This window comes from Brassica napus, chromosome C9 (genome assembly GCF_020379485.1).
Source record: "Brassica napus cultivar Da-Ae chromosome C9, Da-Ae, whole genome shotgun sequence".
In the NCBI taxonomy this organism is placed as follows: Eukaryota; Viridiplantae; Streptophyta; class Magnoliopsida; order Brassicales; family Brassicaceae; genus Brassica; species Brassica napus.
Window position 1 is genome coordinate 22040865 of NC_063452.1, and position 143409 is coordinate 22184273.

The window sequence follows — 143409 nt, forward strand, 5'->3', positions numbered from 1 at the left end:
AAACATCGATTTTTCTTTGCCGTAATTCATTTCTTATACAATTGTAATGCATACCATTGAGGATTCTTTGTATAGATGATCATAAACCATGAAATAACAAAATTTCAAAACGAATTGTAAGTATTCCCTTTACCGTTCATTAAAGTGTATAAGTGTTTCTCTTATGTTGTGGGGATTTCGTTCATACAATCGGAAAAGTGTTTCTCTTTGCAGTTCGTGAGCAAATATGTTTGCAAATTACTGCGCTCCTGCTCAGTAAGTCGACGGTCCTTTGGTTTTCCGCTAAGTCGTCCAACGTCTATGAAAATGTCTGGAACCGTAACATGATATGTTGCCCGTTCGCCTCTATCATCATGCCGAGCAGGTCTTCTGTTTTTGGTCTGAACTTCTACTGGAAAGTAGTACTCGGCAAAGTTTGAAGTTTCTTCATTGATCATCTGTGCGACTATAGAACCTTCCACCCTACTTAAATTTTTCACCATCTTCTTCAAATGGAACATATACGGCTCATACAGATACATCCATCTATACTGCACAGGACCACCAAGTTCCAATTCTCTTGCCAAGTGAATAAAAAGATGCTCCATAACATCAAAAAATGAGGGAGGAAATATCTTCTCAAGGTTGCACTGAATCACGGCTATGTTAGTCTTCAAATTTTCAATACCTTCAAGAGTCACTGACCTCGTGCATAAATCGCGGAAGAAACCACTTATCCCTGCAATTGCTTCATGAACATTTCGTGGTAATAGTTCCTTGAAGGCAAACGGAAGGAGGCGCTGCATCATTACATGGCAATCGTGGCTTTTCAAGCCAGTAAACTTTTCTTCCTTTATGTCGATACAGTTACGCAAATTAGATGCGTAACCGTCTGGAAATTCCACATCGTTTGAAATCCAATCAAAGAACGCATTTGAAATCCAATCAAAGAACGCATCTTTTCCCTCTGCATCAAGTCGGTATATGGGAAAAGGAGCCCTACCATTCTCATCAACATGAAGTTCTGAACGAGCACATATATCGACTAAATCCAGTCTTGACTTCAAATTATCCTTTGTTTTACCTTGAACATTAAGGATCGTGTTCATGAGATTGTCAAAAAAGTTCTTCTCAATATGCATGACATCTAAATTATACCTTAGCAGATGATCCGCCCAGTATGGCAGATCCCAGAAAATACTTTTTTTGTGCCAGTTATGTAGGTCTCCAACAGCATCTACCGGAAAACCCTCATGTCCACCGACGTTTGGCGTCCTTTCTGCACCAAAATCTCTTTGTTGTGTCTTCAAATCTTTCCCACAAATTTCCGGAGGTGGACTGTCAAACACCCTCTTGTTCTTCGTAAACAAATTCCTACTCCTACGATATGGATGATCAGGTGGTAGGAATCTCCTGTGACAGTCAAGCCAACACGTTTTCCTTTCGTGTTTTAGTTGGAAAGCATCAGTGTTATCTTGACAATATGGACATGATAGCCTTCCATGCGTTGTCCATCCAGATAACATATCATATGCTGGAAAATCACTTATTGTCCACATTAGTACTGCCCGCATTTGAAAGTTTTCTTTAAACGAAACATCGTATGTTTCAGCACCTTGAGCCTATAGTTGTTGCAACTCATATATTAGTAGCTGAAGAAACACATCAAGTGATCTCTTAGGATGCTCTGGTCCAGGAACGAGAATCGAGAAAAACAAAAACTCTCATCGCAAGCACAAGTTTGGGGGTAGGTTGTATGGTGTAAGAATAACTAGCCATAGAGAATACTATCTTCCGCTCTTGCCAAACGGGCTGAAACCATCAGTACATAATCCAAGGTAGACATTTCTTCTCTCATAGGCAAACTCGGGATACTTTGATTGGAAATGCTTCCACGCTTTTGCATCTGAAGGATGTCTGATCTCACCATCTGTTGAGTGCTCCGCTTGCCATCTCATTGGTTGCACTGTGCGTTCAGACAGATACAACCTCTGCAACCTTTCCGTTAAAGGCAAATACCACATCCTTTTAAATGGGGCTGGAACTCTTCCACTCGTATCTTTATAACGAGGCTTTCCACAAAATTTGCATGTAACCCGCTGTTCATCCGCCCTCCAATAAATCATGCAGTTATCGCTGCATACATCTATTACCTGATACAATAAACCAAGACCAGCTACGAGTTTCTGAACCTCGTAGTATGAACCAGGAGCTACATTATCCTCGGGTAGAATACCTTTTACAAAATCAGCAATCGCATCCACACAGTCTTCAGCCAAATTATAATATGTTTTAATGTCCATCAATCTTGTAGCATATGATAAAGCTGAATGACCATCTCTGCAACCTTCGTACAATGGTCGCTTTCCAGCATCCAACATATCATAAAATCTCCTAGCTTGTGCATTGGGTAAATCTTCCCCTCTAAAATGATCATTTACCATCTCCTTAGTACCTACACCATAATCTACATCCGTTCTAATTGGTTCTTCTAATCTAACCGCTGGCTGAGGTTCGCTAGTACTACCATGTTCATAATCAGTTTCCCATGATGATACCAAATTTTGTAATTTCGTGTAAACCCACTCAAATATAGATGAGTCCAAACATCCCACTCTTTAATAACCTTTCTATTTTTACAATTAGAGCAAGGGCATCTTAACATACCTGTTTTTGCTTCCGGTTGTCGGTGAACTAACCCCATGAATTCGGTTATACCTCGTTGGTATTCTTCCGTAAGCAATCTCGTGTTCGGATCCAAATGAGGTCGATCGATCCAAGAACGAAAATAATTTGAAGACGACATGTTTTTTATGAATAAAATTCGTGTGTAAAGAGAGTAAGAGGGAGGATGAAGATATGGAGTGAATGAAGAGGAAGAGGGGTGCTTGTATTTATAGTTGAAATCCTGCCGACAGACCGAGAAAATTCCGATGGAATTCCGACGGAAGCGGCTAGTTCGTCGGAATTTCCTGGGAATTTTTAAAATCCCCCAACGGCTCTCTAACGTCTATAATATATCCTCGGAATTCATCGGGTTTTTTCGAGGAATACGTTTTTCCTCGGTATTCCATAAGAATATTCCAACGGATTAATATTTCCTCGGAATTCCGTCGGTATATTCCGAGGAAATTCCAAGGAAATCAAATTTTGGGTTTCTTCGGAATATCCTCAGAAATACCTCGGGAAATTTTGAGGATTTCATTTTCCGTCGGAATGTCCGTCAGAATACCGATGTTTTCTTGTAGTGTGAGTCTTGGTACAACAATCGAGTATCGCGGTGTCCTTTTCAAAATTGGAAAGGCCTCAATGATCACTACAAGAAACATGTAAATTCTTAGCACACGAAAAATGCTATAGTAGGACTTTCATAGCGTTTTCTGTTATGCTATGTCCTCGGCAGCCATCATAGATACATCTTCTTTGATAGCTTTTTTTTCTTGACGCTATGAAATGTACATATACTATAGCAATATTTAGATGATGTTATTAACGTAACTATATCTCTACTTTTTTGTTATAAATCGATTACGATTTATATTTTGTGTTATGATAGATAATCTTAGGTTTTTCTACAATAACAAATTTAAAATTTAAAAATAAATTTTATTTATTCAATAAAGTTAAATATGGTTTACAAATATGAATCGGTTTACAGTAAACCAAAGTTAAAATGCAAACCAAAAAAAAATTCTAAACCTAATGTCCCCGCCGCTAATGACCACCACTAATCTCCGTCGCTCTCCACCACGACCACCACTTCTTCTTCTCTACTATGTTTGTCATCTGCTGTACCTAGCCATGAATTTCGTCGTCTTCTTCCTCTCTAAGCCCAGCTTCCGTTACTACTCCTTCGGCTTCACCGCCTCCACCGTGGCTTCATCCTGTCTCCGCTTCCAGCCAATCTCTCATTCCTCACATCAGATCTTGAATCGATGGTGGAGAAAACTCCATCTTCTTCATGAATCTGCATCTTGACAAGAAGAAGCTTTGATAAGAGAATAGATAAAAAGTGTGGTTGAGACAGATTTCGTGGTGATGGTTGAAACAGAGTTCATTAGCGGAGATAGATAACGAGGAGGTGGAGATTAAGATGATGGTGGCAGCGGCGGAGGTTATGGTGATGGTGGCTGAGACAGATTCGTTGGCGGAGGTAGAGAACGAGGAGACAGAGATGATGGTGATGGTGGTGGTTGTGACAGATTTCGTTTATGGGGTAATTTTGTTTAAGGATGAAGAAGAAAATGAGATAAGAAAAGAGATAGAGATAAGTCTTTGTTCAAAAGAAGAAAAAAAAGAGAGAGAGAATACGAAAGGAAAGGTAGGAGATAGAGGAAGACCACATTTTTCACTTTGTTCATTCTTGGCCATTAGATTTATTTTAATCAATGGCTGTAGTTAAAAGAAAGTGAATCCTCACACTTGCACCTTAGTGGTTACTTTTTGAGAGAGGGAAAAATGAAAGTTAAGAGAGGAAAATTGATTAGTGATGGAATTTTCACAAAGTATTTCGCGGAAGATCTAATTTTAGGTTTCCGCTTACTAAAAATCTTTTATATCATTTATCTAATGCTATTATATGATACGAAAAATTTTAAATCATCGACGATAGCAGTTCAGTAAAACGTGCTATAACAATGTGCTATCAATGTAGACTTTTTTGTAGTGGATGCGATGTTGCTGCGGTATGGAAACCATGACGATCCAGAGCAAATTATATTTTATTTGGAGTTGGAAAGAAAGTGGCAGGAAACAGAGATGACGACGCCATCACCATCGTTCTTGGTAACAAAGTCGATTCCAGAAGTCGTAGCGATTGTAGCAAATACATCGACAGTGGCTGAGGTGATTGATGTACCAAGAGCGATGAAGGATGAACTGTTGCACAAGGAGTCAAGGATGACTCAAATCCAGAACATGAGGTACAAGTTTCTTACTTGGAACCAAGCCCTATGCTTCACGATTCATTCGTTGTTTTTATTGATATGTAATTTGTGAATTATATCATAGGTATAATAGACACTGTACCATTTTGACAGAACTATCTCAATTCAGATAGTTCAATTTGGATCAGCCAGCTGATTTTTAAAATTAAGCCTAAATTTTGAAAACTCATCAAGATGATCTATCTAGATGATTTGTAAAAACGAAACTTTCATCTCCATCTAGATGACTCATCTGGATGGTGAAACAAACAACCCCACAATTGCTTCTGATTCAGCGTCTTCAGTAGCAACTAATTCATTATGTGTAAGAACATCAAAATGTATAGGATTGTGGATAATATTTGGCTCATCTGATACAAGAATCACTTGAGGAGACTAATGAGCTGGAATGGAAGTCACTGAAGACAGAGTAGCTTGCTGCCAAGCTTGTAAAAGAGCTGAGGAATACTGAGGAGCCAATTGTTTGAATTTATCAGCAAAGGAAAATAGATTTTCATTAATAATAATATGTTTGCTTATATATACCCTTCCTATTGTTGGTTACAAACAACATGACCTTCGTAAGAGAAATTGTATCCAACAAAGACACATTGCATGATCTTGCTTCAAGCTTGTGACTAGAGTAAAGTTATAGATATGGATAACAAGCACTTCCAAAAACCCCGCAGAGCTGAAAATCTGGTTGTTGATTGTAAAGAACTTCCTAAGGTGCTTAATGCATATATATATACACCGCGTACAAAGAAATCATCTAAGATGTGCTGTCCACAGAAAAAAAAGAAGCAAATTTTGAATATTAGAAAATAAGTCAAGTTTCCTACTCCAATTGATTGGATTTCGACGGCCATAAAAACTATATTTCGTCAAAAGGAAAAAGTAAACCCCAAAAAAGATATTCAAATAATCAACCAGGACGAATTACACCAGCAAGAAGTCTCCTCCCTATCAATTCCTTCCTCCGACCTCCAGATTAAAAAATTCATGCTTTCGAGCAATAGGATAAATTTCCTGCAACAAACATGATAAGTCTATGTGAATATCATCAGTCCGACAAATATCCATGCCCATTGTAGCATTCTACTACTTAACTCATGGCTTAGGCCATGATCCATCGACTAAAATATGGAAATAAACTACCTATTTCAGAACATCAACAATCCCTACCTTATACGACTAGGCGGCATCCAAATAAGACTACCACGGCTATGTGCCTAAAAGGCTACATGCCACTAATGCCTTGCGCCAAAAGACAAATTTTGTTAATCACTGAATTATGAGTCTATGATCATCAATCCCATAAGATCATATGATCTCATACGGTCCCGAGCCTAACTCATCTAAAAAACAATAGGTGACCTTCGATTACTTGGGACTAGATATCTACTTCCGGGATTCATACATGGTCAAGGCCAGAACAAATTGGATAAGGCATAAAGAAACGGCGTCCTGCTCATGGTAAACTTGCTGAGAAATAATGATTCTGATCAACAAAAGTGCATAGGTTATCTCCCGACTTCACCCATGAATTAGAAAGATAAAGGAAAATTGTTGGGGATAAATAATTGAGTAAGTTACATGCTTTTGAGCAGGACGCCAATCTTCAATTCCTTCTTGAATAAATCTCAACTCCAGATTTGGATCAATTCATGCACCGTGTAAATGGAAAACTTCTAATAAAAGGAGATTCTTCCATAATTCAGGATGTAAAAGATTTTAACCTCACTTCCGACTGTGAACAACCTATAAAATGAGATCCCTAAAACAAAGGATCGACTATTCAAGACATCAACTGTAGAGTTAAGTGGATATAACTAGGGTTCCTAATCCAAACTGTGTAGTCCTAGTTCTAAAAATTAATAAAACATTACTTTTAATCATTGTTCATATGCTTGTTATTGCTTATTCCACGTTTCCGTAGTAAAATAGTCTACACAAATTTATCCTAACGTTAACACCTTGTAAGACAAAATTAGTACAAATACAGTTGAATATTAAAATATAGGTTAATATATTACTAAATATATATTCAAAAATGTTGTTAAATATTTAGGAACCCTTCCTAAAAGTAAACATTATTAGTTAAATATTTTAAGTATTTCTAAATATAAAATCCATGTAGTTAATACAGTATACATACAGTTAAAATTAACAAGTTACAATTTTAGAGCACCTCTATCAGTAACAACCGATAGAAGTTGCTAAAAGAAAATAAATATTATTATTATTATAAAATTAATCATCTTTATATATTAAGAAGGGTTTTACTTCCTCATGAGGCTATCCACGTAAGCTGCCATGTCACTAATTCATGTCTTTCCAGCTTGACACGTGGACTCTTCTAAGAGCGTGTTATTCACTTTGATTTTTCTTTTAACCTAACCAATCCTTGCCGTTCCGCATCCTCTTCCCAAACGATCCAACTGAGAAATGCCAGTCTTTATGGAATTGAAACCTGAATACCCACTACTTCATCTTCAATGCTTGGTTACTTCTTCTTCGAGTTTGCACATAGAGTATATATAGAGGATTTAAGCGTCTTCACAATCATCTATTTGATTCGCCTTCAATCGCATAACCCCAAAGCTCTCTCACCAATATCCGATAATGGGTAATCAACAGCGCCAATTCTCAGAGTTAAGATAGGCCGTTGTATAAATTGGGTTGTGACAAGGCTCCTTCGGTTTAGGGAAGCTTGCAATGTCAAGAAAAGAGATCCTTCTTGCAAATTGATGGAAAGGTACCTACTGTAAATTTTGATGTACGTTTATAGACATTAGGGTCTTATAAGAAACACAGCTCACGGGTTACTTTTTTGTTGCCTCACTTGCTGATGGTATCCCTTGTTTACGTATCTCGATCTGTGTTCTTTGAAAAAAAAAAGTTATGTGTTCTTCGTTTATCATTCTGTTTGTTTTCATGTTTTAGATTGTTTGATACCGCGTAGATATTCAGAACTTTTCTTTTTTTGGTACAATAGATATTCAGAACGTTTCTTTTTGGTACAATAGATATTCAGAACTTGACAGTTCCTTCCGTACCTTTCACTCTGGAGTAGCTTCCCGTCATGGTGAATTCTCAAACCCACTCGAGAATTGGGATGGTACGCACTGATCATGAACTAGAAGCTATCAGGCAGCGAAGAATGCAAGAGTGATGGTTCAACATAGCACTGTAACTTCTAATTTCTAATAGCGTTCATGTATGCCAGTTCTGTTTTTCTTTTTAATTGAGAAAATTGCACTTTGTGCCTCATTGCGAACCACCCTGATGTGCAGGGGAAGCATGCAATCATCAGAATCCGGATCAAGAGAGAGCACAAGAAGATGCTAAAAATTGTGTTAATTTGCTGACTATTAGCTGAAAAATAAACTCTGTGTTGAGCTAAACTACTCTCTGATTGGAACGTATGTTTAAGGAAGCTGATGAGCGTATGTTTAGGGAAGCTGATGAATGTGTTTACAGATCCAGAGACGTCGTGCGTATGCTATTTCATGTCTTCTCATTCATTTTTACTTGAACTCTTCTGTGACCTTATCATCACTGCGATAGTTATACTCTGACTTTGCATCTTCTGCAAAAATTAGAGTAGCTGAAAAAATAACAGCCGTCTCCATCAACGGCAAAGAGAGATAAAGAAAAGCAGAGGAATACATAAACCGTAGCTTATTATACTCGAGATCTTTAAGAGTGTGATCGTATCCACCATTTGGTAATAGAGGATATATTTGAGTTCTATAGATGATAAAATAACATTTCTTAGTTAAAACTATTGAATCACCTTATGTCACATGTATTCAACTTATATCATTAGACTAACTTTATAAGACAGCTTCACTATTTTCAGGGTAGTTAATTTCCTTTCGGTCAACAAACAAGAAGATAACTAATCAAAAGTGAGTTAAAAAAAAACTTATCAAAAGTAAGAAAATAAATTATCATAATTAATTAAATTTAGTTAAAATGATATATATCAAATTTTAATGGGTCAATTATTGGTGTATTGCATTTTTAGAACATTTATGCATCAAAAGAAAAATTACATGAATCAAGATAGCTAATCAAAATTTTCATAAATCAAACAATGTTTATTTTACGTATACTTTAGCTTTGAAATTGTTTTATAATTCACATCCCGTCTATAAGACGGACCGACCCTAGTATATATAATGGAAGAGTTTTTGCTCTCTCCGGAGGCTATCCACCTCAGCGTAGTGGACCCCACAAGGAAAAAAATATATTTATATAATAGAAAAAAAAGAAGAAGAATCGATCTTCTTTGCATCCTCTCTTCCACCTTATCTCCACCACGGCTGTTACTATCGTCGTCCTTGATAACGTTTAAGGAATCGTACGGTTGTGGGAGATTTCGCTAAACACTTGGATCTCGATAAAACCTTGAGTGCCTCAAAGCAGATCGAGATCTATTCAGCCTGGATAAGTGGAGAGAAAAGGAAGAAGGAGATGATGATCCTTGAGGAAGAAGAAAATGAAGAGAGGGAGACGGAGAGGAAGGATGATCGGAGATATTTACAAGAGAAGTGAGTGTCAAGGGAGTTGGAGTTAACGCTATTGTTGTTGTTGCTGGAAGGAAGCTTTGGTCATGGAGATTTGTGCGTGTGGACCACAGTGATTTGATCTTCCAGCGAAAACATCTAAGAGAGAAGAATTTAGTTACCCATAAACAATGGATTCCACTCATGCCATGATTGCCCAAGCTTGGAAAGACCAGACGCCACATGTTCGGTTAGATCGAATATTTGGTGTGACACATGTAAGTCGTGACAATTGTGGAAAGGAAAAGGCCATCGACGCATCTAGATCTATGCAAAGCATTGTAAACCATCATATTTTGTTTTCTGCTTTATTTTGTTATCCACATTCTGATTTCTAAGTTTGGACTTTGTAGTTTCGTGACTTTCGTCTGCTAATCATTTTTAGCTAGCCATGGTCTGTGTGATGGAGATTAGTCATTAGTTAGTCAAAGTTCAAGCATCTGACATTTTTTAATATAATACTACTATATATTAATCCCGTTGTACAAATTATTCTAAAATTGGTCAAACGTACTTGAACCAACCACTTATCACATCTCAGAAGAGCATAGGGTTTAGTAGTTTTTGTTGTTGTTTTTTAATAGTAAGACAAACATGTATGGTTTGAGAGTAAAGGTTTTGTAATTTTCTGTTGATTTTTATTTCTCTTTGTTCTTATGTATGTCAAAGCTCAAGCATCTGAGGTGATGCTTACCTCTCCCGCAAAATTTTAGTTTATTTTGAAATTATTATATATTATTTCCTAGGAGAATAGCTACAGAAGCCTGCAAAACAATGATGTTTTAAAGGTTCTTGGTTTAGAGAGGCAAAAACTGTCTTGAAGTCTACTGAAAAAAGTTGTGATAGTTATGGATCTTTGAATTGATTCGCAGGAAAGGAGCTTAGATGTTAACGTGGCTGTGGAGGTTCCTTTGATTCCATTGGTGAATCAGGTTGGACGGATGGTTCTCAACGACATAACACAGTTCATGCAGCAAAAAACGGGCATCAAAAATCAAACACATACTGTCAGCTGAATCATACTTCAGTCAGCCATTACAGCTGCTCCTGATGATCGGTAAGAAAGATTCTTTACTTTCGAATATGTTTGCTGCTGTTATATCCGAGAAGCTGATTCTAGGAGCAATTGATAGTCCTGTACTATCAAACCAACTTATCTTTTCTCTTCAATTTCTTTCTAACACTATGATGCACAATGACGTGATGAGGAAAATAAAATAGGAAAAGCCCAAAACAGAGAAGAGAAAGAGAGAGCCGGAAGTACTTTCGATATAGGTGGCATCAGGGCAGGCTCAAAAGAATTTAGGCCCCTCGGAAAAAAAAATTGTCTTGTGGGAAAAACTTTTTAATGAGTTAAAAATTATTTTTTAAAATATAATTATTTAATCTATTTTATTATTTAATATGAAAATTTTCTTTTAAAAAAAGAAATTCTGAAAATATATAAACCAAAATTTAGTAACAAATATATTTATATCTATTTTTAAACTAAAAATTTCAAATAAATTCTAAAACAAAAATTTTTGGACCATGGAACCTGGGACGGTCGCATTCTCCGCCCTCCTGTCTAAGCCGGCCCTGGGTGGCATAATGTCATAACAAGTCAAAGACTGTGGATAGATATGTTTCGGAGCAGCAAAATGTTTACTAAGTCTACTCATTTTCTCCACCAAAGAAAAATCATAGGATGCTTCGATATTATTTTCAAATAAGATATCTACATTCCACCAGAAAACCATTCCCATGTAGAAAGATTCCGGCGGTCCCGTCAACCGATTGGTGTAATTTATATAAGCTGGAAACCAGATCTCATGTGTTTTTCATTCTACACTAGCAGAAAACATCAACCTAATTCCTTTATTTTCCGCATTTCTGGTAGGTACTTAAAAGATTCCTATTATATTGACACTAAAATAAAATAAAATAAAATGAGACACAAGAAAAAAATGGGGAAAAAACTCAAAGAAAATTATGCGCTCAAATGAATGGCAATATAAAATGGACCGAAGTAAAAGGAAAATAAAAAGCCATTATACGAAGCCAAATAAGGTGGCACTACACATAAGTAATGATAGGAAGATGAACAATAATTTGTAGAGGACTTGAATATACAAAAATCAAAACACCTAACCTGAAAGCACAAGAAATTCAAATAACAAAAAAGATATGAATGGTAAAATGCTTAAAACAACACAAATGAACCCGCACACAAGGGTGTACTCATTTGCACACATTGAGATAGAGCAACAACTCCATCAATGATCCCACACATTGTGATAGAGCAGCAACGGTTGTGCAGGGACACTCTAGTTATTATAAAATTAAAAAAAAAAAAATCTCCAAAAATAAGTACAAAGGAGGAGATATCACCAAAATAAAGTAAAAGAAAAAAAAAAAGACCACCAAACCCGTGGAGTTGTTGTGTTGCCATTTCATACCTTGGTAAGAGGCGAAAGCCATAGCCAAAGCCTCTCTCAATCCTCAAACCCCCTTTTGCTTTACGTTCTTCTCTCTTCGATAATTCGATTCCTTTAGTCTCACGGGGGTTCCCTTTTGATCTTCAATCAATCTCTCTACCAAAGAGATTCTTTTTATTTTTCCGATCTGCGCGCCCATCGGGATCGACCCAGTTTCTCCAGTCATCTGGTACGTTTGATCAGGAATTCGAGAGGACAAGAACATCGAATCAGTTGATGTAAGATTTTTCGATTGGTTCTTTCTGATTAGATGAGAACACAAGGGGTTTTGTTTGGTTTTGATTCGCTTGTGTCTGATTTTGGCTTAAATAATGAGTTTTTTTTTTTTTTTAGTAAAAAGGGTTTATGTGAATTCATCTAAAGATTTCGTTTTGTTGTTTCATTTGTTGAATTTGGAAACTTGTAAATTAAAAGTTTTGGTTTTTATTTCAATGTTTATTGTTGGCATCAAGGAACTGAGATTTTACATTTTTGTTTAGTTGATTCAGGTTTGGATTTTAACTGGTTAATAAGATGGATGAAAACAATGGAGTCTCAACCTCACTTCCACCATTCCTCACCAAAACATATGAAATGGTAGATGATTCCTCCTCTGACTCGATCATATCTTGGAGCGATCACAACAAAAGCTTCATCGTCAAGAGCCCCGCCGAGTTTTCGAAAGACCTTCTTCCAAGATTCTTCAAACACAAGAACTTCTCCAGCTTCATCCGCCAGCTCAACACATATGTAAAGCTCCTGTCTTTCTATCATCTCTTTGATGATGATATCTTTGCTTGTCCTAACCCTTTTGTGTGTTTATAGGGTTTCAGAAAAGTCGATCCGGAGAAATGGGAGTTCGCAAACGAAGATTTCGTTAGAGGCCAGCCTTACCTAATGAAGAACATCCACAGGCGAAAACCGGTTCACAGCCACTCGTTACAGAACCTACAAGCGCAGAGTCCTTTGTCTGAATCAGAAAGACAGAGCATGAAGGATCAGATCGAGAGGCTGAAGAGGGACAAAGAAGTCCTTCTCACGGATTTACAGAACCAAGAGCTTGAGCGTAAAGGGTTTGAGCTGCAAGTAACCGCGTTGAAAGACCGGTTACAGCACATGGAGCAGCGTCAGAGATCGATAGTGACATTCGTTTCACAGGTTTTGGAAAAGCCAGGGTTTTCTCTAAACCTAGAAACCCACGAGACAAGGAAAAGAAAGCTGCAAGAGACAGAGACTTCTCTTCCTCCGGGCCGGTCACACGCAGATCAGGTGGAGAAGTTGGAGTCTTCTTTAACGTTCTTGGAGAATCTTGTCACGGAATCTTGCGACAAGGGTATGGATATTGATGTGAACGAGTCAACTAGCTGCGCGGAGAGTCTAAGCAATGGAGATAACCGAGCCAAGTCAACAAAGATTGATATGAACGCAGAGCCTGTTACCGTTGCTGTTGCTGCTCCAAAGACAGGGGTTAACGATGTGTTCTGGGAGCAGTGTTTGACAGAGAATCCGGGATCGATTGAACAGCAGGAAGTTCAGTCAGAGAGAAGAGATGTTGATGCAAATAAGATTGGAGATGGAAGGACGTTTTGGTGGAAAGCTAAGAATGTAAATGATATTGCAGAGAGAGCTTGATATTTAAGCTCTTTTGTAAAATAGATTTTTTTATTTATTACTACTTCTGAGATCACTGTCTTGTGGTTCATTGTTTATTCTGTTTCTGTACGCTATTGTTTTGGGGGAAGAGTAATATAGATGCATATTGGCTCTGGATTTATTTTACCTTCACAACCTTTTCTATAAAGCTGCGACTTGTTTTAGTATAAAGACCAAAGAGTCAAATAGGGGTAGAGAGAGAGAGAGGACAAAAAAAAAATTAAATAAAAAGGCTCCGTTTCCGGAAATTGAACCCGGGTCTCCTGGGTGAAAGCTATTGTGGACGCATTTACTGGTTGCCTACGAAGTTCAATGAATCAATTTGGATATCTTACTCGATTGGACAGTTAAAGAAGCTCTTAAATCTAAAAGCGGTTGATGTAAAGAAAAAATTAAGTGGTAAATTAAGGAACTTGCTTAAATATAGAAAAGATTATAATGTTAATTAAATAAATGTAATTTTCTAATTTGTTATTTGCAAATGACAAAAGACGACAAAAGTTTGTGGTTAAAATTTTAGGGCATTGTTATTCCTGATTTCCTTTTTTCTTTTTTTCGTCGTCTACCCATCTAAGCCAGATCAAGTGGAGAACAGACGAGCTAATCCTCCGAGTAGCATTTCCATCTGTCCGGGTCTGATCTATATGGGAGAAAATATAATCTCTGGTCCTTGCATCTTTTGCTAATCCGTCTGCCCGGTCATTCCGACTTCGAGGAATATGAGACAGTCGCACATCCTCGAAGTCTTCCTGTAACCTCTGGAACACCTCGATCTCTGTCGCAAAAACTGGCCAGTCCATCGGGTTTGTAGTCATATCCACTAAGTCCGAGCAGTCCATCTCAAACCATACCGAAATGATCCTTTTGTCTCTCATACATGAGGCTGCCTAAAGTAACCCTTCCATCTCAGCATGCAAAGCTGAGAGGCTTCTGTTACACGCCCGTAATCCGAAGTATTCTAAGCCCATTTGATCCTTAAGACTCCACCCTAAGCCACTGACACTGCCATTATTGATACATGATGCATCAATTTGACAAGTAGAGATTCGATGTATCCAAGGGGGCATTGTTTCAATCTCTGTAGTAGGGGGATCGTCATGATCCTCCTTTACTTCCTCCTTTTCGTTAGCCTTCCTCCAACATTCCGCCTCAAGAGACGCATGTTGGAGGGTGTCAATGGGGGATACGTCTTTCCCATTGAAGAGTTTGTCGTTCCTCGCCTTCCAAATGTACCAACAGATCCATGGGAAGGTATCAAATTGTGGTCTCAGAGGAGCCACCTCTTTTCTCTTCCAAAAAAGGAAGTTCATGTTTTGATATATGGATGTACTCGGGAAGTAACCCGGAGTGGACGGATAGTCTGATAAAGCCCAAACCAGAAGAGCTGGTGGGCATTCAAAAAGAAGATGATTAATCGACTCCACTGGGCCAGCACATTTAGGACAACTCCTATCGGTTCCCAGGTTTCTATACATGAGCCTCTCTGCCGTCGCCACGCAGTCCGAGATAGCCTGCCACAAGAAATGTTTCATCTTGCTCGGGGCCTTTAGCTTCCACACATGGCTCTGAAGTCTCGTGATACTCGGTTCTGTAACGCCTTCTTGTGTGAGACTCAGCTTGGTTGATCGGAGTAGGTCGTAACCGGTTTTAACTGAATACACTCCTGATTTGGTGTGATTCCAAACATATCCATCCGGGGCAAGAGAGAGAGATGGTTTTAGCCCAAGTATCAAAGGAATATCATATGGGTGAAAGAATTCTCGTAAAAGCTGGATATCCCACTCCTTGGTAGCATTCCTAATAAAGGACTGAACAAGAAGTTGGGGTAGTCTGTAAACAATGTGGTTAGCAGGTCTAGGTGGTCGAGCCACTGAGTCTGGAACCCATGCCTCACTCCAAACCCTCATATCTCGACCCGTTCCAATCGTTTTCCGTAAACCCGAAATGAGTAGAGGTCTTGCTGCAATGATACTGCGTCATCCATATGATGGTGAGTATGTTCGTCGATCTTCCAAAGGAGAGGTATGATTGTAGTACCTTCCTTTCAAAACACGTGCCAATAAAGAGTTCGGGTAATCAATTAATCTTCACAATTGTTTTGCAAGAAGCGCTATATTGAAGTCATGGAGATCTCGAAAACCTAGTCCCCCTGAATCCTTGGAGGTACAGATCTCGTCCCATGCTATCCAATGCAAACCTCTGCTGTTTTGTTTTGAGCTCCACCAAAAGTTTGAAGTTGTGCTCCTTAGTTTGTCGGTAATGCCTTGTGGAAGCAAGTAACACGACATCACAAATGTCGGAACTGCTTGAGCCACAGATTTGACTTGGACTTTTTTTCCTCCTTTAGAAAGGAGTCTCGATGACCAAGTGTTGACTCTCCCATTGAAACGATCTTGTACAAAGGAGAACACTTTCATCTTTGACCCACCGATTTGTTCCGGTAATCCAAGGTACATTCTCATGCCACCTTCTGAAGAAAAACCTAAGACATGGAGTATATATGGATATAACAAATTTTACTATACATGGAGTATTACAAAAAAAAATGAGAAGGTTCCGATACATGGATATAACAAATTTTAGCAAGTTAAAAACTTAAAACCAAAACTTAGAATGCTTATTTTGACAAAAACGAAAGTTGTTAAATTTGGATATCCGTATACAAAGTTCACAAATCATACGACCATGTAAAACTAAATAATTCATTTTCTTTATCATTTTTACTATCATCATTTCTTTTCTATTGCCACTTAATTATACCCGAAAACAGTAAATTTAACTCGGATCTGATTTAATTTGAGAAATTCCCTTAGATAATCATTTTTAGTTTATTTTCACAAAAATAGATCTCAAAGAAGAAAATGACCAAAATATGTTTTATTAAAGGGTAAATATGCATTTATACCCAAGAGTTAACTAATCTAGATTTAGGGTTTAGAGTTAAAGGGTGGGATTTTGGGATATGGTTTCAAACTTTTAAAAATTAAAATTAAAATTTTCAAAACAAAAAATGCTATTTTGGTCATTTTATTTTTTTAATGTTATTTTTGTGACAAAAAATTAAAAGGAGCTATTTGAGAGAATTGTCCATCTAATTTTTGAGAAAAATATATAAAATGCTACAAATAATACTTTTAAAAAATCTGCAAATATTAAAAAGAAGAGAGAGAAAACAAAAAACGAACTATTTTCTCAATACTTTTAGTAACTGAAAACAGCCTATCTATAATATAGAAGATCTCAATGGTAAGCATTTCCCACTCGAGACAAGCTTCCACAACGAATGCAAACGCACCCTTCTGGTTCTCATCTTCAATCGCCATAGCTACATTTCAAATGTTTCAATTAAAAATTAACCAACAAAGATCTAATCTTTCTTTTCCTAAAGCTGAAACTTTCGTGTTGAAACCGAACGTTTTGTTTACCTTGCGACGTACGCTTCCCAATGCTTTCCAACATATCAAGATTCTTGACCTAGATTCAAGCCTCCTGTAAAAAAAATAAAGCACATTATCCACACAAAGAAACGTTACAAAACCAACAAGGAGCAAGTTTTGGTTTATGTTCTTACAGGTTCTCATGTTCAAGCTTCTCTGCAATCAACAGAGCTTTGCGTTTCGACCAACTGCTTCCTTCACCTTGCTTAATCACTTGAGCCAACGAGACTTTTCCTCTCACTATGCTCTGGTTCTTGTTTTTGTTCGCCTCCCGAGTCACTGCAGATTCAGATTCATCCTCAAGTTCGATGATTTCACTTCTTCCACCCAAGTTTTTCTGGTCTTTCTTTGACTCGATTCTGATCTCTAACGTGACCGGAGCTCCAAGAACCGCCTCAAAGGCTCCCAAAATATGATCTCTAAAATTCTCAGCCGTTATTCTCGTTACTGGCGAATTGAACATTAACTGCACCGTAGGAGCTGCAACACACTACAAAGTTAGTATATATAGAATCATAAATTCCTTTTTCAATTTGAAAATGCTCTTAGTCTTACCTGAACCGATACTAATAGAAAAGATCTTCCCTTCTCTGTAGAGAAACTCTCTTAAACCGTTAACTCGAACATTCTCTACAACCGCCAACCAAATATCTTCAACCGAAGGTCGGTTTACACTACTGAAACCTTCTCCACTACGACCTCTAACTTCCCCCGCAGCGTCCTTACAAGGACTAGGACTAGGGTTAAAGCTAGCATTAGCAGAAGAGCCAGGAGGAAGCAAGTATCGTTGATCAGGAGCTAGCTGAAGCAACGCAGCAGTGAGCCAAGTTATTTTATCGTTTGATACTCTCAACTGTTTCTCTGATTCAGACAGCGTTTTCAAAGCTTGTCTCAGCTTCTCCATATCTTCTTTGCACACTACAACAATAACCACCACAAAAGTTAGTTATTACTGTTACAACTGACAACCGGCCCTGATTACAAATAATTATTTCTCAATTAGTATGGCAAAATGTTTGAAACTCACATGGGTGTCGCCGGAAAAACTTTCTTTTATGTTGATCTTTAGCAAAGTCATAGCTTCCGGCGAGGATATCGGTTATGACGGTTGCGAGCTGCGACATTAAAGCTAACGGTTCTACACCAGTTTCCATTATCATTCTCAGATTCTTCACGGTGTTCACAGTATCCGCGGATAAAGCTAGATCAAGAAGATCAACTAACTTCTCATCAGAGATTAACCCAACCTGAAAGAAAACAAAAAACAAAACAAATAAATAAAAAATTCAATGAAAACTATCGAAAAATGTGTTTGATTTTTGGTAAAAATATTTAGAGATTACCAGTTCTTGAACTAAAGGAACAGAGATTCTTGTTCCGAGCAAACTCAGCTGTTCTAGTGTCATCTCAGCGTCTCTCAAGGAACCATCTGATCTCGAAGCAACAAGCTTCAACGCGTCTTTATCGATATCAATCTCTTCCTTTGATGCAATCCGTTGCAAAGAACCGATGATATCCGCGTCTTTGAGCTTAGGGAAGAAGAATCTCTGGCATCTCGAAACAACAATGTGAGGCAAGGCATCAAGACTCGAGCAGACAAGAATGAAAACAACACGACTAGGTGCTCGGTCCACGACTTTCGAAAGCGCATTCCAACAAGCTGTTGACATAGCATCGCAATCTTCAAATATGAACACTTTGTGATGATGCCTCCTGTCCTTCTGAGAGATCAGATTCTCGAAGTCGAAGCTTCTTACAGGACCCATCTCTCGAATGTTCTTGTTCTTACCATTATCATAAGAAACACATGAGCTGCAAACACCGCAAGGCTTTGAATGTTCTGGAGAATGACAGTTCAAAGCTCTAGCAAAAACGCGAGCACACGAAGTTTTCCCGCTTCCATTCGAACCGTGGAAGACATAAAGAAGACCCACTCTTCGTTTAGCAACCGCGTTGGACAGAGCCTGAACAACCAGGCTCTGTCCCACGACATCTTGGAACGTTCTTGGAGCGTACTTCTGCGTAAAGCTTTGATGATGCCGCCGAGGATTTCTACTGCTGCTTTTCTCACCATTCTTGAGCAAATCGTCAGCGAAAACACCCAACTCGCCGGAGTAATCATGCTGCCAGCCTTCATTGTCTCCGCTGTCGACTAAAAGAGGTAACGCCTTGCGGTCAGGTTTGGTGAAAGAGGAGCTTGAAGCAGACGAGATTGAAATATCGGTTAACCCTTTTCTTCCTTTGGAATCAGACATACCACAAGATAAACTCCGACCAGCTATATCGAGGAAGGTTCTGCCTCTATGATGGATTCTTGACCAGTTAAACGGAAGTCCACAACCGTTTCTTGGAACAGCTCTAGTCATGTCCTGTTCTCTCTGTGTTCCTTCTTCTTCCTCATACTTCTCAGCAAGAGACATCTCACTCTTGATACCAACAACATTGTCTCTAACAGTAACGGCCCTTCCCGCTCTCCTCGCTCCTCTAAACTTCCGTCTTCTAGGCCCGTTACCTCGCGCTGGAACGTTACTAGGAACCACATCATCACTATCATCACCTAAAACCTCGTTTAACTGATCAGACAGAGTCTTGATATTATTAGCCCTATCTTTCGATTTAACCGAAGCAACACTATAAACCTCATTCCCAAAACTATTCTCACTCAACCCATCGCACCTTTCATCAGAAGGGGTCACTTTAGATGTACCAAAATTCAGAACTGGAGACGAACTAGACAACCTAAGACCAGATTTCTTAACCACGTTGTGATCAACAGATCTTCTTCTTCTTCTTCTTCTTGTTCCCTCCTTATGAACCACACCGTTGGAAGAAGGAGAGTTCCGGTTCGCTGATGGGTCTCTGAGAGATCTTGATCTCTGAAGAAGGACGAGATCTCTCATAAGAAGAGACCGGTCTGTTGAAACCGGACCATGTTTGTTGTGCATATGGTTCTTCAAGTGGATAGAGTTGGTTAAGTGGATATGGTTACGAAGATGCTCACCGATGTCTCCATTTGAATCTTTCTGAACCCGGGAAGAAGCCACCCTAGTAGTAGTCATTGATCAGAAGAAGAAATGCTCTGTTTTCTTCAAGAGAAGAAGCTTGTATAAGTAGTAGCTGTACAAGAACCAAATCGAGCTGTATCTCATTTTCTTGTGTGAAATTCTTTCAACTTTCCAAATTTGAATAACCAACTTTGGTAATAATATCCCCAAGATTGACTGAACTTACCAAAACAAACAAGTGAAGAGTAAATCGCAAAGATGTAAAATTTTCGGTTTGTTTGGTACTAAAACATTCAAACTTTTCTATTGAGACGAAAGACAAAAACATGAACAAAAGAGTGAAGATAGAGATAGATGGCAAGTGGGAATCCACCACAAGAGTATTAAACACCGAAAAGGGAGGATACAGGAACGAAGCCGTTTTGAAAAGAAGGCACAGATGTCTCTCTTCTTTTAACCAAACTTTCACATGAAGAACCTGAGAGCTTTTGATGGGTTTTTGTTGTGTGTTTTTGAAAGTTTTAGAGGGAGAAAGAGTGGGAATCTTGAGAGAGAAAAGTAGATGGGGGTTTTGAGATCTGTTTACAGACACGAACACAGAGGCAGTTTTGAAAGGAAACAGAGCACATTGACAATAAAGCGGTTTGTCCGTTTGCGGGAAGAGAACAATAAAATACTACTATAGATAGAGAAACACTAAAGAATGGCACTATTCGTTTAAAAACGGAGACCAAAGAGGTCGGACCTTTGAACATTGGTAACCTTTTTTGTGTGTTTTCTTCGGAATCTGAAGTTAGAAAAGCAAGTCGATTCTTTTGTGCAAAAGTTTGAAGTGAGAAAATGATACTAGTAACTTTTATGTTAATAGCCTTTTTGACTAAACACTATAAGAAGGCTATCCCCTCAGTTTTATGGAATCTCTTTCCATTTCTGCTTAATTAACCAATGCTCTAAACACACAGTTTAGTGACCGGATAGTCCCCACTGCAGAGCTACTGTCATTTTTGTGTGAGTTCTTTTTTGTTTTGTTTTTTAAAAAAAAAGTCAAATGGTAGATACAAAGTTAGGTTTAAATGTTAAGAAAAAAAGTCAAAAAACAGCAAGAATATATTAACAGAGTGAATATGATGTTCTCAAAATGTTTGAATCACAGCCGAGTACTAGTTTTGTTCATTAATTAATAGATGAATGGCTTAAAGCTAATAACAGTAAAAGTAATTCTCAAAATTATGGAAAACAAGAATTTTCTAAGAGAAGAGATAAGAAACTGGACTAGAACAAGAAAGTAACAAAATGTAAATATAAAACTCTGGACGATAATAATTATGGTACGATGGTCAATGACTCAATGTCACGTGAGCACATTTAGTGATGATTATGTTGTTAAAGTTGGGATTTGTTTATCCAAAGATGCATTATGCATACAGCATACATAAGTAATTTCAATAAACCTAAAACCATTAAAAGTGATTACTAGACTGATTGCAATCCAATCATGTCATTCAAACAAACAAAGGCTAGGATCAATCTGTCCTTTGACACTGGCAAATAATAGGAGATTGATCCCCTATATATTAATTGACGATCGTTTAAAAAGTTGTAACCTTAAGTTTGTATTAATTAAAAAGAGAACTTGCTTAGGTGTCACTTAATTAGAATGTCAATTGACAGCTTAAGAATCAATTGAAAACAATGTTGGTCCAAATCTAATTATTAGAGAACATTATATTAACTCAAAATATAAGACATATATTTTTTCCTTAAATAAAAGCTACGGAATTACCTAATATGATTAAAATATATATATATATCAATTAATGACTATGAATAATAAAGATTTGATAACAATTTTTGCATCATTCTTCATTTTTTTGTTTAATTTTATTATTAAAAAAAATTAAACAATCACATTACCATATAATAAAAAAATTAGATTTTTTCTTATATGTTATATTTTGATTTTTTTTAAATGACTTTAAATTACAAAAATGAGGAAATATTATATGTTATATTTTAAAGTTTTTGAAACGACTTTAAATTACAAAAATGAGGAAGCTTTATATGTTATATTTTTCTTATATGTTATATTTTTTTTTTATATGTTATATTTTGAATTTTTTAAAACGATTTTAAATTACAAAAATATAAGTTTTCCTTAAGCATACGACTAAAATTATTAAAATTACATGTATCAATTGATCTGAAACTTTTCAAAACCATATGGAAGATAAATGTCAAAATAATTCAACTGTGAAAACAATATTGTTCATTTTTTCAAGAATGTGTTCGGTGGAAAAAAATAAGGTTTTTGTGTCATAATTTGTTAAATGTCCAATCCGATCAACCAATGATATATTAGTTATAGTTTAGTTCTACAATTTTTAATAAAAATTTATCCAATCCATCGGAAAGAAATTATATAATAACAACAAAAAATATTGTATATGTATAAATAAAATGATCAAATATATTAAAAAATGTCGATAATATATACAAATAAATTCACCATGCGCAAGACGCATGTCTTATCCTAGTTTGAATTAAAAGAAGATACTACTCAATTAAACGACAGTTATTGAGTACATTAATTAACTATCAATAGTTAATAATTTATACTGACATGCGTTATATACCAAGGTAAAAAATAAATACTATTTTGAATTAAAGATGCATTATGCATACAGCATACATAAGTAATTTCAATAAACCTAAAACCATTAAAAGTGATTACTAGACTGATTGCAATCCAATCATGTCTTTCAAACAAACAAAGGTTAGGATCAATTTGTCCTTTGACACTAGCAAATAATACGAGACTGATTTGAATTAAAAGAAGATACTACTCAGTTAAGCAACAGTTATTGACTACATTAATTAACTATCAATAGTTAATAATTTATACTGACATACGTTATATACCAAGGTAAAAATAAATACTATTTTGAATTAAATATTGTGATTGGCTAGTGACTAGGTCCAAAATCCAAAGAACAAAAAGACATGATAATTTGGGAGATGAAGACCATTTCTGACACAATATGTTCTTAAGAGTTTTGTGATTTTCGAGATATTTTAATAATAAAAGGTGGACGGAATCTTTTTGTAACAAACCTAGTGAGTAGTGACATACAAATACATTTAAATAAGAAAGAATTACACCGCAAAACAGTTTTGAGTTTATTATTACATATTGGAGCAGTTTATGCTACTAAGGTATTTTTTATAACCAAACATATTTTCAGTTTGAAACTAACTCAATAACTTTGTAACCAATTGTCATACGCTAACTACACATAATATCTATTTTTTTGTGAGATTTAACCACAACCATTCATTTATTAATCTAATGATCAAAATTCACCAGAAACAAAGTGGGTCCTCTATATTTCTTCTTCGTCTTCCTCTTTCCAAATGCTTCATTTTTCTAAATTAAAATCTGATTCTTCAGATATTTTTTAAAATAAGATTGATATATAATCATTGTCTTCATTACTCAATCTATCTTTTAAGATATGTCAAGTTGTATTTCTGGTGTCGGTATAACAGTGGCGTATACGACGGCGATGTCAACGATGAAGACTTTATGTAGATGACGAAGCTCTCCTCCTCCACGATTCCAGCGAGGAGAAGGATCGATAAACTCCTAGTAGAAGCTCTCCTCCTCCATGATTGAAACCGCCATGAAGCTCCTATCCACCACAATCAAAGCTCCAAGCCACTGTGAGAGCACTGTATAAGTCTTCTTCTCCCCCCTTGCGTTTTGCTCCTACTATGTGACCGCTGGTGAATCACACCGGAGTTCATTCTTGATCAATATATTTTTAGTCGCAATCGTTGAACATGATTGATCCGACTTTCTTCTTACTGCGATTTGGTCCTTTAGCTTTTGATTAATCATGATTTTTGTCCCAAACATTTACAAATACACATATTTTTTCTCTGATTTTGGCTCAAACATTTTAATCATGATAATTAAATTATGCTATCTTTTTACATTTGTTCAGTCAATTCATACACACTTTTTTTGTTTTGTTTTATCTTCACAGGAAGAATTCATTAAGGTGGACAATATGTAAGGAAGAAAGGCTGAACGCCCTTCTGTACATGTGGATATGTAAACCGATGTATAGCCAGGTCGCATACACCCTTTTGTACATGTGGATATGTAAAATGATGTACACATATATATCACTAAAACATTGTACATGTTGAAATTTCAAATGAGATTTGTACTTTTACTAGCCATAATCTTCTCATCTCCGCAACAACCAAATTAAAATGAATCACATCTCATATATATATGATTTGAGTAATATATGACATAATTCGAATGTGTACCGTTGTTTGGCTTTAAGAGGTGAAAATTATTCTTATTTGAAGTGTAATTGTAGCAATATGTATACATTTTTACCATGGCATAAAATTACTCATCTTGATCTACAAGTTTCAAGACGTGTACTTCGACTTAGAAGTGAGATAGCAGAAATATGTGTACACATTACCATAATATCACACTACCTAATTGGATAATTTTACTATCATGTACAATGATTCACTTGTATAATTTTACTATCATGTACAATGATTCACTTGTATCACACTACCTAATTGCAAGTTTCAAAATGTGTACAACCATATATGTCCATGTATACACACAAATTTTACTATCATGTACAATGATTCACTTGTATATTTTTGTCCACGTGTATACCGATGCATAGACACCCACATGTAGGACCAATTTTTGTTTTTGAGCAAGAATAACAAACAACATGTGTGTACACTTTGTGACGTGTAAACGTGTATAAACTTGAACAAATTAGAAGTTGAGTTATTTTCATTGCAGAGCAGTTTTAAGACAAATGGACATGTTATTTTGTGTACACTTTGTAACGTGTACACGTGTACATTGAAAATGAACCAATATATGTTAATAAGTTGTATACATACTAAACAATACCAAAATACATAATAAATAGATCAAGTCAAATTGAAAATGGTGTACATGACACTAGGTGCATACATGATTTTGTGTTTTATTCATATCTAATGATTTTTAGTTTTGATTTTAGTTCATTTAATTTATTTTCCAATGCATTTAAGAATTAATTATTTGCATATATTGCCCAATTTCATTAACAGAGAGTTGTAGTACCTAATTTGTTAATTTGGAGCTTAATCAAATAGACAATTTATTTTGTACATGACAATAGGTGTACACGTGATTTTGTTCGTTATGCATACTCTAATGATTTTTAGCTTTGATTTTAGTTCATTTAATTTATTTTTCAATGCATTTAATTATGTGCATATATTGCTTAATTTCAGTAACAGAGGGTTGTAATATATAATTGGTTAATTTTGAAATAAATTTTTGGAAAACGTTAAGGACCAAAAGTGCACAATATACGGACCGATGGTTACCCTAAGCGATGGTGAAGGCGACGGCGACACAAACCCTAATCCGCAGATCTCCACGGCGGCGCAAGAAGAAAACGGTGAAAAGACTCTGAATGGCACTAGGGCTTCCAGCGACAAGGGATCTCCCTGGTCAAAAAACCCCTCGCGTGAACTGCTTCCGCCTTCGGAGGTGGTGGATGGTGTGGTATTGATGATGATTCCTGATGAGATACAGGTGGACCCAAATCCTCTCTGGCGGTGCTATGTGGTTGGGTATTTCGTCGGAGATGCCCCCCATGTTGGTTCTATTCACGCTACGGTCAATCGACTCTGGTCCTCGCCGAAGATGGGAAGTAAAATCGATGTGCAATTTCTCGAGAAGAACACTGTTCTGTTCAGGATTGAAAACCCTCAGATGAGAACTCGTGTGATTAATCGAAGGTATTGGCACATTGCGGAGGTTCCTTTGGTTGTCAATGAGTGGTCTCCTGAAACGGCTCTCAACCCGCCTGATCTGTCGGCTATGCCCATTTGGATTGATCTAAAAGGGGTACCGAGTATGATGTTCTCTCACAAGGCGCTCAAGTGTCTCAGTCGTGCTGCGGGCAATTTTGTTAAGTTGCATCCAAACACTGAGAAGTGTACCCGTCTGGATGTGGCTCGGATTCTTGTTGAGGTCAATATGCACAAACCGTTGGTGGAGAAGATCAGTTTCTTGGATAAGGATGGTTTGAATGTGATGATTGATGTTAGCTATCCTTGGTTGCCTCCGAAATGTAGCATCTGCTCTGCTTGGGGACACAAAGGAACTAGCTGTACTTCAAAAAGGATCCAAATCCTGCAAAAGGACAAGGACGCAGGAGTGGATGTGGAAGATTCAGATGTGGTAAAAAATGGGGAGGGTAAAGTAAGGCATGAGTTAGAAGCTCCTCGAAATGTAGTAAGTGATTTACTCCTTGAGCTCGAAGGGTTGCCTCCAGCTTTGGGCAGCGCTGGAGATGTTTCCACGACGGGATTGGAGTATGGAAGCACGTTAAAAAATGGGGAGATAGCTTCACCATACCAGGAATGGGCTCTGGTGAGGGGAAAGTCTCCAGCTTTAGTCTCACAGGAGAGGCAATTGGAAACATGAAGTGTTGAAGGGAGCAAAGAAGAGAATGTGGGCATAATATCGCCATCTCGTTTCAGTGTTTTAGCTACAGAAGGATTTGAGGAGGGTGATACAACTGAAGTAAAGGAAGATGACGAGACTGAGGACGAAATAGAGGAGGGAGAGGTAGTTACTGAAGTGCAGAAAGTTAGAGCTAAGACAAAAGACATAAAGGCTGTCAGGTTTCGTGCAGGCACCAGTTTTAAACTAAGTACGCAAGGGCCAGCGCGTTCCAAAGATGTAAAAGTTGTGCGATCCAACAACAACTCCAAGAAAGCTTCCTCCCGGAAGTTATGAAGTCTTTTTTTTGTATGGAATATGCGAGGATTTAACATGCCTCGCAAACATAGGGAGGTTAGAAGATGGGTTCAAGAAGAGAAGTTTTTATTTGGTTGTTTATTGGAGACGAGAGTTCAGCAGGAAAAGTATGGAGATTGTTTGGGTGCAGCTCTTCCGGGATGGGCATCTATGGCTAACTATGATTTTAATCCATTGGGGCGTATTTGGTTTTGTTGGTCAGATAGGGTGGTGGTCACCAGGCTTCACATCAGCTCTCAGATTATTACGTGTGTTGTTCAGATTCCAGAGACAGGGGAGCAGTTCATCTGTTCAGCAGTATATGCATCGAATTGTGAGGTGGAGAGAAGGAGTTTATGGGAGGATCTTCGGGGAACTCAAGCGGCTTACAGTCATCTTGATATGCCTTGGATAGTTATAGGAGATTTCAATGTTACGTTGTACTCTTCTGAGCATTCGAGAGGTGGAGCAGTGAGGTCTTCTCAGACAGGAATGAGAAATTTTCAAGACGTAGTCGGAGATTGCACTCTAACTGATATGGCATTTACTGGAGCTTTATTCACATGGTGGAACAAGTGAGATGAGGACCCTATTGGGAAAAAACTGGACAGAGTCTTGATTAATGCGGCTTGGTTAAGAGCATTTCCTCAATCCTCTTCCCGGTTTGAAGCTGGAGGGATTTCAGACCATGCTAGATGTGTGGTCCAAATGTCTGGAAACCTTAATGAAACTCGAAAGCCCTTTCGTTTTTTCAACTATCTTACTGAACACGAAGACTTCCTGCCAGTGGTTAAGAGGGTTTGGGACACGACCACGCCTTTATATCATTCTCGATCTGCTTTGAGTAAATTCCATGCCAAGTTGAAGTTGCTATGATCTGAGACTGCTAAACATGACTCACTACGGTGACTTACCAAACAGAACCAAAGCAGCGTTTGAGGTAATGTGTCGATGTCAGAACCAGGTTTTCCTGGATCCATGTCAGGCTACATTTGCTGCGGCTGCAGAGGCTACTGATAGGTGGAATAAACTGGCAAGCATCAAGGAAAAATTTTTCCGTCAGAAATCTTGCATAAAATGGCTGGGGGCTGGAGACTGTAACACATTATTCTTTCATAGGGCAGTTCAGACCAGAACTGCTCGAAACACTATCAAACGGCTGGTAAGAGAAGATGGTACAGTCCTTACAGATATCTCTGATATAAAGAATGAGGCAGTACTGCATTTTCAGAAGTTCCTACAGGTTCAGGACCAGGGTGAAGAAGGAGATGCTTATCCTATGTTACAAGAACTTCTAACTTATAGATGTCCCACATGCACTAGTACAAGAATTGTTGCACCGGTTGAGGCGGAGGAAATTATTTCTGCCCTTCATGCGTTACCAAATGATAAGGTCTCGGGACCTGATGGATATACCAAGGAGTTCTTCGTGGCTGCTTGGCCAGTGGTGGGGGAGGAGTTTATAATCGCTGTCCAATCCTTCTTCTTATTTGGGTTCATGCCTACAGGAATCAATGCCACAATACTCACTCTTATTCCAAAGGTAGCGGATGCGCAAACCATGAAAGAGTACAGGCCAATAGCTTGCTGCAACTTAATGTACAAAGTCATATCCAAAATCTTGGCGCGCTGTCTCAAAATTATTCTCCCCGAGGCAATAGAACCAAACCAGAGTGCGTTCGTGAAAGGGAGGTTACTACTTGAGAATGTTCTCCTTGCTTCAGAGCTCGTGAATGGGTACCACAAAACCATGAATGCTGATAGGGCTACAATTAAATTTGATATCTCAAAGGCGTTTGATACGGTTAAGTGGTATTTTATTACAGCAGTACTAAAGGCTATGGGGCTACCTCTGCAGTTTATACTTTGGATCAAAGTGTGTATATATACGACTGCTTTTTCAGTATCTGTAAAAGGAAGCTTGGAGGGATTTTTTACCAGCGCTAGGGGAATACGTCAAGGCTGCTCGCTATCACCTTACCTATATGTTATTCTGAATAATGTCTTATCAAAGATGTTGAATAAAGCAGCTCTAGCAAGACAGTTCGTGTACCATCCTCAGTGTATGGAAGTGAAGCTTACCCACCTCAGTTTTGCAGATGATATATTAGTGTTTACAGATGGCTCAGTCAGATCGCTGCAAGGGGTACTGGCTGTTTTGGATCAGTTTGCAAACATTTCTGGGCTGTTCATCAATGCAGGGAAGTCTTCAATATTCGCCTCGGGAAAAAGCATCACCCCTTTGATATCGGAGGCCACACACATAGGGATCATAGTGGGAAGTCTGCCAGTCCGTTATCTAGGTATGCCGCTTACCACTAAAGCTCTAACGAAACAAGATTATGAGCCGTTAATTGATAAGGTCAGAGGCAGAATGCTATCTTGGAGGAACAAGTGCTTGTCATATGCTAGTAGGTTACAACTGATAAAATCAGTCATCCCTAGCATTGTCAACTTCTGGAGTCAGGCTTTCATCCTCCCTAAAGCTTGTCTTGACGAGTTAGAGAGCATGTGTAGTGCATTCTTATGGTCTGGGTCACCTAACCAGACTCATAAGGCCAAGGTGGCTTGGGAAGATTTATGTTGTCCAAAAGAAGAAGGGGGTTTGGGGATTCGCAAGTTGAGGGACTCATCTAGAGTTTTTGCAATGAGTTTGGAGGATCTTCACACAAGCAAATTCTTTATGGGTTTCTTGGATTCATCAATATTTGCTGAGGCAAAACTCTTTTTGGGATGTCAAGGAGGATGGGAGAGGCTCTTGGATGTGGCGAAAACTCTTGAAGCTGAGGCCGCTGGTGTATGAATTTATGAGGTTTGAGGTAAATGATGGAAGAACTGCTTTTTCTGGTTTGATGATTGGCTGCGTATGGGAAGACTTATAGACGTCACGGGTAACGTCGGAACTTGTTATCTGGGTATAGCTTGCAATGCTCGGGTCAGTGAAGTAGCTAGACAATCAGAATGGAGGGTTAGGGGACAGAGAAGCCGACACTATCATGAGATTCATGCCCGTATACAGGCTGAGCCGGTACTAGATGAAGAATGAGGGGGAGATGTAGTGCTATGGAAGCATTCAGGCGACAACTATAAGACATGTTTTTCATCAGCTAAAACATGGGATCAAATTAGAGACCAAAGGCCTGTAGTATTCTGGAGTAAGAGTGTCTGGTTCACACAAGAAGTGCCAAGGTTCTCCTTCATTGTTTGGTTGGCTATGAAAAACAGATTATCTACTGGTGACATGATGAGAGCTTGGGGGATTCAGCAGGGATGTGTTCTTTGTGGTGAGAGGGATGAGACTAGAGACCATATCTTCTTTGCATGTCCCTACTCATTTACGGTATGGGATACTCTTGCGAACAGACTTACAGGTAGCAGAACTGATCCAGATTGGATGCATACTTTGCAGTTTGTGAGCAAGAACAACCTTCAGCTGCTAGACAAGATCCTCGTAACAATGGTCTTTCAGACCTGCATCTATCATGTGTGGAAGGAGAGAAATGAGAGGAGACATCAGGCTGGATATCGTACAGTGCAGCAAGTGGTTCGAATCGTCAATAAGGCAGTGAGGAATAGAATCACATCCCTTCGGTATAAGTCTGAGCATAAGTTGGCTGGACTGATGCAGAGATGGTTTGCGATCACAGGGTAATACCATGGCAGAAAAAGTTTATATTTTGTAAAAATTTCTTTTAGAGTTTTGTAGTCTCTTGTAAATAGTTATTCTTTACACAGATCAATAAATTTCACATTTTATCAAAAAAAAGTGCACAATTAATAAGTTTTGGGTTAAAAACAAAATTATACAAAACGTTAAGGACCAAGGTGCAAAAAATCCAAAAGTGGCCATTGATGTTCTCGAGCTTCTACAGTGTCGTGACAATGAGAGAGATGAGGTAACGACGCCGGAAATATTGTTGAAACGCAAAGGAAGAGATTACGAGATGAATCAACGTGTCAGAGGAGATGACAAGGAAGACTACGACAGATCTGGGCTTTGGCGAAGTAGGAGAAGACGAGAAGTTCATGCGGCAAGAGCTTTGTTCATATAAAAAAATAAGGAGATTCTGTCTAGGTGACGACCGCTCAGCTTCTTTATATTCATCATCTTTAACCATTAAAACCATTATAATAAAGAGAGAAAGAGAAAAGTTGTTTCTGTGTTACAGAGAAAGAAAAAAAATTGTAGGATTCATTTAGTTTCAAGAATGCACATAGTTAGGAAATAGTTAGCTTATAGTTTTAAAAAACTACTTTGGGAACAGCAACGGCCCTATAGTGTAATAAAAAAACTCAAAACTGCCTTGCAATGAAAATAACTCTTTAAATAATCCAAAGACCTAATTTATTTTGAATTTTCTCTATATTTTTTTATTCGTCGACTATTTGAAAATTTAAATCTTTGTTCCGTAGTAAACTCACAATTGATCAATAATATGCAAAAGTGCGTATAAGCTGTCTCCACAGTAATGTTCAGTATCTCATTTTGACCCAAAAAGGTTTAGAAGAAATCCTAACGGTACATATAGTAAACTGTAAGTGTGTATCTTTTCTATTAATATCTTTGCTAAAAGTAAAGAATACGAGACTTGCTTCAGATTATATCTAGTCTTCTATTGCTTCTTATACTAATATTACTTACTAAGCTTTGCTCTCTATGTCATTGTGTCAACCTTCATAGAGGTTACTGTCCCTGCTCTCGGATCAGATTCGTGGGCTCACTTAGAACATACCTAGGAAGCTCATATTTAGCACCTGCGTATTGAGTAAATAAATCATCCCAGTAAGGTAACACAAAAAAGAAACGAAAAAACAAGAATCAGATTTATGTTGTTTTTGCAAAACCTCTTTCATCCCAACACAATGTTAGATCACGGCCTTGAACAATCACGCCTGCACTGTCAATAATTGTCTGCGCTAGTGTCAGTTCAGCTTCAGCAGCAGCTCGAAGTGCATCCCAAATCTCTGATTATCAGTAATAATTTAACTCAGTTTCCAAAAAATGTTCATAAGTTCAATCAAACGAAGACTATGGGTCTGTTTGTTTCTCCATCTAGATAAACCATTTGGACGAAGATGAGAATTTTGTTTGTTTAGGCACTAAAAGTGCAATTCATTCAGATGGATCATCCGGATGATTTTTGGAAATTTAGGCTTAATTTTAAAGTCCATTCAGCTGAACCAATTTGTATCATTTGAATGGATATGGTTCATTCAAAATGGTATAATGTCTATTATACCTCTAATGTAATTCACAAATTACAAACCTAAACATAATATCATTTTTGTCACAAACGAAAACTGACAAAACTACAAAAACACTTTTTCCCGTGCTAAAAACTACTTTTTCACGCCAAAACCCCAAAACGCATTTTCCCGTCAAAATTGCAAAAAAATGTTTTCCCGTCAAAATTGCAAAAACGTAATTTTCCGCAAAAACCGAAAACATGTTTTCATGCCAAAATCACAAAAAAAAAATATTTTCACGCCAACACCCCAAAATACATTTTCCCGTCAAAACACAAAAAAACGCGTTTTCCCGCCAAAGTCGCAAACCAAGTTTTCCTGCCAAAATTACAAAAACGGGTTTTCCCGCCAAAACCAAAAATGTGTTTTCCCGCCAAAACCAAAAAACGTGTTTTCTCGCCAAAACCGAAAATTTGTATTTTCTCGCCAAAACCGCAAAAACGCGTTTTCCCGCCAAAATCGCAAAAATGTATTCCCGCCAAAAACGCGTTTTCTCGCCAAAACCGCAAAAACGCGTTTTCTCGCCATAACCTCAAAAACGCGTTTTCCCGCCAAAACCGCAAAAACGCGTTTTCCCGCCAAAATCGCAAAAACGCGTTTTCTCGCCAAAACCGCAAAAACGCGTTTTCTCGCCAAAACCTCAAAAACGCGTTTTCCCGCCAAAACCGCAAAAACGCGTTTTTCCGCCAAAACCTCAAAAACGCGTTTTCCCGCCAAAACCGCAAAAACACGTTTTCCCGCCAAAACCGCAAAAACGCGTTTTTCCGCCAAAACCGCAAAAGCATGTTTTTCCGCCAAAATCGCAAAAATGTGTTTTCCTCCAAAAACACAAAAATGCGTTTTTCCGCCAAAACCGCAAAAACGTGTTTTCCCGCCAAAATCACAAAAATGCGTTTTCCCGCCAAAATCGCAAAAATGCATTTTCCCGCCAAAACCGCAAAACTTATTTTCTCGCCAAAACCAAAAATTTGTATTTTCCCGCCAAAACCGAAAAATATCGTTTTCCCGCCAGAACCGAAAAATATTATTTTCCGCCAAAACATAAAAAATATGTTTTTTCGCTAAAACGAAAAAAACTTGTTTTCCCGCCCAAACCGCAAAAAAAAAAACTCGTTAATTTTGAAATAATTCTAATGTAAATATGTTAAACTAAATAATTAAATGTAATATAGTTAAAATTAATATTAAACATATGATTAAATCAACACAAGAATATTTTGGTAATTTCTTTACTAAACTCATTTGAATGAAAATGAAAATAAAGAAACAAACATAAGATCCATTTAGATGATTCATCTAGATGAGCTATGTGGATGGACAAACAAACAATCACAAAAATCTGAATGGATCATTTGAATAGATCATACAAATGAATCATTTGGATGAAAATGACAAATGGTGAAACAAACAGCCCCTATAAGAAACAGCCGCAAAAACATTTAATTAACAGATTTATATCACAATAGATTTGTTTTTTTGTCAAATAAATCTGCCGACGAATTTTTTTTTCAAAATTTAAATGGCAATTTTGTAATATACCTTTCTACTCACAATTGTAAAAAAGGACATTTTCGACCATAAAAATATTTTAGTAATTTTGAACTTTTAAGATTTATTCTAGTAATAACTCAAGTAATTTGACTCGTAAGAAACTGTAAGTGTGTATCTTTTCTATTAATATCTTTGCTAAAAGTAAAGAATACGAGACTTGCTTCAGATTATATCTAGTCTTCTATTGCTTCTTATACTAATATTACTTACTAAGCTTTGCTCTCTATGTCATTGTGTCAACCTTCATAGAGGTTACTGTCCCTGCTCTCGGATCAGATTCGTGGGCTCACTTAGAACATACCTAGGAAGCTCATATTTAGCACCTGCGTATTGAGTAAATAAATCATCCCAGTAAGGTAACACAAAAAAGAAACGAAAAAACAAGAATCAGATTTATGTTGTTTTTGCAAAACCTCTTTCATCCCAACACAATGTTAGATCACGGCCTTGAACAATCACGCCTGCACTGTCAATAATTGTCTGCGCTAGTGTCAGTTCAGCTTCAGCAGCAGCTCGAAGTGCATCCCAAATCTCTGATTATCAGTAATAATTTAACTCAGTTTCCAAAAAATGTTCATAAGTTCAATCAAATGAAGACTATAAGAAACATATATACACCTCTTTGACCACCATAGTGTGGAGAAGTATCCCAAAACTCCTCACGCATGTTCATAAGCTGTGCCCTTGTGATTGGCTCGGTATGCGCCCACGGTTTAGGTTTCTTGATTTTCTCGCGTCTTGCTGTCAAAACATACAAAACTCATGAAACACAACAAGACCAACGAAACAGGAGGATCTTGCATACGTAGAACGTTCAAGAACAATGTTCAAGATTTTGAAATCTTTACTAAACATCATGCAATCTCTCCAAGAATCACAAGTACGAAGACGTAGATTGAAAACGAGCAAGAAGAAACACTCGAATCATCTCAGCGTGTGATGCTATAAACCCTACGAAAGAGACAGAACTTCAAAACGAACACGAGAGACGATCGAAGCGATGACCAAAAAGGTTACAAGAAAACCGATTCGACTCACCTCCGCCTTCGTTTCTGGCCTGAGAAGATCCTATGCAGCCCATCCTCGAAACGTTTGGTAGGGTAAACTGAAAGTTGCTTCGAGCGAGTTAGCAACGCGAGCACAAACTCTGCCGCCGGGGTTAAATCGGAGAAGACTGATAGTCGAAAAGAGTTTCGCGGCGGGAGAAGCGCCGGAGGACGTCAAGAGTCGCGTCTATTCTGTACTGACTCCGAAACTGAGACAAGACCTCCTCTTAGCCGTATCCAGTTTTTATAGTTACTTTTTTTACTTGCCACGTCATATTAGTAGCATAGAAAAATAATCTGATTTTTATAACGCCCGCGTCGGTAATACAGTTTTTGCCGGTAGTACTACGGCTAAAGATTTAAAACGGTTTTGTACTTATCGAAACAGTAGCGTCTGTAGTCCAACGGTTAGGATAATTGCCTTCCAAGCAATAGACCCGGGTTCGACTACCGTCAGACATACCGAGCTATACCGAGGTTCAAAGAACTCAGAAACCACACTGATCCTAACTGATGCTCGTGGACAACAAGTTTTTGATCTACACCATCTTGTGGGTATTCAGACCGAAGATGCAAAGTCATTCGCGGAGATTCTTGCTTCATGGAGACATCGGCTGGCTCTCGATGCCACTAATGTCGAGAACGCTTTCACGGAAGTTCTCACTCAGATTTACTGCATGTGAGCAAAAAAGTCATGGAAGCAGCGAGCGAATCGGTTAATGTTCTGTCGAAAGGAGATAATCAGTAAAAATGTTTCAGCTGTGAAGAAATTTGGATGTTGCTCAAGCTAATAACCCAGTGGTTCTTCCTTGGTTTAAGTTTAACGACTATTTATTCAAATTCATTTAAATATGTGAAAGATTGTTTTTGTTTGGTCGGTATGAATCTATAAAGGATAATTTTTGGTGAAGAAAAAAGAGTTTTTGATGAGGGATTTTTTAAGGTTTGATAAATGCATTTTATGTCGATTATATAAAAGGCAAATCTCCAAAATAGCACATTTCTAAGTTTATATCACAAAAATAGCACTCAAAAACTAAAATGACCAAAATAGCATATTTCTAAGTTTATCATTAGAAAATTTTAATTTTTTTTTATTTTTCAAAATTTGAAATCTTATCCCAAAACCTCATTTCTCAACTCTAAACCCTAAACCCTAAACTCTAAACCCTAAACCCTAAACCATAAACCATAAACCCTAAACCCTAAACTCTAAACCCTAAACCCTAAAATCTAAACCCTAAACCCTAAACTCTAAACCCTAAACCCTAAATCCTAAACCCCACCCTTTAACTATAAACCTGAAGTTTGTGACTTATAATAAAACATTAAGTGCTATTTTTGTGACTTTTGATCTTGAGTGCTAGTTTGGGAAAATAAACTTGATTTAGTGCTATTTTTGTCTTTTTCTCTTATATAAATCTATCAATGTATTGCTTGAAGAAACAAAAAGGGTTTTGATTCTGATGTGTTGTCAAATTTCCAGAACCTTATTATCTAAATCACGAGTATCAATCGTGCAAATTTACCTGTGGTTGATGAAGAATGAAGATACAGACGGATTCTATTTATTTGTAAATGTACCTAAACTCAATTAATTTACTTGCGCTCTTTTAGAAGAAAAAAAACTAAAATTGATTTCGGTTCAATGGTTTATCAAAAACAAAACCAAATTTTATAGAAAAGTCCTGGTTCAGTTTTGGCTTAACTTTTGGTCAGGTTCGGTTAGGTTCCGGCTGCAATGCTTTTGTATCACAAGCAATTATTAGAACTGAAACCGAGCATTCGCCGGAGATAACTACACAGTTAATGGCAATGGCGGAACCAAGGAAACTGAGAGGCCACAAAGCGACCGCCACGTGTTGTATATCTTCACGTGACCGGCCCGGACTTGTTGTCACTTCCGGCGAGGTCTCTCTAACTGAAACCTCTTTTTCTTTTTTTTCCGATGCATCTAGGGTTTCGTTATTATTAATAGTTACTTTCGCTTCGATTACAGGATGGTTGCGTATGCTGGTTTGATTTGCGATGTAAAGATGTCCAGTTCACCATTGACGTTGGGACAGAACCAGTTTCATCTCTTTGTTTCAAGACAGGTTAGGTTCTGTCTCTCTCTCTTGTTTTTGGTTCTATCTCAGTTTTTCATCTCTTTGTTTCGGTTTTTGTGGATTATTATTTTACAGGTAACGAGGACATTCTCTATGCTTCTCATGGAAACGAAATCAAGTCTTTCGATGTTCATATGGTAAAAGAAAAATCCAAACTTTGATTAAACTATAAAACATAATTCTTCACTTAGATTAAAAGCTTCTCTCTGTTTCTGCGTTTTCATAGCTAAGTGCTGGTTCTTGGAAGCCATTAGAGAGTTACAGTTACAACAAAGATGAAGTAAACCAGGTAGATAAACTTAAAAAAAAACCATTAGTTTCTGAAAGTTCATCAGATTTCTATTAAACATCTTTTGGTTTCGGTAGGTGGTATGCAATGGAAGATCATCTTTTCTTGCTTCTGCTGATGATTCTGGTGATGTCAAGGTACCTGAATTGTTGTTCTTAATACTTAAAAAAATTACATAAACATAAGTTTTGTGGGATTTTTTCTTCGGTTTAATTAGTTTGCTTGAACACAGATTATCGACGTTGGCCAGAAGTGTCTTTATAAAACCCTTAGAGCTGGTCATACAAGTGTACCCTTTTATTTTAGCCCTTGTTATGTTTTACTCGTTTCTGTACAAAACTCAAGTCACTCACACCTTAATGTATAACATTAAAGATATGCAGTTCTGTGCAATTCATTCCATGGAGACCTTGGGAAGGTAACGAACAAACTATTGTTATCACCTCTTCAAGGTTTCTAAAGTGTCGTCTACTTTCTTACAGTTATTACCGGTGGACTTGATGCAAAGCTTGTTTTGTGGGATTTCTCAAAAGGTCGCTCGCAAAAGATTATAGACTTCAGTAAGCCCTAAGCCGCTGATTCTGGTTCCTTAAGCCACATATGTATATTCGCCATTAAACCTCTGATCATTTTGCTGTTAATCTTTCAGGCTCTGATAACTCAGGACAATGTCTAAACCCTGCGTTTGTTCACTCGATAGCTGTTCCGGAAATGGACATGGTTGGTAAGTTAGACAAGATATGCGCCGTTGCTAGAGGTGACGGAATTGTCGATTTGATCAATATCGAATCAGAGCTTTCGCGAAAAGGAGCATCAAAAGGCTGCGGTAGCAGCAGCAGCAGCAGAAACAATGTGGCCAAAAGGGTGTGTTTAGATTACTCTGTTGGTGGACACAAAGCTGCTGTTTCTTGTGTAGCGTTTTCTCAGTTTCAGGAAAAGGGTAGATTCTTGATCTCAGGTGGTAATGATAAGACGGTTAAAATCTGGGATTGCGTTAGATGTCTTGATTCAGACAATAACGATAACAGAGATCTCCTCCATTTGAATATTGACCTGAGCAAGAAGGTGATTGAGAAAGAGCTCTCTCATTGTTCTTTTAGCTTTGCCTCTTTTTATTGGCATCTAATGTAACTAGCTTTTCTTTTGTTTAAGCAGGTGAATTGGCTATGCACGAATCAGTCTGATTCTGAGAATCTTGTGGTCTGTGATACAACAAGAGTAGTCAAGGTTTACTCAATCTCTTGAGTCTTGACCTCAGAGTGCGTTGGCTCTTACTGTTCACTTTTGTTACTAAGGCTTTATGGGGCCTATGAATGGTTGCTTGATCCACAAGTTAGTTATTTGTTGTTACTTAAAACTGGTGAAATTTTACTCTACTATGCTTGTTGTATATAATAAGCATGTCACAAGACCTCTTCAAATGCACCAATCTTTCTCTCCGCTCTCTCACTATGAAGCAGCCTCAACCGCTGTTTCACCTCTTCTTCCTTCTCCTAATAGCCACCGTCTCTTCATCTTCTCCACTAGACCCAAAACAGCTCAAAGCTCTCAAAATCCTCACAGCAACCAAAGATCCCTGCAACAACCACACCAACCACTCCTCAACCACCATAACTTGCGACGACGCTTCTCCTTTCCGCCGCGTAACCTCTCTCTCCTTCGCATCCTGCTCCTCCTCACTCTCCCTCCCCTCAAAAACCCTAAAACCTCTATCCACCTCACTCCTCTCCCTCTCCTTCCTCAACTGCCCTTCTCTCTCCCCTCCAAAACACCTCCCGATCTCCCTCCGCTCCTTCTCCGCTGTCTCCTCCTTCCACCGTCATCACGGGCTCTCCGGCGTCTACCTCGCCCGCCTCGTCAACCTCACTCACCTCAGCATCTTCTCAGTCCCAGTCTCAGCCTCTGGTCTCTACGTGGTCCTCGGAAACATGCGTAACATCACATCCCTCACGATCTCATCCTCCAACCTCCCCGGAAAAATCCCGAAAGCGTTTCACTCCAACCTCACTTACATCGACCTATCGAACAACATACTCACAGGCCCACTAAGGCCTTCGATCACTCTCCTCACAGACCTCAAGTCGTTAAACTTATCTCGTAACTCCCTCTCCGGCGAGATACCTAACAAGATCGGAGACTTGACATTGCTTAAAAACTTGTCATTGGCTTCGAACAGATTCTCAGGCCCAGTCCCAAGTTCGGTCTCATCGCTTTCTCAGCTGACGCATTTGGATCTATGCGGGAACCGGCTAAACGGCGTCGTTCCGAGCTTCTTCTCCGGGATGAAGAGTCTCAGACACTTGAACCTCGCTGACAACTCCTTCCGTGGAGTTTTACCGTTTAACGAAAGCTTCATTAAAAATCTCGAGTTTTTCCAAGTTAGAGGGAACAGTGGTCTGTGCTATAACAACACTGTTCTGTCTTGGAAACTGAATCTTGGTATTGCTCCGTGTGATAAATACGGTTTGCCGTTATCATCTCCGCCGCAGAAGCAGAAGGAGGAGGAGGAGGAGGAGGAGGATGATTACGACGACGACGACGATGGAGATGGAGATGGAGATAAGAAAGAAGAGAAACATGGGTCTACTAACAAGGTTGTGCTTGGTGTCGCCATTGCTCTTTCTTCGTTTGTCTTCTTCATCGTCTTCCTCATCCTTCTCGCTAAATGGAGTCTTCTTTTGAAATAGCCAGCAAAACCGGTACAGCTCCGGTTTTGGATTCTTATTTTGTAATTTTTTTTTCCTTTTTTTCTTATTTGTTGCTTTTGTAATTGTTTTACAATTCAGTATGTGAATGGGGAAGTTGTGATTATGTTTCTCTCATTCCCACCAAATTTTGAATTGTGATTTTATGATTTGATGAGGTCTCAAGTGTATATTTTCGGTTGTTTGAACAATTAGTAGTAATGTTGTTCTCATACAAAATTTTGTTTTTACTGGTTACCTGTTATTAATAACATTTGTCAAAAATTGACTGACCAAGAAATGAGTGGAGAAGACAAAAAAAAGTAAACATGAATGTGAGAATTCAATTAATTATTGCTATTCACATCATTTCTTTACTACTTATTATTACACTTGCCAAAATATGGACTGCAAATAAATGATTAGAGAATACAGCAAAAGCTGTGAAAATGGAGCGAATTGAGTATGTGAACCAAAAGTGGCTATGATTCTTTCAATTTTTGCCTTTGAAGCTACGACACTATCATGACAAGCTTTGCTAAAGACTTCTCAGGTTGGTATCTCTCTTTCTTTGTCAACCAAACTTTGAGGCTTATTACAGCCTAAAGATGCTTAAAGAGACATCCTTGAAAAACTTCGACAAGATCGAAGTAATTGTTGATTTTTCTGTGGGGATTGTTCAGGATAAAGTCAAAGGAGATGGTTGTAATGAAAACAAAAAAATCATATCACCAAGGTTCTTTCGAAGATTTTATAGATTCTACCACACACGTCACAAAAGGTTTTACTACAACAAAGAGGTCTTTAACATCCAGAAATCTTTAAAAGATAAACTCGAAACAAAGCTAAAATCAACAAAAATCTATAAAGATTTTTTTAGCCGGTGATGTTCTGAGACTTGTTGAGGATAACTCCTTCATACTTGACTTGGAACCATTTCATTGCATCATCCTTAGTCACTCTGTGTTGGATACCAACACGAGCCTTGCATCTACGTCGACGTGCCACACGGTATCCTGGACGTTCAAGAACAACATAGAAGTCCATTCCGTAGATACCAGTAGATGGATCATACCTAAATGCACAAAGTGAAGAAAAATGAGAAGAATATCACAAAAAAAAAAAAAAAAAGTCTAAAACATTTATTACACAAAGAAACCAGTCAAGACCAAACCCAGTAAACTTGTCATATATTATCAAATCCAAACCTAACATTATACTGAAAGACCTTAATACATAAGCCGATCAATTTGCCCTTAATCAAGCAAGTATCAATGTAATTCAAATTACCAAAAAAATAGACTTACTTGATACCAAGATCAATGTGCTCTTGGATACCGAATCCAAAGCAACCAGTGTCACTAAAGTTCCTCCTAAGAAGCTCATACTCCTTGACTTTCAAGCCACTCTCAAGAAGTTGCATTGCCTTGTCACCTCTAACAGTGACGTAGCACGCAATCTTTTCGTTACGCCTAATACCAAAAGACCTCACAGTGTACCTCGCTGTAATATCAAAGTCCATATAACATGTCTTAACAAAAATTAAAAAAAAAAACAAAAATTAAAATATAAGAAGCTTAGATCCTCACACCCTTTGAGAAAACAGGGGTTTGTCCACTGAGCTGTTCCAAAACCTAATAGTGACCAAACACAACGATTCAGACACACGTTCACAAGTTTCCTAAAATCTTTAGACCCATTATCGTTCGTAAAGTAAAGATTTTTATTTCAATTTTCTTTAAAAAAAACGGACCTTTGAGGCACGGGTGAGACGATCACCACTTTCACCAACGGAGATGTTTAGAACAAGCTTCTGGACCTTTATGTCCCTCATGGGGTTCGAGAGCTTCTTCTCTGACGCCTACATTCATAGAAAAACGAAAATAACGTCACTGGAAACAATCTACGGGTCAAATCGATAAAGAGAGGAAAGTACCATTTTAATTCAAGGAGTAGAAGAGAGTTGCGGAGACAAAACTGCGTCGAGGGGAAATAGAAATGAGTTTTATGGGACGGAAATAGGGTTTCTCGAACTATAATGGGCCTAACTGTACAAAGCCCATGGACATGACCTAATCTTAGGCATATATTGATGGCCTTTCTTAGTTATTTCAAACTCACGAAATCTGAAATATCCTTCACCAATGACCAAAATCGGGATGACCAAATCGGGTGTACAGTTGAATTAACGGCATTTTCGGACGTTGGGATCGATTTGACAACTGACGATACTACCTGCTTTATGAGGATCTACGCCTAACTGCATCACCTGAGCCGTCCTATGAAGATCCACGCCTGACTGGATTTACTTGCACAATGTTGAAGATCCCTTGTAAGTCTTTTTTACGTAGTATGCAGTAATAAATCGCTCTTTCCGGGACTTAAAACCTGGATTTCCTGTATTCTTTAATAGATTGTATAGTCTGGGATTTAAACTCTAGACCAGGGTGTAAAAGCCTTTAAACCTTAACTATTAGGCTACGGTGCTTCCACGGGGATTATGATAAAGTTTGGATTTGGTTTTTATCTGTTTCACTTTTTCATGTAGAAGGCTGTAGCTGTTAAATGTAAAAAGGAAATAAAAAAAAATAGAATAATATGAATAGAGTACGTAGAACAATAGAATACCTTTCATTCCATTTATTCGTAATCAAAATTGTGACTTTATGATTTTGGTAGGTTTTCCGAAAAAGTGATTTTGTGGTTTTCTGAGAAAGTGATTTAATAATTTTGGTAAAATGTGTAATTTTATGATTTTGGTAGGCTAAGTAATTTTATGGTTTTGCTTCAAAAATGTGACTCGCAGTTTTGGTAGAAAAGCGTGGATGTGACACAGGATTTTGATTGTTATGAACCAGATGGCTCATAACCAAGAGATTATGATTTGTAATCTTTTCATTTATCTATGACGGTGTAACCTCTTATATAAGGAACCTCTATGTTATGAATAAAGATAGACTTTTCCATTACTTTTATAACACATTATCAGCACGAAACTTTAAATCCCTAAGCTAATACCCAAATCGAAAAACCCAAAACCCTAACCCTAGCCGGCGATCCGACGAACCCTAAACCCCGATCGCGCTCTCTTGTTCCTGCATCTGTTCCAGCTCGCGTCCCCGATCAGCTTCAGCCCAAGGCGTTCCAGATCCTAACTCAGACGTTCGCGGCCCGAGAGCAGCTCCAGCATGCGACCTCTTCCTCGTTCGCGACATCATCAGACAGCTCGCGTCCGACGATCAAAGCGTTTCCGATCAAGCAACAAAGGACGTCTGCGACCCGATAGAAGTGACTCGATCCATTCCAGCTCGCGTCCCGTTCGTGTCCCGTTCGTGTCCAGTTCGCGGCTCAACTCCTTTGGTGGTCTGATTCAACAATCATCTAAGGTTAAAAGGTAATTCAAAACCTATGAACCCATAATCAAACATGGATTGATTGATAAAGAATGAAACCCTAAAACCCTAATCTTGATGAATCAAAACCATAGGGTAATAGATAAAAAATCCTAATTGAGTAAATGGAAGCTCTAAAAGTTCGATATCCCAAACCCTAAATCATGTTCCTACATGATTAAAATTCCAAATTGATTTTTACAAGTTAAAATCCGATAAACCCTAACCCTATATCTATAAACCCTAAATAATATAAGTATCAGAATTAATTATACTATAATTTTCAAATCACATATTAAAACCCTAATCGAATATTTTGAAATAGAAACTGTTTTCGGTTTTGATCATTGAGGTTTTAAATCTGATTGAATCTGATGCTATGTTGCTAGAATTGTTTGACCGTTAAATTGATAGATTTATTTTCTCATCCTGCTTGGTTAATTGTTCATCTGATTTAAAATTGTTTAAACCGACCAGCCTGTTAAAACATTGATTGAATCTGATAGGTTGCTAGCTTGCTTTGCTTATATAATCCGATAGGTTGATAGATTGATTGAGGTTTACTTGTTTAAAATCTGAATGATCTGATTGCATGATTCTTGAGGTTTAATATCATCTGCTAGGATTGATAGTTTTGTAATCTGATCTGTTTTAAATAGAAACCCTAAATAATCCGTATGATAGGTTATATTGATCTGATTTGGATTTCTTTGAGAATTGAAAATCCGTATGCTAGGTTGATAGATTCATGACAAAATCTAATGTCTTGAGGTTTAAGATTGTATGCTAAGTTCGATTAAATTGATTGATCTGATTATATGTTTTTGAGGTTTGATAAATTCGGATACTAGATAAATTATTTACACATGGTTTATGCTAAATACCAATCAGCCTTGAAACTGATTCATTAAAATTCATGCTTGAAATCTATATTCTAGTATTGCTAAAATCAACCTTAAAACTGATTCATTGAAATTCATGCTTGAAATCTATATTCTAATATTGTTAAAATCAGCCTTGAAACTGATTAAGTGATTAATAAATTTTTTTACTAGTCTTGCTAAAATCCATTGATTGTTAAACCCTAATTTCATGATTAATTGAATCCGTTTTTGCTAGTCTTGATAAACCATAATATTATGAGCACATAGAAATAATATTGCTGAAACTTGCTAGAAATTGACTGATTGATTAAATGCCTTTAAGATTGATAGTCTCATCGTCCTCACAAGATTGAAATCCGAATTGATTGTTTTTAAGAGTAAGGCCGCATGAAAATTATACCTAAATATTGAGTGATATATGATTTGAGATGTCGAAAATCAACCTTGATTTTGCTGGTCTAAATCTCTCTGGAGATAATTATTTACGGTGGGCATTGGATACAAAGATTATCCTAAATTCAAAAAGACTTGGTGAATGTATCATAGAAGGCAATAATGCCAATGAGAAAGATTGATACATGACAATATTAATGATTAGCCATCATCTTATTAAGAGTCTCAAAGATCAGTATCTGACTATAGAGAATCCTCTAGACCTTTGGACATATTTAAAAATCGAGATATGATCACCAAAGAACGGTGTTATTACCAAAGGCCCTATTTGATTGGAGGAATCTCAGAATCCAAGACTATAAGTCCGTGGATGAGTCTATTGCTAGTTGGGAAAAAATAATGGATTACTGATGAGAAACAGTGAATTGAGACCTCCTGGATTAACCCCATTACCTGATACCAATAAGGCTGCAGAAAAAAAAGAGGTAACCACGTCCGGAATGATAGACTACACGGTCATGGCCGTGGAGGGTGGAAAGGACGTGGCCATGGCCACTATAACACATTTGGCCGTGGGAATCACTATGGTAGAGGCCGTAGGTATCAACCTAATTTGAGCCATGGTCAAGGCAGTGGCCGTGGTATATCCTTTAAACCACAAAGCTCGACCAAATCATTGTGCCATAGAAGTGGAATGGGCAACCATTGGGCTAAGATATGAAGGACTCCCAAACATTTTTGTGACCTCTATCAAAGAGAATCTGAAAGGGAAGAAACCTGAAACCCACTTGGTCTATAAAGATGGTGAAAATAATTTCGAACATGATCAAGATGATCTTATGGAATATGAGACTTATGATTGCCTAAAAGAATCAAGTTGATAATCTGATTTCACATCAAACTTGTGTGATTGCTTTACTTGTATGCTTTCTCTGATTTTTATCTCCTTGAATTTATTTCTATTACATTGTCTGCTTAGATTAAATGAATGAATGATTTTTCTATATGAGTACACTGAAAAACGCCAATATAAGTACTAAAGAGGGTTTCACCAGTCTGAAAGAAGACTATGGCTAGGCTAATATATTATTGCCTAAGGGTATGCATCTAGAAATCAGTGATGCCTTATATTCACCCAGCTATAAGAGCAAGAGCAGCCTATTGAGTTTTAAAGATATAAGAATGAATGGTTTCCATATTAAAACAATGGGCGAAGGAAACAAAGAGTTCCTTCAGATATATGTATAAAATCACCCAAGGCCATAATAAGTCGTAAAGACTATACCTGCATTCTCTACTGGCCTAGACTATGCATAAATCAGTATGATAGAGGCTAAAAGCCTGCGAAAATATACACTTTATGGCACGACCGGATTGGCCATCCTGGTCCAAACATGATGCGAAAATTGATATTCAAAAGGCACACATTAAAGGATAAGAAGAGTTATCCCAAAGAATCTCACGTATGTAGCATGTACACAAGGGAAACTCATTAGGCCATCACCAGTAAAACGGCTACGAGCCCCTTTTTCATAATAAAGACTATACTGGTGAATACATGTCCCAAGCGTTTAAATGATTATGGTATGTCCATGGGGGTAAATGTGGACAATTATGTGATACATGTGCATACCAAGAACGGCTTGGCCGAAATCTTTTAAAACGCAAATAGCTGATTGATAGACCATAACTTATGAGGTCAAAACTCCCATTCACAGCTTGGGCCAAACGGAATTTACATGCACCTAAGTTAATACGCATCATGCCATTTAGTGAGCATTGATATCCCCTATCACAATTATTAACGGGTCAAGAGCCAGACATACCCCATCATAAGACATTTGGATATGCTGTCTATGTACTAATTGCTCCACCACAGAGAACTAAGATGGGACCTCAAAAGGAGGATGAAGATATATGTTGGATATGATTCTCTCACAATAATAAAGTACTTTGAGCCAACTATGGGTGATTATATTTGAGGCCAGGTACACAGATTATGTTAAGACCAGGAGGAGAAAAATAATAAAGCTGGTAAAAGAATGGTAAAAGAAAAAGAATGGAATCAACCATCAATATCTTGGCAAGATCCTCGGACTAAAGAATGTGAAATAGACGTCCAAAGATTATACATTTACAAAGCTAGCTAATCAAATGCCAAACACATTTGTTGACCCGAAAAAAATGACTAAGTCATATATAAACCAGCTTGTAAAGCACCAACGAATTTGATGTCCAAGAAGAGACACAGTCAAGTTGCTACAGAGTCTAGACAACGTATGAAACGTGGTAGACCAAATAGGTTCCAAAAGATAAGAATCCTCAGAAACAAAAGAAAGGTGCAGAGAATGATAATCAAAATCTAAATCCGAGGTTACTAAGGAAACCATCCCAGACATGGAGATAAGGCCGGCCGGCTCTAAGGTACAGGTACCAAACAATGTAGCTTGGGACGCCAAGCTGCAAAGTATTAAAGGTCCTGATAATTATGAATCTCAATCGATTATATCATGTCTGGAATATAATGTAACCAATAAGGAATGTCGACATAAGATGATTTATTTGCATACAAGGTAGCACTTGAATTTATGAATATAAGCGAGGATCATGAATCCACGTCAATATAAGAGTGCGCATTCGTAGAACATATTGGATTGAATAGAAACGTGGGGTTAAATAGTTTAAAGAAGAAAGACGTATTTGGCCATATGATTAAGACGCCATATGATGTTAAAACCAGTGGATATAAATGGGTCTTGTGAGGAATAGAAATCGTGAGATATAAAGCTAATGTTGCACAAGGATTCTCACAAAAACCAGTAATAGATTATGAGGAGACATACTCCCATGTGGTGGATGCAACTACTTTTAGATTTCTCATAAGTCTGGCTATATAAGAGAGAAAATTAGACTTGCAGCAAGTTGATGTAGTGACTGCATATTTATATGGTTCACTGGATAATGAAAGTAGTAGAGGGTATTGAGCTGAAAGTACAACAAGTTCTCGAGAACAATATTGATAATCATCAAAGTATATGATCTGAATATCCTAGGAACCTCTAGATACAATTTCCCAAACAATTGAATATCTCAAGAAAGAGTTTGAGATGAAAGATCTTGGAAAACAAAGTTTTGTTTGGGATTACAGCTTGAGTACATTAACAATGAAATCCTTGTGCATCAAATAGTATATACAAAAAAGGGTACTCAAGAGATTTAATATGGACCAGTCTCACCCATTATCTAGTACATGGGCGTGAGATCACTTGTTTTGGACACTGATCCATCCAGTCCAAAGGTGGACGATAAAGAAGTCCATTTAGTCCTGAGATGGACGGTGCAAAAGTCTTGTTTTAGACACTGATCTGATTGGTCCATAAGAATGACGATAAAGAAGCCTTTGATTTTGGTTTATTTTATACTAATCAGCCCAAAGAGGGGTTATTTGGTTTTGTTGATTTGTTTTCAGACAGGTTATGTTTTACACATGGTGGTACACGCATATCACATCAACATCATCCAAGATTTCGTGTGTGTGTATTTGAGGTCGATGACTCGATATGTTCGATCAGATTGTGGCATGGTCGATGGTAAAGAAGAACCAACTATCATGTTCGAGGACGAAGCATATTCTGCCCAAGATCTTCATCACCCACGGATTGCAGAAAATTGGAGAGGTCCAAGGGACCTTCAGCAATGTCCAAATCAGGGGGAGTAATGTGTGTTGTACTCTTTTTCCTTCACTATGGTTTTGTCCCAATTGAGTTTTCCTGGTAAGGTTTTAATGAGGCAACATTAAAGCACATTACAAGCTCTAAATGGTTATGGCATCCAATGGGGAGTGTTATGAACCAGATTGTGGGTGGCTCATAACTAAGAAATTATGATTTGTAATCTTTTCATTTATCTATGACGGTGTAATCTCCTATATAACGAACCTCTATGTTATAAATAAAGATAGATTTTTTCATTACTTTTATAACATTGATTTTATTATTTTGACAAAAAATGTGATTTTATTAACAAAATTTATTTTGTCGTTTATGAAAAAAATTGTGATTTCGGTTTTGAAAAGAATATATAATATTGTGATATTACATTTTAAAAAGATTTGTTTCAATTTTTAAATTAGCTATTTTGATCCTTTATAAGGGGATGATTGGTATTTGCTGTAGACTGTCCACAGCCCTATTTATTTCTACAACATCAAAGTCAGAGCAATCAAGCTTTCAATTTTTTTTTGAAATCACATCTCTTGAAATAACCTAAAGCTGTATAAGTGATCTGCAGAGCCAAATATCCAAAACAATTTTTTAGTGCTTTCCATAAAATTTTACAGCAGTAAAATTTAAAACCACAGTAAAAAATCTACAGATTTTCGCACCTTCATTTTGATAAAAAAAATTAAGATAAACTTTGGTGATCCATTTGAATGTTATTTTAATTGCATTAAATAAACATCAAATTTGCCCAATATAAATCACATGAATGAACAAATGAACGAAGAGTGGCATACTCTATTTCCATGTTCCTTTACAGAGTATCTTGGGTTGGTGGCTTCAGATCATCGTCCAGTGGTGGCTTATATGGAAGATAAAGTCCCCAGGAGGAAAGAACAATTTCGGTTCGATAAGAGATGGATTGGACAAGCGGGTCTTCTGGAATCAATTACAATGGGCTGGATAGACCATAATGAAGAAAGAGCAGGAGGGGGCGCAGAGAGTATAGTGGCAAAAATTAGTAATTGTCGTCATGAAATTGCTAAATGGCGGAAAAATAATCCACCTTATGGTAAAGAAAAAATAAATATGTTACAACAAGCACTTGAAGAGGTACAAACAGATAATACCAGGACTCAAGAGGATATTCTGGAGGTTTCTAGGAAATTACAGGATGCATATAAGGATGAAGAAGAGTATTGGCACCAAAAATGTAGGAACATGTGGTATTCATCTGGGGATCTTAACACAAAATTTTATCATGCTTTAACTAAGCAACGGAGGGTTCGTAATAGGATTGTTGGATTACATGATGCTAATGGGAATTGGATTACAGGGGATAATGGAGTGGAAAGAGTGGCAGTGGATTATTTTGAGGACTTATTTAGTACCACCTCTCCATCGAACTTTGATAGTTTCCTGACAGAGATTACACCGACCATCACCCCTCAGATGAATCAATGTTTGTTGAGGCTAGCAACAGAGGAGGAGGTTAAAGAGGCTCTATTTATGATGCACCCAGAAAAGGCACCAGGCCCGGACGGCATGACAGCACTATTCTTCCAACATTCTTGGCATGTTATTAAGAAAGATTTGGTAGAGATGGTGAATAATTTTCTGGTTTCGGGGGTAATGGATGCACGACTAAATATTACTAATATATGTATGATACCAAAAACAGAGAGACCTACAGGGATGACGGAGTTGAAACCAATCAGTCTCTGTAATGTAGGATATAAAATCATTTCCAAGGTCTTGTGTCAGCGATTGAAAATATGTCTTCCTTTACTCATATCAGAGACTCAATCGGCTTTTGTGGCAGGAAGGTTGATTTTTGATAATATTCTTATCGCCCAGGAAATGTTTCATGGATTGCGGACTAATAAAGCATGTTGGGGAAAGTATATGACAATTAAAACAGATATGAGCAAAGCATATGATAGAGTGGAATGGGATTTTATTGAGGCTTTATTCCAGAAAATGGGTTTTGATCTTCATTGGATTAAATTGATGATGGAATGCATTTCATCGGTTCAATATCGGGTTCTTATAAATGGTCAACCTTGTGGCCTCATTGTTCCACATAGAGGTCTACGCCAAGGAGATCCTTTATCGCCTTATTTATTTATTCTCTGCACTGAGGCTTTAATTGCAAACATAAAAAAGGCGGAGAGAGAGAAACAAATTACGGGAATGAAGGTAGCTAGAGCTTGCCCATCGATTTCTCATTTGCTTTTTGCGGATGATAGTCTCTTCTTTTGTAAAGCTCAAAAGGAAGAGTGTCAAACCATCTTTAGGATTTTAAAGGATTATGAGACAGTCTCGGGCCAGCTAATAAATTTTGATAAATATTCCATTCAATTTGGATATAAGATTGAAGAACCTGCCAGACAGGAATTAAGAGATATCTTGGGTATTCAGAATCTTGGAGGAATGGGATCATATCTTGGTCTTCCAAAAAATCTGGGGGGATCAAAGATTCAAGTTTTTAGTTTTGTTCAGGATCGTTTAAATAATAGAGTAAATGAGTGGACTTTCAAGTTTTTTACAAAAGGGGGAAAGGAAGTGATTATTAAGTCGGTGATCACGGCATTACCAAATCATTCGATGTCCTGTTATCGATTACCTAAAGCAACGGTGAAAAAACTAACAAGTGCGGTATCACAATTTTGGTGGAGCTCAGGAGGAAGCACAAGAGGGATGCACTGGAAATCATGGGACAAGGTATGTGTAGATAAGGAGGAAGGTGGCTTAGGTTTTAAAGATATCACTGATTCAACACAGCGATGCTTGGTAAACAGTTATGGCGTCTGATAGAGAAGCCAAATACTTTATTTTCCCGAGTCTTCAAAGGTCGGTATTATAGGAATGCTTCACCTTTAGAACCGATTCGCTCATATTCTCCGTCATATGGCTGGCAGAGTATTGTTTCTGCTAGATCTCTGGTTAGCAAAGGACTAATCAAAAGGGTGGGATCAGGATCTTCTATATCAGTATGGAATGACCCTTGGCTCCCAACCACTCGCCCGAGACCAGCTAATAAAAATCAACACAATTTATACCCTCATCTTACAGTAGAGTCCCTCATTGACTCTACCTCGCGTACTTGGAATTTAGAGGTAACTTGGGCTTTGGTGGATCCTCAGGATGCGAAAGTTATAGAAAGTATTCCACTAAGTAGGAATCAGAGGGTGGATAGAGATGGATGGCACTTTACAAAAAATGAAAAATATACGGTCAAATCAGGATATCAGGTAGAACGGATTTATCCTGACAAAGGAAGACCACCATTACTGATTGGTCCCACAGTTGATGTTTTGAAGGCTTACTGCTGGAAAATACGGTGCCCACCAAAGCTAAAATATTTTCTATGGCAATTAGTGATAGGATGCATAGCAGTTCGTAAGAATTTACAGGCAAGGGGGATTCAAGGGGATATTTGTTGTATCCGATGTGGAGCTCCTGAGGAATCGATAAATCATGTATTTTTTGAATGTCCTCCAGCTCTCCAGGTTTGGGCTCTTTCGAAGATACCATCAAACCCAGTCTATTTTCCAACAAGTTCCCTATTCACAAATATGGATCATCTATTCTGGAGAGTTTTCCCGCAGATGGAGGATCACCAGTTTGCATGGATTCTATGGTATATCTGAAAAGGTAGGAATAATAAAGTTTTCAGCAACTTGGATATAGATCCTATGGATACGATTAAATTGGTGGAAACAGAATCAACATTATGGGCTGAGGCACAAGTAGTAAATGACCAGAGGATGCCAACACCAAGAATAGACACGGTATTGCCGTCGATCTCAGGAAGATGGTGTTTTACGGATGGCTCGTGGAAGGAGGGTGCTAGGTTTTCAGGACAAGGTTGGCTTAGTATTTTGGAAGGTTTCGATGGATTACTGGGGGCGAGGGATGTAAGGGCTAGTCTTTCGCCTCTTCATGCGGAGATGGAAGCACTTTTATGGACAATGGAATGCATGAGGAACTTACGTCAATTTCATATTACGTTTGCAACAGATTGTTCTCAATTGGTGAAGATGGTTTCGGAACCAGAAGAATGACCAGCTTTTGCAACATATTTGGAAGATATCAAGACCCTGAAAGAGAGTTTCACCCGATCAGAGATCATCTATGTACCACGGACGCAAAATTCAAAGGCGGATATTCTAGCACGCAGTGCTAGAAAACAGCCGTCTTTCGTCGTTCACATGGATGCAGATCACCCGGTTTGGTTCACAGAGTCAATATGAGTCTGTATTGTTGATGACAAAAAAAAAAAAAAAAGAATGAACAAATGAACAAACGAACAATACCTTACCCAGATAATTTTATTAAAGCTAAGAAAAAATACGAGGTGGAAACAAATAAGCTCGCAAACAAGTGAGTAAGACAATGGGTAAAGCTCAAAATTATGTGAGATGATCACTCTCTCTAAGTTTTCTTTCTAGATTCTTTTCTCTCAGAATTCTGGAGCCAAACCTGATGTGTGCTTGTTGTGAGTTTAGTAGACCTTAGTAGGCACTCTTCCATGATCAGGGTACCACACCCGTCTTCAACCAAGATTGAATCGAAAAATGGGAGCTTCACACTTTGGTATTGTTGAAAACGAGATTCATTAAAAACTAAAATCAATTTCGAATAACAAAATGATATCTCTCATTTAAAAACTTGTATTTTCAAGGTTTTACCAAAAAATACTAAAGTGTATGTCACGGTACCAAGTGTCAAGAGGGACATGTTTCACGGGCTCGAGTGTTTTTATTAATTATCCGTATACATCGCATTAGACACTCCAACAAATTTCTTTCTGGCTATATTATCTAACACACCATAAAAAATAAAGAAGAAATCTATTTAGAATATAAAAAGCTAATGGAATCTTATCCTATCTGACTTGTCGAGAGACAACATATATATTACTGCCAGGTTAACACACCAATATCAATTTCTCTAACTATTTGTCGTCCCAGTGTGCCATTACTCAAAGTTGTACATGCATCGTAGTACTGTCACTCTGAGGAGAAAAGAAAATTGCATGTTTTTAAAATACTGCAAACATCTAACTATAACGTTATTGAAAATTGCATGTTATTATATACTGCAAACATCTGCTTATAATGTTATTCTGTAAAAAAACTATTGTAGTTTGCAACGAAGTAATAAGTAGATAATAATTTATTTATAAAAATATCCTTACCTAATTCCATTAAGTATATATATATATATATAAAACTAAAACTAAAAAAAAAATATTATTAAGAGAGACTATTATTAATATAATCCAAACGCATTGCACAATGATGAGATAAGTTTTGGGAAAATAAAACTAACATATAAGGATTATATCCCTAAACTATGTCATAAAACCTTATAATTGCATGTGTTAAAAAAAAGAAACCTTATAATTGCAAGATTATGAAATCTTGTTATTATGCGATCTCATATTTGACACGTACGTACCTATAATATAATACCATCTCTACTATAGACACGACTACTTCTCCTCCTCTCCTCCGGCATCGTTTCCAGCGTCAATTATGCATTCACGACGGCGCCGATCTCTTAACGCTCCCCACTGATGCATTGAAAGATGAAGCTTTTTTCCGGCCATAAAAAAATCCCCCGCTTGCACTAGCGTCAGAATCTCTATGATCTTGGTCAAAGTATCTACCCTCAGATTATCGGCCTCGGCCAATAAAGTGGCCATAGCTTCTTCCTGCTTGTCGAGAGCTTGATCCACCATTGCGTTAGGCTCTCCCACGTGCTCCTCTGCGTAAGCCACGGTGGAGATGGGGATATCCGCCGCGTCTTCTTGCAGGCTCGAAACTTTCTTTGTCATCTTCTCTTCTTCGTCTATGATTTTTACATGCAACACGTTGATCTTTGCTAGTTGCTCCGCCGTTAGATCGCTGAGTGATGCGCCGCCACTACCTGTTGAACCAGACCAAATTGGATTAAATACCAACTAAAATTCTTTAATCAAAAACATAATTTTTAACCACAACCAACATATGTATAAATCTATGTGTTACATCATTTTGATTACGACAAAAAATAAGCCAAATATTTTCCGTATTAATAAACGAGATGGAATTATGTTATAATAAACCTGGACCAGATTATTAAAAACTAAACCGGGTGTTTATATCGAACAAACTAAACCAAACAACAAACCTAACTAAGGGGGTGTATTCAACTAAGAGTTTCAAATGATTTGTATTAAAATGACAAATCCAGTGTTATTCAAATGAGGATTTTAAAAAATACTTTCAAATCCAGTGTTGTTGAACTTGTCATTTTAAGAAACACTCTGAAATCAACTGTTATTGAACAAAATTTAAGTTGGAGATTTTATAATGGTTTAAATATTTTTAGGGTGTTTGAGAGGGATTTCTAGAGTTATTTAACAAAAATCATACCAAATTCTAATATTCTCTTAAAATCATCTAAAAGCTCACTAAAATCAAATCATTTCAAATTTCATATTCAATACACCTATATATATATATATAAGTTAACCGATACTGGTTTTGAACTCGGTCATCAGATTCTAACAAACGAAAATATGAGAAATCAGATCCATACCAAATCAATCATTCTCTTTCATACATCAAACGAACAAACTACAGTTACTTTCATTTGTAAATTTTAAAATCGAGTAAGATGTACCTGTCCAAACCAATCCAAAATTTTGTTAAACCGAATAGAAAAGTATTTTTTTGTTAAGTGATTCTTAAACCTTTTTTGAGAAAACCGAAAACGTCCAAACCCTTACCTGAATAATCGTAGCCGTCGATGTTACGGAGAAACTGAGTAACACGAATCTCGGTTTGGGACCCACACAAAGCATAAACGAGCCTAAAGAAAGAAGAAGGTCTACAACCACCCATCCAAAGAAGAGCGTTCTCTAAAGGAGTGTTCCACGACGGCGCATAATAGTTCGAGCTACATCGGTGAGATAAATCAGCTCTTTTTCCAGCGTAATTTTTGAAATCTCCAATGATGTTTTGTGTTAATTCACGGAGCTTGTTATCATCGGCGGCAGCGTCGGCGGTGCCTTCGTGAGTGCGCCGTTGAGCTAAGGCTTGTTTAAGCTCAGGGACGCGTTGGGATTGTAAACTCATCCACTGTTGATAACAACTTTCTTGAGCTTGTTCGATGTTCTTCCCTTTGTTCTCCATTTTTAATATAAGTAATAATATTATTGGTTACTTTTTTTGGGTGTGTTTGTATTTCTGATTCCATTTCGTGGGGGTTATATATAGTTAAATATTAATTAAGATAATGCACCATTACCATTTTTCTTAGTCTGGTTAATCATTATCTCTAAAAACGGATTGTGTAATATAATAATATTAAACTGTTCTTGATAATTAAATTGGAAAATATTATAAAATGCGAATAAAAGAAAATATAACTGTAAATTTTTGACAACTCAAAAAGTGAAACTGAACTTGGACCCCAAAAGAATAAGGGTTCATTGGACACGAATACATGCTTTGCGGTGAAAAGAAAATGAGCAACGCATGCATGCATGCAAAACGTGTAGGCCTAGAAGAGAATACAACTTGTCGTTCCAAAATAGTTAATTTGCCATTACTTTTAGTAAATTTGATGTATTTTTTTTTGCCATTTATTATTATTATAATAAGGGAACAAGATCCAACTGGACCAAACCCAAAACCATTACAACGAAGCCCAAAACAGGTTCAGAAAACTATCCTAAACCTCATCCAAGGGAAGTACGTCCAAAGACCCGACCCGAACAACAAAGCCAAAAAAAAAATACCGTCCCAAACGCCAACACGATGGCACACGTGTTGAGATCTCAACTGCAAGACACACGTGTCGCCAAATCCCTTCTCCTTCCTCCATCGCCGGAAGGAACACGCAACTATCACCGGAAACCGCACCCGATCATCACCACCATCCACGGCTGAGCTCCTTTCACGGAGAGCTTCCATCGACCCATGTCGAGATCTCATCCTGAGCCACCAAGCCGCCAATCACGAGATTAATAATCTTAATCAGTTTGGATGATATGGTTATTTGAAAAAGTTTTAATAAAATGTGTATATTTTTAAATAATCAGTTTTAGAAACAAAATTTAAATTTTCATATCATATAAAAGATAAAGATCGTTGATGGAGTGACTACAAACGAGACTTTCGACGAGTCAGAGCTTCTTTGGAAAAGCTTCGTTGTGGGTTGCTTCAATGGAGATGCTCCTCACGTAGGGTCGATTCACGAAATAGTCAACTGTATCTGGTTTTCTCCTAAGGCGGGGTCGAAGATTGACGTGTAATTCATCGAAAAGAATACGGTGCTTTTTCGTATTGAGAATAGCCAGATGAGAGATCGGGTTCTCAAAAGGAAATATTAGCATATTGCAGATCCTCTAGTCGTTAATGTTTAGTCACCGGAATCTGCTGTGCATCCTCCAGACTTTTCTGCAATGCCTTTGTGGGTTGACCTGAAGGGTGTTCCCAACAATCTTTATTCACACAAAGGCTTGAAGTGTTTGTCTAAGGCAGTTAGAAAATTTGTGAAGGCCCTTACAAGGCATTGATGAAGAGGTGGAGGAAGATCTAAAGGAGAAGAATGAAAAAGATATTGAGGAGAGGAAAATATTTGAGTGTAAAGCAGATGGAAAGAAGAAACAATCAGTGACAGACCCATTGTGGAGTAGGAAGCAAGCAACTGGTTCAGGCAAGAAGGGAACCTCAGAAAAAGCTTCCAATAGGAAGTTATGACGACGTTTTTTGCATGGAACATACGTGGATTCAACTTGCCACGTAAGCAGAGAGCCCTTAGATCCTGGATACAAGCTGAGAAGCCTTCTTTTGGTTGTTTGGTGGAAACAAGAGTGCAAAAGGACAATTACCAGCGGTCTATGCTTGCAGCTATGCCAACCTGGAACTCCCTTACGAACTACGCTTATCACCCACTGGGTACGATATGGGTTTTCTGGAATGATCAAGTTGTGGTAACGCATCTGCATATGAGCGCGCAGGTAATCACATGTGCTATTCAGATTCTGAGCACTGGTGAACAGTTTATATGCTCTGCGGTCTACGCGTTCAATATTGCTGCAAATAAAATGAGCTTGTGGGAAGAATTGAGAGGTGCGAAAGCTGCTTCTGATCATCTTAATCTTCCTTGGATCTTGATAGGAGACTGTAATGAAACACTGGCATCCAGTGAACATTCTAGGGTTCTATATTATCGAAGTGATCAAACAGGCATGAGACACTTTCAGGAAGCTATGAAAGATTGTTCAGTGATGGATTTGTTTTATAGATGCACCTTATTTACATGGTGGAATAAAAGATTGGAAGTTCCAATAAGCAAGAAACTAGATAGAGCTCTAGTGAATCAGAGCTGGCTGAATCGGTATCCACTTTCTTTAACACACTTCGAAGCTGGTAAAATTTCAGATCATGTGCAATGCCTGATACGTCTGGCTAGAGCCCTAAATGAAGCTAGGAAGCCATTTCGATTTTTTAACTATCTGGTGGAGCACAAGGATTTTTGCCTACTATCAAGGAAGTCTGGGATACTATGGATGCATTATATTAATCCAGGACAGCAATATCAAGGTTCCACCAGAAGTTGAAGCTTCTCAAGCAACCGCTCAGAGTGTTAAACAAAACGCATGATGGGAATCTGCCAGCTCGAACCTAGCAGGCTTACGAAGAGATGTGTGTATGCCAGAACATGGCACTGCTGGACCCAACGCCTGACATCTTTGCAACTACAGCTGAGGCAGAAGAGAGATGGATCAAATTGGCTCGCAAAGAGGAGAAATTTTATAGACAAAAGTCTTGTGTAAGATGGTTGCAAGCAGGAGATCAGTGCACAAAATTCTTTCACAGCGTGGTAGAGACAAGGGCAGCTAAAAACACTATCAGAAGCTTGGTTAATGCACAAGGTGAAGTTCTTACATCCCTTCATGATATCAAGAAAGAGGTGGTGTCTCATTTCCAAAACTTCATGCAAAGGACAAGATCCCACAACTGTTGACATTCCAGTCTCTTCCATGCAAGATTTACTAACCTATAGATCTTCTAGTGATGAAGCATCAGTGTTGGTTGGGCCTGTAACTGTGCCTGAAATCCAGCAGGCTCTGCGCTCCCTCCCGAATGACAAAGTCTCAGGTCCAAATGGTTTTACGAAGGAGTTTTTTGTCGCAGCATGGCCAATCATAGGAAGAGATTTTATAGTTGCAGTGCAGTCGTTCTTCCTATTTGGATTCATGCCGACATGAGTGAATGCAACCATTCTTTCACTAATCCCTAAGACAACAACTGCTCAGACCATGAAGGAGTACATGCCCATCGCCTGTTGCAACCTTCTCTACAAGGTGATATCCAAGGTACTAGCTAACACACTCAAGATTATCTTCCCTGCTGCAGTGGAACCCAACCAGTGTGCCTTCATCACGAAAAGGTTGCTTTTGGAAAATGTCTTACTTGCTTCTGAACTAGTCAATGGATATCACAAGAATACCTCCAAGGAGAAGTGTGCGATCAAATTTTATATTTCCAAAGCTTTTGATATGGTAAAGTGGTCCTTCATCATCTCTGTCCTACATGCTATGGGGCTGCCTACACAGCTTATTCACTGGATTACTCTGTATATCAACTGCTGCATTCTCTGTGTCCGTTAATGGAAGCTTAAAAAGTTTCTTCACCAGCGCCAGAGGCATAAGGCAAGGGTGATCTCTCTCGCCTTACCTATATGTCATCTTCAACAATGTACTGTCCAAGCTCCTTAACAAAGCTGCAGAAGAGGGAGAATTTGGCTATCATCCCCAATGTCAAGGCTTCAAACTCACACATTTGAGCTTTGATGACGACATATTGGTATTTACAAATGGCACATCTGAGTCGCTTCTTGGTGTTTTGGATGTTATGCGCCGGTTTGCTACTATGTCGGGACTCCATATCAACGCAGCTAAGTCTTCTATCTATGTTTCAGGAAATAGTGTGAGAAATCTCTTATCTACAACATCGGATTTGAGTATTGCAGTGGTACGTTGCCTATCCGTTATCTAGGCATGCCTCTCACTACCAAGACTCTCTCCCGCCATGACTATGAGCCACTATTAGACAAGAGGAAAAGCAGAATGCTATGTTGGACCAACAAAACACAATCTTTTGCAGGAAGATTACAGTTGATCGAATCTGTCATCACTTGCACAATTAACTTTTTGAGCACCGCTTTTATTCTGCATGCAAATTTCTTGGACACAATCGAAAGCATGTGTAGCGCGTTTCTTTGGTCATGATCACCTATGCAGACTCATAAGGCTAAGGTCAGCTGGGAGGATCTCTGTATTCCGAAGGAAGAGGGAGGTTTGGGTCTGAGAAAGCTTCAGGATTCATCTAAAACTTTTGCGCTGAAACTCATATGGAGGCTATTCACGCAACCTTTGTCTCTTTGGGTTAGTTGGGTTAATCACTATCTGCTCAAATACAACTCTTTCTGGGACGTGCGTGATGATCAAAAAAGCTCGTGGATGTGGAGGAAGCTCTTGAAGCTGAGGGATTTGGCTCATGAGTTTATGAAAGTGGAGGTTCGCGATGGGAAAACTTGCCATTTCTGGTTTGATGATTGGTTAGGTATGTGGCGTTTGATTGCTATTACAGGGGCCACTGGCACTACCTATATGGGGGTAATGCGCCATGCTAAAGTCTGTGATGCTGTGACAGAGGAAGGATGGAGTATCAGAGGTCATAGAAGTTGCCATTTTCATGACCTGCATAATAGTATTATGGCCGCGGAGCCTCCAAAGTTGGAGAAAGGAAGTGACATTTGCTTGTGGAAGCATGGAGATGATGACTACAGATCAACTTTCTCTTCAACTCGAACTTGGGATCAGCTTAGAGTTAAGAGAAGTAAAGTGGAGTAGAGCAAAGTGGTGTGGTTCGTTCAAGGGGTTCCTAGTTACTCTTTCATCACGTGGCTGGCCATTCGGAACAGGTTATCTACAGGTGATCGAATGAGATAATGTGGCATGCTGCATGGATGTGAAGTGTGTAGGGAAAGAGACGAGACACATGATCATCTCTTCTTCGCCTGCCCATACTCATACACGATCTAGGAGAGACTTGCACGGCAGCTGGTGGGAAATCTTATCAACCCAGACTGGCAATGGACAATGAGTCGACTGCAGCTAATGAGAGGAGAGGGGATGGACACAGTTGTAGTAAAAATGTTGTTTCAAACTACAGTCTATTACCTATGGAGAGAAAGAAATGCAAGGCGCCATCATCAGAAATGGACCTCTGCTGATCAATTGAGGCGGTTCATCGATAAGGCAGCAAGGAATCAAATTTACTCCCTCAGATACAAACCCAATCACAAGCTTGCTGGTTTACTTCAACGATTGTTCGAAGTAATGCTCTATTTTTTTCAGTCTTTAGTTTCCCTCTTTAAAATTATTCTTTTATAGAGCTTATGCTGTGTACATAACATTTTTTTGACGATAGATCAATTAATTTGAAATTTCATAAAAAAACGTATAAATAATAAGAAAAGTAACAACGGATTAAAAGCATATATATAAAAATGAAAATAATTCATGATTTATACATTGAATTTCTGCTGTAATTACAAGTAATTTACTTACTTTTCTAAAAAATGTATAACTAAAAGCAATAAAAGTTAATACAAAAGGTTAGCAATTATTTCTTGGATTCTTTAATAGTATGGATAAAAAAAATTAAAACAAATAGAAACATATGAAAATTGCTTAAAAAAACATCCGTATAAATACACTATTAGGCAGGAGTACGCTGCACTAAAATATATAAAACTCACCGATTTCTTGGTCGATAAGATATTACTAAACAGAGGTGAAGATAACAAAACCAAAAATAAATTGATCCAACAACATCTTCGGCTACTTACAAACGTAACATAAGTTCGCCAAGCCCATACAAGGCCACGTTAACAAATGTAATATCCAATGTCTCTAACAGCCCTATAAAATACAACTCACATACGTTCGCACTTACATATCTAACGACCTGAAGTCCACCATCTCTTTCAAATATCTCATAATGTAAAACAATTAATACAACATGAAACTAAACAATACCTAACAAACAATGTTACAATTATGTTTAAATAGAGATGACACATAATTCAAATTCCGCGTGTTGCGCGAAACAACCGTAATTAAATTAGAAACATAGTGAATATCAATTTAAGGGATATAATTGGTTCTATTTATAGCAGGGGATCTAGTCACGTATTGGGAGTTTCGAAACGTGCCACACGTGTCCCTTTTTGTGTGACGTGCTAAAGACAAGAGTATGTCATGCTTGTCGTTTTCTATCTGTCACTGTACTTCGTATATGTAGTATGTACACTGTAAGCTCAGGTTATGAACACTGGTTAATAAGTTAAAACGACACTCTAGATGAGCGGTGTTGCCACATTGATCAGGTGATACAGCACCGAAGTTCCACTCCGTAATACAGAGAGAACAACATTTTCATAAAACGACAAAAAAAATTATAAATGTTATGTGTTTTTTTGTGAGAAAACATCCTTTCATATATAGTATATCGCGATATAATCAATTCACACCTGACTTATATCAATGTGTAAAAACATACCTAAATTTTTGTAAATTTTAAATAACATACATATTATTTATCTGTTTGGCGAAATCATACACCAGTCACCACATCAACTACCATATCATCTAATTTTGCTAACGTAGATACTACATCAACTAATTTTACTGATAAAGATACTACGGGTACCTGTAAGGTTTAGTCGGATTTTGGTTCTATCTTGTAACACGTCCTAGGACCCATTCATGTAAGTATGGATCGGGATAGGATATAATACATCGGATTTAGATCGGTTTTATACTACATCCTAGAAACCAAAAAGTAACCATATATCATTTGGTTTTAGGTTATATTTGGATTTAGGTTATATCAAATATAATATTTTTATTAAACGACTATATATTTTTAAAACAAAATGTACACCTAGCATCCTTGTCAGCAAAATTAGTTGACGTAACATCCACACCATTAGAATTAGATGAAGTGGCATTTAATTTGGCGACTAGTGTATGATTTCGCCAAAAAAGATAAACAACATGTATGTTATTTGAAATTGTCGAAAGTTTTGGTATTTATTTGCACAGTGATATAAGCCGAGTATGAATTGAACACATCGCGATATGTTGGATATAAAATGGATGTTTTCCCATTTTTATACACCATGTGTAGTAACAATTTTTTTAAATTTAATTTTTTTTTCTGTTATTTTAGATTTTCTTATCATCCTACCTATATTTTAAATTAAATTTTAATTTAATTGGAAATTTATTTTAAATTATATTTAAGAATAGATATGTATATATTTAAAACTATAATCTTAGGTATAATTTTTATTTGGATAAAATATATTTAATTAATTTTTATAAATTAATTAAAAATTTAAGATAAAGTTGTATAGTTATCAAAATTATAACTAAACAGTATTTCTATAATTTGTAGATATATAGAAGAAATTAAAGATATTACGATTAAAAATTTATAATTTTCAAAAAAAATTTAAATAATTGAAAATATTTTATAGTAAGAAAATTATATAACTATAAAAATAGAAATAAATAAAATTTCGAAAATCAAACAATACAAAATAAACTTTATTTCTAGAACAAAAAACTGAAACCTAATCAGAACTAAACCGAGAATCAAACTATTCAATATAAAGTTTATATACTTAAAGATATAAATAATATTTAGTTTAAAATTATCAATATTCTAAAAATATTACTTATAAACAGAAATATACAAAAATTGGTTTATCCTAACAATTTTTTATCCGAAATGTTTAAAATTATCCGAGTTATCCAATATTTTATCAAAATAATTCTAAATATTATTTTACTTGAATTATTCAAAATTATTTGAAGACGGGAACCAAACCAAAACTGAATTTAACTCAAGATTTTAACGGATTAGAAGAATGTAATTGGAAGATTTTATGGATTACATTAAAATATTAAGAATAGATTTACTTTTATATTGGTTTGAAAAGATGATGCCATATATAATAATTTTTCTAATCACGGGCTTGAAATTGTTTATCAAATATATAAATAATCAATATGTTGATTAATTTATTCATTTATAAAAATTTACTTTTTTAATTTAGAAATAATTTATATAAAATTTTAGCATAAATATTGAATTTATTTTTAGCACATTGAAATTTATTTTATCCATTAACTAACTTAATATTTATCTCTTTAAAATAAATGCAACATAACTTTTATCATATATAAAAAAACTTCTAACATATGTTTTTTGCATATCTTTTCTCCTGAAAATGTTTTGGCTCGTTAGTTTATATACAGGGTCGGCTCAACACTGTTAGGGGCCCTAGGACAAAATTTTTTTTTTCACCTTTTAAAATTTATATGCAGATAATGTTTAAAATATTTTTAAAATTTAATCAGTAAAATTTTATATGTTTTGTAAAGAAAATAAAACTATATACATATCATATAATTTTAGGTTCTTTTCAATTTTATTTATTATATTTATAATTTTGTATATATAAAAATATAGATTTATAAAAAAATTAGACTCTTTAATTATTATTATACGGGGAATACGAGCTTGAGCCGGAGCGGTCCGGTCGCACGGCTTGTCCCCCAATGAGCCGGCCCTGTTTATATGTCACAGTTCGGGTAAAGTCTTATTTTTCTATATCAGGGATTCATTTATAACTGATTATCCATAAATTAAAGTAAAAAGAAAAACCAAAAGAATGTTTCATTCTTCGAAGAGAATGCTAATCTTCGTTGAATCGCCCCTAGCCTTTTCACCTTTCTAACTGTAAAGTAGTTGTATATATTTTATCATGCAGGCTAAAAAACAATTATCAGGTACTTGTTACTTAATTATTTATATTAAAAAAATTATATATCAGCGTTCCTGTTTTAGCAGATGTTCCATGAACCACAAAGTTTTTTTTTTGTTTAATTCTATATTTTCATACTTGTGTTGAATTATTCAACTATAATACTATCAGTTTTCCTCAAATTGTAAAAAAAAAATTAAAAAAAACCACAAAATGTTTTATTCTTCGCAAGAAGTGCTCAATTTCGTTGAATTGGTCCTACTCTTTTCGCTTTTTCTATTTTTGTACATTAACTACACTACAAGAAAACATGAGATTAACGACGGTGGTATTCCTCTGTGAGTTCGTCGTAAAAGAGACTTTACGAGGAATTAGCGAGGAAACACGTTTCGTCGTTACTCGTTCGTCGTAATGCATATTTCCTCGCCAATTCGTCGTAACTTAGCGAGAAAAACATTTCGTCGTAAAGACGAAGTACATCATTTCGTCGTAAAGACCATATAATCATTCTACGTAAGGAGGTCACTATATTTCCTCGTAAATACCTTGAAAGGAGTTCCTCGTAAATTACACGTAAATATCTCAAAAGTATTTCATCGTAAAATACTCGTTTAACCATCCTCGTAAACTTTCCACGTAAATAAGTCGTAATTTAGCTACGAATTTACTTCTTTTTTTATTTTACAGAATTTAAAAATATAATTAAAAAAATAACTAAAATTATTTAATTTATTAATAAAATTATAATTTAAAATAAAAATCAATACGAAAATATTTTATATATAAATACGTTTTGAATTTATAATACAACAACCGGAAAAAAAGAACTAAGGGTCGTTCATCGCCTGGTAGAATTCATCACTCCTCCTCGCAACATCCGCCTCGTTATGTGTGCCGGATGACTCGCCTGTAATGGGATGTTGTTGTCGCATGTTCCTCAATATGGACTCCCATTCCGGATTTGTGGCCGCGATAACATCCAAGAAGCCGTCGACTCCACTCATACGAGCTGTGAACGCAGTTTTTGTCGAGGCCAACTCGTTACGCAGCTCAGTGACTTCCTCATCCCGTCTCTGACCATAAGACGATGTCGCTTTCGGAACATCTTTGACGGAACCAATCCCCAACGTACGTCCCTTTTTCTTAGGGACAACCTTAAAAACAAAAAACAAATATTGTTAGTAAAAATTTAAAGTTAAATTAAATGAATAATAAAAAAAATTAAATTTTAAAAAATTTACCTCCTTGTAAATCCTATCCACTTCAAGTATGGATAAGGTAACGGGTAATCCGTCGGTGGACTGCTGGGTCAGCTGGGTCTGGCGGTCGTCAAACCGAGCAACCAAGTCGTTGAAGATTTGCTCGGAATTGCCATCTAGAAATTGGCCTGCTTTGTTTTTGTGGGTCCTCTCGTAAAGTTGTTCCGTCTCTTTGGCCTAAAAAACATTTTACAAAGTTAGAATATATATATATATATATTAAAAAATAATTAAATAAAATATTTAATTACCATTTCCAAACGGACACCGGCGTGGGGTTTTTGGCCCGTTGAGTATAGCATCGGTCCTTGGCCGTGCTCATCTACTGTGTTACGGGAGGCAGAGCAAGATTGAGCGATTCTAATGACGTCAGGATCCCACCAATAACGGATGAGGCCATCCCACACATCTGTTGTGAGCTCAGCGGGTTTGCCACGCTCATACCCCTTCACGATCCAGTCACCCTTCCAGTTGGAGACCGTGTCCAACAAGCGAACTTTCGCCTTCGCGTAAAACGCTTTCCTCACCCTCTCATTGACCCTCATGGACCAATGATATTTTTGCTGTAAAAAAAATTCAATTAATAATTAGTTTAAAAAATATATATATAAATCATGAAAAAATTAAAGTATATATAATTAATTAATAGTAACTTACAGCGTAAATTTTGAACCACGTCTTTCTGACGTAGATCGGCGTCTTTTTTCAGTTCGGATGTGGCATGGAGAAGTAACCTTTGATCGTGTCGGTTACGTCCGATGCAAGACATCCGTCAACCCCAAACCTGAAAAAAAAATTAAAGTATAATTATTTATTAATGTTATAAAATAATTTAAAAAGAATTAAAAAAAATAATTAATGTAACATACCGCAAAGTTCCGTCCGGTCGGTCGGGGTCTATGACTGGTAAAGCTTCTCTGCCTGGCTGACCGAGAAGGTCCTCGACAGTGTACTGAAAGTAAGGAGCACTCGGAGGCACCATCAAATCGGGATGAATCTCGGCGGGCATGGGAGGAGCCATCGGAGGAGGCACATGAGGAAGCATCGTCGGAGGAGCCATCGGAGGAGACACATGAGGAACCGATGGTGCATTAGAAGATGGCGACCGAGAGACTCTCTCAGAAGACTGAGTCTCGGGGACAGTCTCCGGACCCGAAGAACCGGGAGCTGAAGAAGAACCGAGAGCGAAAGAAGAACTGGGAGCCAAAGAAGGCGGGTCTAAACGACTACCAGGCTCACCGAACAACTCTCTGTAATGGGGAGTAAGCATGTTCTTTCGAAGGCCCTGCAAAAAATTTAATCTTTGAAGTTAACATCAACAATATTAACAAATTTTATAATTAACAATTTCAATAAATCTAGCTAAATTCCCTACATTAACCACCTAATCAACACTAATTAACATAAAATCGGTAAACCTATCTAAATTCCCTACACTAACCACCTAATCTATCCTAAACTAATCAAATTAGAGAGGAATTAGAGAGAGTTACCATCGCTACGAAATAGAGAGGAAGTTGAGACGAAATGAAAGTGTGAGCGCTGGCGAGTATATATAAGAGATTAGATATCCTCGCAATTTCCTCGTAAATTTACGAGAAATTACAAAGGCCCGCGTTTTGTTTCCTCGTAAAGCCCACGTTAAATTACGATGAAATAGCAAGACCCGTGTTTTTATTTTACGAGGAAATAGCAAGGCCCGCGTTTTCTGGTTGCAAGGTCTTTACGACGATTTCTGCTTACGTGGAACTAACGAGTCCCGCGTTCTTCATTTTTTAATTTTGTCGTTATTTCCTCGTTATTTTACGAGAAAATTACGAGGATTATGTTTAAATCCCTAAAATCCGAAACCCCAAACCCTATCTTCCTTATCTTCTACTTCATATATTCCAAACCCCAAACCCACCTTCCCTTTAACGAGGAACTCGCGAGGCCCGTGTTTTTATTTACGAGGAATTAGCGAGGCCCGCGTTTGGTTTCCTCGTAACGTCCTCGTCCATTTACGAGGAATTAGCGAAGCCTGCTTTTTTTATTTACGAGGAATGAGACAAAGCTAATTGGTCGTAAAACCTTTCGAAATTTCCTATAAATACTCACCAATTTGCTTCTCAAATCAAATATAAACTCACCAATTTGCTTCTCAAATCAGAGATAATTACTCAACAGTTTGCTTCTCAAATTAGAAAGATTTGAAAAAAAAGGAGAAGAAAGATACTGGAATACATGTGGGCGGAGACAAGGCTAGACTTACGTAGGTCTCGCATTGTTTCTTCCCACCTGTGATTCCAGTATCTTTCTTCTCTTTTTTTCAAATATTACAACGGTAGTCCCTAATTGGACGTTAAGAGAGGAAATAGTTTCCAGTATTTAAATTCCCTACACTAACCACCTAATCTACCCTAAACTAATCAAATTAGAGAGGAAATAGAGAGGCCCACTTTTTTATTTACGAGGAATGAGCGAGGCCCGTATTTTCTTATTACGAGTTTTTTGCGACGAATACGGCTTACGTAGAATTAACGACTCCCGCGTTCTTTATTTTTTAATTTCGTCATTATTTCCTCGTTATTTTACGAGGAAATTACGAGGATTATGATTACGAGGATTATGTTTAAATCCCTAAAATCCAAAACCCCAAACCCCATCTTCCTTATCTTCTACTTCATATATTCCGAACCCCAAACCCATCTTCCCTTTAACCTCAATCTATTCTTTCCATTCCAAATCCCAAATTCTAAAACCACGATTCCTTAACTTATAATCTCAATCTCTTATTTCTAATACAAACTCCCATTACCTTACACAAAATTAAATTATATAAATAGTTTTTCATGATTAATCCATCAAATCACTTGCATTAAGTATGAAAATCAATCTTATTAAAAACAAATACATCAATCGGATACATCGACATTCTCGTCATCACTAGAAACATCATCATTTTCATTAAACTCGTCTTCAACAGCTTCGTCTTTGGCATCGTCGGTAAGATCTTCATACTCATGATTATGCGGATCAATGAGAAGGATGTCATCAATTTCTTGTTCAGGTTCGACTTCATTTATCTGTTCTTCTTGCAATGGTGGTTCTTCTCTACTGATGATTCGTCCTCGAGGTGTAACTTTGATCATGGCTAACCAATTTATTTCCGATTCTCTCATCCGAGGGTATGGAAGGAATCTAACTTGGTCTGCTTGTGAAGCTAAGATGAAAGGCTCGAATTTGTTGTACCTGCAAAAATAAACAAGACGTAGAAATTAATATATTTTGCTCATGTATGGCAAAAAAAGAATTTGTTGTACCTTCGTCCACCATTGACATCAACTACACCGAATTTGTTAAACCGAACACCTCTGTTGACGACAGGGTCGAACTGTTCACATTTGAAGAGGACGCATTTCAGCTTCAATATCTCTGGGAATTCGACTTCAGTAATCTCCGTCAAGATCCCGTAGAAATCTGTTTCCCCTTTCACACATATTCCATAGTTACTGGTCGCCCGCTGTCTACCAAACTCATATGTGTGAAAAGTATAGCCTCGTGTGAAATACATCTGTGAGGTGGTGATCCTTACAAGTGGAGATTAAATTACTTCGTGTAACCACTTAGGATAATCTGCATCGTCGTCATAATCAACCTGCAAAAATAAAGAGAACGTTGAAATACATATCATGTATGAAAAAAGAGTTTGATCGACCTGAAAAAATTAAGAGTTTGAGTTAATACCTGATTCTTCAACCACTTAATAAATTGTTGATATTTCCTTTTGTCTACGTCACTTGTGGATATACCTGGGAATGTTTCTTCGACTTGAGAAACAAATAGGCTGTAAAATCATATTTTATATTAATTAATCTTTGGCAATTATATAATTTATACTTATATGTGTTTTGAAGTGTCTATATATGTTACCTTTCAAAATAATGCATCAATGGATCCTCGCAATTGAGTAGAATATAGGTGTGTGCACTATGAGCGTCTTCTTCACTCGACCACCAAACCTCTTTTGATTTCCCACCGAGTCGCCCAATCTGGCTAAAGATGTCTGGAACACCAGCAACTGCATATGTTGGCGCGACACCACCATCATCATATCTTCTTGGAGCTCTTTTCCGGGTACATATTTTTGACGCAAAGTAGTACGATGTGAAGTGAGAAGTTTCTTCCGTCAAACTTCCAGAAATCATAGAACCTTCAACTTTTGCGAGGTTCTTTGCTTTTCCCTTCAAATATTTCATGGCTCGCTCATACTGATACATCCATCTGTAATGTACAGGTTTACGAAGAAATGCCTCATATGGGAGAACTTTTGATCCTTTTCAACACATCTAGAGAGATTTGAAACATACCCATCAGGGAACTTGTCCATTGCTTTTTATATGTAACTCACTTCTTGAGAAAATAACCGGCAAGTCCAACCTCGATTTTATGTTGTCTTTTGTCTTCCCTGGGACATTCAATATTGTATTCATGATGTTCTCAAAGAAATTCTTCTCTATATGCATCACATCGAGGTTTTGGCGCAGAAGAAGATCCTTCCAATATGACAACTCCCAAAATATACTCTTCTTGTGCCAGTTGTGATGAACACCGTAAGAATCATGCATATTACCGAGGAACTATTTCCAAAGCTCTATAGTAATCGAGTTGCGCTTCAATTTGTTGTCCAGTTAAATATGGAAGAGGAGTGTCTCTCACAATCCTTTTGTGCCTAAACAATTTCTTGTTTCTTCGGTACGGATGGCCAATGGGAAGAAATCGACGGTGACAATTGAACCAACTTGTCTTCCTACCATTCTTCAGTTGAAACGCATCTGTCGTTCCATTACAATATGGACAAGCTAATCTCCCATGTGTAGTCCATCTATACAACATCTCATAGGCAGGAAAGTCACTTATGGTCCACAAAAGCATCGCTCGCATCGTGAAATTCGTCTTCGTTGAGCAGTCATACGTCCATTCCCCTGTTGACCACAAATCCTTCAACTCTTTTATCAGTGGTTATAGGAAAACATCCAGAGACCTTTTTGGATGGTTCGGACCATGTATTAATATGGTCAAGAATAGTAACTCCCGTTGCATGCACATCTCCGGTGGCAGGTTGTATGGCTTAAGAAAGACTGACCACAATGAATATTGTCTCCCTGACATTCCGAATGGACTAAATCCATCTGTGCATAATCCGAGATACACATTCTGGCTATTGCTAGCGAAATTCGGATGTACTTTACTAAAATGTTTCCAGGCTCTTGCATCTGATGGATGAGACACCTCACCATCCGTCTGAGTATGCTCGGCATGCCATCTCATCTTTCAAGCAGCCTGCTCTGATTGGTACAATTTTTTCAATCTGTCTGTAATTGGTAGGTACCACATCCTTTGGTACAGTACCCTATTACGCCCACGTCCTTGTGGCTTGAATCGTGGCTTCTTGCAGAATCGACATTCTTCTAACTTCTCATCATCTCCCCAATAGATTATGCAATTGTCGATGCAAATATCTATCATCTCCGAAGGTAACCCAAGACTATAAATCAGTTTCTGAATCTCATAATAAGAATTAGCAGACACATTGTCTTCCAGCAAATACTCTTTAAACAAGTCTGCCCATTCATTCATGCAACTTTCAGGTAGATTGTGATCAGTTTTAATATTCATCATTCTAGCAGCCAACGACAATTTAGAGAGACCTTCTCTACAACCACTGTAAAATGGCTGATTCGCCGCATTTAACATTTCATAAAACTTTTTTGCATCTATATTAAGTTCTTCATCTTCATCATGAGTTACAAATGCATCAACTACCATATCATGAACCCTATCATAATCTACCATCTGCTCCTCCTGATGGTAACTATGTTCATTATGCAAATGATGATCAACCGGTTCTTCCTGAAAATTGCTATTACTACTACTAGCTTCATTCTGATCATAATTATAACATTCTCCATGTTGGAAACCAGATATAGTAATTTGGCGTGAAACCTCTATTTATTAAATGCTTCCAAACATTTTCAGGATTTGCCAATTTCGAATTGTTGCATTTCCGACAAGGACAGAACATCTTACCGCTTTCTTGGGCGAGCGGTGTGGAATATGCTTGATGCATAAATGTTGCCAGCCCCACAAGGTATTCTTTTGTCACTCTCCTGTTAGCATCTCTATGCATATACATTCCACCTCCGCAACTCGAAAATATTCCCGGAGACCGACATTTTTTTTTCTTTCACTTTTTTTTTTCTTTCACTTTTTTTTTTCTTGTTGGTGTTTTTAAAATGATGTTCAAACCTCCATATTTATAGGAAATTTTTGAATCTGGTAGTTGTAATTTTGCTAGGAATTTACGACGAAATTTAGTTAGGTTGCCGAAAAAAAACGTGTTACAACTACAAAGTTGTTGGATTCAAAATTTCCTCGCTAAGTAGACGTAAAATATTTCTTCGTAAAGTACACGCTACATTTACGTTGAGTTTACGAGGAAAGCGTATTTCTTCGTAAAAGCCACGTGACATTACATCGACTTTACGACGAAATGATTTCGTCGTTATTTTACGAGGAAATAACGTTGATTTTATATTTTCTCGTAAGTTTCTTGTAAAGTCGACGTAAATTTACGAGGATTAGTTTTTCTCGTTAAGTTTTCTCGCTAAACTTGTGTTTTCTTGTAGTGCTGTATTTAGAATATGTTGGTATATATTTATCAAGTTGGTCAAAAAACAACAATTAGAAGATATTTATTATTACAATAAGACAAAGTCTGAATTTGTGCAAGTAAAAAAGTAAATATAATCTATACTGAATCATGAGGTCTAGTAATATTTTCATGGTTTCTTGTGTGTTTCTTTGTACTCATCCTCAGCAATGTTCAAGGTAATATATATTTATATGTTTTTAGAGTTTGATTGGAATAAGATAAAAAGAAAGTTTTCTGCTGTTTGGATTAACATACATATATAATCTATTACGCTTATTGTTTGTCAACAAAATTTTGATATACAAGATGTGAGTGCAAATCCTTGTTTTGCGGTGGAAGAACTTCTGGGTTGCAGTCCATCTGCATGTCTTGCCAAAGCTCAAAAGTATCCACGCATGGTTAAGAGAAAAGGACTTAAATGCAAATGTGAGGATCCAAAAACATGTTACTGCGACTGGACATGTAAATTTAATAATTAAGTTCTTTTTCTTCTAAAATTTACAATTAAATAATAAATAAGAAGCTTGCACTGTCTGACATCTGAGATAAAAAAAATGGTAAACCATTATCCGGAGAGAGAATGTGAAAGCTCCGATGGTCACGCACGTGGAAATCTGGTGTGGTGCGCGTACGAACTTGGATCCCTTGGGAATCTACGGAACGCCTTGACTACCCGACCACAGACGCGTGGTTTCGAGATAAAACTTTCTAAAGAGAGTAGTCAAACATTATTTTGTACCTAATTGCTTCTTATTTTATAACTCAATAAATTATTTTTATTATTCAAACAGTGCTTGGCTCGTGTCTATATATATCAATGATGCTATAAAATTTTTGTTTATCTAATTAATCACAAGCACAAGGTATTGCTAGATATGGTTCTCAAACAAGAAGAAATGCAAGAAAAAACAATGAGAATACAAGAAAGGATAAGAGAAGTATCATTAATGCAAGAGATAAACAAACAATACCAAGTAAACATCACTTAACAAAACACCTCGTATTACATAAAACAAGATATCAATGGCGATAAAACGTTTTATTAAGCAAACAATAAAAATATTCAGTATATGGGCTATCCCGTTTGTGTCCCACTGAGAGAGAGAGGTGCGGATAAGGTGGTTGACGAAGTAGAAACTCCCCAAGTGTCGTCGATGTTAGGGATACTTTCTTCTTCATTTAAATAGCTTATTACCGTCGCGATAGAGGGTCTACAGTGAGGGGTCTGGTGGCAGCAAAGCAGCCCCACAACGAGGGCTGCCCGTGCCTGTTCACTGTCGTAACATGCTTCGAGCGTGTGGTCAACGGAATTCAGAATTTCACCACTTGAGTAGAAGGCCATGATCCAAACGGGCAATTTGAAGTTAATGCATTTAGTAGGGCTCACACCTGAGACAATTTCTAAAAGTAAGACTCCATAGGAGTAAACATCAGAGGCGGAAGAAGGGTATCCGTTGCTTGTGAGTTCGGGGGCCATATATCCAGGGGGCCAACGATCACGGTGGTGTGTGGCTGTGAACCGCGCTCGTAAATCAGGGCAAGCCCGAAATCTCCCAATCTAGGGTTCATATCCTCGTCGATCAGGACATTGCTAGTCTTAATGTCACGGTGTATCACGATCTGTTCCCCTTCCTCGTAGAGATACATTAAACCAGACGCGATTCCTTTAGCAATGTCAAAACGCGTGGTCCATGACAAAACGGTGCCGGTTAGTCTAGGTACACTGTGGAGCAAGGAGTCAAGCGAGCCGTTGGGGATATAATTATAAACCAATAACCTATTGGTGTTACGTTTGCGTTTGACTAAATTCTTATTGTTGGTTTTTTTCCTCCATTAGCCCAAAACTCAAAATTATGATCCATATTAAAAACCCAAAAGAAGAGTACAAGGAGAAATAATTATCTAGAATTATGAAGAAAAAGAAAGAAAGTTATGGAATAAAATAATTAAGAAAAAATTGCCAAAACGGAATAGAAAAACAAGTACATGGTCCATTTGCCATAAATCTATTTTTGGCCAGATTTGAACTTAGATACCCCTGATCAACTTGGAAAAATCATATCAATTATTTTAAGAATCAGAAAAATATGGAAAAATATACAAAATGTATATAAACAAGAGACAAACATATGAAAAATACTTTTGTTGAATAAATATTTGTGGAACACAATTTCATATTTTGGTCTACCGATGACAGAAAACATAATCTAGTGTCTACGAAGATGTAGATTGCATATTCGGCTAACTACACGAATATCTGCAACCAGCAGAACGTTAAATCGACCATTTGTTATAATTCTAGCATGGTAGAATTGAACGACTACTATTTCTTTTATTTCTGAACTACGGTAGACATGGTAAAATTAAACGACTACCATATCTTTTATTTCTGAACTACAATAGATTTGATTAACTACTATTTCCTATATATATCTACAGAGACGAAATGACAAAATCTGCCATGTCTCCTGACTCTGCCATAATATGATTCCATAATCTACCACATTCCTTTATTCTTCGGACAACGTAATGTATGTTCTACGAATTTCGAATTGTATATTTTCTTTAAATATCTCCAAAATCTGTTAAGAGAATATATTCTAAATCTATTTCCCATAAATTTCGTGTTTTCCAAGTATATATATATTTTTTTAAAATCGTATCTTCTTGGTGAGACGATTTTGATTTTTTTTTTCATCCAAAATTTTTGAATTTCTTGTTGAAGAAGATGCATATCTATGCTTCTTGTGGGTTGTGAAAATTTGATCCCCTTAAAGGATAGGGATTTGCGGTTGATAAGAACAAACGAGGTAGGGTACTGTACATAGAATTGACAAGTTCCTTTGAAGACCTAAGGCGTATGGCTTTTGAAGATTTTGGAATTGACCAAAACCTTGTCGAGCTTGAGTTAAGCTACTCACCTATGGAGTTAATCAGTTCAATAGACTGTCCCCCAGTTATCATTGAGAGTGATCGGCAAGTCAAAAAATTTCTTACATATGTACGTGGAAAAGCTTCTACAAGGTTGTGTGTGTCTGCTTCACTTATCAGTGGAAACAACGGCAACATTGGGGTTGATAATGAGAAATCTAACTCGCCTTTCAGAGAGCAAGGTGAACCTTACTCGTTTCCACCTCGAGATGACAGTGTTAGTTCATCTGAATCAAGCAAGGATGTTGAAGATAATTCTAACTCAAACGGCTATGAAGAAGATGATGTTCTCGCCATAAGTGCAAAAGAAGACGATAGTGGAAAAAGTGTTCAGTTTTATTTGATGGATGTTGTGAAGAGGGGTGAAACATTTCAAAACAAAACCATGTTGAAAGCAGCTTTGGAAATGTCAGCAATGAAGCATAACTTCAATTACAAAGTTGTGAAATCTGACAGAAAACTTTGGTACATCCGATGCAAATACAACCCTTGCAAATGGAGTGTTCGGGCTGAGGGGTTATCAGGTTCCACATATTTCATCATCAAAAAATATGTGGCGGATCATACATGCGCTGCGTCGAGTATGAATAATGGTGGTCGGACAGCTTCTGCAAAAACAATTGGCGGTCTAATAATGCATAGGTATGATGGTGTGAAAGAAGGTCCCAAAACTAATGATGTCATACAGATTATGAGGATGGAACATAGATGCGAGATATCTAAGTCCTTAGCATGGGATGCTCAGGATTTTGCAATTAGCATGGTTAGACGTATTCTGGAGAAGAGTTTTGGAAAAATTCCAAAGTACTTGCACATGCTGAGAGAAGCTAATCCAGGAACGCATACGTTTTATGAAACCGATGTTGATGGTAGATTCAGATTTCTCTTCGTTTGGTTTGGCCAATCAGTACGAGGTTTTCAGACAGCCAAGCGACAAGTTCTTGTTGTTTATGAGACATTTTTGAAGAGCAAATACAAAGTGGTATTACTTGCTGTGACAGCTTTAGATGGGACAATCTAACTTGTATCCTGTTGCGTTTGCGGTTGTGGACTCAGAAAATGATCGTTCATGGGATTGGTTTATGAGACAGCTAAAGTTTGTTGTTGCGGACGAGCATTCTCTAGCTTTTGTGTCAGACAGAAATGCCTCACTTTGTAAGGCAATAGAGAATGTGTATCCTCTTTCTCAACATGGAATTTGCATCCACCATTTGTTGAATAATGTGGTCACACATTACAGAGGAAAGGGACTGGCTTGATTGATTGCAAAAGCTTCTAAAGCTTATAGAGTCATTGATTTTCAGAAGCGATTCCAAGCTGTGTGCAATATTAGTCCAGCTATTGGAAAATATTTAAAAGATGCAGATGTTACAAAGTGGGCTCGCTGTCAGTTTCCAGGATTCAGGTATTACATCAGGACGACAAACCCAACTGAATCAATAAACTCTGCTTTGCACACACCAAGAGAGTATCCAGTCATTCCTTTGTTGGATAGCATCAGAGAAATGCTGACCCGTTGGTTCTTCGAATGCCGCACACGAAGCAGAAAGCACACAAAACCATTAACTATTGCCATCGAGAAAAAGATAGACAGGCGGATTAATAAGGGTAAAACGTTTTTGGTGCAGCCAGTTGACGAGTACCGTTTTTTGGTTCGCGGAGATACAATCGACTGCCTAGTTGATTTGGACAGAAGAACCTGCTCATGTGGGAAATACGACCTACTGAAAATCCCATGTAGACACGCAATCAAGGCTGGTTTAATAGTTGGTCGAGCCCCATCCTCACTAACAGATGACATGTACACGACTTCCACTTGGAGAACAGCTTATCAAGAAACTATCAATCCAATAGGTGTTCCTGAGGATAGTTGGGTTGTTCCAGATGATGTTCGGAATGCTAATGTGGTACCTCCTGAATCAAGAAGAGGAGCAGGAAGGAGAAGAAAGCGCAGATACGAGACGGTTGAAGACAAAATCCGTTCATCGTAAGGAGCTCAAGAAAAAAGAGGCACATATGCAGTCGATGTGGCGAAGAGAATCATAACAGAGCTACATGTGACAGAGTTATTTAGCCAGTTCGTTGTTTTGGATTTTCTTGCTGTTGATTAGCTTGTTTTTCATTATGGTGTTGGTTACTTGATTTACTTGTTTTGCTTGGTTTTGGATTTTATTGTTCTTCGTTATGGATATTAGACATCTTGTTATCTCTCTTGTATTTTTACTGCAATTTACTGCAACATTAATCTCTTTCGTACCCAATAAGCTCAAACAAGAAGATTGTGAACTGAAGCAATAAACTGAAGCTACTAGCTTTGAAACAACATAAAACAAATGATAAGTATTAGATTGTGAACTGAAGCTGATAATAATCAGCAACTGAAAGTCAACAAGAAGCCATCAAGTGTATTATAGTCGATCATAATGAAAACAATAATGCAAACTTAAGCTATTTTGAACCCATCAAACTCAGACAATAAGCAATCAATCACTGGAACTTGCTTAGACAGTAAGAGAAGTCCATATTCCTATGATTGCTCCCACAACAACCATAGCCACCGTCGCAATCTTTAGCTTCTGTTTCATCTCCTGTGCAACTCTAGCAATCTCCAAAGCAAAGCAAAGACAACATCATCCTTACAATAATATTACACAAAGCAAAGACAACATCATCCTTACAATAATATTACAAACAGCAAGAAAATCAACCGAGTACATGAAAAAGAAAAGCAACCGAAGACATGAAAATAGAACAGCAACCGAAGACATGAAAAAGGATTTACTTCTTGTTTACCTTTGTCTGAGGCCTTGTCTTTGTAGCATTCGCAGGACCACCAATGTGAGCAGTCGCAGAAGCTCGACTGTGATAAGGAGCATAAGCTGCACTGCAAGAAGGAGCAAGACCACTAGTAGAAACCGAAGCAGGAGCTTCGGTAGAAGCCGGAGTAGGAACAGGAGCACGAGCAGAAACCGAAGCCGGAGCAGTAGCAGCAGCAGCAGCATAAGGAGTCCAAAACGGATCAGCACCAAGAGTCTGAGTATTAGCAGGCGCACCACCCTGAGTCTGAGATGAAAGGATCTTCTCCTCTAATTTGATAAAGCGGTATTCAATAACCTCGCGTACCTCGAGCCCTAAGGCAGTAAAAGAAGAGTTAAACATACTCTGGATATAGGACTTCATTTCGTCTTCAAGATCTCTATATTTCTCGGTTGATCTTTGGCAAAGTAACCTCTTCTTCCTTGACTCGGCACCAGTATCCCGAAACCTGTTCTTCCTCTTCTTAGCAGGAAACACACGGGTGCTTTCTATTTCGTCTTCAATTTCAGTATCACTTGTCTCTACAACCGCTTCTTCATCTGAACCATCTTCCTTAGAACTGTACTGAAATGGTTTTACTATTTCCTTATAAACCCAAACATGCTTACTCCAGTCATACTTATTTCGCTGCATGTCAATGATTAGATCGACTCTTTCATCCTTCATCTCAGAGGGTCGAGTAAACTGAGCATCAGTAATCACGTCTTTGAAATTTCCAGATGTAGAAATGCATGGAAACACATCTCCCTACAAAAAATTAACAATTTAAAAAAAGTTAAAGACACAACAATTTAAGAACTATGAACATCAATAACATCAATTAAAAGAAACAAAACTTACGGTGGATGCAAAATTAGACTCTATGGTAATAATATCCTCATAGGAAATCTTAGCAGATCCTTTCCAATTCCTGCACCTCGTGTTAGTTACGCCTTCTCTCAGTTTCTGACCCAAAAGAGACCCAATGTCCGGAACAGCCTCCATCAACCAAATCTGAAGTGCATACGAGAATCCATCTACGACATAACTGTTTTGCGTCTTCACTTTATCCCTAGCTTTGATAATGGAACTCACCAGCATATCAAAAGAGTGAAGACCCCACGGATATTTCCTCATCTTCTCGAAGTCCATCACGAGCTTGATGTACTTGTGTGGGATCCACACCTTCTCATCCTTCGCCATAAGAATATCATCAATCACACACAAATACACCAACCTCAGACTATCAACACGAGACCAGGTATTACACAACTTCACATGCACCTTCCTGATTTGCTGAACCGAAATATTTTTTTGTCTCCTTAGCAACTTACTCCAAACCCCCCCCCCCCATCATATTCCCAGTCATCAATCTCCAAGTCAGGCTCGTCATTGTATTTCAGACCTGTGATCACATAGAATTCTTGCATTGAAAATCTGAGAGGCCTCCTAGCATAATGGAACCACAACTCATGACGCTTGGCGGTCAGAAGCTACTTACAAACGAAGGTGTGGATCACTCTTGCCGAAAACTGAAGCTTGTGTACATAAATGGCCACAACCTGAGCAAATAGTGGATCCTCCGACACTTCTTTGTACTCGTCTGGACAGTACTTCGCCACCTTCGCAAGTATGGAAGTTCGACAACTGTTGTTGACCTTCTAAACTTGTGTTTCAGTTCCCTCTTTGAATAAGCATTTAGGCAACTGATCAATTGTCATACCTGTGAACAATGGAAGAAACACAATCACTACAGTAAATATTCATAAAACATATGCATCATAATACAAGTCACAAGATAAAACAAGAGTTACAAGAGATCGGTTGCTACAAAAACAATTTAACCAAAGCTCAAAAAGTAGGAAACTTTGATAAGATTGAAGCCTAAATAATTCACAAAAACAAAAATCGAAGCTTATGACAGTCAAAATCGCTCTTAAAAAATCTCAGGTAAAAGATACAAAGACATGCAAAAAATTCATAAACAAACCTGAGGAGAATCGATTGGTTTGCTTGAAACTATGGCTGAGAGAGTGAGAGCGGAGCGGTGAGGCACGAGTTCAGTTATCGACGAGGTATGAGCTTCAGTGGTCTTCGGCGACTTACTTGAGAACGAGTCGCGAAGTGAGACGAGGTCTCTGAGGCTTCGATTGAGAAGAAGAAGAACACCGGCGGAGTTTTACCGGCCAGAAGGACACCGGCGACGGCGAGATCCCCTTTTGGAGCACTTCAAATCGTCTTTTCTCTCTATCGCCAAAGGAGGAGGCAAAAATTAGGGTTCGTCGGGCTTTGTCAATTTTTCTATTTTGTATTTCTTGTTTTTTTTTAATAATTAAATTAACAAAAAACTTTTAATTTTTTTTTTATTTTTTTTAAATAATTAAATTAACAAAAACGTTTAAAAGATTATATTAGGGGTTTAATTGGGTTTACATAAAAAATTATGGCATTGGGACAACTTATAATTCATATTATGGCAAAGGGACAATCTACTTGTATTTTTGTTCCATATTTTCAATTTTCCCAATAATTAATGTTAGATATTTTGGAATAAGATAATAATTTAGAGAAATTTAGAACATGTTAGAGTTTGATTCTTCACTTGTATAAATAGGGGTACTTAGCACCATTTGTAACATCCAAGAATCAAGAAAAGTAATAGAGAGAAAATATTTCATAAAGAGTTCTAAAAGTCTCCAAGAAATCTCCAAACACAAGCCTTAGTAGAAAATCTCTTTCCTAAAAAACGAAGGCTATCTCAAACATAAACCGTCTACATTTTATCTTAACCTCTCGAAGAAAATATTATCCACTAACTTTCCCAACAGCTGGTATCAGAGCAAGGTTACCGTTATCTTTGAAGAAGTGAAGATGGAGGCCACCGTTACCTTTGAAGGTGATATGTTCAAGCTCACGACGGACAACTTTTCTTATTGGAAACCGATGATGGAAGATCACCTTTATTGCAAGGATTTGCATGAGCCCATCATCATGAAGGATAAGCCGGAAGGAAAGGATGATAAAGCATGGGAGATTCTTAATAGAAAAGTGGTTGCCGTAATACGCAAGTATATCGACCGATCTCTCTTTGAACATGTCTCTACCTATACAAATGCCTTTGAATTATGGACAAAACTTGAATCCATGATTCAAAAGAAAACACCTCGAAACAAAGCTCTTCTTGTTCGACGGTTGGTAAAGTTGGAGTACAAGGATGGCCAGAGCATGATGGAGCACTTGAACAATTTCAAGGGGATCGTAAATCAACTTAACAAAGTTGATATGAAGGTTGAAGACGAAATGCAAGCCTTTTTACTCCTTAGTTCACTACCGGAGAGTTGGGACACACTAGTTGTCACCCTAAGCAATTCTGCACCGGAGGGAAAGCTTACCATGAACACCGTCACTGATAGCCTTCTAAACGAAGAAGTTCGCAGGAAGGAGCGAAGTTCGAGCTCTTTTTCAGAAGCTAACATTGTTGATAGACGGGGTAGAGAAGAGACTCGTGGTCACAACAGAAGCAGAGGATGAGACCAATCTCGAGGAAGATCCAAGTCACATCCAAGAGTTACCTGCTATTATTGTGGCAAGCCGGGTCACATGAAGTCGGAGTGTCGGTTTTTCAAGAAAGACAAACAAGCCGGTAATATTAAAACAGACCGGTTCAATCCTACAAAGAAGCATGAAGACAAGACTACCACCATTGTGGAAGACCAGAGCGAAGAATTATATCTCATTGGAGAATGTAATCTTAGCTCTGATGATAGCTCATGGATCGTTGATTATGGCGCGTCTTTTCATGTCACCCCTCATAGAAGCTTCTACACAACCTACCAAAGTGGTGACTTTGGTAATGTTCAAATGGGAAATCAAGGAAGAAGCAAGATCGTTGGAAAGGGAGATGTTATTCTTACATCAAACACAGGATGTAAGATAGTTCTCAAAGATGTGAGGCATGTTCCCGACATTCGACTCAATCTCATATCAACCGGGAAGCTCGATGATGCCGGTTTCGATAGCCACTTTGGCAGTGGCAAATGGAAGCTAACCAAAGGGAGTTTTATCATGGCTCGAGGAAGAAAAGAAGGCTCTTTATATGTAACACAAGCCCAGCTTTGCAAGGAAGAAGTAAATGTCGCAAGTGATGACATGGATATATGGCACCGAAGACTCGGGCATATGAGTGAGAAAGGTTTAAATATACTTTCTCGCAAGAAACTTCTTCCTGATATGAAAGGTATTTCTCTCTCACCATGTCATGATTGCTTAGCCGGAAAACAACATAGAGTGGCTTTCCGAAGATCGTCTACGCTTATGAGAAGAAAACACATTGTTGATCTTGTGCATATTGACGTATGCTCCATGTCCGAGAAATCCAATGGAGGTGCATCATATTTCATCACCTTTATTGATGACCATTCAAGAAAGGTGTAATACATCTTTTGAAAACAAAAGATCAAGTTCTTGATGCTTTCAAGGATTTTGTAGCCCAAGCAGAATGAAGTACAGGTCAAAAACTCAAGTGTGTTTGATCTAACAATGGTGGAGAGTATCGAGGTCCCTTTGAAGCGTTTTGCAAAGCTCATGGAATCAGAATGGAGAAGACACCACCAAAGACACCACAACTGAACGGGCTAGCTGAAAGAATGAATCGAACGATCACAGAAAGATTTCGGTGCATGCTCTCTCACGCTAAACTACCCAAGCCATTTTGGGGAGAAGCTATAAAGACTGCAGTGGACATCATGAATCTTACACCATCAGTTCCTTTGGAAGGCGATGTCCCGGAGGAAGTTTGGTCGGTTAAGAATGTCTCTTACAACCATTTGAAGGTGTTCGGTTGCAGAGCGTTTGTCCATATACCTAAGGATGAACGAGCCAAGCTAGACTCCAAGACAAAAGAGTGCATCTATCTTGGTGCTAGACTCCAAGACACAAGAGAGCATCTATCTTGGGTCACCAAGAGATGATTTCGGCTATTGTCTTTGGGATCCGGTTAACAGAAAAATTATCCGGAGCAGAGATGTTGTTTTCTTCGAAGATCAAACAATCGAAGACATCAACAAATCAAAGAAACCAAAGCTAAGGGTTGTAAGGAATGAAGATTCTCATAAGCCTCAAGATCATGAACAAGTGATTGGAGATGATGGCGAAGGGGATCCCATCATGGATCCGAATGGTAATGAAGGTGAAGAAGAAGATCAAATAGAGCCAGAGGAAGAACATGAGCCAAGAAGGTATGGAAGAGAGACAAGACAATCTGTATGATATTATCGAGATGAGTATGTTAATCTTACAGATGAGGGGGAGCCTCAAAGCTATGAGGAGGCCATAGGAGACACTCATAAAGATGAGTGGGTTGAAGCTATGCAAGATGAAATGCAATCCTTGCATGATAATCACACTTATGAGCTGATGAAGCTACCAAAAGGAAAGAGAGCCTTGAAGAACAAGTGGGTGTACAGGTTGAAGTATGAGGAGAGAAGCTCAAATCCAAGATACAAAGCTCGATTGGTTGTGAAAGGATTCAACCAGAAGAAAGGCATAGATTTTGAAGAAATATTCTCTCCAGTGGTGAAGATGTCCTCTATCTGAGTGGTTCTTGGTCTAGTAGCGGTTCTAGACTGGGAGATTGAACAACTTGATGTCAAGACGTCCTTTCTACATGGTGAAATCGAGGAGGAGATCTATATGGAGCAACCTGAAGGATTCAAGGTTCCAGGAAAAGAAGAATTGGTGTGCCGATTAAAGAAGAGTCTTTACGGCCTCAAGCAAGCTCCAAGACAATGGTACAAGAAGTTTGACTCCTTCATGGTGGATCACAACTTCAAGAAAACCAAGAATGATCATTGCGTTTTCATAAAGAGGTACGATAGCGGCGACTTTCTCATATTATTGCTCTATGTTAATGATATGTTAATTGTGGGCCAAGATCGCATCAAGATAGCCGCATTGAAGAAAGATTTTGGAAGGTATTTTGCGATGAAAGATCTGGGGCAAGCAAGACAGATTCTTGGAATGAAGATCACTCGGGATAGACCAAAGAAGCTTCTATGGTTGTCCTAAGAACGATATGTTGAAAGGGTGTTGGAGAGATTCAACATGCACAAAGCAAAGTCGGTGAGCACTCCACTTGGTGGACATTTCAAGCTAAGTTCGAAGCAAAGTCCAACAAGTGAGAAGGAGAAAGAGGAAATGAAGACTACCCCATATGCGTCAGCAGTGGGCAGTCTCATGTATGCTATGGTGCGCACCAGACCCGACATTGCCTATGCCGTAGGAGTTGTGAGTCGCTTTCTCGCCAATCCAGGAAAAGAACATTGGAAAGCAGTTAAGTGGATCCTACGCTATCTACAAGGCACAACGAAGAAGTGTCTATGTTTTGGAAATGGAAAATTGGATTTGAACGGTTACACCGATGCAGATTGGGCTGGTGATAAAGATTCAAGGAAATCGACACAGGATTCGTGACTACCTTTGCAGGGGGAGCTGTTTCTTGGCAATCGAAGCTACAAAAGTGTGTTGCCTTATCTACCACGGAAGCGGAGTACATCGCAGCAACGGAAGCGTGCAAGGAGATGCTGTGGATGAAGAACTTCTTGCTTGAGTTGGGAATAAAGCAAAACAAGTACAACATGCTATGTGACAACCAAAGTGCCATTCACTTAGCAACGAATCCAATGTTTCACTCTCGCTCAAAGAAAATTGATATTCGACATCATTGGATCCGAGAAGTTCTTGAAGAGAAGCTCATACATCTCAACAAGGTACACACCGACGAAAACTGGTGAGACTTTATGACCATTGTATTACCGATCAAGAAGTTTGAAGATTGCTGCAAAGACACCGGCATGACAACGGTTTCGGGCTAAGTCAGAAAGAGGGAGATTTGTTGGTTTTTTTCCTCCATTAGCCCAAAACCCAAAATCATGATCCATATTAAGAGCCCAAAAGAAGAGCACAAGGAGAAGAAATTATCTAGAATTATGGAGAAGAAGAGAGAAAGTTATGGAGTAAAATAATTAATGTTAGATATTTTGGAATAAGATAATAATTTATAGAAATCTAGAACATGTTAGAGTTTGCTTCTTCACTTGTATAAATAGGGGTGCTTAGCACCATTTGTATCATCCAAGAATCAAGAAAAGTAATAGAGAGAAAACATTTCATAAAGAGTTCTAAAAGACTCCAAGAAATCTCCAAACACAAGCCTTAGTAGAAAATCTCTTTCCTAAAATACGAAGGCTATCTCAAACATAAACCGTCTACATTCCATCTTAACCTCTCGAAGAAAATATTATCCGCTAACTTTCCCAACACTTATGGCTTAATCTTCCTAGGCTCTCGATCTCTGCAACAAATTCTCTTATACCCTGCTCGCTACCCTCAGTTATCTTCTTGACTGCGATTCGATCAGACAGAGATGTAGAGAGGCTTCCTCTGAAGACGGTTCCAAACCCTCCGTATCCGATAATCCGCTCCTCGCTGAAGCCATCAGTTGCAGAATGCAGCTCTTTGTATCTCATTCTGTGGGGGTGGTTGACTTCCCAATCTTCTAGAGTCTCTCCTCGCTTCTTGTAGATGAAGAAGTAGACTAGTAACACAATGAATATCAGCGTAACTGCCGATATAGCAACAATCAGACCAATTTCCTTAGAACTGTAAGCACTCTTCTCTGACGTATTCGTAGGCGGATGAAGAAGGTCGGAGAGATTGAGCTTAGCTGCCACAGGATGTTCTCCGCCACTGGAAAAACTCCACCCCATGATATAGTGCGCACTTGAACGTTCACCGTTCCCGGTTGCTGCCGTGAAACCGACGTACATCTCTTCTTCAATGATCTTGGACAACTTCGGAACCGGTCGCGAGATCATTGGCCTCACCGGACTAGGAGTCATTTCCGCAAGGTAGACCGTTATGTTCAGTAATTTTGTGTTTCCATCATATAATATATCCGCTTTGACGGGTTCTCCCGTTTGGAGTAACAATTCCTCCTTCTGCTCCCTTTTGTAAAACAGGACATGTCCTTCAAAATCAGATTGTAGACTATTGAAATTCACCCCGACATGGTTCCCCATTCTGTGATAACCATCCTCGAACCCTTGAACCGTGTCGAAACCAACCGCAAAAACATGATTTCTTGGGTTTTCGTTGGTGGTTGATACGTCCTGAACTGAAAGATCACTCTAAGGTTGGTGGATTGGATAAGCCTTGCACCGAATGAGCTAGAAAACACAAACGATCAAGGGACGTGGATCGAATGGTGACACAAGAGGTGCGGAAAGTCTCTTGATACTACCAACTTCGAAGCCCGAAGATGTGACACACTCCGACGACTCAGAAGATAAGATGTTCGATGAAGAACAAATGATTCAACAAGCTAAAATGAAAGGTTTTATTAAAAAGTTGAATGATTAAAACAATAAAATAGCAAGCTTTTATATAATAGGTTGTGGAAGAAGTAAATATTCTAGTCAAACCTAGAAACTATAAAGCTCTTAAAACGATAAAGACTTGACTAGCAATATTGACTTGACCAAAGACCAAGACTGTTGACCGAATATTGAAAGTTTTGGTCGCAGAACTTTTCGGCTGGTTGCGCCGTTTTGCATGATTGAAGATCTCGGAATTGCCGTCAGATTGATATATTATACGACCATGGCTTGTATTTTCTTGGTGGGCCTTTTTTGGACAAATCCAAACATTGATTTCTTATTGAGCATAAGGCCTCCACGTTCTATATCAAGCCCATTAGCTTCTCTCGGTCTAGAACTTCATGGATCAAACTGATAAGGCCCATAAAATACCCATTAAGCCAAGCTATGATAAATTGCTTAGCTGGTTCATACCTTAAGCTCCTCGCTGAGACATAGCTGCTGATTTGGGTCGCATCAGTGATATTGTTGAGAAGTCCCATATACTGTCCGGGATCGGAGATAGCGTAAAGGTGAACCCATAGCCTCCTTCTTTGGAGCTTGTAGGGTTTATCGCAAAGACGATACATGTGCTGAAGGAACGAACACTTGCATTTCTGTGCGACTCCAGTAACCTCACCGCCTTCCGGTACAAAGTTGTACCGATAGTGTTTGGTTTTTGGTCAGTAAGCCTGAGTAGTCCGTTAGGTTGGACCGTAGCATCTGCTTCCATCCGAATCTCCGATTAACTTCCACTGAAACCTCCGAAAATAAACTCTGTTTTTGTTCTCTGACTCCGGACAGGGATGGTCAGAAGAAATACGTGCACCAGCAGGAGAAGGAGTGATCTTGAACTACCCATGTGTAGCGAGAGAAGAAAAACAGACAACGAAGAACTTCTATTTGTTATACAAGAAATCGCTCCTCTTTTGCGTAAAGAAATTTCTGTGTGGTTAAATTTTTATTCGAAAGGAACACGTGCAGAAATTTTATACGTATTTTTTTTCCATTAAAAGAATTGTAGTTAGGATAAGGCTGGCATTTCCGGTATTGGTTGAATATTTTGATTATCTAATAGTTTGAATAATGGACTGTATAGAAAACCTAACCTCAGATTTCGGGGATCCTTTACAAAAAGCTTAAAAATAAATTAAAAAATATTATAATTTGTATTTGAATATCTAATCTAAATTACTATTACATGTACGCATCAATTTTCATTTTTATTTATTTTTTCTATTTTTTGTTAATCGGTTAGAAATTGGTGCGTTTGCGTGATATTTGAGACAGATTGATTATGAGATAGTGTAGCGGTTTAATAATAAATTAACAATATTAACATATTATAAAATATAAAAATTATACTATTGTGATAAAATATAATAATTTTTAATATAATATGACTAAAAATAATATATTTTTTATTTATTTTAAATTTTAAATTAGTTGAAAGTCATAATTTTAATAAAAAATTTTTTGAAGAAATATATTAAAACTTTTAAAAGAATATTTTGTTTCGTTTATATATGTATATATCTTTATATGTGTATATATATTAAAAAAAATTTAAAGTACAATGAATAACCTTAGTTTAAAGTTTTTATAAAACAAATTATGATATTGTATAATTTTATATTTTTTATCAACCAACAAATGTCCGCAACCGCAAATGCTAGTTGAAACCAGCTTTTGGTTTTAAAAGTTTTAGAGCGGTTTAAAGCGATTGTAGTGTTTTCTGTGATTGTTTCACAACACCAACAACCGATACCAATCGCAAAAACTACGTTTACGGGTGGTAGCGGAAAAATTAATCGGACCTTAAGTTAGATTAGAATAGTTTTTTTCTGGTTGACAAAACAGTAAGCATTAAACAATCAATTAGATAATTAATCATATTAGATATTTAAGTTAAAATTTCTTTTTAACATAAATACAACAATATTTCCCTAAATATTTGATAGGTAATTAGTACAACGGTAATGTACAAACATACTGTAATAAATAAAATTAAGAAGCTACAGTTTGGATAGGTAATCTGTAAATCTCGATGATAATTTCAATGAATAGTAAATATTTGCCCAACATATGTCGATGATGAAAAAATTGTCCTCCATTTCTTATCACTAGATTCTAACAATACGTTATGGGAAATATATCGTCATCGACTCATCGTACATTCGTACCTACGTTACGTCTTTCATGTCATGTCCACTGTATAAGCTAAATTGCATGTAACGATTGTCTCTTCCTACGATAACACGAGAACTTGGCACATGGATAGATTTTGACTTCACGTTAGACCCATCCATTTATCAATTGAACTTAGTAACCTACGGAGAACTTGGTGCAGAAGCACAACAAAAATAAAAGGATTTTCTCTCGTACAAAGTTAGAGAGAGGTGAGAGAAACAATTTCTCTCTGTACTCTCTCCCCACCGACTCTTTCTTCTCGGAAGCTCTCTTTTGCTCTGTTTTCCGGTGGCCGACGGTGCCCTCGACCGTCGGTCGCCACCCCGCACGCTTTCTTGTTTCTCGTCTCTTCTCCTGTTTGACGGCCATCTCCTGCAGCCTCCTTGCTCAACGTCTCTGGATTTCCGATGGATTGCGGCCGGATCCACCGGATCTAAGCAGTCGACGAGTGTGTACCCGCGATGGATTGCGGCCGGATCCACCGGATCTAAGCGGTCGACGAGTGTGTACCAGCCCTTCCTGGAGTGTTGGCGATGCTGTGGTTGGTCCTCCGTCTATAGGAAGCTTGGACTTGGTTATAGATCTGGTAGTCGGTGGTGGTTGAATCTGGGTCAGATCCAACCGGGAGTGCTCGTCGGACTCGTAGCGCGTCGCTGCCGTTGCCTCTCCGCCACTGAGATGTCTCTACCTTCCGCCCTATCTACCCAGATCTGTTGCTCTTCTAGGACTTCCCCATCCTCATCCTCGGATTTGCGATGAAAAGGCGAGTTGAGGCACTCGCCGGGGACTCCTTTTCGTCTGATTCATCTAGCTTCAAGCATGATGGCTGTTCTTGCCCTCTGTTGATAGGAGTTCTTTGCTCCCCTGTGGCTCACAATTCTGGAAGGAGATCGACTGTCGGTGTTTCATGGCTCTTCCTCGTTCAGAAGCCGTTATCTTTTTGAGTCTCCTGGTTGTGTGAAGGGACCGGAGTCGGGTGCTGTGAACCTCCGCTTGCTTCCGACAGGTTATCTCCGGCGTCCATTTGCTCGGTTCTCCTCGTTGGTTTAAGGTGTTCAGAAACTCGTCACGTTGATCTCTGGAGCTACTTTCGGCGTCTGGAGTGGTTTTCCACTAGACGATGGTCGGACCGGGACCTAGTCAACCTCGCTTCGCCTATTGTTTAGCTCGAGATCGCCTTTGGGATAGGCTTCGGCCCCTAAGCCTATTCTCCGACTGAATTGCTCTCTGATTTATGCTCTTGGTGCAAGTACCAGCTTCAAGATAAAGCATCGATCAACTAGAATTGTAAAGATGCTATTGAATTAGTTTTGTCAAGTTTTAATCAAACCCTCGGGTGATGATTGAATCTTCATGTCACTGAATGTCTTTTTTATCTTTTTTTGGGGCAGTCACTGACCTTTGCTTTATTAGCTTATCTTAGATGCAATAGGTTTTGATTTTTCAAAATCAAATGTATCTCATGCATCATTATTCATTAATGAAAATTCACATACTTATCAAAAAAAAAAAAAAAAAAGAAAACTTGGTGCATGGATAGATTTAGAATGTTTTTTTTTTTATAACCGAGTGTCATGGCCTCACCGAGGTGGTCCTGACTAGAGACCGAAGTGACCAAGGACCTAGCATGCACTGGTCACCATATGAAACATCATGAACGGTCTTTGGTCTCAGGCGCTGGAGTTCCATATGTGAATTTCCTAGTGGCCGGAATTCGAATCTGGGTAGCAGAACTCACAGCCGTGAGCCTTTTACCACCAGAGCTAGAAGCCCCGGTTGATAAATTTAGACTTTGTAATTTGGTGACAAGTAACTCTTAATAAATAATAACTACCTATCAAAAATGTTGCTTGTTTTGACAAATCCTTGGATATTAGTTTTTTTTCTTTTTTTAATTATTTTAATTCTTGATTATTAATTATTAAAATTAAGTCGTAATTATACAATCAAAACTAATATGGATGTTACCATCCGTGTGTTTGAGGAAGCTAAAAAAAACTGTCATCGATATTGAATCATGAGGTCTAATAATATTTTCATGATTTCTTGTGATTTCATGTAACTCATCATCAGTCATGTTCAAGGTAATCAATACTACATTAAAAGAGAAAGAGTCATAAAAAATCTACCTATGAAAGTTGTTTGGACTCTATCATTTTTTAGTCAAACCTATAATATAAAACCAAACATCATAACATATATTTATTATACCAACAACTTAAAACTTATTACATTTTAATAAATAACCCACGATTTCCAACAATTATTATAACGATAATTGTTATTTTTTTAAAATTTTTAGCAACCCACATTATTTCAATCACACGAATGTACCAGATATCTTGACTTTTAAAACATTTAATTTAAACTCTGAACTTTTGAAAATTTGATTTAAAACATATCAGATGTTTCAAATGTTAGTATAGTTATACCAACATCCTTTAATATTTCTACATTATATCAAAGGAGATAAAATGTTTCGAAACATAGCGTTCATGTTTGGATCTGCGGGTCTGGGTTCTTTGGATCTTAAACGTTTGACATAACTAAATATTTTAAAATCTATAGTTTAAGTTAGGGTCGGTTCTTTTTGGTTTCGGATTGACTCCGACTCATAATTCAAATATGTGCAAAATTAATTTAATTTTTGAATACATAACAGGTTCGGATTGGTTTGGGTATTAGAATCCAAAAAAAACATGAAGTACCAAAAACACAAAAAAAGACTTGAAACCCAAAAATAACTGAAATCCAAAAAATAGCTGAAAAATATTCATATACTCAAAAGATCCAAAATTTTATCCGTAAACCTAATCCGAAGAACCGAAAACACCCAAAATTTTACCAACCCAAAATATATTTTTCTAAAATTGAAATTTTACCCATAACGCCAAACTATAACCAAAAACCCGAACCAGAAACTTAAAAATATCTAGAATGCCGAAAACATATATGAAATACCCAAACATACCTAATATACACAAATCATTCCAGGTACTTTGGGTACCCGATCGAGTCTCGAATAGGACCCAAACTGGAACAGAGATTCGCGGTCCAGAAATATATTGAATAGGTACTTTGCCCATGACTCAGACCCGAACTGCACCTGTATTTTCGGGTTGGTTTCGGAATTAGTTTTTCAGGTCCAACAAACTGTCGAATCATATGAAAAAGTTAGATAAAAATGTACAGATAAAATCTGAAATAATAATGTATAACAATTTCAAACATTAATTCATATAAGAACTTTTTATCTAGTATAATTTAGTACTCCCTCCGTTTCTGAATAAGTGTCACTATGACATTTTTCACACAGATTAAGAAAGTTGCTGAAATATATGTAAATTGTTATTAATTACACCTTTTTGACTAATAGTATTTTGAGATAAATAAAATTATTTATAAAATCAACGCAGTTTGCAATTAATTTTCAGCTGAAATTAAGTATAATTTGTATTGAAATTGTAAAGTGACACTTTTTGTGTAACAAGAAAAAAATGTTAGAATGACACTTATTACGAAACAGAGGGAGTATCTTATAAGTGTTTGATTGACACAAGATAACAAACATGAAAGTGTTAGAATGACACTTATTACGAAACAGAGGGAGTCACTACAAGAAAACGTGCCCATAACAACGAAGATTTACGACGAAAATATTTCGTCATAAATTTACATGGTGTTTACAACGCAGTTACGAGGAGTCCAACTTTCGTCGTAAACGCCATATAAATTTACGATGAAATATGTTCGTCGTAAAATCCATGCAAGTTTACGACGAAAGTACGTGGAATGAGAAATGCGTCGTAATCGTTACATCGACATTACAACGAAACATGTTACCGTTATATTTAGGTGAAAACGTGTATTCAATGTGCTTTGACTTACCTAATTTCGTCATAAAGTCGTTGTAAATATTATGTTAAAACCATGTAAAATCCATGTAAAACATTCCTTGTAAAATCGTTGTTATATTTTAACTACCCAACTCGAAAATTTCTCAATATATATGTCATTTCCCACAACTATCTTCCTCACAACACAAAAACGGAAAAAAAAATCCGAAAAAAATCAGAAAAAAAAATTTTCAAAAAAAAATCTAAGAAAAAAATGGCCAGTGGCGGTAGTATTTACGAGTTACGGAGTAGGATGTATTTGCACAAAGATTCCGACGGGAGGGTGACAAACGCATTTCTGAGTGGGCTAAAGACATTTATGCACCAGGCGGGCTGTACACCGATCACGCAGGAAAGCGATAAGATGTTCTGCCCCTGTCGGAAATGCAAGAATTAAAAATTTGCACGTAGTGAAACTGTATGGAAGCATTTAGTAAACAGAGGATTTACACCACAGTACTACATTTGATATCAACATGGAGAGGGTTATGGGGGAAATGAAGCTAGTAGTAGTAATAATAATTTTGAGGATGCTCATCATAGTGAAGAACCGAATCATTTGCATAATGAATATAATTATCATCAAGATCAGGAGCAGTTGGTAGATCATGTTAGGGTTCAAGATATGATTAGTGATGCATTTTTAGAAACAACTACAACAATAGCTGATGAAACTGGAAATGTAGAAGAACCTAATTTGGATGCAAAAAGGTTTTATGAAATGCTAGATGCTGCAAATCAACCAATCTACACTGGTTGTAGAGAAGGTCTCTCTAAATTGTCTCTAGCAGCTAGGATGATGAATATTAAAACGGATCATAATTTACCTGAGAATTGCATGGATGCATGGGCGGAGTTGTTTAAAGAGTATTTGCCAGAAGACAACGTGTCTACTGAATCTTATTATGAGATTCAGAAATTGGTTTATAGTCTTGGGTTGCCTTCGGAGATGATTGATGTTTGCATCGACAACTGCATGATCTACTGGAAAGAAGATGACAAGTTAGAAGAGTGTCGATTTTGCAAAAAACTACGATTCAAACCGCAAGGCCGTGGGAGGAATAGGGTACCGTACCAAAGAATGTGGTACCTACCAATTACAGACAGATTGAAAAGATTATATCAATCTGAAAGGACTGCTGCGTCGATGAGGTGGCATGCAGAACATGTCCACAGAGATGGTGAGGTTGCACATCCATCAGACGCAAGAGCGTGGAAACATTTCAACAAGGTACACACAGATTTTGCTACAAATATTCGGAATATCTATCTTGGGTTATGCACCGATGGATTTAGTCCATTTGGAATGTCTAGTAGACAATATTCTTTGTGGCCAGTCATTCTTACGCCGTACAATTTACCGCCGGATATGTGCATGGAACAAGAATTTCTATTTTTGACCATATTAATCCCTGGGCCGAAGCATCCAAAACGGTCTCTTGATGTTTTTCTTCAACCATTGATAGAAGAGCTAAAGCAATTGTGGTGAGAAGGGGTGAGGACGTACGATTGTTCTTTGAAAAACAATTTTACGATGCGAGCAGTTCTGTTGTGGACGATAAGTGATTTCCCTGCTTATGGGATGTTGTCTGGCTGGACAACACATGGAAGATTATCTTGTCCATATTGTCTTGGATCGACAGATGCTTTTCAACTGAAGAATGGTAGGAAGAGTTGTTGGTTTGATTGTCATCGTCGCTTTCTTCCACTTGCCCATCCGTACAAAAGAAATAAGACATTGTTTCGGCACAAAAAAATTGTCAGAGACGGTCCTCCTCCATATCTCACCGGCCAGCAGATCGAAGCAGACATTGATTATTACGAAGCTCAGGAAACAGTTAAAGTTGGAAGAAATTGGCATGTTCCTGGAAATATGCCTGATGGGTATGGTGTCTCTCACAATTGGCATAAGAAGAGTACATTTTTGGGAGCTACCCTATTGGAAGGATCTTCTCTTACGCCACAATCTGGATGTCATGCATATTGAGAAGAACTTTTTTGAGAACATCATGAATACATTACTTAACGTCCCTAGGAAGACAAAAGATAACAAAAAGTCAAGGATGGACTTACCTGATATTTGCTCAAGAAGTGAGTTACATATCAAGAGCAATGGAAACGTTCCTGTTCCCATCTTCCGGTTGTCATCAGAAGCCAAAACAACCTTGTTTGACTGGGTTGCATCAGAAGTTAAGTTTCCTGATGGTTATGTTTCAAATCTGTCAAGATGTGTTGAACGAGGTCAAAAGTTCTCCGGAATGAAGAGTCATGATTGTCATGTGTTTATGCAACGACTACTTCCATTTGCTTTTGTCGAGCTCCTTCCAGCAAATGTCCATGAAGCACTTGCAGGTAATTATAATTTAATAATATATATATATGTTATGAAATGTTATTAATTTGATTACTTTTGCAATATACAGCCATCGGCACATTTTTCAGAGATCTTAGCACACGTACGTTCAAGGAAGAAGTCATCGAACAACTTCATCATAACATTCCGATCATATTGTGCAACCTGGAGAAGATATTTCCTCCTTCATTTTTTGACGTCATGGAGCATCTAGTTGTCCACCTACCGTATGAAGCATTGCTTCGTGGACCTGTTCACAATGGATGAATGTATCCGTATGAGCGACAGATGAAACATTTGAAGGGGAAAGCAAGAAATCTTGCAAAGGTGGAAGGGTCAATAGTTGCGGGGAGTTTGACAGCCGAAACATCTAACTTCACATCATACTACTTTGCTCCAACTGCTCGTACGAGAAAAAGAGTTCCTAGAAGATACGATGATGGTGGAGTACCGACATCATATCCAATTGATGGTGTTCTTGACATTTTTTGCGAAATTGCACGGTTTAGTGGTAAAACGAAAGAAGTATGGTGTTCATGTGAAGAGGATAAACATAGTGCCCACACTTATATTCTGCTCAACTGCGAGGATGCAGTGACCCGTTACTTTGAAAGGTAAATATTTTTGTGAATGTTAATTATATGAATTGAAGTTAATTATGTATGACTTGATTATTTGTTTAATTTGCAACATGTTTGTATCTCAAGTTGAAGAAGCAATACCAGGAATATCTACAACTGATGTGGACACACGTAAAGATAAGCACTTTGTCAAGTGGTTAAAATCACAGGTACGTAATATATCTCATACATTGATTAATTAAGTAAGTGTTTTAATACTTCAATATTAATTAAGAATATCTGCTTTTTGTAGGTTGATTATGACGATCCTTATTATCCCATATGGTTTCACGAATTGGTTCAAGGTCTAGTTGCAAAGGTCACCACATCACCTATGTATTTCACACGAAGATTTACCTTTCACACATACGAGTATGGGAGACATCGGGCAACGAGTAATTACGGAATATGTGTGAAAGGTGAAACAGACTTTTACGGGATCTTGCAGAAGATTATTGAAGTGGAATTTCCGGGGTTATTGAAGCTAAAATGCGTCCTCTTCAAATGTAAATGGTTCGATCATGTTGTGAACCGAGGGATTCGGTATAAAAAATTTGGTGTTGTGGATGTCAATTTTGGGAGAAGATACAACAAATTTGAGCCTGTCATTTTAGCTTCACAAGCTGAGCAAGGTAGTTTCCTTCCTTATCCTCGGCTTCAAACTTCCGGGATAAACTGGTTAGCTGCTATCAAAATTACACCTCATGGACGCATTGTCGCTGGAGAAGAACCGCCCTTGCAAGAAGAAGACGCTATCAATGAAGTTGAGGTACCAGAACAACCAACTGATGAAATCTTTTTGATCGACCCGCAAAACTTTCAATATGAAGATATTCCCGAAGATGCGATAGATGAAGCACATGAAGATGAATTCGAGAGAAGCGACGATGATGATTGTAATGATAGTGATGAGAACGAAAACGATTTAGAGTGATGTAATATTGATGAGAACGAAAACGATTTAGAGTGATGTAATATATGTAACAAATGTTGTATTTCTCTATTGTAACGTATGTTTAAAGAAATATTGTTTTTTTACCATCTTAATGTATGTGTAGCAAATGTTGTTTTATATATTATGTATTTCTTTAGTTTTTAAAAAATTATTTGCAGTTTTAGGGTTTTAAAGTTTAAGTTGGAGAAAGAACAAGAAGTAGTAGAGAAGAAGATATGAAGTTAGATGATATGTGACTTTGGGGTTTAGGGATTTCATTCTCGGTGTTTAGGGTTAAGCGTTGTAAAATCGTCGTAAACGGACGTTTCGACGTAATTTCGTCGTAAACCAAAAAACGCGGGCCTGGTAACTTCGTCGTAAATGGAAAAACGCGGGCCTGGTAACTTTGTCTTATATTATGTCGCGTTTACGACGAAACCTTTTCTATATATTGAGACGCCGAGACGAGGCTGCCTCGTTCATTCCTCCCAAACTCCTCTCCTCTCCCTCTAAGGTACACTCTCTTTCCTCCTTTTTTTTGTTTTTAAGTTAGTTTAGGTGATTAATTAGTTAGGTAATTAGTTTAGGTGATTAGTTAGGTAATTAGTTTAGGTGATTAGTTAGATGACGGAATCCTATAGTTTAGGTGATTAGTTAGGTAACGGAATAATTTTTTTAATTATGTCGTCATAATTGATTAAATTTATTTAATTTTTTTTTAGATGGCTCCTAGAAGGAAACCATCAGCACCTACTTATGCCCAGTTGTTTGGCGATGGTTCCGGTACATCTTCTTCCGGTCCATCTCCGATGCAGTTCCAGACTCTCAGACTTCTCAGAGAGTTTTTTCGAGTCCTCCTCTTCCACTGCAGATGCCTCCACCTCCTCCTCCTGCGGCTGCACCTCAGCCTGTCCGAGAAGGTGCAGTTCATCCGGATTTGCGTGTGCCTTCATATGCTCCATTCGCGAGATATACGGTGGAGGATTTGCTTGCCCAGCCTGGACGGGACGGTTTGGATGTTCTAGACCCCGATAGACCCCGAGGAACTTATTGGTAAGTTATTAATTTTTATTACATTAAAATTTAAATTATTTTTATTTTCTAACGGTTAAATTGTTTTTTTTCAGGTTTGGGGCTAACAACCGTGTTAGCCGGAGTGTTTCGGCGACGATTAAGGGTTACTACGACGGGACATATCCGAACTGGAGCAAGACACCAAATCACGTTAAGATCACGTGGTTTAAATGTTTTGCGGTAAGATTTTTAAATTTAATTAAATTTTCACTTTTAAATATATATATATATATATATTTAATATTTATTATTAATTGTAATTTTTTCAAAAAAATTCTGTTTCAGCAAAAGTAGCATTGGTCTTTGGAAAACACCGAGAGGGTGAAGGCGGAATTCGTTGCAAAGGCAAAGATCCGCCTCTGCAACACAGTCTCCGATTGGAAGGACAAGTGGGAGATCTACGGGTATGAGGGAAAGCGCACTGAGCTCACGACGGATGTGTGGGATGGCCTCATCGCCTATTGGGAGCACCCCTCTTCGATCCAAAAGGCCAATTCGTGTTCGGCTTCTCGAAGGACGAATGATAAAGATGGTCATTTGCCCATGCTTCACAGAACCTGACAAAAACCTCATGCAGGAGTCCGTCTAGAAGCTGTAAGTTTTGTTTTAAATATATATTTTAAAATATTCAATTAATATAATTTATAATATTTAATTTAATTTTTTTTTTTGTAGTTCGAGAAGACGGGAGTCTTACCATCTCTGTCTGACCTATTCAAGATGACTCACGCCACATCCGACGGAGTTTTTGTGGATCCTGCATCTTAGAAACTCTTCCAAGCAGTGGCTGGTCGGATTGAAGAACGGGAGACGCAACTAACCCAGGAGTCTCCCGATGGATTACCAGTCACATTGTCCACCGAAGAGGTCGACAGAATCTTCGAAGAGGCACAACTTAAAAATTTTGTTTACATTATTTTAAATATTTTAACATAATTAACTATATTAATATATGTTTTGATTTTATAGGTGGCTCCTAAAAAGAAGGGACGGATAGTCGGTATAGGCTCTGTTAACGAAGTTGCAAGGGCAACTTCGTCATACACTTCGAGATGGGATGAAAAAACTGCTCAGATGAAGGCTCGAATGGATGGCCAGCAGGTTCGTTTAGACTCTCTTGAGGATTTGCTAGACGTGATGGCCGTGGGAAACCCGGCTATGCAGAGAATGTTGAGTGAGAGACGAGCCGCTCTTGGGTTGCCAGTACGAGATCCCCAAGAGTCCGATCCAACCCGTCAACAGCCGAGCAACCCCACCAAATACTTCGAGGATATGTAGTTTTTTTTATATTTCTGTTTGTATTATGAATTTAAATATTATTGTATGACTTTTAAATGCCTTTTTAAAATATGTTTTTCAATTTCATATTTCGTTTTAAAATTTAAATTATTTTAAATTCTGAATATTAAATATAAATTAAAATTTATTATGTACTAATTAATAATAATATAATAAGAATCGATGTAAACTCCTCGTAAACATTACATGGAGTTTACATCGAATGTTTACGAGTGATTAACATCGAAAGATTTACGAGGGTTTTACATCGAAATGTTTACGAGTGATTTACAACGAAAGTGTTTACGAGTGATTTACAATGAAAGTATTTACGTGTGCTTTACATCGAAATCATTACGTGGGCTTTACCACGAAATCTTACGTGTCGTTTACGACGAATCCTTTCCCTGCGCTTTACGAGGAATATATTTCGTCGTAAACGTAACGAGTTGTTTACGACGAAACCTCCGTTACGACGGACGTTTAACAACGAAACGTCTTTCGAGGTTAATTCGTCGTAACACCCCGTTTACGACGAATTAACAACGAATACTGCCGTAGTAAAAAATATGTTTTCTTGTAGTGAGTATCTTATAAGTGTTTGATTGACACAAGAGAACAAACATGAAAGTGTTCTGTTTTTTTGTGTTATATATAAATTCTTTATGATACTAATTGTTTATTAACAAAATTTTTATAAACTAGATGTTGATGCAAAGGTTTGTACTAACATTCACGAACTTAGGAACTGCACTCCCTCTGGATGCATTACCGAAGACAAAAAGTATCCACCCTATGCTGCGAAAAAAGACATATGTAAATATGCAAACACTTGTAAATGTGATTTTACATGCTAAATCTTATTAATCACCTTTTTCCTAAAATTTACTTACAATTAAATAATACATAAGCTATAATAGCTTGTAATATTGAGGTGTGAGACAAAATTTTGCCATTACAGTCTAACAATGCTATCTTATACTTGATTACTTTTAATTGTACAAATCAATACAATTGTGTTTTATTAGTTAGCAATAATTACCTCGTGTCTAATTAGTGATGCTGTTAAATAGCAATTAAATAATTAATCTCAAGCAAATGTTGCAAGTACATATGGTACTATTATTCATGTTTACCATTTTCATGGTACTATTATTCATATTTACCACCACTAAATAGACATTTTCAAAAATATTTTCTTCGTGGTAAAAGACTTTTATACATGTTATATATATATATATATATATATATATATATTAAATAATTATTTAAAAAATAAAACAAATAAAAAATAAAAATAAAATATATTTGTTTATGTTTTCGAATTATAATTTGATAACCTCTATCCACCTTAAATTAAAATAATTATTAATTCTTTTACGTCTGATGGGTTGTACCCTGCTGATACAACTGTTCCGGCAAACCTAATTCTTCCATCCTGCACAAGAAAAATACAGTTCTCAGTTATTCTACATTGCTATAGACTAAATATGTCCAAACTCACAGTACAAAAATCTACATTATATAATACAACAACAACAATCATCAGCGTCTTCAAACATCATCTTCATACTATACTAGATTTCTATATGGTATACTTTATCCGACTTCACCATTTCAATCTCTTAAAACTATACCACTACAACTATAGTATCCATTTCAAGGTAACACTAATCCAAGACATACTATACAATTTTCGAGTATAGAATAGTATAGTACTCACTGAAAACAGGTCCCACACATACCTTTCTTCTTCGCAAATTCCCTCTTGCGCCGTCGTCCGGTACACCCCGTCGAACTGATTCTACCGCTTACTCTGCAACATCATCTGGTTTCCCAAATATTCTGGACGACAAAAGATTTCGTGTTACTCACCCCTCAAAAACCTGGTTCATATTTGCTATTGAAATCAGATTTACCTTTCCTCGTCGCTTTTTTCTCCACGCCGTCTTCTCTGTCGAAACCCTAACTCTTTAAATCCAGATGTCGGCGCCTCCTCTTCTCCTTTCAACCACCGTTTCCCGTTTCTGTAGCCGTTGGAATTGAAGTATACTTCCGAAATCCCTAAATAATTTTTTACCTCTCTCCTGAGAAAACCTATTTTTAACAAAATGATTGCGACCTTTCGTTTTTTCTGAATATAGAAAAATTTTGTTCTCACTTTTCGACGCGCATGTAAGGGCATTTTTGTCCACACTTACTATAATATGTAACATATCATAACATGCCTTTACCTATGGTTAGTGCCTTAATATAAATCGTATTATGTATATGTGTCTAAATTTCCCAATTATAATCCTTGAAAGAAAAAGAGAAGTAGCTATCCGTGTAAGAGATAAGCAAACAATAACAAGTGAAACATCACTTAAAAAGGAAACAAAATAAACAAAAAAATGAGATATAAATTTGGGTGAATTTGGTGGATATTCATAAGAGGGTAATCAATTGAAAACATACCCATCAAACAGTTATAGCGGATCAATGGGATAATTTGTGCACAAAAGGCACTATATTCTCCTTGGCTGCATGTACGCGTGAAGAAAACACGGAAAATATAAAACATGTGTACATTCCTTTCTATCAAATCTAACCTTTTTCTAACCTAAAATAATATATTATTCATCTTCTTAGATCATTTTAGTAACTGATAGCGGTAGAAGAGAAGATATATATAACAAAAACAAATGAAGCGATGTTCTTGTTGATCCATAAGGTAAAAGGAAACGAATAGATGGTAGGAGAAGGAAAAGAAACCACATGGGAGATGGAGAAGAAGAAGAAGGCAGAAACGGTGACATGCATGTGGTGACAATCGTACACTTAAAGTGAATGAAAAAGAGAAAGTAAAAAAATGAGTGAGTTTGAAGTACTGTGAAATTAAACACGATACTATACTATATATACTCCCTCCGTTTCAATATAGATGATGTTTTAGAAAAAGTATTTTGTTTCAATTTACATGAAGTTTTGAGGTTTTAAGGTTAACTTTAACTTTATTGAAAACTGTTCAACCAATTAGATTTTATCGTCTTTTTATAATTGGTTAAATGATTTAAAAACTATAGTTTTTAAAATGCTTTTTGACTTAAATCTAACTTTCTTAATCTTTGTGCATTAAGGCAAAACATCAAGTATTATGAAACGGAAGAAGTATTAAATAACTAGTATAGAACAATCGACTTACAACAGTTATATAACAACAACCATAATACAAAATATGTTGCAAAAAAATTATTTGCATTGTTGCTTAGAGAGGAAAATGGTGAGCAGGAAGAAGAAGAAGAAGCTGAGAGAAGAAAATGGTGAGGAAGAGGAAGCATAAGAAACAAATGAAAGCCTACCAAAAAAAAAGAAACAAATGAAAAGAAGAAACATTGTACTATATTTTATTTTGACAATAAAATAGAATAGTATAATATAGTATTTACAAGAACTGTTGTAAAATTTCATTTATATTCTTCATCGAAATGTATTGTTCATGAAAAAAATTATGTTTGCATTAGCTATAAGGTTTTGTAATAGAAAACTCTAAATGGTTCATTTGAATGGCATACAGCTTTTAATAGTACCATGAATTTGTATTATACTATATTTGTTACAAAACTTTAGAAAAGAAAATAGTAATAGAGATCATTGTTATTCTTCTCCAATGCAACCCAACATATGATTATGGGGTGGTGATGACATTAGTGATGTAGAGAGATATTTGCATATATTATGAATATTTTGATTATCTAGTTTATCATTTATTTAGATATTTATCTTAAATTAGTTGGAATTATCTACCAGGTTTTTAATAGTTTTAAATTATTTTGTTTTTATATAAATAGGAACTTATGTCTCGAGTTGTATTCAGTTTATGATTTGATTAATAAAATGAATTCTCTTATACCTTGCTAGCTACCCTCTGTTATCTACTTCACGGAGATTTTATATACAGAGATGAAGAGAGTCTTCCTATAAATATGGCACCAAATCCTCCGGGTCTGATAATCCGCTCCTCACTGAATCCATCAGTTGCAGAGTGAACCACCCCCACAGAATGAGTTATCACAAATCTTTGTAGAGTTTAAATTATATCCAAAAAAATTAACTCTAGATGCTCAAATCTACTTGATTGTTGTGAGATTCAACTCTAGATTCTTAAATCTACTGGCTTGATATATGTATTATGTTTCATGTTTTTGCTGAGCTTTAATCATGTTTTAGGAGATAATTGAACCTTCAAGTATGTGAGTGTCTTTATTATCTCTTTGGGGCATTCTAAGACCTTTGCTTTAATTAGTTTTAGATGCAAAAAGAAAATAGACCTGATCTTTCAAGCTCTGGTAGTATCTGATATATCATTTACCTTTAGTGAATGAATTCACATACTTATCAAAAATAAAAATAAATACTCATCTGATCATGTCTTGAGGAATATTCTCATATTATTGGGATATATATTAGTAATATAAACAAAATAGTTCAACATCAATGTTTTCATTAAAAGAATTCAAAAGAAGCTGAGACAGATCTTTGTAATAGAGACAGTTATAACCTGATACTTTTGAACCTCATTTTAATAACTTCTTTTTAAATACTTATTATTATTAGATTTTTTTCTTAAAGATTACAAGCTATGACCGGAATACAGTTCAACAAGCTATCACAAAAGTGAAGAGATAATATAAAGAACCAAAGACAATCAAATCATCAGTTTCGATTGACTTTTGTGGTAGAAAAAGAGTAAATTTAGCCATTTCCACCTCCACGTCCACGTCGTCCACGGTTTCCTCCGCCGCTACCTGTGAACTGGAAGTGCATCTCTCTAGCTTTTGCTGATGGCTTAACTGGTCTTTCTAGAAGGGTTCTTTTCCCGGAAGGTGTCATAAGATCCACCGAGTTCGTCTCTGAGGTAAAACTCACTGGGTCTTCTTCTTCCTCTTCCAAATATATCAACAAGGCAAACTTGTTTGAGCCTAAAACAAGTCTCGCTATTCCACTACTTTCTCTTTGGACCGCTGGAGGTACTTGATCTATCGGAGTATCAGTGATTGGCAAGGATCGAGTGGACTCCATACTCGGAGACACAACAGCTTCATTAATACAAATAAAAGTAGGAGAAACATACATGTTCTCAAGTTCCGTAACAGTAGCTAAAGAAATTAGGTCTTCCACATTAGCAGAAGTAACGGGTTCAAACACATTTGATTCATTACATGTATCATGATGACTGATTGGTGGAGATATCATGGTGCTGACTGATTTTGTAGAGGTAGCAATTGCAGACTGATTTACAGCATTATCTGCTGCAGATCCTGCTGAGATAAACTCAATTACCTCTGGAGTAGAAATAATTGCAGCTTGAGATTTAGATGTTGCTATTGAGATAACACTTTCACCAGTAGTGGTAACTGAAGCTTTAAAACTTGAATCTGGGTCACTTAAAGGAAAAGTAGGAGAAGGTTTGGACAGTGAGACATCATCTGAAGCAATGTCAGCATTGGTGGAGGGCTTATCTTGTTGTCTTGGAGGAAGCTTACCTAGGCAGCGAGAAGCTTTGTGTCCCAAAAGACCGCAATTAGAACATTTAGATGGCAGCCATGAGTATAACACATCAACCATAGTGATAGAGCCACTCTCATTCTTAATAGGAACCTTAGACGGAAAAGCCTTATTTAACTTTACTTGTACAAGGATTTGCGTAGGGTCGAGCCAAGGTTTGCTAGTAAGCATCGGAGCTTTATAGGAACAGCTCTAACGGGCATATATTGATGGTATTTGATCTGTTGAAAAAAAAAAAATAATGAAAAAGAGGAAAGAGAAATATATAAGTATGTTAAACCATCGCTTTTTAGTTACTTTTAAAAGAGAGGATGTACACACAGTACAACTGTTTTTCTTCATTGATCAAAAAAATATTAAATTAAAAACTAAATTATTAGTAAAATATTATATTTTTACTAATCAAAAACGGGTTTCACCACCATTGGAGCTGCTCTAACCTAAAAGCATGATTAATGGTGGAGTTTTTAGCGGAATATAAGAAACCGTATCTTAACTTTTAACTAAAAAAATTAAGAACCGGTTTTTAAATAAGATATTTAAGAGCCGGTTCTTAGCTTTTTTAGTTAAAAGTTATGAGACGGGTTCTTATATTTTGCTAAGAAACCCACCCTAAGAACCTCCGTTAATCATGCTCTAATCTAGAAAATAAATCCTTAATATTTTTTTTCTACTCTTTTAGGTCCATTGATTTGACCTAATTATATTAATAGCTGCGGTTTCTTTCTACCAATGCTATATTTAAGCTTTAATAAAATAAACATTCTTATATTCAAAACCTATTGAAACTAATTTTAAATTTACAAACCAATGATTCAAAATTTAGTTTCAGTCTAAAAATAACAATCGGGTTTCTAATATAAAACAAACTCGGTGCTTCACCAGAATAGTTGTCCTCTTCTCAAACATATCTCAATTTATTGTTTGAAGCTAACCTATTATAAAGAGATATCCAAAAGAAGAGACCACCAAACAAAAACAAAAACAAAAATGGCGTCCAAAGCCTTCTTCTTCTCTTTTTTTGTCGTCTCCGTCGTGTGTTTGTCCTCTCTCGCCGGATTTTCCGCCGCCGATGCTGATGATTTTGACCGTTTCCAGATTCAGGGATCGGTTTATTGTGACACTTGCCGTGTCCAATTCGTTACCCGTCTCAGCAAATTCCTTGAAGGTATATTAAATTTATAATAAGTATTTTAATAAAAAGTTATGAATGTGTGATGTGAATACATTGAAGCCAGAATAGTCAACAGAAAAAAATTAACACATCAAAACTCGTTTGATAACAGTTACAAAAAGAAGAAAAAAAGTCGTTTGATAACAATTACATAACGAAATAGTTTTTTTAAACTTGCATAACGAAATAGTTTGAGAAGATTACGTTTGCGCGCACTCTATCTTGCATGTTAAGAGAATCCATGCAGCGTCAAGCAATGCTATATAGATTTTTAAATCCAAATGAAAGGCAATTGAACAATATCACTAGAGTAATTAATTACCGGGCCAAACTATAATGCGACCGCCCACGGCTAATGGCCATTCATGCCCGCTCTCTCGGCCCGTGGTCCCCATCCCGTCTGACGAGCGGTGCGTTATTTTCTCCAAGGTCCGAAAGTCTTGTGTACTAACCCTGCAATCACCACCCAACTTTTCCCCGTGCTTTGGCCTCACTCGCACGGTATCGCTCACTTCCCGATAGGTCATCTATCATTTTACTACTCCAATCCAAACACGCTTAACTCTGGAGTTCTAAACGGATGTGTGACGGAAAATGTAAGTCAACTTTGGTGACATAGGTAGCCAAATCAATCTTCTTAAACATTTCCATAAATCACATCTCGGGATGTTACGCAAAGTTTAAAATCAAATCAATCGTGTAATATGTTCAAACAATTAAGTAGTAGTTAGTTTGATTTAAGTGCTACTCATCCCTAGTCAGCTGATGCACAACATCGATTCAGAATTGAACCACAACTTTATTTTAGTCTTTGGACTATTCATTGTTTCAAATATATATCTCCAACATCAGTTTGTAAAGTTAATATCAACTAGACATGAAACGATTCAACCATTGACAAACTCCAAATCATATCATGTTTTACTTAAATAAAAAAAAGGTTAATACGTATCCTTAGACTCCAAATAGCGACAATATATATACACAACTGGGCTAACATGATTTCATATTTGTGAAGGAGCGAAAGTGAAGTTGGAGTGCAGGAGCAGAACAAACGGAACCCTAGCGTTGACCAAAGAAGCCGTTACCGACAAAACGGGAAGCTACATGATGGAAGTAACTGGTGACCACGAAGAAGAAGTTTGTCAGCTTGTTTTGGTGCAATCACCAGACAGTGGTTGCAGTGACGTCAGCGAAGAGGCATACTTACGTAACGCCGCTAAGATCAGTCTAACGGCAAATGACGGTATCGTCTCTCACGAGACACGTATCGTTAACCCTCTCGGTTTCATGGTTAAGACACCGTCAGCTGACTGTCCCGCTGCTTTCAAAGAGCTCGGTATTGTCCCTGACGTTACTTTCTAAGCGAAGAAAGAAAGAATATATGACGTGAGAGATTTTACTTCTATTTGCTTCAATTTGAAGGGTTTTCCGTCAAGTTTATCAATTATTTATCATTATGAATTAATACCACTAGTAATTATTGATGTTGATTTTGCGGTTTTTGTTTTTGATTAATTTGAATTGCATGTGAGTCATACTTTGTTGTTCTATAAACAGAAAAAAAAAACAAGAGTTAACTTATCAATGCTGGAGAACTTATCAATTACTACACAAGTCAACAAATCATTAGAAGGGTAATGATTGATCTGAAACCTAATTAAAATCTGAATTTGATACAAAGGAAATGATTTGATTTTTTTCTGAAACCTTATTAGAACTGATATTGTCATTTTTGGGTCAAATATGTGAATTTTATTGAAAACTAGAGGGGGTCCGCGCAGAATATTGTTTTATTGTTCATAAATATGATTTTCTGATGATGTGATTATGTTGTCAGTATTTATTTGTGAAAAACATTATTTGATGTTTTATGTTATGTAGTAGGAGGTAATAAGTTAATATATTATGTGTTTGTCTTTTTAATAATGTGTTGTATTGTATGTATAATACTACTTGTTAGTAGTGAAGTGAGTTTCTGATGTAAAATATATTGAATTTCAATAACTTTGTCTTAAGACATTTGTTGATTCTAAAATTAACGGCGTCAAAATTGTATTTTAACTTTCACATTTTTGAACATTACTCTTTTTAGGTGTTTTTGCACACTCCCCCATCTTTTGATCTTGAGCCATCACTATCTATGTAATTCGTTTACCTCTCTCGTGCGCCTCTCTCGTGTGCAGTGCTTCTCACCATCATTGGGAAAAGACTCACCTACGTGCCCTTTTTTTCTTCACCTTCTTTTTCTGTAAGATTATATGGTATTTGTTATATATCAGGCATATTAGTTCCATGTTGTGCGGTAGTTTCTTACAGCATTGTATGTTATTTCGGTCAATATTGGTCCTCTTTTTCTTTAGGCTTTGGCTAAGGTTAGAAACTACATCTCGTTGGATTGGGTCAGAGTTTAGTTGTCATTGATGTTGCTTTCCTCGTCGCTGGTTTGCCGTCAATAGTCTCTGCTCGTCTTGGTTTCAAGATCTGGTTTATGGTGGTCTGACTTATATGCTCTTTTTCATAGCTCGAGGATGGTTCCACGGTTTGTTGATTTCATTTTGTCTATTTTTATCTCTTTTTTTCTCTCATCTCGTTGCACCTTTCATCGTTGATCACGTCTCTTGCGACTCTTTTTTTCGTCATATTTGCTACTCCAGGTTTGGATATTGTTTTCTATGTGTATGCTTTGTGCACTTGGAAGGTTGTTTTATAGTCTCTAGCTTAAGCTTTGGTTTCTCGGTGGTTGGCTTCCATTCTCCTCCACTCAGATTCTATATCTTCTTCTCATGCATCTCTTGGTGTAGGTGTGCGGAGTGAGTCTTTTGAAGCTTTGGTTTCTTCTATTTAGAGTTTTGTGGTTCTTCGCTGGCATGAGCACCTTGTATGTGCTTGTTTAGTTTGTGAGGTGTTTTTTATCTCTTAGCTGGTGGTCGTGCTTCCGGTGTTTTAGACATGCGCCTTTTTTTTTCGTGGTGACTTTGTTCTTTCGATGATTATTATATCTCTGACTCGTTTTTTTGGTTTTTTGCGCCGGGGCTTGATCGCGATCATTTATGTTCCGGAGATTTCTTTATCTCATATTTTATCTTTTTACTTTTTTCTGATATCTGCTTGTTCTAACCAAGACATTCTATGGTAAGATGAGATAGGTTAGTTTTTTTTGTCGATCTTTTTTTTAGCTCCAAACCTTTATTGTGTTAGTGTTACTATAATATTTTATTTTTTCTCTCTGACTGTGGAAGTTTTATGTTTAGATTATGTATTGAACTCTAATTTCTTCTTATTAGTTTGGTCATTTTATATTTTTAATAGTTAAATAAATATATAATTTGTAAATAAAATAATAGAAAATGGTAAAAAATAATTAAATAACAAAAAATTATGTTATTTTTAGTTGTGAATAAATTAAATATGTAAAATATATTTTTATTATTTTATTTATTTCTTTATTCATCTTGAATTTTAGTGAACAATAAAATAGATTATCAAACTTCATACGATAATAGTTAGTGCGAAAAGAATTAAGCCAAATTGCAATAATCTAAAAGAAGGAAAACCTAAAATGTAAAAAAAAAATACATAGATAATACGTGTCGCAAAAGCTCCCTGCCACTTGTCAGAAAATGAGAAAAAACTAACTTTATATATATAGAATGGAAGAGTTTGTAACAGTTAGATTAGATAAGACTATGATTTACATTGGCAAAAAAAGAAGAAAAACAAAGTAAGGCATAGGAATTTTGAAAACTAGTTTACTCATTAACAAGCCAATGTTGCATTAGGCTGAAAACTCAGTTTTGATTTCTCTTGGACAAAATAGTTTCCTGATGAAACGGTCTAGCTGCTCGAAGATGATGCTCGGCCATGTGGAGATATTGTCATAGAGTAGCTAAGCTTATTCCGCTCAGACCAAATGCAGTAAATGGTTGCAAGATACAATAAACACTTTAGTAGCTTTGGCGTTATAGCATAACTCATCGAATCAGAGGAAGCAGTCTATGTGACTCCGTTTCTCAAATTTCTCCGTCCGTGGCATTGCTTCTGACTCTTCCGTTGCTGAGGACCTCGGCGACAGAGCCATGTTTCTGGATCATGATACTGCGTTTTAAACCGAAGCTCGGAGCATTTCCAAATTAATTAACTGATATTCCCCGTACCTCGCACCTTGCAATACCGTTGGGGCTTTGGAATAATGTTGCATAAACTCTGATTCTTCTTATGAATCGAAAGGTATGTGTTGAATGTGATTAATTGGAATCTGACACATTGATCTGAAATGATATTTTGTCGTTTGTTTCTTCCAAATAAAGTTTATATTTATTCCGTGTTAGCATTACTTCTTATAAACTTTGTGTTATTTGTATCGATGTAAGCAAGTTAAAAAAAATGTAAGCAAGTCACGCTGAAGTTGTTTATGGTTTTTCAACCGGATTGCTAATAAGTAATAACTTTCAAATGTATAAAGATTCACACAATACTGAGTAAATAGACATTTTTTTCTGAATGAACAAAGTAAAGACGGCCATCCGAGGAGTCTCTTCTTCTTTCAAGTACTATAGTAGGCAGTTCTTTTTTTGTCTGAGGGTGACACTTGTCTCATTTGCGAGAATCGACTTTTTTCGCGTCTCTGGCTGCAATAAACAGAGACAACAAAAGATCAGAAACATGAGGAAAATATTCTATGTTTTTCAATTAAAATTAGTTGATAAAACAAAATTTAATTATTTTACAAGAGTCGGATCCGCATGCTCACACGAGTTTTGTTTTAAATTTTATTAGTAAATTTAAAAATTAAGTAGTTTTTATAAGAAGTGTAGTGAAGCCTTTAAAATAATATATATATATTCTGTTTTTTCAAACCAGAGCATCGCAAAAGGTGTGTGTTTTTACCTGCTTTTTCCTCTTCTCGCATCTTGGCGGCGCCTTCTCTCTGTTGGCGTATCAGAGCCAGACGATCTGCGCGCGCGCGCACACACACACGAGAGGTGTGAAAACCAATAAAAGCCTGTTTAGTAAAATAGAAAGAGAACAAGAGATTTATAGTTGTTTACCAAAATCCTTTCTTGCTTGTTCGGTTTTGCCTTGCTCCTGCAATCTCATGTATCGCTCATGAGCTCGTTGCTTCTCAAGCTCCTCCCTTCAAAAGACCATTTAAGACGTAACTGTGAGACGCTCCTTACCAAGAGACGTTGAATGATATAGATATTCGAATGTTCAGTATCAGAAGCGAACCTTTCACGCCTCGAGAGTTCAGTGGTTTTACTTGCCTAATCAACAAAATGGGAAGAACAGAGAGGAAACAAAAACACACACAAAACATATTTATATATATATATTACTTGGGAAATTCACAGAAACTGAATACACAGAGAGAGAGAGAGAGAGAGAGCTTTACATCAAGGTCTCTTGCTTTCAAAGTCTTTGGTTTTGCTCTGTTAGGGTTATCAACTTCGATCAGAGCTTCATGTCCTTTCTTCTTCACCTGATAATTATATGCCACCAAGCAAAAGATAATAGATGAACCGAGGGAGGCCACATAAACATAAAAAAGATTTTATGTTTTCACCCACACCAGATTCATCTTCGGATTCCTCCTCAGACTCCTCCTCTTCCACATCTTCTTCGTACTCCGCTTCTTTCTGAAAACGTTATACAAAATCATCCTCCCAAACACATCAACAATCGTATCGAAACAACAAAGGTACCTGCTTGAATGAACGAGGACGTGCAGCAGAAGTGCCAGCAACTACCAAAAAAAAAAAAAAAAAACCCACAGAGAGAAGATAAATCAAATATAAATCCATTCACATCAATCTTGAATACATATAACATACTAGAGCCTCAAAGAGCTGAATCAAGCCAAGAACAAACCTAATCCTATGAAACACGAAAAACTGATTCGAAGCTCAAAACGTAAACTTTTTGTGTACCCAAGGCTTATCTACCTCGTATAAATCAAAATCAACAATCAAAATAAAAACCCTAAAACTCTTGAAGACCCAATTGGGTATTCTGACTCTTGTACATGTATAGAAGAACAAATTAAACGATGGCGTTTAATCCTTACGTATCTCAGCTGCACTTGAGAATCGGCGTTGGCCTGTGGGTTTCCCTTTGAACTTGCCTCTTCCCATCGTGCGTTTCTCGAAAAGATATGAAATCGAAAACTGGAAACCAAGGAGTTCGATTCCTGACGCAGAGAATACGAATCGATTCGGAAGAGAGAAGAATTAGTGGAGGAGGGATCTCTCGTCTTCTCTTCTCTTGAGGTCGGTCACCGCTAGGAGACGACAACCCTAAAAGATTGAGTCTGTGTTTCAGTACGACTATGCTTTGATCCTCTGTATCAATGGTAAAACGACTGCGTTTAACTTCATGCAAGTTTTTAAGACTTCTTCTCCAATGAAACACTATTTTACTGTGGATTTGCTCCAATAATATACCTCTTACTTTATTATAGAGAAAATATAGAAGGGCAAATCTCCAAAATAGCACTTTTCTAAGTTTATATCACAAAAATAGCACCCAAAAACTAAAATGACCAAAATAACACATTTTTAAGTTTATCCTTTGAAAATTTTAATTTTGTTTATTTTTCAAAATTTGAAATCTTATCCCCAAAACCTCATTTCTCAACTCTAAACCCTAAACCCTAAACTCTAAACCCTAAACCCTAAACTCTAAACCCTAAACCCTAAACCATAAACCCTAAACTCTAAACCCTAAACCCTAAAATCTAAACCCTAAACCCTAAAATCTAAACCCTAAACCCTAAACTCTAAACCCTAAACCTTAAACCCTAAATTCTAAACCCCACCCTTTAACTCTAAACCTTAAGTTTGCGACTTTTGATAAAACATTAAATGTTATTTTTGTGACTTTTGACCTTGAGTGCTAGTTTGGGAACATAAACTTGATTTAGTGCTATTTTTGTCTTTTTCTCAATATAAAGAGATATTACCATTTTATTCTAAAATACGGAGGAAAAAATAGTGTTCCATTAGAAATGCTTTTAAACATATACTCTTTTCGTTTCAATATACTTGGTGTTTCAGAGAAGTTTTGTTGTTTCATAATAGATGAAGTTTGCACAAATATATGTAACTTTAACTTTATCAAAAATTGGATAACCAAATAGATTTTTATTATTTTTATTTATAATTAAATAAACTAATTTTATATTGTAATTTAGTGACACTTTTGATAAACAATAGTTTTTCTTAATATTTGTGCATTGGAGTAAAACATAAAGTAATAAAAAACGGAGGGAGTATATTTTATATCGACAATTCTCTTAAATAACATTTTTTAAGTTTTTGTCACAAAAATAGCCCTTAAAAATAAAATGACCAAAATAGCTCTTTTTTATTTTGAAAATTTTAATATTTTTTTTTTCTAATTTGAAACCTTATCCCTAAAACCACACTTCTTAACTCTAAACCCTGAGTCTAGATTAGTTAACCCTTGGGTAAAAATGTAGTTGTATCCTTTAATAAAACTTATTTTGGTCATTTTCGTTTTTGATAGCTATTTTTGTGAAAATAAACTAAAAATGACTATCCTAAAGAATTTCTCATTTTTTTATATTCTCAAATCGGATCAGTAACTATCTATTGTATTTGGTATCTCTGAATATGATACATTTACCAATTTTCAATCAACTATGATCCGTTTTTTTTCTCGGTCTAGATGTTAAAATTCATACCGATTTTTTCAGTTTACGTTGTTGTTGTCAAAGCAAAGCAACTTATTACATAAGAAAAGATGCCACATGCTGGCTAACTATAAGGTTCAACAAAGCATAAATAAATATGAGAGAGAGAGAGAGAGTTGAGACTTGAGGAAGGGAAGGACCGCAGTCTGTCGCGCATACTCCGGTCAATACAAGCAAAGAACCCTCCCTCTGATGTAGAAACGCCTTCGAAAATCCTAGCATTCTTCTCTCGCCATATATGCTAGATGATCACATGCACAACTGAAACACCACTGAAATGGAGCGCAAGGGGGCAGCGCGGTGTCCATTAAACCAAGCTAGAAACAAGGCAAAGTCAGCAGGAGGAACCCGAAGGAACCTAGACCAAATGTTCCTACAGAATTCACATTAGAAGAACAAGTGAGAGTGAGATTCAATTCCAGTTGAGCAATGAACACATTGGTCAGGGACATTAAGACCCCAAGCACGAAGCCTGTCTCTAGTTGCAAGTCTCGTTAGCCAAGTCGTCTAAGAAATGAATGAGCACCGAGGGATTTCCTGTTTGAACCACACAAGTTTACACCATGAGACCGTGCGCATTTTCTGTCTGACACACAACCACGTTGGTTTGGAGGAGAACTAATCCTTAAAGTGACCAGGAGAACTATACCACAAGAAAACTTCATCACCTGCATCATCAGTGGGACGCTGGATTGATGAGAGAGTAATATGTAGAGAGAGGATATTCTCTGATCTAGCACCTGGTAGACACCAACCAGTAGAGATAGCTGCATCAGCGACTTTAGTCTTCAAAGGCAGCCTGAGAAGAGAAGGAGAACGTTGTCCTAGAAAATTTTGATATGCCTTGAATCTAGATGTTACATCTAGGCGATGGATGTTACATCACGTACATCATACCGACTCGGTTGCATCAAGAGCGTTGCATCAAGTTATTATGGATGTTACATCTGATCGTGGGCTTAAGCCCATGAGTCCGTTTAGTCTAGGGTTTTAGATGTGAGATGTTACTATATATATCTTGTATTCGAAGTAACCATGAACTTTCACTCTGTAACTCAATATCGCCTCCAATAATAAAATCTCTCTTTGCCCGTGGACGTAGCCAAGTTGGTGAACCACGCTAAATCTCTGTGTCGTTGTTACATCATTTTATTCATCTGTTTCCGAATCTGTTTCTTCTCACAATTGTTACAACAAATTGGTATCAGAGCTTCGGGTTGTGATCTAGTGAGAAGATGTCTGGAATAAGAGCGAAGATCGACAAGTTTGATGGGAGAAATAGCTTCAGTCTTTGGCAGATTAAGATGCAGGCGTTGTTGAAGCAACAAGGCATCTGGGGACCATTGTTAGAGAAGAAATCTGAAGCAGCTGATTTGGAAACTCTAGAAGAGAAGGCGTTCTCAACAATTTTGTTGTGTCTAGCAGACGAGACCATCATTGAAGTGTTGGATGAGAAAACTGCTGCTAGTTTGTGGCAGAAGTTGGAGAGCTTGTGCATGACAAAATCTCTAACGAACAAGCTACTTCTGAAGCAACGCCTCTTTGCCTTGCGTATGCAAGAAGGTATTGAGCTTCGCGACCATCTTGACAAGTTAAATTCAATATTACTGGAGCTGCGTAACATCGATGTTAAGGTGGAGGATGAAGACGCTGCTATAATCATGTTGGTATCTTTGCCGAACTCTTTCGAGAACTTCGTGCAATCGTTCATTGTTGGCAAAGATACAGTGAGACTGGAAGAAGTTAGGTCGGCGCTTCAGAGTCGGGAATTACGCCATAAGGCATCCAACTCAGGGACAGACAGTCAAGCTTCGGGATTGTTTGTCAGTGGTGTGAAGGGACATGGGAACAAAAGGAAGTTGAAAGACAGAAAATCGTTTCCAAGAGGTCTTAAGCCAACTGATATTTGCAACTATTGCAAAGAGAAGGGACATTGGAAGTCAGACTGTTCCAAGAAGAAGAAAGAGCAATAGTTTGGATCTGCTGCAGTAGCTGAGGATGAAGCCAAGTCTGATAGTGACATCGCTCTTGTTGTGCACAGACACACACACTCTTCTGATGTGTGGGTTCTGGATACAGGAGCATCCTACCATATGACACCGAGGAGAGAGTGGTTTTCGAAGTACACAGAGGTACTTGACGGCAAGATTAATATGGCAAATGATTTTGTCTACAAGATTGCTGGGATCGGCTCAATCAAGCTCAGGACACATGATGGTAGATTCTGCACATTGAACGAGGTTAGGCATGTTCCATCAATGACGAAGAATTTGATATCCATGAGTCTTCTGGACAGTAGAGGGTTTAAATATTCGGGTGGTGATGGAGTTCTGAATGTCTGCAAGGGTTCTGATGTGATTCTGAAGGGTTTCATGAACGGTACTCTATATTTGCTGAAGGGTACTACCGTTACAGGTTCAGCAAATGTTGCATCACCAGAGATCTCAGAGGAAGATATGACTAAGCTGTGGCATATGAGGCTTGGACATATGAGTGAACGTGGGATGCAACTTCTGCCGAAGCAAGGTCTTCTTTGTGGTCACAAGACCAAGAGTCTAGAGTTCTGTGAGCACTGCGTATTTGGGAAGCTGCATCGAAAGAGCTTTCGCAAGGCAATTCATAGAACAAAAGGCACACTCGATTACATCCATTCAGACTGTTGGGGTCCATCCAGAGTATAGTCACTGAAAGGTCACAGATATTTTGTGTCTATGATTGATGATTATTCAAGGAAGACTTGGATAGTTTTTATGAAGCACAAAAGTGAAGCATTCAGTAGCTTCAAGGAGTGGAAAATATTGGTGGAGAATCAAACAGAGAAGAAGGTGAAGCTACTTCGTACTGATAACGGTCTGGAATTCTGCTCAGCAGAGTTCAATCAGTTTTGTAAGGATGCGGGGATTGCAAGGCATCTTACAGTCGGAGAAACACCACAACAAAATGGTGTAGTAGAACGAATGAACCAGACATTGCTAGAGAGAGCAAGGTGCATGCTCTCGAATGCTGGTCTGGAGAAGCGGTTTTGGGCTGAAGCAGTCAACACGGCTTGTTACTTGATAAATCTCGGTCCCCACACAGGCATCGAGTGCAGGATACCTTCTGAAGTGTGGTCAGGTAGATCTGCTGATTATTCACTTCTAAGAGTGTTCGGTTGCACTATTTACTATCATGTAAGTGAAGGTAAACTAGAGCCGAGAGCAAGGAAGGGAGTTTTTATGGGCTACGGCAATGGAGTCAAGGGATACAGGGTCTGGTCTCCATCAGAAAACCGAGTGGTTATAAGCAGGAATGTTGTTTTCGATAAAGCATCTATGGTTAGAAGCTCATGGTCCAGTTCTGAAGCAGAGAAAGGTAGCATTGATAAACAGGTGGAGCTGCGAGATGATCATGACGTGATCAATGTGCAGGAACACACAGAAAATCAAGAGGAGCGTGTAGAAGAAGTTCAGTTGGAGTCTATGGAGACTCAACCGCCTGATTCTACGAAGCGTAGCATCGCGAAGGATCGACCAAGAAGGGTTGATGTCAGGCCACCAGAGAGATATCGTTTTGATGATATGGTGGGTTATGCACTTCAGGTTGCAGGGGAAGTGGATACGTATGAACCATCCACTTACATGGAAGCTGATTCTTGTCCCGAGTATGAGAAATGGCATGCAGCAATTGGAAACGAAATGGAGTCTCATGAGAAGAATCATACATGGGATTTGGTCACATTACCACCAAGTAGAAGAGTTGTTACATGCAAGTGGATCTACAAGATTAAGGATGGAGCATCCCCGACAAAAGGAGTTAAGTATAAATCTCGGGTTGTTGCAAGAGGTTTTAGTCAGAGAGAGGGAGTAGACTACAATGATATATTGTCACTAGTGGCAGACATACTTCCATCAAAGTGTTGCTAGCGTTGGTAGCACGTCAGGACTTGGAGCTTGAGCAACTCGATGTGAAGACTGCGTTTCTTCATGGAGAGCTTGAGGAGGAGATGTACATGACTCAGCCGGATGGTTTCCGAGTTCCTGGAAAAGAAGATTATGTGTGTAAGCTTCGGAAGTCCCTTTATGGACTTAAGCAGTCTCCCAGACAATGGTACAAGAGATTCGACAGCTATATGATCAAGTTGTACTACATCAAAAGTACTTATGATTGTTGTGTCTACATGAGAAAATTGAAAGATGACACATTCATCTATTTGGTGCTCTACGTGGATGACATGCTGATAGCTGCAGAGAAGATGTGTGACATCAAGAAGCTGAAGGAGCTTCTGAGTTCTGAATTTGAGATGAAGGATTTGGGTGCAGCAAAGAAGATTCTAGGGATAGAGATCTTCAGAGATAGGGGGAAGAAGAAGTTGTTCTTGTCACAGAAGGCCTACATTAATAAGGTGTTCACAAGGTTCGAAATGTCTTCATGTAAACCTATTAGTACTCCGTGTGCATCAAATCTTCATCTTACCATGTATGAGGTTCAGTCTGAAGAAGAGACAGAGTATATGTCTCGAGTTCCTTATGCTAGCGCTGTAGGAAGCTTGATGTATGCAATGGTCTGCACAAGACCAGATCTGGCACATGCAGTCAGTGTAGTTAGCAGGTTTATGGGACAACCTGGGAAGGAGCATTGGGCAGCTGTGAAGCGGATTTTCCGGTATCTGAAGGGTACATCTGATGTTGGTCTCATCTATGGATGCGACAATCTGCGATTGGTAACAAGCTATTCCGATTCTGATTATGCTGGAGATGTGGACTGCAGAAGATCTATGACCGGTTATGTGTTCACCTTGAGCGGCTCTGTGGTTAGCTGGAAGGCGACTTTACAGTCTACAGTGACATTGTCTACTACTGAGGCAGAGTATATGGCGCTGACAGAAGTTGCGAAGGAAGGAATATGGCTTAGAGGATTGGTTAATGATCTCGATTTGCATCAAGATCAGACTACTGTGTATTGTGACAGTTTGAGCGCTATATGCTTAGCAAAGGATCAGGTTCATCATGAGAGAACGAAGCATATTGATGTGAGGTATCACTTCTTGAGAGATGAGAAGCGAATTGAAGTGAAGAAAGTAGGAACTGCAGATAATCCTGCTGACATGTTCACAAAGCCGGTTCCTCACAGGAAGTTTAAGCATTGCTTAGACTTGCTAAACATCTCAAACTGTTAGTATGGCCCTAAGGGGCATATGGCCGAAGGGGCATATGGCCGAAGGGGCATATGGCCGAAGGGGCATATGGCATAAGGGGCATCTAGTCCGCAAGGACATCTGGCCCGTTGGGGCATCTGGCCCGTCGGGGCATCTGGTCCGTAAGGACGTCTGGTCTATTGGGACATCTGGCTGATAACGAACGTCTGGCTCTAGTTGAGCATCTGGCCGTTAAATGGCTCATGGTTCGTCTAAGCAGCACATCTGGTCCGAAGGGACATCTGAGGCAAAGAGAGCGATGGTACATCTAGAGCAGAGAAGCGCATCTGGTACATTTGGCACTTGAAGGTGCATCTGGTACATCTGTTATTGAGAGGATTCAAGTCAAGGTGGAGTATTGTTGATATGCCTTGAATCTGGATGTTACATCTAGGCGATGGATATTACATCACGTACATCATACCGACTCGGTTGTATCAAGATCGTTGCATCAAGTTATTATGGATGTTACATCTGATCGTGGGCTTAAGCCCATGAGTCCGTTTAGTCTAGGGTTTTAGATGCGAGATGTTACTATATATATCTTGTATTCGAAGTAACCCTGAACTTGCACTCTGTAAACTCAATATCGCCTCCAATAATAAGATCTCTCTTTGCCGGACGTAGCCAAGTTGGTGAACCACATTAAATCTCTGTGTCGTTGTTACATCGTTTTTATTCATCTGATTCCGCATCTGTTTCTTCTCACAATTGTTACAACAGAAAATTTATCAATGGACCACATGATCTGTCCAAGAGTCGAACCAAAATGATGCTGATCTTCCATTACCTATTTTGCCTCTGGTTAGGTTTTTCAAATCCTCCTTTAGCCTCAGCATAGACCTGACTGTTGGCGAGAAGCGTTGAGCATCAGGAGTCATCCAATAGCTTCGCCTTTGGAAGAGATTGTTTTGTAGCCAAGCCAGCCATAAAGATCCATAGGCTGAGAAGAAATTCCAAACTCTCTTAAGCCGTAAAACATACTCAAACTCTTATAGGTGCCTAATACCGAGGCCAACTTCCATTTTCGGGCTGCATATATTTTCCCAAGAGACAGGTGCTCCTCTAGCTGATGTAACCGAGTTTTTCCACAAGAAGGCAGCACACAAACTATGATCCGATTTGAATAAACTATTTAGATAATCATTTTGGTATCAACCTCTCTTTTACTAACACTTATTACTTTGCCACTATAGTTTTCCTAATTTTTTTAAACAACGTGTAAAAGATAGATAAGAAAGACACAAAAACAATTACCTTGACTTGCATCCTCAAGTTCATCAGTGTCAGCAGGAATTCTGAAAACATTATGCTAGCCCATTTTTGAACCTATAACGTGGTAGAAACCTCTTAGTTTTCTAAAAAATTAAAATTTTCGCATAAATAGCTCAATAAGTCAATATTAGAAGCATTATTTGAACGATCACAACCAACATATCATTGTATGTGATGCAATGCGTAAAACAAGACTAACCTGCAATACACAGAGTGAACCACACCACAACATGAAATAACTTAATAACAAACACCCCACTCAGCAATATTCCCTATGTTTCATATTGTTTTATGTTTTACATCAATACGTACATATTAAAAACTGTTTTTCCCAAAATATCACTAAAAGTATATATAGTTTAAAACTATTTTATTTAATTATAAAAATTAATTGGTTATATAATTTTTGATAAATTAAATTTATTTAAATATGTGAAGATATATTTATATTGTGAAACAACAAAAAGTTCTAAAATCATAAATATTGAAATGGATTTATTTAAATATGTGAAGATATATTTATATTGTGAAACAACAAAAAGTTCTAAAATCATAAATATTGAAATGGAGGGAGCACCACTAATTAAGAAAGAAAAAAACTCATAAACTCCGATCCTTACTTACATTATATATCCACTTAATATTACCATTTTGCGAGGACTCTATGTAGTTTATTCATTTTTGTGTTGCTTGTTACGATCTTCTTGCAATGCATGCACGCATCTAAAATTTTATGCATTTAAATTCTTTAAAATATTATCAGAAGTCTTAACTTACTAAACAATGTTGTAATTAGTAATGAAGTATATATACTCAACTTTTCATTATGATCTTCTCACTCTTCTCATATGATATAGGTATATCTCAACCATGTAACAATAAATCTTCAAACCTTGCAAGTGTTACAGAGGCTTAAATGGATTTTAAGAGTTTGCATCAAAAGGTATAGGATTGAGAATTCACCTTATTATAAATGTTGTATCCTTTGGTAATATGAGGAAATTATTATCCTAGAAAATTCTCAGAATGATATTGTTGATGGTAATATGTTTACATAATATAAGAAATTTAGTTACTATAAAACCCTAGACTATAAAATGAACTTTTTGAGTTTTTCTTCTTCTTTGTCGTAGTTTGGTTTTCTGCTTTACATCTCTGATCAATCTTTTGGGTTCTGTTTTCTTGCAGAGCGAGGGGGGAAGATGAGTGTGGGAGGCTTAACAAGGGGAAAATGATGTTGAGCACGAACCGATTGTATATTCTTGGGGTCTTGGGTAGTCTCTTCTTTAGGATTCTCCTTTTCCTTGTAAACCGATTAGAGTGCGAGTGTAATCGGTGGTGAGTGATCTTCGTGTACAAACCCGTCGGAGGTGGTTTCCATGTCATCTATGGAATTGGGGACTAAAAGGTCCTAACCGGATGTACCAGTTTTAACACGGCTAACCGGGTAAACATATCGTGGTGTTCTTAGATTATTCAAAGGTTCATGGTTCTTAAGGTCTATCAATGGTGATCAAAGGGAGATTGATTCTCAACACCAATTCTGTTACTATCATTTATGAGCTGTATATATCGTCAATTATTTTTGAACTGTATATATAAAACTTTTAACACTAATGACAAATCTAAAGGTATTAAGTCTCAAACAAAGTTACACTGAAAGAAATCTATAAAAGAACTATATCATAACATTATTTTTAGACTACTCATTCTCTTTGACATCCTTTACCTTCATTTGCACCTCTTTCACATCAACTGAATCAGTAACCTCAGCCCTATAAACATAAAACCTAACGACGACCAAGAACAAGACGAAGTTAACCAAATTTAAAGCCGCAAAGAACAAGTAATAATAATCCAACCTAGACTCATTAAGATTGTTCAAAATCCATCCCCTTCCTCGCTTTTTCGTTATCTCAGAAACCGTTGACAGCAAGAAACTACTCATGAAATTCCCAACGGCTAAACTCGTTGTCGAATACGATGTTCCTAGACTTTTCATGCTCTCAGGAGCTTGGTCGTAGAAAAATTCGAGCTTTGCAACTTCTAAGAACGAATCAGCCATACCCATTAGCACAAACTGAGGAAGCAACGCAAAGATAGTCAAGGGTAGCTCTACTTTGGTTTGGTGTATGAGTCCATGTTCAGCAGCGACATTGAGTCTATACCTGTTACAAAAGTAAGTGCTAAGGAAAACTATAATGCAATACAAAATAAAACAGAACCATTATGTTACTAATGACATGTTTTTACTTATAATGGGATCATTCTAATTGTCAATTACGTTTAGAATGAAACTCATACACTATTCAGTCGTTCAATATTCTTAATGTTAATCCTATACATCTATAAGATGCATTGTATTAATATTTAGGGAAATTCTCGAAAACAGCACATTTTCAAGTTTTAGTTTCAACCTAGCACCACTAAATAAAATTTCCAAGAATAATACAAATTTCAATATGATAATGATATTTAATTCATCATAAATCTTGTAACTTGTAAGAACAAATTATTTTCAAAATTTTATATTACATTTTTGTTTAAAGATGAAAGCTCTCAGTGAATACCTCTCAGTGCCAGATGCGACGATCATGATGACGATGTGGAAGACGAGACCAATGCCCATTCGTTGAAGCAGAGTAACGCCTCTTGGATTTCCAGTGAATTTTCGAGTTAGCTTGACAAAGACTCGATCGTATATGACTATAGAGATGAGCATTGAGAGCGTGACGAAGCCGCCTAGACTCGCTGGTGGGATGCTGAAATTTCCAGTGATCTTTCGGTCTAAAGTGGTTCCTTGTTTGACAAATAAAGTGTTGATTTGAGCGATCATCATGCTTGGGACGAAGGTTATGAACAATACAGGTAACATTCTCAACATCTGTTTTGTTTCTTCAACTTCTGTGATAGTACACAGATTCCATTTATGGGTTGTTCCTGATTTGAGTGAAGCTCTGTCCAAGAATCTGCGCTTTGCAAAAGGGATATCAATTAAGATTATTATTTTTTGTTTCAAAAAAGAATGTCATTCTTTATTTGCAATGCGATTTTACATTACTCAATTTTAAAAAATTTGAATAATCAAAAATTTGTTATGTACTCATTTTTATTTAGGTAATTATAAATTGAATAAGGGTAATTAGTATATTTTTGCAATATTGTCAGTTGGCTTGAAATGTATTTAAATGACAGTACTATGTTAATATCGTAATTTTGATATGCTTTGAGATATAAGAGTTTTAAAAACCTAAATGACTAGTCTTCAAATATACACATTACCTTAGACTTGGAGTGGGCTGGATCGGAAAGGCGCCTTTACGCTCATATTCCAGTGAAGGCAGCTCGTGAAAGTGTGCGACGTCATGTGTCATCGGCTCTTTGGCTTTGCGAAGTGAAGCCACAATGACTCGAGCCATCTTCGTGAAAGGACTTCCCGTGGGGAGTTTATGACGATAAAACGGAGTCCCCATCAAGAAAATAGAAATGGATATAGCTAGACCTATTGTCGGAAGTCCATATCCCAAGGCCCAGCCCACGTTATCTTGAACATAAACAAGAACAGTGTTTGCGAAAAGTGTACCAAAGAAGATACTAAACATCCACCAATTGAAGAATGATAGTTTCTGAGTCTTCTCCTTTGGGTCGAATACGTCGAATTGATCGGCTCCTATGGTAGATATGTTCGGTTTTGTACCGCCTGTACCGATCGCTAATGTGTATAACGCTCCAAAGAAAACCGCTAACTGTAAAACCGAAGCCTTTTTGCAGTCTTCCGCATTAGCCGTTGAACATTCTGGTGGTTTAATTCCCGGTATGGATACTGATAATGTTAAGACCAACATCCCCTGTAATTGATAAATGACTAAACCGGTTATCTCGGAGTTGTGGTTTAACCGGATGAATTAGTCTTTCATAATCTTGTTCAAAAAATTTACTCTCACAACTTCTCTATAGATCAAGATATCACTTTTTTCAAGTAAAAGTATTTAGTGTTTGTGTTTACAAGTTTAAGATTATATTGTTACATGTTTTGATATTGTGGCATTTTTGTTGTTATTATAGAATATCGTCTATAAATAGTAAATGTAAACTAATGCAAATATATAACAACTAGGATATTAGACTATTAGTTACTCAGTTTCAGTGGTGGAACTAGGTGGAGAGTGGATAGGGCACCTGCCCCTCATGATTTTTTTTTTTTTGGATAATTTTGCTTAGAATTTTAATAATGTCCTGGATGAAAATTTGAATTTATAAATATTATTAATAGTGTGTAGTTTTGTCCGAGTAAAAATTCATCTTAGATCCGCCACCGCTCGGTTTTGTGCATCTGGTATATGTAGGAGTAATAGATAAGTCTTCGGAATATTTAATTCCATTTATAGTTTCTTGTTTTGGTCCCCAACTTTTCTAGTGTGTGGAAACACTTTGTAAAATTTTCGATCAAGACAAAAAAATTAAAGAGTACTAATGATTTTTCAAAGTCAATTGTTTCTTTATCTGTAAAAGTATCCCACGCTTCAGTCGGAAGATAAAAAGACGGATGTATACTCTAGTGTATACGAACAAAAAGTCTGAACTGGTATACTATTCTAACGTGGAATTTGGACTGGTCCTTGTCTTATCTTTTTTCTGTCTCGTTCACTCAGTTTTCAAAGTTAAATATCTGAAACTGAAATTGAATATTCAAGATCGAACAGTACAAAAATAAATAAATGGCTTCTGGCTAAGCAACGCCGCTTACTATAGAGAGCAAGCGGTGGGCTAGCAAGCGGTGGGCTAGCAAGCGGTGGGCTAGCAAGCGGTGGGCTAGCAACTACGTAATACTTGCTCCGTACTTACTACTTATTGATAGATCCGTAAATGGGGTAGTTGGTTTGACTAAATAGAATATCAAGTAATCTATTTAAGCAATTCGTAAATATAAAACAAATATCAAATATTAAAATAAAAGTAATTACTTAGCGTTGTTAGCATTGTTTGGGTTGTTGTTCATTTTTATAAACAAAAAAAAAATCATAGTAAAATAACTCATTTATATTTCCATTTCCATAAGTGAATCAAACATAAATGATATATTTATATAAACATTTTAGAATTTTCTCTTTCTTATATATTCAGTGTTCCGAATTAACTAAATTGTAAAAAAACAATTAAATTTTTTATAAATAATAAAGTTATTTAGCTTTGAATTCTAATAATTGTCAAATAACTTATCAATAATTATCAAGTAACAAGTAATAAAACAAAATAAATAACTTACAAATCCATTATTTTTAGTAAGTATTTGAAACTACAAATACTCATTTTTAACAAATCAAATACAAGTCCAAATTTGTAGTACTCATACAAGCCGAATACTAAGCATACCGAAAATACCAAATACTCGGTTTGTACCCACCTCTGAATTCTTTAGGTGCACATTCAAATCTAATAGTTCCAACTTTTCCTATTAATATATTTTTGGATAAGGATTAAATGTTATGGACCCTATGGTATTTCTTATTGGTATTGTATTTTGAGTTATTAGATGATATGTTATACTAAGACATTAGCTAGTATTTCTTAAGCAAAACAGATTTTTGAATATTTTAGTAACATCCTAAAATATTGTTATTTATAGTGTATATTATTTGCCATGTTGAGCCGGAGCTCTAGCTAAAACGTATAAAATAATATTGTAGCAAGTTCCCCTCGAAGTTATAACCTTGCGTTTGACACTCTAACTAGTTGCCATGAGGCCAATCACAATGCTTACTGATACTATTATTTTGATAACCATCTTGTGCCTCCGACACAAAAACAAAAATCAAGTTGCTGCATACTCCCTCCCTCCACCATTTTTTTCTTGTTACACAAAAAAATATCATTTTACAATTCCAATAAAAAATATACTTATTTTCAGCTAAAAATTAATTGCAAACTACATTGATTTTATAAATAATTTTATTTATCTCAAATACTATTGGTCAGAGAAATGTAATTAATAAAAACTTACATATATTTCAGCAACTTTTTTAATCTGTATCAAAAATATCATTATGAAACTTATTTAAAAACGGAGGGAGTATAACCTAGTAAAGAATACTATTATTTTATATGTGAGCTGGCATGCCGTTGATTTTACTTTTCAAAAATATGACAAATAATACTGTTGGCAAGAAAATCATATTCTTGAATCGTCACGTACGTGTTTAGGTTCCCACGCCTAGATTCACGTTTGTGAGCATACTTACCTAACTTGGTTCTCTAGTGATCACGACTTTGGCATCTAATAGTTAATGTTTGTATGTTTTGATTGGTTATAGATGAAGGTAGATACATACCGAAAAATAGATAGCGCAGGAAATGACGAAAGTGATATAGCGACCGAGATGAGCGTCTGCGACATAAGCACCTAAGATGGGAGTGAGCCAACTAGTCCCAACCCAGTTGGTCACATTGTTTGACGAGTTGACTGTTCCTTGGTGCAGTTTAGTAGTCATGTAGATCACTAGGTTGCTTGATATCCCGTAATAAGCCATACGTTCAAATACCTCGTACACTAAGCATAATACAACATTTCATTAGTTTATAGTGAAGGAATATCAAACATATTAACGACTAGTACTGAGATTGTAAGAAAAACTTTTCTGATGAAAAAAGTGTATGAAACTAATCTATAAATGATTTTCCTAATAACTTATATGTTATCATTGAGTGTAAAAAGGAAATTTTAAAACTATGAAATTATGAAACAATAGATATATGATAATATGAATTATCATTTTACTTTGACCATTAATTTTAAGCTTATCTTGTTAATTTTGAGTAAATCTATTTTCTAATTCCTAATACTGCTAGTGAGTTTCTAATGTTGCAGACCAACAGTCATATGGAAAATAAATAAGCTGGTGATATTTTATGACCTCAAATTTTATCACATGTACTTTCTAAATCGGATAAGATACGTCACATATCTTTACTTTCTCTCGTCACCATTGAAAAGTTTCCGAGACTCATGGCAGATTTTAAGATAATACTTATACCATCATCTCCAAAACATTGAAAATAAAAAATACTGTTAAAATAAACGCATAATCATGTGTGTTAATCTAATTTAATTGTATATATATTTGGAACAAAGATCATTAATAGAAATGAAAGAATAAATACCGACGACGAAGGAACAAGCTTTCCATCGACCCCTAATGGATCTTCGAACAGGGTTACCACGAAGGTCAACAGTTCCATCTTTTGTGTAATCATCTCCTACCTCTTCTACTGTCATTTCTCTCTCTCCTCTATATCTTTTCTCTCTCTCTATTTTTTTTCTTTGTTTGGTAGTTTCTGTGTATTCTAATAATGTGGATATTTGTGAGAAGAGAGTCGGCACTTTTGTCTCATATATATACAAAAGAGATGCTGGCTCATTTAGATAAAGAGAATCTTTTGACAGTACATAAAATAATTACTGACTGAAAACTAACTAAATTAATTATTGAAAATTTATATAAATAGTCCAATTAGGAGATGTTTTAGAAAATTCGACTATCTAACTACCTTGATTAGCAAATAACTATTATCTGCTAGCTCAGCACCATGACTTGTCTTCTCATAATACACCTCGCTTGATCATATGAAAAGATCTATGTACTGTTTAAAAATATGCAAAGAGAGTGAATGTTTCTACAATTAAAAAGATCCTGAGATTGAATGCTCGACATGTAATACTAGTCCAGAAATAAATATAAAACACTCGTCCATGGAGTCGTCACATAAAAGAAAAGTAAACTGTAGATTTAATATACAAAATTTTACTATAATAAGAAAATAAAGTATTAGGGAACGTGAAAGCTACTAAACTAAATATTTTGCATGCTTTGATAATAATAATGAAACGAAAATTTAGACCAAAAAAAATAATGAAACGAAAATAAGAATAAGTACGGTTTATTTTTTCTTATGAAGATGAACAACTCATGAACCTTTCAGGTTTAGCTGGTTGGTAAAGATCTCACGAGTGATACGCTGAACTCCTATTTTTCAATTTCCACTTGTAAACATTGATTTGGATTTAGTTTTAGTTCTAATATAATTACTCTTTGTCATTAAAATAATTCTGTAACTGGGTCATACAATAAGTTTCGTCGTAACGTGTGCAAATGATTCCAATAAACATTGCTTGAAGAAGCAAATTGATTTTGAGATCAATTATTTTATAGCAACTTACTATATAAATGACAAATGAGTTTGGGTTTTTAAAGTTTCTGCACTTCTTACAATTTTGCCTGCTCATTGCGAATCATGAATATTTTATTTTTAAATGTATTGCGAGTTATATTTGTTGATTTAAATACTAGCTGTCATTGTTATTGTTGAATATATGAAGCAAAGATATATTTTCACGCTTTCACACCAGCTGTTTTTTTTGTGAACGTTTAATTCCGTTACGATTAGTTCCTCTATAAATCTAGATAAAATGTCCAAAACTCTTTGTCAACAATGACGAAGAAAATCCTATGTTGATGCTCCTGATTCAAATTTCTAAAAACACAAGAATTATAAGAACATTTTTTCTTATTAGCTTTAGAAACTTACTGCAAGAAAACATAACATTAACGACGGCGAAATTCGTTGTAAATTCGTCGTAAAATAGGCTTTACGAGGAATTAACGAGGAAACAAGTTTTGTCGTTATTTGTTCGTCATATCGCATATTTCCTTGCCAATTCGTCGTAAACTAGCGAGAAACACATTTTGTCGTAAAGACGAAGAAAAGTATTTGTCATATAAACCACATAACCTTTCCACGTAAGGAAGACGCTACATTTCCTCGTAAATATCTCGAAAGTAATTCCTCGTAAATTACACGTAAACCCTTCTACGTAAAATACTCGTTAAGCTTTCATCGTAGTGTTAACGTAAAATTTTTCCTCGTAAACTTTCCATGTAATATAGTCGTAATTTAGCTATAAATTTACTTTGATTTTTTATTTTCCAGAATTAAAAAATATAATAAAAATTATTTAATTTATTAATAAAAATATAATTTAAAAATAAAAGTAAATACGAAAATATTATATACATAAATAAGTTTTGAATTTATAATATAACCAACGAAAAGAAAAAAAAAAACTAAGGGTCGTTCATCGCCTGGTAGAATTCCTCACTCCTCCTCTCTACATCCGCCTCGTCATGTGTGCTGGATGATTCGCCTGGAATGGGATATTGTCGTCGCATGTTCCTCGACAAGGACTCCCATTCCGGATTTGTGGCCGCTACAACGTCCAAGAAGCCCTCGACTCCACCCATACGAGCTGTGAACGCAGATCGCGTCGAGTCCAACTCGTTGCGCAGCTGAGTGACTTCATCATCCCGTCTCTGACCATAAGACGATGTCGCTCTCGGAACATCGTTGACGGAACCAATCCTCAACGTACATCCCTTTTTCTTAGGGACAACCTTTAAAAAAAATATACTGTTAGTAACAAGTTAAAGTTAAATTAAATGAATAATAAAAAATTTTAAAATTTAAAAAAATTTACCTCCTCGTAAATCCTATCCACTTCAAGTGTGGATAAGGTGACGGTAATCCGTCGGTGGACAGCTGGGTCATCTGGGTCTGGCGGTCTTCAACCCGACCAACCAAGTCGTTGAAGATTTGCTCGGACCTAGCATCTAGAAATTGGTCCGCCTTGTTCTTGTGGGTCCTCTCGTAAAGTTGCAAAGGAGACAGGAGTTCTCTCGTCTCTTTGGCCTAAAAAACATTTATGAAAGTTAGAATATATATATATAATAATTAAATTAAATATTTAATTATCATATCCAGACAGACACCGGCGTGAGGTTTTTGTTCCGTAGAGTGAAGCATCGGCCCGTGGCCGTGCTCATCTACCGTCTGCCGGGAGGCAGAGCATGATTCGGCGACTCTAATGGAGTCAAGAATCCCCCCCCCCCCACCCCCCAATAATGGATGAGGTCATCCCACACCTCCTTGGTGAGCTCAGGGGGTTTGCCAAGCTCATACCCCTTCACGATCCAGTCACCCTTCCAGTTGGAGACCGTGTCCAACAAGCGAGCTTTCGCCTTCGCGTTAAACGTTTTCTTCACCTTCTCATTGACCCCCATGGACCAATGGTATTTTTGCTGTAACAGAAAAAAATTAAATTAAGAAATAGTTTTTAAAAATTAAAAAACTAAATCATAAAAATTAAAGTATATATAATTAATAATAGTAACTTACCGCGAAAATTTTGAACCACGTCGATCGACGTCTTTTTCCAGTTCGGATGTGGCTCAGAGAAGTAACCTTTGATCGTCTCGGTTACGTTCCGAGCAACACATCCGTCAACCCCAAACCTGAAAATTTTTTTTAAAGTATAAATTATTTATTATTGTTATAAAAGAACTTTAAATGAATTTAAAAAAAAAATGTAACGTACCACAAAGTTCCGTCTGGTCGGTCGAGGTCTATGACTGGTAAACCTTTTCTGCCTGGCTGCGCGAGAAGGTCCTCGACATTGTACTGCGAGTAAGGAGCACTCGGCGGCACCATCAAATCAGTATGAATCCCGGCCGGCATCGGAGGAGCCATCGAAGGAAGCACAGGAGGAGGCACCTCTGGGACATGATCAGGAGGAGCCGGTGGTGCAACGAATCGAGGAACCGATGGTGCACCAGAAGGAGGCGACCGAGAGACTCTCTGAGAAGACTGAGTCTCGGGGACAGTCTCCGGACCCGAATAATCGGGAGCTGAAGAAGACGGGTCTAAACGACTACCATGCTCACCGAACATCTCTCTGTAATAGGGAGTAAGTCTGTTCTTTCGAACCGTCTGAAAAAAATTAATTTTTAAAATTAACATCAACAGTAATTAACAAATTCTATAATTAACAAATTCTATAATTCTAGCTAAATTCCCTAAATTAACCACCTAATCAACACTAATTAACATAAAATCCGTAAACCTATCTAAATTCCCTACACTAACCATCTAATCTACCCTGAACTAATCAAATTAGAGAGGAAATAGAGAGAGTACGTACTATTGCTACGAAAGAGAGAGGAAGTGGAGACAAAATAGAAGTGAGAAGCTCGCGTGTATATATAAGAAATTAGTAATCCTCGTAATTTCCTCGTAAAGTTAAGAAGAACTCGCGAGACCCGTGTTTTTTTACGAGGAATTAGCAAGGCCCGCGTTTTGTTTCCTCGTAACGTCCTCGTTAATTTACGAGTAAATAGCAAGGCCCATGTTTTTATTTACAAGGAAATACAAAGGCCCGCGTTTTTCTATTACGAGGTCTTTACGACGAATTCTGCTTACATGGAATTAACGAGTCTCGCGTTATTTATTTTTAGGATTCGTCGTAAGTTCCTCGTTAGTTTATGAGGAAATAACAAGGATTATGTTTAAATCCCTAAAATCCGAAACCCCAAACCCCATCTTCCTTATCTTCTACTTCATATATTCCAAACCCCAAACCCATATTCCCTTTAGCCTCAATCTCTTCTTTCCATTCCAAACCCCAAATTCTAAAACCACAATTCCTTAACTTATACACTACAAGAAAACATCGTAATTCTGACGGACATTCTGATGGAAAATGAGATCGTCGGAATATTCCGACGAGGAAACCCAAAATTTGGGTTTCCTCGGAATTTCCTCAGAATATACCGATGAAATACCATGGAAATCATATTCCTCGGAAAACACCGACGAATATCCAAGGATATATTATAGCCGTTAGAGAGCCGTTGGGGGATTTTAAAAATTCCGAGAAAATTCCAAGGAAAGAGCTGTTGCCGTCGGGATTCCGTCGGAATTTCCTCGGTACTATCGGCAGCATTTCATCTATAAATACCTGCACCCCCCAACCTCTTCATTTACTCCATTTCTTCATCCTCTCACATACTATATTTACACACGAATTTGATTGAAAAAAACATGTCTTCTTCAAATTATTATCGTTCTTGGATCGATCGACCTCATTTAGATCCGAACACGAGATTGCTTACGGAAGAATACCAACGAGGTATAACCGAATTCATGGGGTTAGTTCAACGACAACCGGAAGCAGAAACGGGTATGTTAAGATGTCCTTGCTCTAATTGTAAAAATATAAAGATTATTAAAGAGTGGGATGTTTGGACTCATCTATATTTGAATGGGTTTACACGAAGCTACAAAATTTGGTATCATCATGGAGAAACTGATTATGAATATGGTAGTACTAGCAAACCTCAGCCTGCGGTTAGGTTAGAAGAACCAATTAGAATGGATGTAGATTATGGTGTAGGTACTGAGCAGATGGTAAATGATCATTTTAAAGGGGAAGATTTACCCAATGCAGAAGCTATGAGATTTTATGATGTGTTGGATGCTGGAAAGCAACCCTTGTACGAAGGTTGCAGAGATGGTCATTCAGCTTTATCATCTGCAACAAGACTGATGGGCATTAAAACAGATTATAATTTGGCTGAAGACTGTGTGGATGCGATTGCTGATTTTGTAAAAGGTATTCTACCTGAGGATAATGTAGCCCCTGGTTCATACTACGAGGTTCATAAACTGGTAGCTGGTCTTGGTTTATCGTATCAGGTAATAGATGTATACAGCGATAACTGCATGATTTATTGGAGGGCGGATGAACAGCGGGTTACATGCAAATTTTGTGGAAAGACTCGTTATAAAGATACGAGTGGAAGAGTTCCAGTGCCATTTAAAAGGATGTGGTATTTGCCTTTGACGGAAAGGTTGCAGAGGTTGTATCAGTCTGAACGCACAGCGCAACCAATGAGATGGCATGCAGAGCATTCAACAAATGGTGAGATTAGACATCCTTCAGATGCAAAAGCTTGGAAGCATTTCCAATCAACATATCCCAACTTTGCATATGAGAGAAGAAATGTCTACCTTGGATTATGTACTGATGGTTTCAGCCCGTTTGGCAAGAGTGGAAGACATTATTCTCTATGGCCAGTCATTCTTACACCATACAACTTACCGCCAAACTTGTGCTTGCGACGAGAGTTTTTGTTTCTCTCCATTCTCGTTCCCGGACCAGAGCATCCTAAGAGATCACTTGATGTGTTTCTTCAGCCACTAATATATGAGTTGCAACAACTATGGGCTCAAGGTGCTGAAACATACGATGTTACATGTAAAGAAAACTTTCAAATGCGGGCAGTACTTATGTGGACAATAAGTGATTTTCCAGCATATGGTATGTTATCTGGATAGACAACGCATGGAAGGCTATCATGTCCATATTGTCAAGATAACACTGATGCTTTCCAACTAAAACACGGAAGGAAAACATGTTGGTTTGACTGTTACAGGAGATTCCTACCACCTGATCATCCATATCGTAGGAGTAGGAATTTGTTTACGAAGAACAAGAGGGTGTTTGACAGTCCACCTCCGGAAATTTGTGGAGCAGATTTATCGACACAACTAAGAGATTTTGGTACAGAAAGGACGCCAGACCAAGGTGGACATGTGCATTATCCGGTAGATGCTGTTGGAGAACTACATAAATGGCACAAAAAGAGTATTTTCTGGGATCTTTCATACTGGAAGAATCATCTGCTGAGGCATAATTTAGATGTCATGCATATTGAGAAGAACTTTTTTGACAATCTCATGAACATAATCCTTAACGTTCAAGGTAAAACAAATGATAATTTGAAGTCAAGACTGGATTTAGTCGATATATGTGCTCGTTCAGAACTTCATGTTGATGAGAATGGTAGGGTTCTTTTTCCCATATACCGACTTGATGCAGAGGGAAAAGATGCGTTCTTTGATTGAATTTCAAATGATGTGGAATTTCCAGACGGTTATGCATCTAATTTGCGTAACTGTGTCGACAGAAATGAAAGAAAGTTTATCGGCTTGAAGAGTCACGATTGTGATGTAATGATGCAGCGCCTCCTTCCGTTTGCCTTCAAGGAACTATTACCATGGAATGTTCATGAAGCAATTGCAGGGATTAGTGCTTTCTTCCGCGATTTATGCACGAGATCAGTGACTCTTGAAGGTATTGAAAATTTGAAGACTAACATAGCCGTGATTCAGTGCAACCTTGAGAAGATATTTCCTCCATCATTTTTTGATGTTATGGAGCATCTTGTTATTCACCTGGCAAGAGAATTGGAACTTGGTGGTCCTGTGCAGTATAGATGGATGTATTTGTATGAGCGGTATATGTACCATTTGAAGAAGATGGTGAAAAATTATAGTAGGGTGGAAGGTTCTATAATCGCACAGATGATAAATTCAGAAACTTCAAACTTTGCCGAGTTCTACTTTCCAGCAGAAGTGCAGACCAAAAACAAAAGACCTGCTTGGCATGATGATAGAGGCGAACGGGCAACATATCATGTTACGGTTCCAGACATCTTCACAGATGTTGGACGACTTAGCGGAAAACCAAAAGACCGTCGATTTACTGAGCAGGAGCGCAGTCCTTTGCAAATATATTTGCTCACCAACTACGAAGATATTCTTCAATATGAGAGGTAAATAAATTAGCTTACAAATTTTTATTTTAACAAGTTGAAATTTAAATCTGAATTAATTATATTATTGTCAACATATGTACAGGATTTTCATGGCAGAAAAGCGGTTCGAATATAGATATGCCACAGAGGAGGAACTTGAAGAACTGAAGCAGAGAGAATTTTCTGGATTGATGCTTACTTATGTGAGTGCTTTAAACAAATTAAATATTATTTATCACATATTTATACTAATTCACATATATTGATATAACATATATATGTGCTATTAATAGGTGTCTGCTGTTATGACCATAGGTGAAATATTTGACGATTGGATACGCGAGATGGTGCGTGGACCAGAGTATATTGTGAAGTCATATCCGAGATTTTGTATTCGAGGATATGCATTCACAACTCAAAAGAGGAGACGTTTGAGTACGACTTATGATGCTGGCGTTTGTTCTGCATCTGGAGATGATGTATACTACGGAAACATACGGGAGATTATGGAAATCAAGTATCTGGGCATGGTTGGATTGCGCTGTATTGTTTTCTATTGTGATTGGTACGACAACACTCCAGATCGAGGTGTGAGAACAGATGCATTTGGTGTTACATCAGTACATTCGAGGCAAAATTTGCAATATTATGATCCTTTCATTCTTACTTCTTAGGCCGATCAGATAATTAAATATACATATATCAATTATTCATAATGATTCATCATCATGTGTACTAATAACACTTATTTACAAATTAAATAATTTTTTAAATGTTACAGGTTTGTTTTATCAAGTACCCCCGGGTTAGGAACAGAGATGATCCATGGGTCACTGTTACATCACTCAACACGAGAGGCCGAGTTCAGGGAAGTTCTGAGCTAGAAGACCCACTACAACCAAGCACATCCGGTAACTTAAGTGCATCAAAAGATTTAGCTGCAGTTGGCCTTGTAGTCGATTTAACCGACTTTGGAGAGGAAGCCGTCGTTCACGTAGAGGATGAACCAGAGATTGGAGAGTTTCACCAAGATCCAGATTTAGATTCATCTGGTGATGATGACTCGGAAATAGAGTAGCATCGCCTTTTTTTTTTAATATATGAATACCGAGGAAATTTCGAGGGATAATAGGATTTCCTCGGAATTTCCTCGGAATAGTCCGAGACTTTTCCGATGATTTAGGGCTTTGCTTTTAGTGTTTCTATTTCCTCGGAAAAGCCTCGGAATATTTCGAGGCTTTTCCGAGGAAGTAGGGTTTTTAAACCGAAAACAACGTTTTGCGGTTTGAATAACACTTATATAACCCTTATTAAGTGTCTTAGACTAATTATGAAGTCAAAAATTTGTTCCTTACCCTATAATAAACACTTTTCCGATTGTATGAACGAAATCCCCACAACATAAGAGAAACACTTATACACTTTAATGAACGGTAAAAGGAATACTTACAATTCATTTTGAAATTTTGTTATTTCATAGTTTATGATCATCTATACAAAGATTCCTAAATGGTATGCATTGCATTTGTATAAGAAATGATATAGGGCAAAAAAATTTGATGTTTTGAAACCCCAAACATGTGTTCCTCGAAATTTTCTCGGAATAGTCCGAGGAAATTCCGAGGAACAATATAAACCAATAGAAATACATGCACATGATATTCTTTTTCCTCTAATTAATGAACATACCGAGGAAATTCCGACGTATATTTAAGTGTCCGTCGGAATTTCCTCTGAATTTTCAATTTCAATTTTCGCGAAATATTTGGCGGCAGTTCTTCTTCTTCCCCATTTCTCTCTTCTTCCTCCGGCGTTCTCTCTCTTCTTCCCGCGATCTCCCCCTTCTCTCACGGTGATCTCTCCGGCGAATCCTCTCTATTCCTACACAAATCATGTAAGGACCCTATCCCACTCTCTTAGGTTCTATTTGTTAGGTTTTTAAGTAGATTTGATGATTTTAAAAGTTTTTTGATAGAGTTTTGTTAGGGTGATTGGTTAGGATTGTGATTTGGTTGTGTAATAGGTTTAGAATTGTGATTTGGTTGGATAATTTGTTGTGTTGAATTGATTTAGAACTTTTTTATAAATTTTTTATTATTTTTGTATTTATAAAATTGATTTTGGATTTTACAAAACGTTTTTTGTATATAAATTTGATTTTTGGATTTATAAAAGATGATTTCATATTTATAAAAATATTTATATTTATTAAAACTAATTTTGTATTTATAAAACATTTTTTTGATTTATAAACACTATTTTATTATTTTTTGTATTTATAAAAACTATTTTTAAATATGTTTTTCAATTAATATTTATTAAAAATATTTTTAAATATGTTTTTTTTTTAATTTATATATTTATTATAACTAATTTTAAATATTTTTTCAATTAATATTTATTAAAACTATTTTTAAATATGTTTTTTTTTTAATTTACAGGTCTACTGGTGATTAGACCCGGTCTCGACCTCGTCGTGCCTCACCACGAGGTCGTAGTGGTACGGGGAGCCACTCTCAGGGTTCGTCCAGCCACTCTCGGTGTTCGAGCAGCCACTGTCGGGATTCTTCATTTCCCGCTTTGGTTCTTGCTCCCGCTGCTGCACCCCCTTCCGCTGTTGCACTCCCTCCCGCTCCGCCAGTCATTCCGGGAGTGATGACTGTTGCCCAGTTGGTTCAACAGCCCGGTCGTGAGCATCCTCTCTATCTCACTCCGTGTCCAAAGGGACGACGTCAAACATGGTAATTAAAAGTCCCTTTTTTCCTTTCATTAAAATTTGATTCATTATTAATAATTTGTTTCTTATATTAGGTTCAACCGATCCGGGAACGGGATCAGCGCATGGATCAACCGTATGATGTACTCGAACCTCAGCAAGGGACATCCGACTTTCACTCACTTCCCTCCCGAGGACCAGGAGATGTGGTTTCGTCAGTTTGCGGTAAGTATTCTAATTTTTTTACTTATATTTTTAATCTTTAATATAAAATTTCTACTAATTGTGTTTTTTTTTCAGCAAGAGTTCACCTGGAATCCTGATCACATGAACTTTATCTGTGGCACCTTCGTCCATAAAGTTATGGACAACTAGGGGAAGCAGATCTACGAGTGGAAGCAGAAGTGGCTCATCAGCAAGGTTTTTTTTAATTTATTAAACAATTTTTTGAATTTATTAAACTATTTTTGGATTTATTAAACTATTATATATTTTTTTTATTAAAAGGTCCCGAAGTCGATCAACAACACGGTTTGGGAGGAGTTGTGTGTGCATTGGGATAAGGACGAGACGAAAGATACCTCCGTGACCAACTCCGCCAACCGCAAGAGCGATCGTGGCGGGAAGGGCATGTACAAGCACAATTTGGGTGCCCAGACTATTGCCACTCTGGGGGATCGCTTGGTAAGTTCAATCTCTTTTTTTTTTAATTATTTAAGTATTTTTATTTTATTTTTTATGCATTTCTTCTAATTTCAAATGTTTGTTTAACTTTTGGTTTTTTCAAGGCGGATGAAAATGAAGGCGAGTCGGTTGATGATTTCGTTCTAATGAAGACTGCGCATACCAACAAGCACACCGAGGAGATTGATGATGGTGTTGTTAGGGATGTGCTCAGCCTGATCGAAACTCAGAAGGAAGACGAAGAGACCCGTCTATCTCAGCTTCAACCCGACCTGGACGCCACTTCGACGGCTTCGACCAACTTGTCCCGGATTCGAATCAACGAAATCGTTGAATCGGTATGTTCTTTATAAAAAAGTTCAATTCATTTATTTCTTTATTTTCATTTTATCATCTTTTCTATTATTTAAATTTTTATTTTCTATTTCAGTCGGTTCCAAAGAAGAAGGGACGTTTGGTCGGTTTGTGTCGTCGAGCCCGGTCAGTTCCTCCTTCTGCACCACAGCCCTATGTTGATCCAGAAGGGCTTATGGACCAGTTGAAGGACAAAGATGACCGCATAGCTTCGTTGGAGCAAAAGGCGGGATGGGAGGCAACGAGGAAGCAGAACGAGCAAATGATGGAGATGATGAAGAGGATGTACCCGAACGAGCAGTTCCCGTAGTTTTTTTTTTTTTTCAAAAACTCTGAATGTTGTATTTTGGTTTGTACAACTTTGAATATTATCTAATATGTTTTCTATTTCAATTTTAATTTTATATTTTCCAATTTCAATTAAAAAATAAATTTATAATTTTTTTAAAAATAATTATTTTTGGGAATATTCTGAGGAAGTGTATCCCTCCGGATATTCCGACGACAACTTCATCGGAATATTCCGAGGGACATATGTCCTCGGAATATCCCGACGGATACACTTCCTCGGAATATTCCGACGGCTAAGGTTTCTCGGAATATTCCGACGGCCGAGGTTCGTCGGAATATTCTGATACCTCTTTTCTCTCGGAATGTTTCCGAGGACCGTTCCATCGGAAAGATCCGAGGAGATACCGACGAACAGTCCTAGGAAATGTTTCTTCGGAATGTCCTCGCAATCTTTAATTCTCGGTATTCCCTCGGAATTTTCTGAGGAAATTCCGAGGAAATTTTACTTTCCGACGAGAAATTTCCGACGACCATTCTCGTCGATATGTCCTCGGAATACCTTTATTCCGAGGACATACCAACGATATTTTTCGTCGGAATCCCGGTGTTTTCTTGTAGTGGTAATCTCAATCTCTTCTTTCTAATTCAAACCCCCTATTACCCTATACAAAATCAAATTATATAAATAGATTTTCGTGATTAAATCCTTCAAATCATATGCATTAAGTCTGAAAATCAATCATATTAAAAACAAATACATCAATCGGATACATTGGTATTCTCATAATCACTAGAAACATCATCATTTTCATTAAACTCGTCTTCAACAGCTTCGCCTGTGGCATCTTCGGTAAGATCTTCGTACTTATGATTATGCGGATCAATGAGAAGGATGTCATCAATTTGTTGTTCAGGTTTCTCGACTTCATTTATCTCTTTTTCTTGCAATTGTAGTTCTTCTCCACTGATGATTCGTCCACGAGGTGTAATTTTGATCATGGCTAACCAATTTATTCCTGATTCTCTCATCCGAGGGTATGGAAGGAAGCTAACTTGGTATGCTTGTGAAGCTAAGATGAAAGGCTCGAATTTGTTGTACCTGGAAAAATAAAGACAACGTAGAAATTAATCATACAGATCATGTATGCCAAAAAAAAAAGAATTTGTTGTACCTTCATCCACCATTGACATCAACTACACCGAATTTGTTAAACCGAACACCTCTGTTGACGACGAGGTCGAACCATTCACATTTGAAGAGGACGCATTTCAGCTTCAATAACCCTGAGAATTCCACTTTAATAATCTCCTGCAAGATCCCGTAGAAATCTGTTTCGCCTTTCACACATATTCCATAGTTATTGGTCGCCCGCTGTCTACCATACTCATATGTGTGAAAAATATAGCCTCATGTGAAATACATTTGTGATGTGTTGACCTTTGCAAATGGAGCTTGAATTACTTCGTGAAACCACGTAGTGTAATCTGCATCGTCGTCATAATCAACCTGCAAAAATAAAGAGAACTTTGAAATACAGATCATGTATGAAAAAAGAGTTTGATCGATCAACCTGCAAAAATTAAGAGTTTGAGTTAATACCTGATTCTTCAACCACTTAATAAAGTGTTGATCTTTCTTTATGTCTACGTCACTTGTGGATATACCTGGGAATGTTTCTTCGACTTGAGAAACAAATAGACTGTAAAATCATATTTTATATTAATTAATCTTTGAAAATTATATAATTTATACTTATATGTGTTTAGAAGTTTCCATATATGTTACCTTTCAAAATAACGCATCAGTGGATTCTCGCAATTGAGTAGAATATAGGTGTGTGCATTATGAGCGTCTTCTTCACTCGACCACCAAACCTCTTTCAATTTCCCACCGATTCGCCCAATCTGGCTAAAGATGTCTGGAACACCAGCAACTGCATATGTTGGCGCGACACCACCATCATCATATCTTCTTGGAGCTCTTTTCCGGGTACGTACTTTTGACGCAAAGTAGTACGATGTGAAGTGAGAATTTTCTTCCGTCAAACTTCCAGCAATTATAGAACCTTCAACTTTTGCGAGGTTTTTCGCTTTTCACTTCAAATATTTAATGGCTCGCTCATACTGATACATCCATCCGTAATGTACATGTCCACGAAGCAATGCCTCATATGGGAGGTGGACAGCTAGATGCTCCATGACGTCAAAAAATCCCTGAGGAAATATCTTCTCCAAGTTGCACAATAAGATGGGAATGTTCTCGTGAAGTTGTTCCACGAGTTCTTCTTTAAGAGTACGTGTGCTTAGATCCCTGAAAAATGCTCCAATGCCTTGTATATTCCAAAAACAATTAAACACATTAGTAGTCATATATTATTCCAAACTAAACCATTATAAAATTAATTCGTTATAATATACTACATGCAAGTGCTTCATGTACGTTTGTTGGAAGTAGCTCCGCAAATGCAAAGGGAAGTAGTCGTTGCATAAAGACATGACAATCATGACTCTTCATCCCGGAGAACTTTTGACCCTTTTCAACACATCTAGAGAGATTTGAAACATACTCATCGGGGAATTTCACTTCTAATGCCACTCAGTTGAACAACAACGACTTTTTTTCTGAAGACAATCTGAATATCGGAACGGGAACTTATCCATTTTTTTTTATATGTAACTCACTTCTTGAGCAAATATCCGGCAAGTCCAACCTCGATTTTATGTTGTCTTTTGTCTTCCCTGGGACATTCAATATTGTATTCATGATGTTTTCAAAGAAATTCTTCTCTTTATGCATCACATCGAGGTTGTGTGTAAAAGAAGATTCTTCCAATATGGCAACTCCCAAAATATACTCTTCTTGTGCCAGTTGTGCCGAACACCGTAAAAATCAGGCATATTACCGGGGACATGCCAATTACCACCACGAGGAACTGTTTCCAAAGCTCCATAGTAATCAATTTACGCTTCAATTTGTTCTCCAGTTAGATATGGAGGAGGAGTATCTCTCACAACCCGTTTGTGCCTAAACAATTTCTTGTTTCTTCGGTATAGATGGCCAATGGGAAGAAATCGACGGTGACAATCTAACGAACTTGTCTTCCTACCATTCTTCAGTTGAAACGCATATGTCGCTCCATTACAATATGGACAAGCTAATCTCCCATGTGTAGTCCATCCAGACAACATCCCATAGGCAGGAAAGTCACTTATGGTCCACAAAAGCATCGCTCGCATCGTAAAATTCGTTTTCGTTGAGCAGTCATACGTCCTCACCCTTATTGACCACAAATCCTTCAATTCTTTTATCAGTGGTTGTAGGAAAACATCAAGAGACCTTTTTGGATGGTTCGGACAAGATATTAATATGGTCAAAAATAGCAACTCTCGTATCTTCGGTGGCAGGTTGTATGGCGTAAGAAAGACTGGCCACAATGAATATTGTCTCCCTGACATTACGAATGGACTAAATCCATTTGTGCATAATCCGAGATACACATTCCGGCTATTGCTAGCGAATTCCGGATGTACTTTGTTAAAATGTTTCCAGGCTCTTGGATCTGATGGATGAGTCATCTCACCATCCGTCTGAGTATGCTCGGCATGCCATCTCATCCCTCCGGCAGTCTGCTCAAATTGGTACAATCTTTTCAATATGTCTGTAATTGGCAGGTATCACATCCTTTGGTATGGTACCCTATTACGTCCTCGTCCTTGCGGCTTGAATCGTGGCTTCTTGCAGAATCGACAATCTTCTAACTTCTCATCATCTCCCCAGTAGATCATGCAATTGTCAATGCAAATGTCTATCATCTCCGAAAGCAACCCAAGACTATAAACCAGTTTCTGAATCTCATAATAAGAATCAGCAGATACATTGTCTTCCGGAAAATATTCTTTAAACAAGTCTGCCCATTCATTCATGCAACTTTCAGGTAGATAGTGATCAGTTTTAATATTCATCACTCTAGTAGTCAACGACAATTTAGAGAGACCTTCTTTACAACCACTGTAAAGTGACTGATTCGCAGCATCTAACATTTCATAAAACTTTTTTGCATCTATGTTAGGTTCTTCATCTTCATCATGAGCTACGAATGCATCAGCTACCATATCATGAACCCTATCATAATCTACCATCTGCTCCTCCTGATGGTAATTATGTTCATTATGCAAATGATGATCAACCGGTTCTTCCTGAAAATTGCTATAACTACTACTAGCTTCATTCTCATAATTATAACTTTCTCCATGTTGAAACCAGATATAGTAATTTGGCGTGAAACCTCTATTTATTAAATGCTTCCAAACATTTTCACGATTTGCCAATTTCGAATTGTTGCATTTCCGACAAGGACAGAACATCTTACCGCTTTCTTGGGCGAGCGGTGTGGAATCTGCTTGATGCATAAATGTCTCCAGCCCTTCGAAGTATTCTTTCGTCACTCTCCCGTTAGCATCTCTGTGCATATACATCCACCTCCGCAACTCGAAAATATTCCCGGTGGCCGACATTTTTTTTTCTTTCACGTTTTTATTTTTTTTCTTGTTGGTGTGTTTAAAAATGATGTTCAAACGTCCATATTATAGGAAATTTTTGAATCTGGTAGTTGAAATTTTACTAGGAATTTACGACGAAATTTAGTTAGGTAGCCGAAACAAAAAACGTGTTACAACTACAAAGTTGGTGGACTCGAAAATTTGTCGTTAAGTAAACGTAAAATATTTCCTCGTAAAGTAGACGTATTGTTACGTCGAGTTACGAGGAAACCATTTTTCCTCGTAAAAACCACGTTGTGTTACGTCGTTTTTACAAAAATCGTTTCGTCGTTATTTTACGACGAACTAACGTTGATTTTAAATTTCCTCGTAAGATACTCGTAAAGTCGACGTAAATTTACGAGGATTAATTTTCCTCGTTAATTTTCGACGCTATAGTTGTGTTTTCTTGTAGTGACTACTCAAAACTAAAGCTTTCAATATGTTTCTCTTATATCATTTCTCAATTTTATGTAATATCTCTCCATTAGATCTTTATTCATATGAAAGACAATCCCGTTTTACATGTGAGATATGAAATGTGAGATATGAAAAACACAAACATAACTTAAATAAAAAACTTTTTTTCCTATTTCTAGATTTTTTATTGTGTTTATCTTAACATATTAAACATCTAATAATATGTTAAGTTTCCACAAGCTTGGAATTATCTTACACTCACCCCCTTAATTATAATTTGAATTAGGGAGATCAATTTCTTGAACTCCGATTAAGCTCCTCGCGTGCTTGAACTTAATCATCAAGTAATCATCTTTCTCCACATCATTGTGTGCGAATCCATCTATTGGATTCACATCTTTCTCAAAGTTAGACTAGATGCTCTACTCGCTTCCGTACCACCTCTTCTTAGAATTGTCCCAGTTCTTGTAGAACCATCTCCTGACCTCTTCACTTAAGT

At 37.2% G+C, this 143409-nt stretch overlaps 16 protein-coding genes across 23 annotated transcripts; 8 read left to right on the forward strand and 8 right to left on the reverse strand.

Moving 5' to 3' along the window:
• Positions 1 to 9188: 9188 nt before the first annotated feature.
• On the forward strand, positions 9189 to 13708 carry LOC106366749 (heat stress transcription factor A-4c). Of its 7 annotated transcripts, XM_048768903.1 has the most exons (5): positions 9190 to 9696; positions 10351 to 10535; positions 10700 to 12173; positions 12435 to 12684; positions 12760 to 13708. In XM_048768903.1, exons 4-5 carry the CDS (start codon positions 12469 to 12471, stop codon positions 13564 to 13566), a joined length of 1023 nt encoding a protein of 340 aa, XP_048624860.1. In that variant the 5' UTR covers positions 9190 to 9696; positions 10351 to 10535; positions 10700 to 12173; positions 12435 to 12468; the 3' UTR covers positions 13567 to 13708. The 7 variants fall into 7 exon arrangements, with proteins under 7 accessions (XP_048624857.1, XP_013706711.1, XP_048624859.1 ...); XM_048768900.1 differs by lacking the exon at positions 10700 to 12173 and having other exon boundaries at positions 9189 to 9759; XM_013851257.3 differs by lacking the exon at positions 10700 to 12173 and having other exon boundaries at positions 9189 to 9696.
• Positions 13709 to 16660: 2952 nt separating this feature from the next.
• Positions 16661 to 20773, reverse strand: LOC106407363 (protein STICHEL-like 4). Its single transcript, XM_013848223.3, has 6 exons — positions 18368 to 20773; positions 18052 to 18271; positions 17580 to 17942; positions 17159 to 17504; positions 17013 to 17076; positions 16661 to 16912 (listed from the first exon to the last, which is right to left on the reverse strand). The coding sequence occupies exons 1-6, from the start codon at positions 20081 to 20083 to the stop codon at positions 16811 to 16813; spliced, it is 2811 nt and encodes a 936-aa protein (XP_013703677.1). The 5' UTR covers positions 20084 to 20773; the 3' UTR covers positions 16661 to 16810.
• A 9317-nt stretch (positions 20774 to 30090) lies between these two features.
• Positions 30091 to 30528, forward strand: LOC106408163. Its single transcript, XM_013848983.2, has one exon. It carries the CDS (start codon positions 30091 to 30093, stop codon positions 30526 to 30528), a length of 438 nt encoding a protein of 145 aa, XP_013704437.2.
• A 3233-nt stretch (positions 30529 to 33761) lies between these two features.
• LOC106408164 (ubiquitin domain-containing protein 1-like) lies at positions 33762 to 35795 on the reverse strand. The gene is made up of 4 exons (XM_048768904.1): positions 34713 to 35795; positions 34293 to 34415; positions 34088 to 34207; positions 33762 to 33997 (listed from the first exon to the last, which is right to left on the reverse strand). The coding sequence occupies exons 1-4, from the start codon at positions 34753 to 34755 to the stop codon at positions 33927 to 33929; spliced, it is 357 nt and encodes a 118-aa protein (XP_048624861.1). The 5' UTR covers positions 34756 to 35795; the 3' UTR covers positions 33762 to 33926.
• Positions 35796 to 36361: 566 nt separating this feature from the next.
• On the forward strand, positions 36362 to 38538 carry LOC111210076 (WD repeat-containing protein 53-like; the record flags this gene model as incomplete). Its single annotated transcript, XM_022710401.2, has 10 exons — positions 36362 to 36631; positions 36720 to 36816; positions 36904 to 36965; positions 37055 to 37117; positions 37195 to 37254; positions 37350 to 37406; positions 37493 to 37535; positions 37600 to 37677; positions 37767 to 38182; positions 38273 to 38538. Coding segments are annotated over 10 exons (1236 nt in total), but the record flags the coding sequence as incomplete, so codon positions are not given.
• Positions 38518 to 40628, forward strand: LOC106411553 (receptor-like protein 55). The gene has a single exon (XM_013852341.3). The coding sequence runs from the start codon at positions 38518 to 38520 to the stop codon at positions 39802 to 39804; it is 1287 nt and encodes a 428-aa protein (XP_013707795.1). The 3' UTR covers positions 39805 to 40628.
• Positions 40511 to 41862, reverse strand: LOC106406958 (60S ribosomal protein L11-1). The gene is made up of 5 exons (XM_013847717.3): positions 41738 to 41862; positions 41555 to 41662; positions 41393 to 41435; positions 41109 to 41304; positions 40511 to 40876 (listed from the first exon to the last, which is right to left on the reverse strand). Exons 1-5 carry the CDS (start codon positions 41738 to 41740, stop codon positions 40678 to 40680), a joined length of 549 nt encoding a protein of 182 aa, XP_013703171.1. The 5' UTR covers positions 41741 to 41862; the 3' UTR covers positions 40511 to 40677.
• A 10631-nt stretch (positions 41863 to 52493) lies between these two features.
• On the reverse strand, positions 52494 to 55440 carry LOC106409459 (protein DELAY OF GERMINATION 1). Of its 2 annotated transcripts, XM_022709866.2 has the most exons (3): positions 54971 to 55440; positions 53656 to 54126; positions 52494 to 53209 (listed from the first exon to the last, which is right to left on the reverse strand). In XM_022709866.2, exons 1-2 carry the CDS (start codon positions 55374 to 55376, stop codon positions 53690 to 53692), a joined length of 843 nt encoding a protein of 280 aa, XP_022565587.1. In that variant the 5' UTR covers positions 55377 to 55440; the 3' UTR covers positions 52494 to 53209; positions 53656 to 53689. The 2 variants fall into 2 exon arrangements, with proteins under 2 accessions (XP_022565587.1, XP_013705546.1); XM_013850092.3 differs by lacking the exon at positions 52494 to 53209 and having other exon boundaries at positions 53435 to 54126.
• Positions 55441 to 59491: 4051 nt separating this feature from the next.
• Positions 59492 to 60109, forward strand: LOC106408165. The gene has a single exon (XM_013848985.1). It carries the CDS (start codon positions 59492 to 59494, stop codon positions 60107 to 60109), a length of 618 nt encoding a protein of 205 aa, XP_013704439.1.
• A 24973-nt stretch (positions 60110 to 85082) lies between these two features.
• On the reverse strand, positions 85083 to 85856 carry LOC106408166 (lectin-domain containing receptor kinase VI.3-like). The gene has a single exon (XM_048767760.1). It carries the CDS (start codon positions 85854 to 85856, stop codon positions 85083 to 85085), a length of 774 nt encoding a protein of 257 aa, XP_048623717.1.
• A 17415-nt stretch (positions 85857 to 103271) lies between these two features.
• On the reverse strand, positions 103272 to 104255 carry LOC106408168. The gene has a single exon (XM_013848987.1). The coding sequence runs from the start codon at positions 104253 to 104255 to the stop codon at positions 103272 to 103274; it is 984 nt and encodes a 327-aa protein (XP_013704441.1).
• Positions 104256 to 104957: 702 nt separating this feature from the next.
• LOC125593016 (pollen-specific protein-like At4g18596) lies at positions 104958 to 106846 on the forward strand. The gene is made up of 2 exons (XM_048768905.1): positions 104958 to 105252; positions 106277 to 106846. Exons 1-2 carry the CDS (start codon positions 105075 to 105077, stop codon positions 106621 to 106623), a joined length of 525 nt encoding a protein of 174 aa, XP_048624862.1. The 5' UTR covers positions 104958 to 105074; the 3' UTR covers positions 106624 to 106846.
• A 2820-nt stretch (positions 106847 to 109666) lies between these two features.
• Positions 109667 to 111597, reverse strand: LOC106407358 (28 kDa heat- and acid-stable phosphoprotein). Its single transcript, XM_013848216.3, has 8 exons — positions 111326 to 111597; positions 110964 to 111004; positions 110829 to 110897; positions 110654 to 110740; positions 110491 to 110525; positions 110310 to 110395; positions 110149 to 110214; positions 109667 to 109889 (listed from the first exon to the last, which is right to left on the reverse strand). The coding sequence occupies exons 1-8, from the start codon at positions 111390 to 111392 to the stop codon at positions 109855 to 109857; spliced, it is 486 nt and encodes a 161-aa protein (XP_013703670.1). The 5' UTR covers positions 111393 to 111597; the 3' UTR covers positions 109667 to 109854.
• A 3528-nt stretch (positions 111598 to 115125) lies between these two features.
• Positions 115126 to 115653, forward strand: LOC125592538 (uncharacterized mitochondrial protein AtMg00300-like). Its single transcript, XM_048767762.1, has one exon. It carries the CDS (start codon positions 115126 to 115128, stop codon positions 115651 to 115653), a length of 528 nt encoding a protein of 175 aa, XP_048623719.1.
• Positions 115654 to 120992: 5339 nt separating this feature from the next.
• Positions 120993 to 127112, reverse strand: LOC106407016 (protein NRT1/ PTR FAMILY 5.2). The gene is made up of 5 exons (XM_013847792.3): positions 126579 to 127112; positions 125750 to 125967; positions 122703 to 123268; positions 121991 to 122389; positions 120993 to 121588 (listed from the first exon to the last, which is right to left on the reverse strand). The coding sequence occupies exons 1-5, from the start codon at positions 126691 to 126693 to the stop codon at positions 121123 to 121125; spliced, it is 1764 nt and encodes a 587-aa protein (XP_013703246.1). The 5' UTR covers positions 126694 to 127112; the 3' UTR covers positions 120993 to 121122.
• Positions 127113 to 136813: 9701 nt separating this feature from the next.
• Positions 136814 to 138085, forward strand: LOC111203535. The gene is made up of 2 exons (XM_022697388.2): positions 136814 to 137644; positions 137737 to 138085. Exons 1-2 carry the CDS (start codon positions 137453 to 137455, stop codon positions 137968 to 137970), a joined length of 426 nt encoding a protein of 141 aa, XP_022553109.2. The 5' UTR covers positions 136814 to 137452; the 3' UTR covers positions 137971 to 138085.
• Positions 138086 to 143409: the final 5324 nt, after the last annotated feature.

Coding starts and splice junctions, on each gene's coding strand:
- LOC106409459 (XM_022709866.2), bottom strand. CDS start 55,376: ATGGAGAACAAAGGGAAGAACATCGAACAAGCTCAAGAAAGTTGTTAT. Junction 54,127..54,970: donor CGACGGCTACGATTATTCAG/GTAAGGGTTTGG, acceptor CTGGTTCAACAG/GTAGTGGCGGCGCATCACTC.
- LOC106408163 (XM_013848983.2), top strand. CDS start 30,091: ATGAAAAACAGATTATCTACTGGTGACATGATGAGAGCTTGGGGGATT.
- LOC106407358 (XM_013848216.3), bottom strand. CDS start 111,392: ATGGGAAGAGGCAAGTTCAAAGGGAAACCCACAGGCCAACGCCGATTC. Junction 110,526..110,653: donor TGAAAGCAAGAGACCTTGAT/GTAAAGCTCTCT, acceptor TTTGTTGATTAG/GCAAGTAAAACCACTGAACT. Junction 110,215..110,309: donor ACAAGCAAGAAAGGATTTTG/GTAAACAACTAT, acceptor GCGCGCGCGCAG/ATCGTCTGGCTCTGATACGC.
- LOC106407016 (XM_013847792.3), bottom strand. CDS start 126,693: ATGACAGTAGAAGAGGTAGGAGATGATTACACAAAAGATGGAACTGTT. Junction 122,390..122,702: donor CAGCCCACTCCAAGTCTAAG/GTAATGTGTATA, acceptor TGCAAAGCGCAG/ATTCTTGGACAGAGCTTCAC. Junction 121,589..121,990: donor GTCGCATCTGGCACTGAGAG/GTATTCACTGAG, acceptor CTTTTGTAACAG/GTATAGACTCAATGTCGCTG.
- LOC106411553 (XM_013852341.3), top strand. CDS start 38,518: ATGTCACAAGACCTCTTCAAATGCACCAATCTTTCTCTCCGCTCTCTC.
- LOC106366749 (XM_048768900.1), top strand. CDS start 12,469: ATGGATGAAAACAATGGAGTCTCAACCTCACTTCCACCATTCCTCACC. Junction 12,685..12,759: donor TCCGCCAGCTCAACACATAT/GTAAAGCTCCTG, acceptor GTGTGTTTATAG/GGTTTCAGAAAAGTCGATCC.
- LOC106406958 (XM_013847717.3), bottom strand. Junction 41,436..41,554: donor GTCTCACCCGTGCCTCAAAG/GTCCGTTTTTTT, acceptor GGTCACTATTAG/GTTTTGGAACAGCTCAGTGG. Junction 40,877..41,108: donor CACATTGATCTTGGTATCAA/GTAAGTCTATTT, acceptor TTGTGCATTTAG/GTATGATCCATCTACTGGTA.
- LOC106408168 (XM_013848987.1), bottom strand. CDS start 104,255: ATGCTTACTAGCAAACCTTGGCTCGACCCTACGCAAATCCTTGTACAA.
- LOC106408166 (XM_048767760.1), bottom strand. CDS start 85,856: ATGGGGAACCATGTCGGGGTGAATTTCAATAGTCTACAATCTGATTTT.
- LOC106408164 (XM_048768904.1), bottom strand. CDS start 34,755: ATGGGCTGCATAGGATCTTCTCAGGCCAGAAACGAAGGCGGAG. Junction 34,416..34,712: donor GGCCAGAAACGAAGGCGGAG/GTGAGTCGAATC, acceptor ATGTTTTGACAG/CAAGACGCGAGAAAATCAAG. Junction 34,208..34,292: donor ACACTATGGTGGTCAAAGAG/GTGTATATATGT, acceptor ACTGATAATCAG/AGATTTGGGATGCACTTCGA.
- LOC106408165 (XM_013848985.1), top strand. CDS start 59,492: ATGCAGACTCATAAGGCTAAGGTCAGCTGGGAGGATCTCTGTATTCCG.
- LOC106407363 (XM_013848223.3), bottom strand. CDS start 20,083: ATGACTACTACTAGGGTGGCTTCTTCCCGGGTTCAGAAAGATTCAAAT. Junction 17,943..18,051: donor GTTTTTCCGGCGACACCCAT/GTGAGTTTCAAA, acceptor TTATTGTTGTAG/TGTGCAAAGAAGATATGGAG. Junction 17,505..17,579: donor TTCTATTAGTATCGGTTCAG/GTAAGACTAAGA, acceptor AGTGTGTTGCAG/CTCCTACGGTGCAGTTAATG.
- LOC111203535 (XM_022697388.2), top strand. CDS start 137,453: ATGAAGACTGCGCATACCAACAAGCACACCGAGGAGATTGATGATGGT. Junction 137,645..137,736: donor TCAACGAAATCGTTGAATCG/GTATGTTCTTTA, acceptor TTTCTATTTCAG/TCGGTTCCAAAGAAGAAGGG.
- LOC125593016 (XM_048768905.1), top strand. CDS start 105,075: ATGGCGTCCAAAGCCTTCTTCTTCTCTTTTTTTGTCGTCTCCGTCGTG. Junction 105,253..106,276: donor TCTCAGCAAATTCCTTGAAG/GTATATTAAATT, acceptor ATATTTGTGAAG/GAGCGAAAGTGAAGTTGGAG.
- LOC125592538 (XM_048767762.1), top strand. CDS start 115,126: ATGGCAAATGATTTTGTCTACAAGATTGCTGGGATCGGCTCAATCAAG.